The 144179-nt window shown below is 35.6% G+C and overlaps 4 protein-coding genes and 1 long non-coding RNA gene across 15 annotated transcripts; 3 read left to right on the top strand and 2 right to left on the bottom strand.

The window, feature by feature from the left end:
* Positions 1 to 15165: 15165 nt before the first annotated feature.
* On the bottom strand, positions 15166 to 24751 carry LOC128239132 (E3 ubiquitin-protein ligase arc-1-like). 2 transcript variants are annotated; one of them, XM_052955624.1, is made up of 9 exons: positions 24632 to 24751; positions 22481 to 23380; positions 20634 to 20693; positions 19789 to 19848; positions 18944 to 19003; positions 18098 to 18157; positions 17256 to 17315; positions 16418 to 16477; positions 15166 to 15727 (listed from the first exon to the last, which is right to left on the bottom strand). In XM_052955624.1, the coding sequence occupies exons 2-9, from the start codon at positions 23367 to 23369 to the stop codon at positions 15672 to 15674; spliced, it is 1305 nt and encodes a 434-aa protein (XP_052811584.1). In that variant the 5' UTR covers positions 23370 to 23380; positions 24632 to 24751; the 3' UTR covers positions 15166 to 15671. The 2 variants fall into 2 exon arrangements, with proteins under 2 accessions (XP_052811584.1, XP_052811585.1); XM_052955625.1 differs by lacking the exons at positions 18098 to 18157; positions 18944 to 19003; positions 19789 to 19848.
* A 3082-nt stretch (positions 24752 to 27833) lies between these two features.
* Positions 27834 to 46707, top strand: LOC128237907 (sushi, von Willebrand factor type A, EGF and pentraxin domain-containing protein 1-like). The gene is made up of 6 exons (XM_052953484.1): positions 27834 to 28026; positions 29182 to 29310; positions 30441 to 30596; positions 31193 to 31369; positions 45662 to 45829; positions 46508 to 46707. Exons 1-6 carry the CDS (start codon positions 27933 to 27935, stop codon positions 46705 to 46707), a joined length of 924 nt encoding a protein of 307 aa, XP_052809444.1. The 5' UTR covers positions 27834 to 27932.
* On the top strand, positions 36199 to 43433 carry LOC128239137 (uncharacterized). Of its 10 annotated transcripts, none has more exons than XR_008261830.1 (8): positions 36293 to 36307; positions 36564 to 36630; positions 37291 to 37329; positions 37693 to 37780; positions 39562 to 39644; positions 40035 to 40156; positions 40542 to 40654; positions 43266 to 43433. It is a non-coding gene; the product is annotated as an uncharacterized LOC128239137 (long non-coding RNA). The 10 variants fall into 10 exon arrangements; XR_008261828.1 differs by lacking the exon at positions 36293 to 36307 and adding an exon at positions 36458 to 36472; XR_008261827.1 differs by having other exon boundaries at positions 36202 to 36472; positions 36564 to 37329.
* An 11824-nt stretch (positions 46708 to 58531) lies between the features above and the next one.
* LOC128237908 (neurogenic locus notch homolog protein 1-like) lies at positions 58532 to 100190 on the top strand. Its single transcript, XM_052953485.1, has 33 exons — positions 58532 to 58712; positions 59074 to 59187; positions 59474 to 59587; positions 60905 to 61018; positions 61493 to 61606; positions 62335 to 62448; positions 63577 to 63690; positions 68811 to 68924; positions 69629 to 69742; positions 70556 to 70666; positions 72480 to 72593; positions 72816 to 72929; positions 74156 to 74269; positions 76283 to 76396; positions 77083 to 77214; positions 79974 to 80150; positions 80809 to 80985; positions 82352 to 82525; positions 82982 to 83158; positions 83948 to 84124; positions 84847 to 85023; positions 89164 to 89340; positions 89668 to 89850; positions 90793 to 90960; positions 91423 to 91593; positions 92684 to 92830; positions 93146 to 93325; positions 94272 to 94445; positions 95822 to 95995; positions 96727 to 96836; positions 98320 to 98436; positions 98736 to 98966; positions 99701 to 100190. The coding sequence occupies exons 1-33, from the start codon at positions 58532 to 58534 to the stop codon at positions 99779 to 99781; spliced, it is 4764 nt and encodes a 1587-aa protein (XP_052809445.1). The 3' UTR covers positions 99782 to 100190.
* A 40938-nt stretch (positions 100191 to 141128) lies between these two features.
* Positions 141129 to 142345, bottom strand: LOC128237909 (uncharacterized). The gene is made up of 2 exons (XM_052953487.1): positions 142261 to 142345; positions 141129 to 141949 (listed from the first exon to the last, which is right to left on the bottom strand). Exons 1-2 carry the CDS (start codon positions 142343 to 142345, stop codon positions 141129 to 141131), a joined length of 906 nt encoding a protein of 301 aa, XP_052809447.1.
* Between the last annotated feature and the right edge of the window lie 1834 nt (positions 142346 to 144179).

A 144179-nucleotide genomic window follows, 5' to 3' on the forward strand; every position in this document is an offset into this window, starting at 1 on the left:
TAAGGCTGTTATGTCGCTCTATTCCTCTGTCAGTTCCTGTGTACGTGTTAACTCTCTTTGCACAGACTGGTTTATTGTTTCTAGTGGCCTACGGCAAGGTTGCATCTTGTCGCCATTATTGTTTAATGTATTTTTAGATGACCTAGTTAAGAACTTAAAAAGTTTAGATGTTGGGATTTCTATTGAAGATGAGAATATGTGTGTTTTATTATATGCAGATGACATTGTTCTACTAGCGTCAAGCGAAGCTGATTTACAAGTACTTTTAAATGCTTTAGCTGACTGGTGTAATATTAATGACATGACTATTAATACAACAAAGAGTAATATAGTTCACTTTCGTCCTCAATCTGTACAACGCACAAATTTCAACTTTATGTGTGGCAATGACAGTTTATATGCAGCTGATTAGTATACTTACCTTGGCATTGTTATAAATGAATTTCTTGATTATAATGTGACTGCTAAAGCCGTTGCTCAGAGTGCTAGCCGTGCGCTCGGGCTTCTTATTGCTAAATGTAAAATCTATCTGGGGTGTAAAATCGTTTTCATGCATCAACGCCGTGCATAATAGAGCCATGCGTTTCTTTCTCGGCGTTGGGAAATATACACCTAATGATGCTGTTTCAGGCGAAATGGCCTCGGTACCACCGATAATCCGTCAGTGGAAATCTATAGTCGGACATTGGTCTAGGTTGTGTAATACACCTGTGTCTCGTATCAATAAACGAATAGCTCTTTGGGCAAACGGCAAGGCATGCAATGCATACAAATCTTGGTTTTATTATGTAAATGAGAAAATGGTAAGCCTTGACTTGGAAGTTGTATAATAATATACGAATGCCATTGTTAGAAAAGGCGAACACATTTAATCCATTATTTCAAACTATGTCCGATATAGATAATTTAAATAACATGTTGTCAAGACTTAGTGCCAAAACCTGCAACGATATTCTTAATTATAGGATGTTTTATTTGTGTAAGTAATGTTGTTGTTGTTTTTTAAACTTAAATTATTGTGTTTTCTTACGTTAAGCTAGAAATGAGTGCTAATCAGTTCATCTACGGTCTGACCGGGGTGATATTCGATTTTTTACAACCATTTCGTAAGTATGCAAGTTTTAAAACAAGATTAGCAATGGTTTCTAGTTTCTTACTTGTGTATATATCGATTTTAGATGTTAAATAAGTAATGTATAATCTTATGGTTTTTTTGTGTGCTATAGTCTCTTATAACTCATATACTGAGTGGCAATGCATATTTAATGTATATTTAATAGGTGATGTATATATGTTGTATTGATGAGACTTTAATAAACTATCAAATATAATATAAAAGAACGCAAAAAAATCAACAATCCAATAAGACGGTCAAGTTATAATTCATGTATACTTAATGATGACAGTTTATTTAAACATACATATATTTGTATATTTTGTATATACATATGTATATTTAAAACAGTTAAAGTTCCAGGATATATTTTCTTAATTCAATTGCAAAGTCGATAAAATTTACAGTGTTAAGTAATGTACTAGTTGATATGCTTTGTAATACAGATTTTAACATATCTATAGAAAGCCATGAGATGTTGCCTTAATATGATTGTATTAATCCATTGTATAATGTACAACATTACATAAAATGATACTCGTCTTCTACAATATTTGAAAAACAACATTTACTTTTCTTATCAGCTCTGGTAGTACCAGGATAACTACAAGTTTCAATTTCAAGGCTAAGAGCTGATAATCTAAAACAGGTTATATATTTTCTAACTCAATCATTTTTAGTTTGTACAAGAAAATGTTAAAAACGGAACTTTTCTTTATACTAAACCATACAATGGAAGTTTTAAATATCATTTACAGGTACATTCCAATGTTGAATAAACTGGTCACGAATTCTACATTTAAGTAACGGAAACAAATATGTTTACAAGTTTTATCTTGCATCCATAAAACCAATATGAGCAATATAGAATTTATTCTCTTTACCCAAGAATAATGATTTACATTAACATTCAAATCATTATATACCATATTAATTGGTGAATTAACACTTTCTATAATTCTTAACCAAAATTTCACTGAAACTTCCTTGCATCAAGTGGATAAAGGAAATCTACCCAGCTCATCATGTACAGCAGCGTAAGGGGGTGGCTGTTTAAAACCTAAAATATAGTTCAGAAATCTTATATGTAGCTTGTAAACTTCCTTAAGGCCACACCAAATTAATAACTTGTTCATCGGATTTCCCACACCTATTTCTTCAGAAAAGCAAAACAAATATTTTATTTTTTTATCACTTGCGCCCGCACCATCTTAAAAAAATGTTATATTTTTTTACGAGCGCTAATTTGTTTAGTAGAATGTAGCCTTTATCCCCGCGTTTTTCAATAATTACATTTATCAAAGCACCGGCTCAATCATGCAGCCGCTCTAATTAGACTCAATGAACGATATAGACCCGGATACAAGCGTCTTGATGATCGAGACTAAATTGGTAGTCATTCTAAAATGCCGTCCAGGCTTTTTTTTAATGATGGTTAGCCTGGACGTCATTCATAGCAAAATTCAAAAACATGTAAAAACTGTCTGTGAAATGAAATGTTCTTCATTTGTATTCTGTGGCTTAAGACTGCCAATAAATACCTTAATTCTTATCAATAACCATATCCATTTTGCAAATTCACAAGCTATTTCTTCAAAAAAGTAATTTAAATACCTGATTTCAGTTGACAGCTTTCTTACTGCCAAAAAGAAAAAAAAAAGTTACACACAACTATACTTTTTGGTTTAATCTGAAGTAGTATTTTTAGTCTGGATTATCTTCCCCTAACACTATCATTATCAGTTACCACACTTATGTATTTAATGAATTTGACAAACATTTATCGTCACATACAGGATTCAAGATTTGTTTACAAACTATTCCCGGATACATATCATATCATATCATTTATTATGATGAGATTATGACGTCACTTCCGTGTAAACAAGTTTTTCTCGACGTCTGAACAAATTTTATGAAATTAATTAATTATTAAGTCAAAGAAGTTCGATTTTATAGAAAAAGCATACCATTTTGAAGGAAATTTTATAACAATTGCATGCGTGTGCTTTTTATAAATCTACGATGGAAATTGCGGAAGTTACAGCGAAAAATAAACTTTCGCACAACGTAGACTCTAACCGTCATGTTTCAAAAACGGAAACAAGGAGTTATGATTTAAATAAGAAGAAGGCGATCAGGAAGAAAATGGAGGCGACCGAAGTGAATGATGTGGAAATAATAAATACGGGCGGTGGAATAAAGATCATGCTGAATACTGGTGCGTACGAACTTTTAAAAGTGTCGGCGGAACATTTTTACGCATCTGAAAACGACACGTTCCAGTTTCAAAAGATTCCAGTGACAGATAAAAAAGGAAACATTGTGGAAACGAAGTTTAAAGTTAGCAGTGGTAAGTCTCATATCTATACCTTAAATATGTACCACACGAAGTCAAGTTGCCTTGTGAACGGTAAGCAGGTGGCTCAGTTCATAGATGCCGACTTCCCAAACCTGATTCAAGGAATAGAAAGCTGCTTAGAAGTTAGCAACTCGTCTATAGAAGATGTTAACTCACAATTGAAATCCCTCCTTCATCAGTATAAAGCGATCAGTGTCCCCGAAACCCCTACAGAAGACCTGTCTATACAAGTGCGTGATTCACTCCCATCGGCAACTGCAGCCAGTAATGTTATATTACTGTCCGATCACTCCAGTTTAGATTCACAAAATGATGAAGGCAGCTCTAATGAAAATGGTCCCGATCACTGTGACGCCAATTATGACAAGTACATCGGCCTACTCCAATCAATTGCCGAGTCCGTCAAAAATCTGCACCATAGCCTTGAAAGCCATATACAAATGACGGATATAAATTTTGGCCAGATCCGGGATGAGATCCAAAGTGTGAAAAAGCAGATTATTTGTGAAAACAAGCACAACGTGTTACAAATTGATGATGTAAATACCACAGCAAATGACATTAGACAAAATGTAGTCAAAAACTTCGACAGCCTAACTAAAAGACTGCAACAAATAACAGACTTGATTAAAACTATGCCGGTCAAAAATCTCTCTACTGCCGGAAAACCAACTTCACCTAACACAGTTCCAACAGAGCGACCAGCTCAGAGTTCAATTACTAAAATACCGGAAAGGACAAAGACTCTATTAATAGGTAGCTCAATTGTGAAAGGGATACAGCCCCCTGGTTTATCTACAAACGTAGAACTCGTCAAGATCAGCGGCGCGAAAATTAGGGACGTGGCTCAGAGGCTGAATGAAATTGACACACGTCACTATAACGACGTCATCATACACGTTGGCGGAAATGACGTCAGTGACGGAAAACAGCCCGACGCGTCTTACCGCGAAATTTTGAACGTCACACAGAAACTACAGGAGCAGCGTTGTAAAGTCCACCTCTGTACCGTCTGTCCACGCAGAGACGCCGACGTTTCGGAGTTTAACAGCAGGGTGCGACAAGTAAGCCGGGAAACAGGAGCCGATCTCATCGACTGCTACCAGGCGTTCGTCTACGGAAACGGAGATACAGTGATACCATACTTTACCCGCGACGGAATTCATCTCACTGAGCAGGGATCGAGAACACTAGTTGCGACTGTAAACAGTCGAGTTCATATTATTCGTGATAGAGACGGTAACCAGAAGACACACAGAACACAGAGACACTTTAACACACCTCCAACGCAGACGTGGGGCACGTTTCCCAGACAATCTAGGAATAACTTTCATTTCAGAATGGTAAAAAATGGAAGATATTCCCAATAGGATAAGCATGACAGACACTCTATTGACTTAACTCGTTCTTGCAATAGATATCATCATTTAGCTAATATATGCCAGGAATGTAATGAGGTAATATGTTCATGCAGTTTTTTTAGGCAAGTTATGTGTGTTGACCAAATTGAAACGTGTAAAAACATCGAAAGTATACATTCTGAGTTAACATACGACGTCTGGCAAAATGAGAATAGATCTAGCACAAATTGTATCGAAAATAATGTTGCGTTATACGGTCACGTCAACTCGCTAGGAACCGATATTAAATCTGATAAAATTATTACCGATACCGATAACAACGTAAGCACCATAATAAGCCAAAAATGCTGTCAACTAAATTGCACGAGTGTGTTGGGCGGTAGTCATAATTCGCAGTGTATTAATACAAATATGGAAACAAATGGAAACACATATACTCCAGCAGCCTCTTCTCAAGGTGACACTGTGTTCATGTTTGATAAGAAGGGTGTTCGGTGTGCACACTTAAACGTATGTCATTTGCTTCCGAAACTTGAGGAAATTAAATACCACCTTTGTCAATCGTATTCGCCAAATATATTAGGTTTATGTGAAACTTTTTTACACGCAGATATCAATGACAATATGCTGCAAGTTAAGAATTACACGTTTGAAAGGAAAGACCGAGAACATAAAAAGGGAGGGGGTATTCTTGTTTACGTGAACAATAATATACAGTACCGTAGACGTCTAGATCTCGAGGTAAATGACATTGAATCGATTTGGCTTGAAATTAATGGTCTATATTGCAAATCGTTCTTAATCAATTTCATTTATCGACCTCCGAACTCCCAACAAAAATGGATTGACTTATATGATAAGCAGTTAGAAATAGCTGATAGTTCTAATATTGGGTTTCATTTAATTGGAGATTTTAATATCAATTATTCGCCGGAAAGTGGCAAATATAACAACACTAAATGGGCAGATCTTACCACGAAGTATGGCTTGGAACAATTAATCAAATCACCAACAAGAATTTCAAAAAATAACTCTACTATAATAGATCATTTATATACGAATATGAGTAATCATGTAACTGAATGGTGTGTGTCTCACTTATCACTAAGTGACCACTTTCCCGTTTGTTTCACACATTCTATTACAGACAAATTACCAAAATTGGCCCCTAATAGCCATACAGTTATACAATATAGATCTTTTAAGAAATTTGAAAAAGAAGCTTTTCAGGCAGAATTGATGTTTTCAGGACTGGATGAAATAGACTCATTGTCAAATTCCAATGATGCACTGAAAAGATTTTATGAAATTCTAAATGGCATTTTATCTAAACATGCCCCAGTCAAAGATAAACGTGTGAAACGCGAGAATCAGCCTGATTGGTTTACTGAGGAAATTATATCTATAATAAATCACAGGGATAAATGCCGAAAAACTGGCAACATAGACCAGTATAAAATACTTAGAAATAAAGTAACTTCTATGATAAAGAAAAGTAAAAAGAATTTTTTCAACAATGCAATAAAAGACAATAAAAATCCGACATATTTATGGAAAAATCTAAAAGATATTTCACATTTGAATCAATCAACTGTGACAGCATTACCTCATAAAATGACATTTAATGAATTTCCTGTTGAAGATTCGTCAAATATTGTAAACGAATTAAACAGTCATTTTGTAAGCATTTCAAACATTATAAATAAAACAAAGTTTTTGAATACAAATTTTAGAAACTTAAAACATATTCTAGATACAAAACTAGGTACAAATAGGTTTGAGATTAAACATATTACCCCTTATGAAGTCCATACTATTATTGATAAATTAAATGTTGGAAAGGCCACAGGCATAGATGGAGTAGGCCCCAAAATTTTGAAGCAATGTGGTGATACTATTACACCTTGTATAGCATCAATTATCAACAGTAGTATAGCGCATGGAGTTTTCCCTGATAAACTGAAAGAAGCACGAGTAATACCAATTTTCAAGTCGGGCAACAAAGAGGACCCCAATAATTACCGCCCCATTTCAATACTCCCAACTATATCAAAAATCTTTGAAAGGCATATAGCGACACAGGTACAGTTGTACTTTGAGAAAACCGATGTCATACACAAAACACAATCTGGATTTAGAAAACACCATTCATGTAACACTGCTCTAATAAGACTTATAGATACTTGGCTTAAAGATGTTGACAGTGGTAAACTAGTTGGTGCGATATTTTTGGATTTGAGAAAAGCTTTCGATTTAGTTGATCATGAAATTCTTCTTTATAAATTGAAACTGTATCATTTTTCTGAAATAGCATTGAATTTGTTTAAATCATATCTTGAAAATAGAAACCAAATTGTAAAGATTGGCAAAATTAAATCGCAAAAACTCACTGTTACATCTGGGGTACCCCAGGGTTCCATACTGGGACCCTTGCTTTTTATTTTATACATAAATGATATTGCAGTTATGCATCCAACATTAAATATAGATCTATATGCAGATGACTCAACACTTTATGAATCTGGATATCAGTTGACGGATATTCAAAATAAATTACAACATCATTTAAATTATGTTAATAAGTGGTGTCAACTAAATAATATGTCATTGCATCCTTCCAAGACTAAATGCATGTTAATAGGGTCTGCAAATAAATTAAAAAACACTGGGAATCTTGAACTTTGTATTAATGATGTTCAAATAGTTAATGTTGTTGTGCAAAAGTTATTAGGGTTGTATATAGATAATACACTAAACTGGCATGTGCAAATCGATTATGTTTGTAAAAATCTGAATAAGAAAATTGCACTTCTAAAAAATATAATATATTTCCTCACACCTGATACAAAACGAATGTTTTACAATGCATATATTCTGCCAAATTTTGATTACGGCTGCTTGGTCTGGGGCAAGGGAACCAATTCATATGTGAATAAAATAAATAACTTACAAAAACGAATTGCAAAAATCATACTTGGTAAATCTAAACGAGATTCATCAACAAATCTATTTAAAGAACTAAAATGGCTAAACTTCTCGGATAGATGTAAATACCACGCAGCAGTATTAGTTTACAAGACGTTGAATAGCATGGCTCCATCATATATGTCAGAATTAGTAACAGTTTCAGACAATAATGTATATATGCTAAGATCAATGGCACACAAAGATATTGTTTTACAAACTAGACCTCGTACTAATTATATGAAAGCATCGTTTACATATTACAGCAGAATTGTTTGGAATAATATACCTTTGGAAATACGAGAATCAAAAAACTTTAATTCGTATAAAATAAAGGTCAAACAGTACCTCATAGGAAACTTGTGATTATACAAATTGTGATGTTTTATTCATAATTATATTTAACTGAGAGTATCTGTCTAATATTGATTCAACATCATCATCATGTCATCATATGCATCATTATCGTCAGCATCAACAGCATACTTATAATCATCATCATCATCGTCATCGTTGTTAGCATCGTCTTCATGTTTGTCTTATGATTATTTGCCATATTTTCATTCTGTTTCAGAGGGCCATATCGAAAATAAGATTCTGTAGTTTTGTACATGATCTTAATATGTCACCTTCTTAAAATAAAGATATTATTATTATTATTATTATTATTATTCTAAGGGCAATGTGGACAATGCATACTATCTATATATATATAGTTTCGCTAAAACAGATGTTTCATGATGATATTTATATAAACAAATACCTTATTCCTCACATCAGAAAACCTATACAAAACTCAACTAAGGGGAATCTTCAGGAAATTACTATTTTTAAAGGAATTGTGTGTTTTTTAAAAGAACTATATTGGTAAAGTAACAGAAGTAACACTTATGTGTTTAAGGGGTTAAAACATGACAAAGCCGGGCCACTGCGTGAGAATTGGCCTTCATGCTCTTATAGAATATGCCTCGGGTTGTTATGAGACACTTGTGAAATCTTCGCCGACTTCTCATTTAAAATGTCATCTTATAGAAGGTCAGATGCCCAGTTTGTGACGTGAACGCGCCAGCGGTTCAGAGACGCTATAAAATTTAACAAAGCTTATAAAGGCAAACTGTTAATTTTCCCCATTATTCTCATTTCTGTCATACAAAGTACAAGCACACATATAGTATTTATAACGTATGGTCGTTTTTAGATGGGAGGCTAGGTGCGTGTGGGAAAGGAGAAAGAAATGTAGAAATGTTTTTATGTCAATAGATGGCAATTAAAAACCTCCAAATAATTGCAAAATTTCAAACCGTTATGGCAGATTTTTGTCAACATACATACAAATGGTTGTTCACTGGGGAACATCAGAAAACTAACTCGCCTACTGGTAGGAAGAAGGTAGGGAGGAGAGAGCTCGTAGAGTCACCAGTTGGTACCTGAGGTTGCCCTTACCACAAGTTTGTGAAAAAAATAATTGTTGTGTCAGAATCTGGATGCTTTAAAGACACCAAACAAATGATATGAAGCATACAAAAGTCCAAAGACATCCAAGTAAGCGCAAATGAGGGGTAAATTACAAGAATAGAAAATAATGAAAACGAATTGAAAAAAATGCCATGCATGCAAATGAAAATTCTTCCCATACTTTGCATGATAACATTCCACAAACTGAACGATATTGCTATTTGATTCATTTTGCAAAAACTAAATGTCTTTATTCCAATATACTAACAAAAGTAATTAATGTTTGGAAACACTTCATTCTTATTTTATTTTGAATAATTTACAGGTAAATACAGCATTTAAGCTGCCTTAACAAAACTACTGCCAATGACACTACAGCTCGTACTAAAGTAACTAATAGTCATGTGTAACCTTAAGCAGAGAAAAGAAAATGCATTTGGATATTCTCGGCTACATTCGTTAACAAAAACAATGGTGTTTGGTGAATTTTGATGGTGTTTGAAAACGAATGTTGTTTTAACAATTCAGAACATGATTATTTTATAATATAAAGTGCAATTGATGTAAAAAGGATTACTTTTAACAGGTACAGTTTTCTTTTTTTGTTTAATAGACTAAATTGGAAAATTCTTAATAAATGTGCGACCAAATTCTGATCGGCATTTTGAACATGTTTACGAATTTTGTTATGAATGACGTCCAGGCTAACCATCATTAAAAAAAGTCTGGACGGCATTTTAGAATGACTACTAAATTGGCAACAGTTCACTTCCTGATTCTTGAAAATTAATACGTCAACAAATGACAATTCAACCACCATTTAAAGTTTGATTAAATTTTGGACAAATGTGTTTGTTTGAATTTGGCTCCCGCTAAAAGTAAACGTATATATATTGGACAAGAAGTGCTGAATTTAATCGTGAATGACAGTGATTATCCAAAGTAAATTTGGTTCGGACATGTTTGACGGGAATTCGGATGAACCTTACAGTGAAAAGACAGTTTCCAATCTGTCATTTATATCTACTACATCTGTCCAGGTAAAAACTTCAGATGTGTATTTTAACTTCTTTGCTGTTAATATAGCAAATATGATGTAGTTTTTGCATTATTTGTTTCCTTCAAAAATACAATATACATTTTATGATTTATGCATGTTTGTTTTTATTTTGCTACAGATTTGTTTGAATATAGTGTTTATTTAATTCATATTCAATGCATGTAAAGTAATAGAAAAATAAAGTTTGGTAAAGAAACGAGCACCACCATTCTTGTGTTATCATCAAATTGTTTCAGTAATGCATACTACATTATACTACAATGAACATTTATGTATAATATTGCTAATTAAAGTTTCAGATTCCTCCGACGCATCGGATCATGAAATTCCTGTCCCCATGAGGCAACGACGGCATGCTTGGGTAGGAGGCCTTGGTCACCAATGAGTCAATGTTCGTGGACAGTAGGATGACCCTAAAAATTAATCTGACTGACATTCATATGTGCTTCATGCAATCCCATGAGTGTTACTATTCACACAAAAACATCAAACAAGCCAGATTGTGTATATTTTGTAATTATTAGTCAAAAAGAAAACAAAAATGGTGTCAGACTGTGTGATTGGAAAAAAGGTATTAATCACACTTTGTGTTGCGAATAAATGTTTGTATATTTTTTAGATGTTCATGTGTATATTTAAACTATATATGGAAATCATTCAAGTGTTAACTATTTATGCTGATTGTTTTTTTTTTCTATGAAAAAATATTGCATATTCTTGTATTTTCTTGAAATATTTTTTTGCTTTATATGAAAATTGACACAACCAGTATTTGCAGTACAACAGAAGTAAAAGTGTCTTTTAATTTTATTCATATGTTTATGTTTTCTTAATTACTTGTCTAAATTTGAACAAGATATCTAAAAAAATAAGGAAAATCCGCAAGTTTAAAAAAGATAGGCGTTAAATTCTGAACAAGCCTAATATCAATCTGGCGCTGGCTAGAATTTTCTGTGACATATTTTCAGTTGAAATAATTTACAATACAGTGTAGGTTTTTTTGTAAATTCTCTTCCAGGACTTAGATGGCTACCAAGGCCAATCATGTAGTCATTTAAGAATGATAGCTGTAGTTTATATTTGATTGCAAATGCCTATATTCATTTTGTGAGTTATTTTTCAAGTCACCTTGTCTTGTCATTTCCATGGCATGAGATATGACAATGTATTTTGATTGAGAATTATTTTTAACCAAGTTTTCCTAAGGAAAAGTGGAAAACCTAGTAAATAGATTTGGATATGCCATTGGGCAGGCAGGTGGATGTGACCATTGGTGTTTGTGTCCAGGCTTTAACTTAGCCATGCATAGAGTATTTTGAAGAAAAAAACTTTTAAAAAAGGTCTTAAAAAACTGGTTTTAAGTTCTCTCATTTATGAAATAGTTTAAAGAAATACATTTGCTTGATCTCAAACAGCATTTGTTTGATATCAAAACTAATATTTGTATAGAATTATCTTTTAGTGTTATCATTCTTTCACTGGATGTTATCCTTTTACTATTTACAATATCATTGTTTAGTTAATAAGTGAATAAAATGTGAGCAAAAGTGAGTTAAATAGCTATATATATTTGTTAGCTCTTCGCTCGCTCCTCTTTTTTGCAAAATGCAAAACAAATATTTTTATTATTATTTCGCTCGCTCGCCCCATTATTTTTTGGAAAAAAATCCGATGAACAAGTTATCAATTTGGTGTGGCCTAAATGTATATATCCCCCAACTTCTGAATGACCATAGCGTCAAACAAAGACACTTTAGTTTTAATTATACCACTATTGGTTTGTGAATATTAATTAAAGCATAATCGACAAACACACCCTAGAAAATAAAATGAATTAATAATATCTGACATCACGTTTTAGAAAGTTTAACTGCAAGATTTAGAATTCCTCTTCTCATGAAAAATATCTGAATGTGTGATGGATCTCAATGAGAATGCATCGTTGCTTAAAAGGGGCATACCATTTTGTCAGTAATAACTTCTCATACTTTTTGTGCGAACGGTAGCACAATCCTTCTTAGGCCACAACTTTTATATAAATTGGTTTACAAAACCGGCGGGTCTAATTTTACGAAAAGTACAAAAAAAATAAAAAATGAATTTTACTTTTTTGTTTAAAATTATTTTCCCGACCATATTGATTTTGGTGCGAAACGAACAGAAAAGAGTACGAATGCAGTAGATCTCGACTGGTTTGTTGTTCCGTAGCCGTAATCGCCAATTTATAGTGATAGCATGTGAGCCAGTCAAATGTTATGGAAGCGCCGTTGGCAATGGCGGAATTAACGATAGCAGTCGGTCTTTGTATGAAATAATTAATTAAAATATGCAGGAGTTGTTAAAATAACAATAGCAGTAAACATTGGCAAATTTAACAGCCGACACAAACAATAACTGTCACGTGATTGTTGTTTTTCCCCGGCCAATTTAGGTCATGAAAATATTGTTTATAGATAAAAAATAAAAGTGTCAGCGGCTGCCAACGAATTAGTAGACACACACATATCTGTAAATTATGTGTTAGAAAAACAGTTTATAACATTTTATGGTTAAATATCAAATAACAGTGCACTAAGTGTGAGTGGTGAAATCGAAAGTAAAATTACTAAGTTGACATCGGTGACCTACTTTCACAAGTTCGGTCGGTGGTGTTTATGGATTTTAAATCACAGAATGGTTTGGAAATACTTGTCATTGAGTCAATGTAAAGCTTGTGTTTATTCTAGATTACATGTTTATTCATGTTTGGGCTAATAGTAGAGTAAAGTCAATGAAAGAGTTGAACACATGTGTCAACGACATTTACTAATGCCAGGTGTTGTGTACAAAAGATTTAGATAAAACAACACGGGAAACTATTTTGAATAAGTCCATTTCAATTTGCAATGACCTTGATATTTTACTATAAAGGAGATTTGTTGTTGTAACCAAGGAATACTCTTTAAAATGAAAAATAAACAAGCATGAAGTATAGATGCCCTGTGAACGCATGTATACACAAAATGGCGGAGTTGGGAGAAGATGAAAATGACCTATACATAATTATGGATTTCTCTGTTACTATCATTGGTACATTAATTAAGTCACATGCAAGATTTATTATTTTGCTATGTGATTTTTATGTACTGATGTGGTAATTTGCTGCAAGATTTGAATTTGAAATGGATTTGGTGAACATCCCTTGGTAAATATCCCGGTCCGAAAATATCCGGACTTAGCATGGATCGGGTTACACACAACTAGGACCCCTCATGGTAAAGGTTATATATACTCAAATCTAGGTCTAGTTTGGTTTTTTAGTTTTTCAGGAATTGTTTTCGCAATATTATAGCTCAAATTCCTTTATAAAATGTTACCTCCTTATTTACAAAATTGGTAATTATTTCACTTAATTGACATTTTCCAATATTAAAATAACTTAAGCAATATTTAAAAATGTTATGTATTGTTCTAATACAGTGCGATTTTTGTGTATTTTAATGCGTAAAATTCGCCTCCTCTTTTTTCCAATTTAATATTGGTAAGTTTTTAAGTGTTCTGCATTCACTTTTGCTTTAGCATACCCTTAAAGCTAAACAAATGCCTTGCTGAGTGATATTCAATATATCTTTGATTAAAAGTGTAGTTTATACATGTAAACATGTTTTATAGTCAATATCATTGATGTTTTATATGCACAGTATGTAAGATTTAAACTGTGTGTTTAATAAGAACTTTGAAACTTTGAGTGTATTAAAACATGCATTAATAGCAGTTTAAGAATTTAAAATGACAAGTAAATGATATAAATTTTCACTGTTTTAATGTTGTTTTCTGATTTTCACCCTTTAGGAGTATGTTTTGTGACTTTTTTCCTTTTTTTTTTCTTTTTTTTTTCGACAACCCAATGGACATTATTTCCAAAAATTCTTGTAAACCAAAAAATAAAAAAGGAGTGGCCTTACTGGGAAGGAATGTGCTACTATTAGCACAAATATTATGATTCACATATTTACGTCTTTCATTAATAACATGCTTTCAAATATTAATAGCTATTCATTATAGTGAGTGTTCAATCGTCTGTAGTGATTATTTAAAAAATGTTGTCATCATATATCTCGAGGACACGTTCTTTCGTCCATTCCTTCTCCCAAGTAATAAAAGGAAATAAGATCACCTTGGTAGGATTTCCCAAGACCAGTTCTGCACGGTGGTTTTTAACAGGATTTTAATGCATTTGTTTAAGGCGGGTGTCGGATTAAAGCTGCTCACAATATAGCTTGTGAAATTTGGCTGAAAATGAACCTGTGGTTTGGGAGAATATGTTATTGTCTAGGGCTGTTGTAGGATAAAAGCCGGTCGCACTGTAGATTATCATGCGCGATTGTAAGCGCTTATTGGAGCTCATATAGCAATTTACAAGATTACGAAAGTGAGATATATGATATTTTAAATTAATAAAATGTCTAAAAAAACAAGAAATACATGAACTTTTTAAATGCTTAATAATATGAGAATATTTTTGAGAATAAAAACCACAAATAGAAACCACACCATATTTAAACCCAGTAGTTTTCCTAATTTTCCCAGCATCCTCTATCCGTTACGAGGTCTCTGAGAACAAAAATATCAATCACAGAATTACTTATGTCAAATGAAAACCAATGCACATTATGAAATAGCTGTAAACCATTACGTTAGCAGGCAGAGGAACTTCCAGTTAAATATTAAATGAATCAAATAAAGTATGCATATGTCTTACAACTTTAATGTAGAGGTAAACGTGTTACGGTCAATAGTTGTTTTAAGTCCAGTATCATAGTTGTTAAGTCCAAAACTGCCCCAATGGATAAAAAAAGAAAACTCGAAATAAAGATATTACTTTTATCATAAATACATGTAATCTTTTAGTGGTTTGAATACACTCAGAGGTCGGGTTGTGGTGGTTTTAGACAGGATGATTTTTCATACTTCATTCTACAAGACAACAAAAGCAAAACAAATAAAATTCTAAATTACGAGGCTTGCGTGTAACGTTCAATTGTTTAATAATAGGAAAATTGAAACCACTAAAGCTCAGCATATAATCTTAAATTGTTTAATTATAGGAAAATGGAAACCACTAAATCTCACCATATTTCAACACAGCAGGCTTATCAGACTTGTTTTGGATTTAAGAGTAAATAAGATTTCACTTCACTCAAAGTTTGTGTTCTTGTGGTTTTTGACAAGACGATTTGTTTTACTTCAATTTACAAGAAAACAAAAATAAAATATATAAATCTCCAAAATACAAGGTTTGCATGTATTTTTCTTGTATAATAAGAGAATATATTTCATAATAGAAAACACTATTTATCGACACAGAAGGCTCATTCATTTTTTCCAGAATCCTCCACCAATTGTAGGTCTACGAGAACGGGGCAGTTGACCTATAAGTATAAGATGAAAAGTATCGAATAAATTACAGTATATCTTCATATACGAGTTACAATGTTTATGAGAGTTTAAACGTCTTACGGTCAATTTATGTTTTAAGGCCATAATTGTAACGTTAAAAACTGCCGCAATGGATAAACAAAGAAATATACTAAATGAAGGTATTTTTATTAAATGCGGGTTTTGTTACTTCCCAATCATCGTTTTTGTAAGAAAATTACTAGCAAATTATTTTTCATTAAACTCAAAATTAAGGGCTTTGCAGTTTCGGACACGAAAATGGTTTTCTTCTGGCTAGCAGGGAAATCAATGTTTTTTTATGTCAAACTTTTATTTAAAATAAATCAAAGACGAGCAGTCAGAGTTTTGTGAAATTTGGCAATGTAGTTTTGGACAGGATATTAATGCATTTGTTTGAGGCGGGTAATGGATTAAAGTTGGTCACAGTAAAGCTTGTGGGCTGAAAATGAACCTGTGTTCTGGGAGAATATGTGATTGTCTATGGCTGATGACGGAAAAACGTCGGTCACTCTAAAGATTACATGCGCGATTGTAAGCGCTCATGGGAGCTCATATAGCAATTAACAAGATAACATGATTGTCTGAAATACAGGGCTTGCATGTAACCTTGAATTGTTTTAAAAAGAGGAACATATTTGAGAATAGAAACCATTAAAACTTACCATTTACAACTACACCAGGATCTTCTATTATTATTTCTTCCTCTCCCAGTACCAAGTTCTCTGAAAAAAACACACTATCAATTACGGTATTATTTATGTCAAATCAATACCAAAACACACGAAGAACTTCTTGTGTAACAACATTAATGAATGCAGAGTAACTGTATGTTTAAGAAAAAAATACCGAATAAGTAACAGGTGAGTATATCGTCATACGAGTTACAATTTTAATGTAGAGGCTTAATGTTTTACGGTCAATATTTGTTTTTTATGTCCAGTACCATAGTTGTAAAATTCAAAACGTCCACAATTAATAAACAAATAAATAAACTAAATGTGTTCTTTGGTACTTCCCATTCATCGTTTTAGAAGGCATTTTTGTGATAAAATTATCATCTCATTAATCTCAAAGTTAGGATTGAATGGTTTTGGACAAGAGGATGATTTTCTTCTGGCTAGCAAGTTTCATGTCAAAATTTTATTTATTAGAAACCAAAGACGATCCAACACTGTTTTGTGAAATTTGGCTGAAACATGAAAGGCAGTTTTGGACAGGATATTAATGCATTTGTTTGAGGCGGGTGATGGATTAAAGTTGGTCACAATATAGCTTGTGGGCTAAAACTGAACCTGTGGTTTGGGAGATGTTATTGTCTACGGCTGATGACGGATAATGGCCGGTCACTCTAAAGATTATAATACGCGATTGTAAGCGCTCATGGGAGCTCATATAGCAATTTACAAGATTACATGATTGTCTAAAATACAGGGCTTGCATATTACCTTATTTTTTTTTAATAGGAGAACATAATTGAGAATAGAAACCATTAACACTTACCATTTACAACTTCACAAAGATTTTCTATTAATATTTCTTCCTCTCCCAGTACCAAGTTCTCTGAATAAAAAAACACTATCAATCACGGTATTATTTATGTCAAATGAATACCAAAACACACTAAGAACTTCTTGTGTAACAACATTAATGAATGCAGAGTAGCTGTATGTTTAAGAAAAAAATACCGAATAAGTAACAGGTGAGTATATCGTCATACGAGTTACAATTTTAATGTAGAGGCTTAATGTTTTACGGTCAATATTTGTTTTTTATGTCCAGTACCATAGTTGTAAATTCAAAACGTCCACAATTAATAAACAAATAAATAAACTAAAGGTGTTCTTTGGTACTTCCCATTCATCGTTTTTGAAGGCATTTTTGTGATAAAATTATCATCTCATTAATCTCAAAGATAGGAGTTGAATGGTTTTGGACAAGAGGATGATTTTCTTCTGGCTAGCAAGTTTCATGGCAAAATTTTATTTATAAGAAACCAAAGACGATCCAACACTGTTTTGTGAAATTTGGCTGAAACATGAAAGGCAGTTTTGGACAGGATATTAATGCATTTGTTTGAGGCGGTTGATGGATTAAAGTTGGTCACAGTATAGCTTGTGGGCTAAAACTGAACCTGTGGTTTGGGAGATGTTATTGTCTACGGCTGATGACGGATAATGGCCGGTCACTCTAAAGATTATCATGCGCGATTGTAAGCGCTCATGGGAGCTCATATAGCAATTTACAAGATTACATGATTGTCTAAAATACAGGGCTTGCATATTACCTTAAATTGTTTTTTTAATAGGAGAACATATTTGAGAATAGAAACCATTAACACTTACCATTTACAACTACATCAAGATCTTCTATTATTATTTCTTCCTCTCCCAGTACCAAGTTCTCTGAATAAAAAACACACTATCAATTACGGTATTATTTATGTCAAATCAATACCAAAACACACGAAGAACTTCTTGTGTAACAACATTAATGAATGCAGAGTAGCTGTATGTTTAAGAAAAAAAATACCGAATAAGTAACAGGTGAGTATATCGTCATACGAGTTACAATTTTAATGTAGAGGCTTAATGTTTTACGGTCAATATTTGTTTTTTATGTCCAGTACCATAGTTGTAAAATTCAAAACGTCCACAATTAATAAACAAATAAATAAACTAAATGTGTTCTTTGGTACTTCCCATTCATCGTTTTTTTGAAGGCATTTTGTGATAAAATTATCATCTCATTAATCTCAAAGTTAGGAGTTGAATGGTTCTGGACAAGAGGATGATTTTCTTCTGGCTAGCAAGTTTCATGGCAAAATTTTATTTATAAGAAACCAAAGACGATCCAACACTGTTTTGTGAAATTTGGCTGAAACATGAAAGGCAGTTTTGGACAGGATATTAATGCATTTGTTTGAGGCGGGTGATGGATTAAAGTTGGTCACAATATACCTTGTGGGCTAAAACTGAACCTGTGGTTTGGGAGATGTTATTGTCTACGGCTGATGACGGATAAAGGCCGGTCACTCTAAAGATTATCATGCGCGATTGTAAGCACTTATGAGAGCTCATATAGCAATTTACAAGATTACATGATTGTCTAAAATACAGGGCTTGCATATTACCTTAAATTGTTTTTTTAATAGGAGAACATATTTGAGAATAGAAACCATTAACACTTACCATTTACAAATACATCAAGATTATCTATTATTATTTCTTCCTCTCCCAGTAGCAAGTTCTCTGAATAAAAAACACACTATCAATTACGGTATTATTTATGTCAAATCAATACCAAAACACACGAAGAACTTCTTGTGTAACAACATTAATGAATGCAGAGTAGCTGTATGTTTAAGAAAAAAATACCGAATAAGTAACAGGTGAGTATATCGTCATACGAGTTACAATTTTAATGTAGAGGCTTAATGTTTTACGGTCAATATTTGTTTTTTATGTCCAGTACCATAGTTGTAAAATTCAAAACGTCCACAATTAATAAACAAATAAATAAACTAAATGTGTTCTTTGGTACTTCCCATTCATCGTTTTTTTGAAGGCATTTTTGTGATAAAATTATCATCTCATTAATCTCAAAGTTAGGAGTTGAATGGTTTTGGACAAGAGGATGATTTTCTTCTGGCTAGCAAGTTTCATGGCAAAATTTTATTTATAAGAAACCAAAGACGATCCAACACTGTTTTGTGAAATTTGGCTGAAACATGAAAGGCAGTTTTGGACAGGATATTAATGCATTTGTTTGAGGCGGGTGATGGATTAAAGTTGGTCACAATATACCTTGTGGGCTAAAACTGAACCTGTGGTTTGGGAGATGTTATTGTCTACGGCTGATGACGGATAAAGGCCGGTCACTCTAAAGATTATCATGCGCGATTGTAAGCGCTCATGGGAACTCATATAGCACTTTACAAGATTACATGATTGTCTAAAATACAGGGCTTGCATATTACCTTAAATTGTTTTTTAATAGGAGAACATATTTGAGAATAGAAACCATTAACACTTACCATTTACAAATACATCAAGATTATCTATTATTATTTCTTCCTCTCCCAGTAGCAAGTTCTCTGAATAAAAAACACACTATCAATTACGGTATTATTTATGTCAAATCAATACCAAAACACACGAAGAACTTCTTGTGTAACAACATTAATGAATGCAGAGTAGCTGTATGTTTAAGAAAAAAATACCGAATAAGTAACAGGTGAGTATATCGTCATACGAGTTACAATTTTAATGTAGAGGCTTAATGTTTTACGGTCAATATTTGTTTTTTATGTCCAGTACCATAGTTGTAAAATTCAAAACGTCCACAATTAATAAACAAATAAATAAACTAAATGTGTTCTTTGGTACTTCCCATTCATCGTTTTTTTGAAGGCATTTTTGTGATAAAATTATCATCTCATTAATCTCAAAGTTAGGAGTTGAATGGTTTTGGACAAGAGGATGATTTTCTTCTGGCTAGCAAGTTTCATGGCAAAATTTTATTTATAAGAAACCAAAGACGATCCAACACTGTTTTGTGAAATTTGGCTGAAACATGAAAGGCAGTTTTGGACAGGATATTAATGCATTTGTTTGAGGCGGGTGATGGATTAAAGTTGGTCACAATATAGCTTGTGGGCTAAAACTGAACCTGTGGTTTGGGAGATGTTATTGTCTACGGCTGATGACGGATAAAGGCCGGTCACTCTAAAGATTATCATGCGCGATTGTAAGCGCTCATGGGAACTCATATAGCACTTTACAAGATTACATGATTGTCTAAAATACAGGGCTTGCATATTACCTTAAATTGTTTTTTAATAGGAGAACATATTTGAGAATAGAAACCATTAACACTTACCATTTACAACTACATCAAGATCTTCTATTATTATTTCTTCCTCTCCCAGTACCAAGTTCTCTGAATAAAAACACTATCAATCACGGTATTATTTATGTCAAATGAATACCAAAACACACTAAGAACTTCTTGTGTAACAATATTAATGAATGCAGAGTAGCTGTATGTTTAAGAAAAAAATACTGAATAAGTAACAGGTGAGTATATCGTCATACGAGTTACAATTTTAATGTAGTTGCTTAATGTTTTACGGTCAATATTTGTGTTTTATGTCCAGTACCATAGTTGTAAAATTCAAAACGTCCACAATTAATAAACGAATAAATAAACTAAATGTGTTCTTTGTAACTTCCCATTCATCGTTTTTGTACGCACTTTTGTGATAAAATTACTAGTAAACCCTATCTTAAAAACTCAAATTTAGGAGTTTTATGGTTTCGGACAAGAAGGTGATTTTCTTCTGGCTAACCAGTTTCATGGCAAAATTTTATTTATAAGAAACCAAAGACGATCCAACACTGTTTTGTGAAATTTGGCTGAAAAATGCAAGGTAGTTTTGGACAGGATATTAATGCATTTGTTTGAGGCGGGTGATGGATTAAAGTTGGTCACAATATACCTTGTGGGCTAAAACTGAACCTGTGGTTTGGGAGATGTTATTGTCTACGGCTGATGACGGATAAAGGCCGGTCACACTAAAGGTTATCATGCGCGATTGTAAGCACTTATGAGAGCTCATATAGCAATTTACAAGATTACAAAAGTGAGATATATGCCTGTCTGAAATACAAGGCTTGCATGTTACCTAATACAGGCAGATCAAAACAGCCTCAATGGATAGATATAGAAATATATTAAATTAGTATATCACCTTTAACATTAAATATGTTCTTTGTGACATCCCATAATCGTTTTTCGTACGCATTTTTGTAATAAAACTACTAGTTAATAATATTCCTTCAATATTGGGGGCCTTGTGGTTTCGATCAAGGTTTAGTTTATCTTCTGGTTGTCAGAGAAACCAGTTCTCTTCCTGGCAACACTTTATTAATAGAAAACTAAAGACGATCAGACAAAGTTTTGTGAAATTTGTTTGAAAAAGGCACGGTAGTTTTGGACAAGATATAAGTGCATTTGTTTAAGGCGGGTGACGGATTAAAGCTTGTTACACTAAAGCTTATCATGCCCACTTGTCAGTGCTCATTAAAGCTTGTATAGCAATCTATAAGACAACAGAGGCAAAATATCTTATTGTAAAATAGAATGCTACGGTTTATCTTTGTTATGATTTGAGTTCTAAGTTTATAGAGACATTTTATATAGAAAATAGCATCCTGTATTGTTTCTTCAGGTGATCAGTTTTTTCTATCCATAATATGTTATCTTGCATTTTTTCTACATTTATGAATAGAAATAGTTTTAAATTGAAATATAAATCTACTATGACAATTTACATGATCAATATGCGCATTTTGTTTGTACATGCAATAGTTAAGTTAGTACCTAAATGCATTTTTATAATAAAATGAGAGGTAAATCATATTTGATAAAACTAAAAAGTTTTGACCTTGCAGTTTTGCACACGGCAATCTTTTTCTTCTGCTTTCATAACACCCAGTATTTTCATGGAAAATCTTCATTCAAAGGACATCTAAGACGACCAAAAAGATCCCTGTGACTATAACAAGTGAGAACATCTTCAAATTGTGAACAATTATCCAAAGGAGGAAAACGTTTTACGGTCCATTTTTGTTTTAATTTCATAATTGTTATGGAAGAAACTGCCTCGAAGGACGTACACGAAATATGCCACCTTCTAGAGTAGGATCATAAAAATGAATGCGTACCTTTTTCACTACTCTGTATTTCGTCCACCGTTCCAAGGCCCGTGCTTGATGACAATAGTTTTTCAGTGGCCGTGTCCTTTCTAATCTGATAGCGGTGAAAAGTCGTGTCTTTCTTTATGTCAGTCAGGCCGCACTGCAGGCTTTGTATTTGTTTCTTGGCTCTCTTGACTTCAATAAACAATTGGGTAGTGTTTCTCTCATGTTTTGCAAGTTTGGTTTTGATTTCTTCCATCTTACCTTTTAGGATATCACATTTGGGTTTCATGGAGCGAAGACGTGTTTCATCGGTACTTTTCATTTCCTCTATTATCTTTAGAAGGGCATTTTCCCTCTCATCAAAGTATGTTTTTATCTTCTTCCGGTATTTATGTAACCTTGACATTTCATCTTCAGCCAGCTGTTTTATTAAATTCAATTTTGTTTGAATGTCCTCAGTACAGTACCCAAGGTCTTTAGACAATTGAGAAATTGCTTTCATTATGTCTCCATACTCCTGGCAATCTTGAAAGCATATTGATATTTCAGATATGATGTCAACATGACATGTTCTATGATCTTTAACTAGACAATGTCCGCAGTTGAGTGTCTGGTGGGCTGGACAGAAGTATTTAATAAACTCTTCAGGATGAACATCGCAAGGCTCAGTGCTGTGTGGCACATCTGACTGCCCCTTAATAGCTTTAGGCATACTACTCTTATCCAAGAGTGAATGAAACTTCGATATGTTTTGTTTCTTGTGGACATTTGTGCAGGTAGAGCACATGAACTCCTTGCAGATAGTACAATATGCCTCGGCTGGAACTGTTTCCCCATCATTGGAGCAGGGGTGGCAGAAGGTCGCGTCCACGGCAGAGGCATCTGCCAGGATTTTCTTACCGGACACCTCCATTGTACGTCAAACTATATAAGAATTGCTATTTTACATACTAATCTGAATACACCTTATCACGCCAACAACGATAGCAAATCGCTTGATATACCACATATATAATAAATCTTGAAAAAGGCTTAATTCATCAATCGAGTTATCAAAAAAAATAAGAAGAAATAAATATTATTCGAAATACACGTACATTTACCTATTCAGACTTTACACGCGGCGTGATTAGTGTTAAAATATTATTCTTACTAGTTAGATATCTTATCTTAGATATACTAGTAGTTTCTACTCTGGTTTATCAATAGACCAATGCATGTGGCTAAAATACGCAAACGTTTTCATTATATATTAACCGTGTCCATGTCCTCTTTTTGAACAATAGTTTACTCTTAAAGGTGTGTTTACGTTCTTAAAAGCATACTTAAACAAATACCTTTAAAGATCGGATAATGAATGTAAAGTTTATTAACAATGAGTGAGTGACTTAGTGATCAAACTTAATTTGTGTTTGCGATGCATTACATACTTGTACTATCCATACTTTCAAAAAACCATAGATTGATAAAATTATACAGACTGATAAAATTGAGGTTATTTTGGAATGTGCGTTTAACAATAACTTTTCTATTTTCAGAAATGAATAGTATATCATTAGTTACTTGTTGAAAGCAATTGTAATATGAGAATAGTTCCTACCTCTTCCTTATTAAATTAATAACTCCATTTCTGAAATGCAAGTATTGAAAGAGGAAGTTGTCTACCAGGCCTATTAAACTGATCCATGATCTTAAACTTAAACCTGCTCCATTCCGACACAACGTAGAATTATTGGTTTATAAAAATGATACGAAGCTAAAAGCCTATGATTCGTTTTACAATCGTTTTACATGTATTCAAGACGTATTCATGGTTTATGAATTAAATAAGTGTCACTCTTATGCTTTATATGATAAGATGTATACTTAGTCTACTGATTGAAACTAGGCGGAAATAGTAAATTAACATACACGCTTTTGATTCAGTCAGCACTGAGCACTGAGTTTTCTATTTACATACATGAATATGATATCATTAGTAAATGTTAAACTGGACTGTACTGCCGAATAGTTTCCAACTGTAATATGACAATTAAAAGAATTATATAAAACCTACCTTTTATTAATAAGGTATGTACCTTATTAGATCAAAAACTCTATTTCAGCTTTCCGACTTTTGAATGAGAAAGTAACCTACCTGGCTAATTTAATCGATACATGTACACTTTTACTCACACCGGCTCAACTCCGTCACAACGTAGAATGATTGGTAATAAAAGGCTTCACATTCGTATAACACTCACACCGGCTCAACTCCGTCACAACGTAGAATGATTGCTAATAAAAGGCTTCACATTCGTATAACACTCACACCGGCTCAACTCCGTCACAACGTAGAATAATTGGTAATAAAAGGCTTCACATTCGTATAACACTCACACCGGCTCAACTCCGTCACAACGTAGAATGAATGCTAATAAAAGGCTTCACATTCGTATAATACTCATACCGGCTCCACTCCGTCACAATGTAGAATGAATGGTAACAAAAGGCTTCACATTCGTATAATACTCACACCGGCTCAACTCCGTCACAACGTAGAATGAATGCTAATAAAAGGCTTCACATTCGTATAATACTCACACCGGCTCCACTCCGTCACAACGTAGAATGAATGGTAACAAAAGGCTTCACATTCGTATAATACTCACACCGGCTCAACTCCGTCACAACGTAGAATGAATGCTAATAAAAAGCTTCACATTCGTATAATACTCACACCGGCTCAACTCCGTCACAACGTAGAATGATTTGTAATAAAAAGCTTCACATTCGTATAATACTCACCCCGGCTTAACTCCATCACAACGTAGAATGATTTGTAATAAAAAGCTTCACATTCGTATAATACTCACACCGGCTCAACTCCGTCACAACGTAGAATGATTTGTAATAAAAAGCTTCACATTCGTATAATACTCACACCGGCTCAACTCCGTCACAACGTAGAATGATTTGTAATAAAAAGCTTCACATTCGTATAATACTCACACCGACTCAACTCCATCACAACGTAGAATGAATGCTAATAAAAGGCTTCACATTCGTACAATACTCACACCGGCTCAACTCCGTCACAACGTAGAATGAATGTTAATAAAAAGCTTCACATTCGTACAATACTCACACCGACTCAACTCCATCACAACGTAGAATGAATGGTAATAAAAAGCTTCACATTCGTACAATACTCACACCGGCTCAACTCCGTCACAACGTAGAATGAATGTTAATAAAAAGCTTCACATTCGTACAATACTCACACCGACTCAACTCCATCACAACGTAGAATGAATGGTAATAAAAAGCTTCACATTCGTACAATACTCACACCGGCTCAACTCCGTCACAACGTAAAATGAATGTTAATAAAAGGCATCACATTCCTATAATACTCAAACCGGCTCAACTCCGTCACAACGTAGAATGAATGGTAATAAAAGGCATCACATTCCTATAATACTCAAACCGGCTCAACTCCGTCACAACGTAGAATGAATGTTAATAAAAGGCATCACATTCCTATAATACTCAAACCGGCTAAACTCCGTCACAACGTAGAATGAATGGTAATAAAAGGCATCACATTCCTATAATACTCAAACCGGCTCAACTCCGTCACAACGTAGAATGAATGGTAATAAAAGGCATCACATTCCTATAATACTCAAACCGGCTCAACTCCGTCACAACGTAGAATGAATGGTAATAAAAGGCATCACATTCCTATAATACTCAAACCGGCTCAACTCCGTCACAACGTAGAATGAATGTTAATAAAAGGCATCACATTCCTATAATACTCAAACCGGCTCAACTCCGTCACAACGTAAAATGATTGCTAGTAGCGCAACTCCGTCACAACGTAGAATGATTGCTAGTAGCGCAACTCCGTCACAACGTAGAATGATTGCTAGTAGCGCAACTCCGTCACAACGTAGAATGATTGGTAATAAAAGGCTTCACATTCGTTTAACACTCACACCGAATGTGAAGCCTTCTATTACAAATCTTCTTAAAACGGCCTATGATTTGTTTAGATTTTTTTTTTTTTAAAAACATGGTGAATGAAATAAATAAGTGACACTGTTTCGCTCTTTATCATCCATTTATTCATTTAGTATGTGACAAGAATTTAGCCAAATTGATTACACTGGTATTAAATTTGCTATTTATAAAATACATTGTCATACAATTTTAATGTAAGAAATCAAATCTATATATGTATGCATTTCACTCGTTCGCCTTTGTGATATTTATCATATGATATTACCTCATTTATCCTTGTTGGTATTGGAATGAGTGAAATAAAGGAAAATTGACTCGAAACTTGACTTGAATAATTGAGACCCTCATGAAATGAGTTATTTAGATATGATTAGCTTCTGTTGTTATAGATGTTAGTGCTTGGTTTCGAACAGGTCAGTGATTAGTTCACAACCTGATGACGATGCATTCGCGGAAATCAATGATAACCCGTTTCATTTTATACAAATTCGTTCAATCCATTTTGATCTTTTATCTTAATGTTACCATACATGTTATAATTAATGGCATAACCATTATACACAAATACATGAATTTTATATTTCAGTGTAAGATCTTGTTTTATTTCACGAGTGTCAAATAGAAATACATATTGTCACAAAAAACGGGATAACCATTTTTTATAGACGGTAAGTTGTTTATTTCCAAACGTATCTTTATTTAAACTTATGTAACATTTCTTTAAATGTTAAATATTTCATTTGCCAACATTTTATGAATCAAAGTGAAGTGTTCTGTTTTGATCAAGAGGGAGTAACTACAAAGGATTTTAAAAGAAGTTCTGAAAGTTGATATTTTCACTCCTTATTTTGCAGTGAAAAATAGATATTTTCACTGCTGTTATTTCACTGATGAAACTCCATATTTGATCGAAAAGCATGAAAGAAAAGAACTTATTGGACAGTCCGAATTGTCATTGTAGTTCCGACACTACCTCACAGATACGTTTATTATTGTTTTGATCGCAATGGAATTTTGCATGAATTAAAGTACGTAATACACCTGGGTCCATTTTTACTGACATTTGTCTAAGTTTAAACACTCCTAACAATCCTTCACTGACTCCCATCGGCGAAAGACAAAAGCTTCAGCGGATATCTGATTTTGACTGTTCGTCAGCTATTTAAATCCGATAACGTGTTATTTGTTTCAATGACTTTAGAACCAATAACAATATAAAGGCATTCACATCTAGTTCATTATTCATTTTTCCCAAATCATCGCCTACTAGTTGTCATTAAATAAACTCATTCAACCTTATGTATAGAACAAGTATCTAAACAATTATTTAATAATCACATTTGGACTTTAAATTTTGAATGAAGAACATGCCAACCTCGTGAATATTCTGGACAAAAAACAATCTTAGGCCTATGACCCAAATTCCCTCAGTATTTTTTTTTGTGCACGGGTTAAGAGTCGGGTTGACATGTTTGCGCACGGGAAAAGTGTAGTTGTCACGTTGTGTGTATTGGTGATTCTTCTTGGGAAAGTTGGAGTTAATGCAGAAGTCGGAACTACAGGTAAGTGTTGTATCAAAGAAAAAAAGAGTCAAAACAATTATTAGAATTTATAAGTGTCTATATAAGTATATATTCAATGAACATTTTACCAGTGCGTTTGTTGATATATAATTGTTTTATGACGACAAACAGTTGACATCGAATAACGTGAATTTGATCGAAAGCTTGAAGCTTTAAAAGAGTTTCTTATAATCCTATATCTTAAAAAAATATCAATGTTTTGAAAAATAATCAAAATAATTTGGAAATCACGAAGTTAAAACTACCAGAAACAGTCCCTGACTTCTAAAGTCCTAATTACGAAAGTCTCAAGTCTGATTTTCGGACTCGAAGTGGGAAAACTGCAAATCTTCATTTCATTGTAACGTTCTTATTAGTTGAGTTTTGATGAAGAATTTTATTGCCTACAGATACATATTCTTCTCTTCTTAACAAAACTCATATTGAACATTGCACTACGTTTTATTAATTGAAATACCTAAATTCACAAATTCACAAATGAAAAACATATAATATACGTGTCTAAAGGCATAGACTCGTCATGGACCTATAAACCATGGATTGGCAACTCTCATCTGTGTTAATGCGATAACCTCAAACTCACGCGTGCAGCGGGATTTCATTCCGAGATCTTACCGTGTGGTCATTTTCGAGACGTCCGACATCGGCCGAATATATACCTAGGAAAACATTAATTAAAATTGACTCAAATGCATGGTACTTTAATTTGAGTTGATAATAGTCAAATTGAATCTGATTAAAATCACAGCTATTAATTATAATTAAATTTATAACGAACAAGGCATTATAAGCAGAGTTGGCGGAAATAACCGAAGATCGCCGTTAATCACCGATCGGAGATTCGGCGGAATTTTCCGATATTTGCGGAGCGCGCGCTAAGGATTGTGGGGAAATTATTATTTCTTATCGTTTCACCGATATGGGGCAGTTGCCAGTCCATGGTTTATAGGTCCGTGGACTCGTGTATCGCAGCTAATATAAATATATATGTTAAAATCAAGCCCTATAACTCAGTAGTCAAAAATAAGTGTGAACTAGGATAGGGTCTAAATACTTCTTATGTACATGGCGAACATATGTTCCTATTACAAAATGTTTTACTTTTATTCTGAAATTGCATGATAAACTTTTCAGTATGTACTGACGGTGGAACGGAATGTGACGCCCACACCAACACCGCCTGTGATGTAGCGGGAGGGAGTCTCGTCTGTATCTGTAACTTGGGATATGTTGCTGCTACTGACAACCTCGCATGCACATATGGTAATGATCTCCAGAAGGGTTTCACTTTCAAGTTTTTATACATCTGTTAGTGATTTATAGATAGATATATATATATCCTACCTATATGCTTGCAGCTCGAACTATAGCGTAAAGATATTTCCAGTACATAATTATATTATAAGGTTTCAGAGACATTCATAACGTATATATATATATATATTATATAAATCTCGTACAAATATATAATGTTTCAGATCAGCGTATATTTAATATAATTATGATAGAATTCATGCGATGAATTCGCTATACAGATATAAATACATTAATCTACCTCAGCTTATGAGAATACACATTTCTTCTAACCTTATTCACAGACTGCTGCACGGCTCCTACGCTGACGGAGGTTCTAAAGCCACCACATCCCTGATGTCCGTAAACCCTTTCAAATAAATACATTACAATGTACGAGGTTGTTGTTGCTGTTACCTTATTCACAGACTGCAGCACGGCTCCTACGCTGACGGAGGTTCTAAAGCCATCATGTCCCTGACGTCCGTAACCTCTTTCAAATAAATACATTACAATGTACGAGGTTGTTGTTGCTGTTACCTTATTCACAGACTGCAGCACGGCTCCTACGCTGACGGAGGTTCTAAAGCCACCATGTCCCTGACGACCGTAACCTCTTTCAAGTAATCACATTACTATGTCATTGCTGTCTTATGACCAAACTTTGGCAGGGCTCTTACGCTGACGGATGGTTCTGAAGTCACCATTTCTCTGACGTACACCGCATCTTTCAAGTAATTACATTAATATGTTGTTGTTACTTTATTCACAGAATGTGGTACGCTCCAACGCTGGTGAAAGGGTCTGCAGCCACGTCCCAGACGTCCGTAACACCTTTCAAGTAATCACATGACTATATCATTGCTGTCTTATGACCAAACTTCGGCAGGGCTCTTACGCTGACGGATGGTTCTGAAGTCACCACGTCTCAGACGTACACCGCATCTTTAAAGTAATTACACTACTATGGTGTTGTTGTTACCTTTTTCATAGACTGCGGTACGTTCCAGCGCTGGTGGAAGGGTCTGCAGCCACGTCCCTGACGTCCGAAGCTCCTTTCCAATAATTACATTACTGTCTTGCTCTCGTCTCATTGACAGATTGCGGCGCGGATCCTAATCTTGCGGATGGTTCTGCAGCCTCTACGTCTCTGACGGCCGTTACCTACATCTGTAACACCGGGTTTGAACTTGTCGGTACAGACACCATCAACTGTGTGGAGGGAACTGGTTGGGAAACTTTAACAGCAACGTGCCGTAAGCTTTTTCATCTTTTTTATTGATTTGAGTTTATGTTTATTCTCAATATATTGATTTATTGATTATTTAATGCACCAGTCAATTGAAACCACGCCCCCCCCCTTCCCCCAACAAAGTCTGGGGTGTTTCGGGGATAGCAGGGGAAATGGGTCATGTTTTTACCTTCCAGGTGGCCCCGCAGTGCCGAGTGAATGCGGTTGTTTTGTTTAGGCGTCGAAAATAGCGGGGAATGGACCTTACCTAGGATGTCCCCGGGGTATGGGGGCATTTTGCGGGGAATTTACCAGCAGTTTTTCTCCGCAGAGCGGGGATTTTAGCCGGGATAGGCTTGACCGGAGGTCAAACTCCCCGCTATTCCCCGGACCTAGGGGGTTTGGGGGCGTGGTGACAATTGACTGGTGCATACTACCATGAAGGGGTTTCCTGAATGAAAAAAATAAGTGATTTGCTGATCGATCGATGATTTTTTTATCTATAAAGTGATCAAATTCTTAAACTGTACCCGTTGATATGGCGGTACCGTCTTACCTTTTTTGTTTGTTTGTTTTTTTGTACAAGCGGCCAATTACACCAAAACTATTAATTTATCACAGAATGTCCAGTTTTGCTAGCACCAGAAGACGGAACTGTAAATGCGGACACCGGAACTACAGCGGTCGGTGGATCCGCCACCTACACGTGTAACATGGGCTTCAAGCTGGTTGGGGATAGCACGAGAAACTGTGTTTCCGGCACGGGCTGGGACGGCGCAGAACCCACCTGCGTTACAGGTATTTATTGTTCCACGTTAGATATTGTCAAAATGTTGGAACATCGTAAGTAGTATAATAATTGGTATTTCGCGGCCATTTTGTTTGGTGGTGCGGTGGTTCTGTCGGTGGTTCCATTGTTTACGCATGCGCAAGTTTGAAATTGACTTTCGCGGCCATTTTGTTTGGTGGTGCGGTGGTTCTGTCGGTGGTTCCATTGTTTACGCATGCGCAAGTTTGAAATTGACTTTCGCGGCCATATTTAGCGATTTCGCGCGTTAGCGGTCATATTTGGCGATTTCCCGCTTTTAGCGGTTATGTTTAACCATTGTTTAAAATCCAAGACAAAGGGTCATTGTTAACAGTGAAAGACATTCAAATTTAATGAACGGTGATATGAACTTTTCACCTTGCAAAACCATACTCATTTTTCCGTTAACATAACATTAGCCAAGATGAGTTCCGTTATCACCATCAATACAATATTTTTATATATCAATTCAACTCCCAAAAGGAGCGATAGGGAGAACAATCTTAACATGTTAACAATAACATTTATCATAGAAATGGTCACGATTGTTATAATGATTGTACTTGATACCTTTTAAAAGGGGCTCATGATCATTTTACATAAAATATTGATAAAGGTTATATTGAGCTGACCTAACAGTTGAGAGGTTATGATAATAACTATCATCACAATCACTATCATTCACAATCATCAAATTTTTCAAAAGTTTTTTTTTCAATCCCTTTTACAAGTAATAAACAAAATTTGATCTCACTAGTTAGGAAAATTACAACGTTTTTTTTTCCCTTTAATGATTTTATATGATTTCTTTGTTTCAAAGAATAACGATTCATACACGAATGTTTTGGAAGAAAGTTTAAGACAAAGGTTTCAAAATGTTCATTTTAAAACTTTGAAAAGACGTTTGTTGTCCTTGTTCATCAGCAGATACAGTTTTTTCATTACCACAAAGATTTATAATGTCTCTGTTCAAAAGAATAATAATGTTTTCCATTTTTACAAAGGAAAAAACCCATAGTTATCACTAGGTTATAGGGTAAAAGAAGGTAACTCGCGGTCATCTTTGACGAATCTGGCGGGTCCCATCACAGGCAGGTCCGCGGAATGTTGACGGGTGCATTGTTTGATTGAGAGTATTCATTTCAATGTAGTTTATGGTACGACACGAAGATAGCACTATCGTCTTTATCAGATCAGGGTTATGTATGCCAAAGGACAACGCTCCAAAGTTTCTAACAATGATTAACGCATCATTTGTTTAATAGTATTGCCTTTAATTGTTATCCCCTTATCACACGATGTACTAATTATAACCCTCTCTATCTTTTTAAGTGATCAAACTTCTGATTATTTAAGGTGAAAAAGCACATGTCATTGACGCATTGTAATACTATTAAAGTGAAAAGTCGGTTAAATGATGTGTTGAAAGTCCAAAAGACGGGACTGTCACTATTATCGTTATCATACATTTAGTTTATCATCCAGGCTAACTAAATCTAGTACAATGAGGTGATCTATCACAGTAGGTCACTAATTAAACCGTTGTCCAACGCTCGATTTATTACACACTCCTTTGTGTGAGAAGATAATGATAATTTTCCTCTTTAAAAATCTCTTTTTGAGATCAATATTAGTCATTACTGTGTTGTTTTAATCTTTGGTTAGAATCAGAAAGCCCCATGCGATATTTTGTTTTGTATGTTATTAAACTAGTTTGTAATTAATCATTGTTATTGTACATAGTTTAATTAACTGTCACCAAGCAATCCTGTACATATTGATATTAAACAGATTTATAACATCATCTTTTTCACAGGTTTGATTTCATGAAACTTTTGCAGTATTATATACTTTATATTAAATGTTTACTTGTAATCATGATTGGTTGATCCAATAATTTACAAAGAGGTACCTTAATAACCTTCGTATTACTAGTACTTGATTTTGTACCCTGGTTTTGACAGATTTATGACGAATGATATATTGGCTAAAGAGGAGAAAGGGGGAAATGACTTTCCTTCAGCAGGTGTTCAAATTGTTCCATGTAATATTTGCTTCTTGAGAAAAACATTTAACAACTATGTTATTGTAATGTGAGTACCTATAGTCTTGTGCATTCAACGAACATTGAAAATTGTACTTATGCCCGTTCTAGAAAAAAAAGCAATTATTCACTTGCAAATGATTTTATCCGCGATGGCATTGATGACAAATTCTAGTCCCTGAAATAGGTATAGCAAGACATACTCTAATTTAAAACATACAGCAGATATTTGATATGAAAGCTATACTTTCAGCAATTACAAGTCAAACTCATCTAATTTAACAACATTGTTATACATTTTAGCAAGTGTGGTGATAAAATTCAGTATTGCTACTGTACATTAGGTGGATAGGGCAATTGGAACCTGTCAGATGTACGCTCCAGACAGACAAGGAGGTGGAGGACGAACTGATCACACATTAATATACATCATTAAACTTATAAATTTAGCATGTGTCTTTTGATTGGATGTGCGTTTGAAATTGACTCTCGCGGCCATCTTTGGCGGTTTCCCGCGTTAGCGGCCATATTTAACCATTGTTTGAAATCCAAGACAAAGGGTCATTGTTTAACTGGGTCTCCATTGATTAACAGTATTCATTTCAATAGAAGGGATATAAACAATAGCATTGTCACACTAACCACATCAGTGTATTGTATGTCAAAGGACAACTCATCCAACGTTTCTAACATAGGGTCATCGACCTAGGATCTATTTAATGGTATTGTTTTCCCTCATCAGACGATGGACTTATCATAACCTCCACCATCTTTATATGTGATCAAACGGATTCTTTTATATGTAAGATCACAGGTCATTGACAAACAAAAGTTCATCAGAACCCAGCCATCGCGTGATCGAAAGTGATTTCAAGAAATTGAATGACTAAAACCTGACCGTTTAGTGTCAATTCGTACAACAACACCATATCTAATAGCCACTCAATTACTCTCCGACGTACCCATTGTAATAACTTAAAAGTGAAGACAGTTAAATGAGCTGCTGATGGCTCAAAAGACGAGATTGTCGTTATCATATATCTAGTTTATCATTCAGGGTGACTAAAGCTCTTCCACTGTGGTGAGCTATCACAATAAGTCACTTATTAAACCATTGTCAAATGCCAGCGCTCGATTCACTGGACTCTGTTTATCATTATGAACACCTCCGTTGAACCTTACAATGACATGAAAGTTTTTCAAACAACTTACTAAATAATCTTTTATTTTGACCACCAAAAGTAGGTTTTGAAGATATAACAGTTTTGTCCTCTCTTAGCTTCTTTTGAGTTTCACTATTTTTATTAAATCGGTAAAGGATTCACACAATTTCTTTATCAAATAACCTCATACCTTAAAGGTATGATGTATCGTTTACATTTCATTAAATCAACCCTACAGAAATGTTAAAATGTGTTCGATCTTATTGTAATGAAAACGTGAATGTTTTTTATTATTTATTTTTGTGTATAACTATTTCATTCCATTAATACAATATTTTAAAATTTAACAAGACCAAATTGAGATTTATAAGTTGAGGACATGTCTGACGAGCTATTTTATACCATTCCGGTATGTTGTATCAATAAATAAAATATCAGACAAGATTTTAATATTTATTTTCTTATAAATACAATACAATGCAAATACAAATAAAGTTGATTATAATTTAATTCAAACAATTTGTTTAACAAAGATCATACATTTTTATTTTATTTTTTTTTATTTATTTTAGGTTACATTTTAACAGTAGAGCAGTAGATAACATCACATGAAATTACATGAAATTAGATGTAATTTGGTATAAAACATAGAAATTATATCTCTTGTATCTTATAATGTCCATAAGCATATGATTTAATTCCATCTTCTAATAAAAATCTTTTGTCATCAAAACTAGATAATCCTACTTTGCTGATTGTTTCCAGATAAATTTTATGGTTATGACTTAATGAATGCATTGTTGAGTGCATTTGAGAATTATTAAATAATACATGTTTATAATCATTAAGAGTCAATGATTTTTTAACAACCGCTTTTGATATCCCTTTTGCTCTTTTCTCGTCTATATCATCACACTTAAATGCATACATTTTCGATCGCAAACCGCAATATTCACTAATACATTTCTCATTTGTTTCACTTTTCATTTTTCCCATTACTTTTTTGTTGAAGTCACTATATAAAAAATGATCTTTAGGGAAATCTGAAGTGTCAAACAAATGTGAATAGGCCAACATATCTTGGAAAATGTCCGGTGTTGTACATGATACTAAAAATGAATCTGTGTCCGTTAATTCTAGCTCAACGTTGCTACCATACACATTTTTCAAATGATTATAATAAAAATCGTACATGGTATATTTTGACAAATCAAGGATACTCATTCCAACAAAAATTGGTTTATTTAATTTAATTTTATTTAATTTTTGCGACTTAATTCAACACCAACAAGGTCTTCAGAAAAAATCCGGTGCATCTTATAAGTGGGTTTGGATGACACCTTCTGTAGTCGTTTTTCTGTATGAACAAGTTCTACGGACCGATGCTTCCGAAGATTTTCCATGGTTTTTCCTGAAAGTAAACAAAATTTTTGGTAAGTAACTTTTCATCATGTTAATCTTTACTCTGAACTGCTCAATATATGTTTTTATGATGGTATCCGTCGTTATCTTAGATACCTGTGTTTTGGATGAGGGATATGAAAATGGGACCGAAAAATACACTTTTTACTTGCCGGTAGTTAGTTTTGGTCAGTTTTACTTTAGGTTCCTAATTGTACATGAGCACTTGTAAGCGTTTGATTGAAGATGAATGAAATACCAAAAAGTGAAACTACGCCTGACAATTATTGAACAGTTGTTTTTGTAGATAAGTATTAGTGGTATGGAAGTGACAATAAATAAATTGTATAAATTACATACGGGCAGATCATACAAAAATGATAACAATGTTATAAATTAACACGAACCCCCCAAAAAAACAAAAAAAAAACAACAACAACCTTACCGAAGACCGAGTTGTTCATGAGTTTGAAGAAGTTCTTCTCGTAAGCAGTCTTGGCTTGTTGTCGCATTTTGGTGTTTCATGAAAGCCTCTTGTTGGAACTCTAATACTTTATGTATTTTTTTCAATTTTAGACCGAGTTGGAGATACAGTTGCAGGTTGCGATAGTGAAGTACATAATTCTGTTTGTTTTCTAAAGTGGTGAGTAATTTTTCCACCTTTGCTCTGGGTGGAAGTTCCTCACTGTTGTGTAAATGTTTCAACACATGTTGAGCATAAGGAGATAATTTTTCATTGGGTGTGAATTTACGTTCCGGAGCTAATGGGTAGTCGTTATGACTGTCATGTAAATGTTTTGGATATTCTAGATCTACTTCTAGAATATACCCCTTAGATCCATCCTCTGGTATTTTTTCAGGTTCAAAAGTATCAATTTTTTCCTTCTGTAAAAACTTAAAGAATGTTACTAACTCGGAAACTCAATAGTAAATGAACTAGTTTGTCAAATGTTTTGGTGGGAAAATATTCCACCAAAATGTGAATTTGGCGGGAAAAAAGTTCGCCAAACATTTGAATTTTAAACATTTGAATTTCAAATACTATAGGGAATCCATTTCAATTTGTTAATTATCTTTGTTTTTCCCCTTTTGTTTTGTTTTGACTTTATTTCTTTGAGATTCTCATTTTTTTTCTTATTTTTTTTAGGTTTTTCAAAAAACTTGTTTAAACGTTTCACGACTAGTCTTTTCTGTAAATTTCCGTCATTTTGAATTGATTTTTTCTGTAACTTCCCGCCATTTTGAGTCAACCTTTTCTGTGAATTCTTACCATTTTGTTGTAATACCATGTTATTGTTTTTAGAAGGTTGACTGTTTTGTAAACTTCCATCACATTTAGAGAGTAAGTATTCATACTTTGATTTAGGAATTAACACTAATTCTTGAGCCATGATTCACTGGGTTTAATTAACGCTAAAAACTGTTTGAAATATTTTAACAGAATGGCTTTCCTCGTTTTTTGAGAGAGTCTTTTGGATATTACTTTACGTATGACATGTCTATATCGTTTCAAGTTCTTTTTATCCTTTTCTGGAATGACAAGATTTCCCCTGATAGCATTGTAAATCACCTCTATAAGTGCAGCCAATTGAGATTTTGTTAAGTTTTTTATCAACATTTTTTGTTGTTTTTCATTGGTGTTGATCATAAATTTTAAAAAATGTCTCTCCTTCTGTAGTTTATCTTCCATTTTTCTCCTTTTCAGGTAGAAATACAATGGGGGTTTGATGTGGAAAGATGTCTGTACGAAGTTTATATAACGGGTTAGAATGTGGACTTACATCCACCAGAAGGTAACTATATTTCTTGTTTGTGGCTTTTCTATAGGCATCCATAAAATAATGCGTTTCACCGGGAAACATTTGTTTGGCTAATGCTTGAATTTGTAATTTATCTCTCTGATTGTTAAACAACACAAAATAATGACTGTTTAGACTAATAGTTCGAAAATATTTTCCTCCTGTAAATAAATTTTGCACTACGAAAAAGACTGAAAAATTATGGTGATGACTATAAATGGTGAATAAGTTGACAATATCTACACTTTGTGAAGCTTTTTGTGCTAAATCATCAATCACTAATATTTTGAAGTCAGTTTCCATAGTCCACATGTCCATATCGTCTTTAGTTGGTAAACCTTCAAAAAATTCAATATTTTCCACATGTTCTTTCATATCATCAAATAAGGATTGATAGGTAGAATAACAATATATAATCTTTTTCGGAATCATGGTAAACATAGAGTTTGCATTTTTAAACAACTCAAATAGAAAGGTTGACTTTCCACTTCCACTTGTTCCTGCCACAATACAAGTGGCAGGGCATTCAAATTTAATTAATGCATCCAACATGATCTACACTTGTTGATAACAGAGAACACAATAAATAGAATACAAACAAAAACCATTTAAATACACTACTTTATTAGTGATCTACATGTTTGGTTTTTGAAACAACCATTTTGCAAACAATATGGAAACATATTTCTAACGAAGTTATATACAAGTAAATCATTACAGTCATAATCATTGAAAAAACTATGTACAATGTCATAAAAAGATACACCATTTGTTCGTTGTAGTAAGAAAAACAAACAATACATCCCACAAACATCACTGTAATTACTTTGTAGCTGTCTCGAATTTGTGATAACAGTTGAAAAATAAGAAGCATATTTCAGAAAATAAGTGTTAAAATAGTCAATTGGTTTCCCATAACTGTCAAAATATTCGATAGTGGTTGAATTTGGGAAGTAAAATGTACACCAATGTCTTCCTTCCATGAAATGATTGTCTGTATTGGCAATAAAACCACATGGAAATACCAAGTCGTTTGGTAGTTGATCAGCCGCAAACACCCCCAAAATTGTTTTTTGCAACATTGGATCACAGTCTATACAACACTGAAGCTGTGATGTATTCATTCTGTTATTATGTCTCTCTGAGCGTTAATTTGAAAAAATCCAGGAGAACTATTATACACAATACAGCTTGTTGCGGTAGATAAAGCCGTTCCAAATTGAACCTCTAATCGCACATTTCCTGTTTTTATTAGAGATAGAAATGCTTCATCAGAAAACTTTGGCTCTAATTGAAATGTAAAAATACAGGATGTGCGTGCAAAGTCTTCTCTGTTTATATCAAGTCCAGCATCTTTATTCCACATTCCATTTGTTAGAAACATATTTGCGTATACTCTCATAAAACTTTCTCCATTTAAATTATTAAAATTTGTTTTTAGTGGATTACCCCACACTGGAACCCCATCAGCATAAAGGCAAATACTCCTAATGTCACAGTTTAGGAAATGAAATGGATTTGATTTATAATCTCCCGAAATTGCTGCTGATCTGACAAAGGCTACGACAATTGTATTTGGTTTTTGTCCTTGAAATAAGTTATCCCACGTAAACACCGTACTACCTGCAGCAATGGTTTGTAACCGACATTCAAGTCTATCAAATGGATACTTTGCTGTGTTGATCTTTAACATCTCAGAGTGAGCAACAATGAGAGCTGGATTGACTCTAACTTTTTTTACTAAAAGATAACTATCTGTAATGTTTACTTTATAGCTTGGGGATGTCTCGCCAGAACTTAGACAGAATGCTGGAGAACTACGATACAACTTCACATTAACATCCACTTGGTTTAACAGGTACCGTTTAATAGTAAATAAACTGTGATATATAGGCCCTTGCAACTCTAAAGTTTTTGATTTTGTTATATATTTTGCCCGTAAAAACAATCCATTGTTTGCTCCACTAGGATCACAGTCTTCTGGGTGATCATTGTCATCTTTTATGAATAGTTGAGAAGACAATTGAGAAAATGAAGCATCTTTTCCATTACATAGTAAAGTATTAAACATGGCTATATATGGATTGTAATTAGATGATATAACCGCCTTGTTTTGTAGAGTCACTTCTATAATTGAAAATAATGCCTGCAAGAACAAATTCACAGGTCCCACCTTCTCACCCGATTTTAAGTTAGATCCATCTGGATTAGTTACTTTTAGTTTCACACATAACTGTGTATCTTTCAGATCGAGATAGTCCATCGAATTCTGACCACTGATTTGAAACTCAATGGGAGTATCATCCGACACTTGGGATATTGGACGAATCTCTTGATAATGGACATCATTCACCGCAACTTGTGTAGGAGGTAAGTCAAATAGTAGTAATTCATTCGGAACACCTTCAGAAAATCCGTCTTTTGTGAAATAAGACATTTTATGAACCAAATATATCCACGTTGTTATAGATTTCTTCGAATTATTTCTCGCTTTCTTATCAATTTTCCATTTATTGTCCACTTTTTTGCTTGCTTTTACACCTTTTCTTGATTTTTGATTGTTTTTTACAGGTTTATTTTCAGTTTGTTTATTTTTTCTTGTAGACTTCTGTCCTTTTTTCGGTTTAGTTTGTTTACTCCTGTTTCTGAACTGTTTTTTTCTCGCGCTGTTTACACGATGTGTTACTTCTGAAGGTTTGGATAATTTATGAACAAGGGTTGACATTTCTGAAGTATTTAAACCATCTCGTTTCAGCTCACTTTTCGCCTGGTTTACTGTCTGTTCCGATGGGGAAACTGTGCTGATTGTCATACCATTACTTCCCATCTTCGACTTGTGTGGAATGGCAAATCCCCTCCCAACTTGAGGTTTGTTATTTTTGAAATAGTCTATCCACATTTGTGGGTTCGGTACATACAACTTAGATTGATTCATATTTGGGGTAAAATGGATATCGCTTAAAATGAAGTGTGAGATGCACTGGTGAACTTACGAATGAAGCATACTCGTTTTCCACAGTTTTTATACTGAAATCAATCTCTTGGAATTCTGATCGGTTTAAGGGTAAATAAAAAGGAGATTCTAACACATAATTCCAACCATTTTCTTCGTTTTTCTCTATTCTTCTCAATAAGGGACGTTCACCTCCGTCAACAACGCTTTCTTTGCAAACGTTTGAGTAAATAAATAAGGTATTATCTACAGTTTTTCTTCTTGCTTTAGGATCAGTTTTTATACTTATTTCACACAAAGCAACCTTCCAGTAACCATTAAAAGATAGAGGTAATTTTAACTGCACTTTGAAGTTATAGGGTTTGTTCTCGGTGAAGATGTGATTACTTTCACTGTCTCTCACAAACACATATCGTTCCATTATTATTGTTCTTGAACTTGATCTGCATCAATCCAGCTATCAAATGATTTTGGAAATCCTTCCCATCGAACAAAATACTCTAATTTCCCTTTGACTTTTCTCTTTTTTAAAACTTTATCAACATACCAAAGACTGTCTGCATCTTTATCAACAGGAATTATTTCATTTTGATTCACATAACCTGATATTGGTTCTTTATTCAAGTCTATGATCTTATACAATGGAAAACCTTGTTTGAAAATCTTGCTCTTTATTTTAAAAACTTCTGTAGTATATTGTTGTTGATAAGCTCTTCTAAAGGGATGTTTCGTGTAACTTAATCTAACCAAATCACCAATTTTATATTTAAAGCGAGGAGGCGTTTTGGGGAATTTTTTAGGTTTTAGATACATTTTACTCCAAAGTTGTGTCTCGTTTTTCTTTGTAACATCACTTGGTGCTAATCCATCCAAACTCCGATGAGGGGAATTATTGTAACTATTTACAATATCTTGAAGGTGATCTATATATCTATAATTTCGCTGATATCTTAACATTCTAAATATCATACCACGAAGGGTACGAATGACTCGCTCTGCATAGTTTGCTTTAGCGGTGCTTTGTGTATTAAACAAGTAAACTCTCTTCTTTTGCATAAACGCTTTTAATTCACGATTGATAAATTCAGAACCTCGGTCCGTTCTTAACTTTTTAAACTTATGAACACTAAGAATATCCTTGATTGCTAACAATACCGTGTTAGATTTTTTATTAACTAAGGGTCGAACGGATAGAAAACGTGAAAATATATCTATAACAATGAGTAGGTATTTAACTCCATCATTGTATTTAGCAATGTTATCAACTGCCATTAAATCCATATCACCCTGATCGTTCATACCCGCCACTTCAACACGTGGTCTTTTATATGTATGTCTCGCCTGACGTTGAATGGCATACGAATCTTGATTGTTGAGCCATTTCTGTATGAAATAAGTAGTAAATACTCTTGGATAGTTTTGGTTTAATATCCTGTGTAACTTTTTTGCACCCAAAAAGCTGCCTGCGTTTTTAGAATCGAAATAATATTGTGATAGGATATGTTCCTTCTGCGTTTTTTCCATGATTAAACATGATCATCGTAGTTTATATTATGGGACACATGGGTTGTTAATTAAACTAAAGCAAGGAAATGAAAACATGTATAGATATAAATACATTTATTTGAAACTAAACATGTATAAAATAAGTCAGCATATGATCATACAAGCATATACATACAATGACATACATGTACATAAAGTGAATTAAATATTTATTTGAAACATGCAAAAAGGAAATTCGTGAAGTAATAAATATAACAAATCATTTTACGCCACACAATGCCAGAGTTCTTAATTTCTCATGAATTCTTTTTTTGAAGAAAAATGCAGTAAAACACATACAACATTGCATAATATGTCCATTTTGTTGTGTTGTAAATATTCTTTTGCTCAACGTGATGGACGAAACAGTCGATCTTCAATGCGATTGATTGTCAACACCATTCTTTTCATTTTTTCACACCACCGCTCGGTTTTCATTATCTGCAGATAGTCATTGCTCTCTAGCAAATGTTTGTGTAAATCAATCATTTCAGAGGAAATGTTTGAAATGCGCACAATTTCTTCCCAACTTTGTAGTATATTTTTTTCATTAACTGCGTTTAGCATGTCACTAAAGTAACGTTCTATTTTATACTCATCATCATCAGGGTCTGTATCCATGATACAATCGTGATCTTTTTGAGATGGGAGATCCATCTGGCAACCATAGCAAAGTTGTCTAGTCACCATACCCATAACCTCACACAGTGCCTTCGCATATACAAAGTCAAAGTATGAATTCATTAGCGCGACACTTGTAGAAACTGGAGTATAAATGTCTGTAGTGTCCATAACATTCGTTTTGGAGTCACAATGTTCATTTTCATAAATATCTTGAGATAGTTCACTGCAATCCATGTTAAGTTTTTCTGCTGCGATATGATCACACCAAATGTCGATGAAACACTGAATGTTTGTGCTGTGTTGTATGTCTTTTATAGTTACATATGATAACGGAAAAATTCAAATTTGAATTTTCAGATCATCCGGGGATATCGCCATATTGAAAACCCGCCAGAGGTTCGGTCCACGTCCATGGTGCTCGGGATGAGTCATTGGAGGACGAAGATCGGGTGTCCTTATGCTGCCATGAAATGTCGTTTTTATGATGTCCAATTATGTTCAAAAATAAACAACTTGGAGAATGTGTTTTATGTTCTAACAACGACTCGTCTCCTTTCTGCCACTGATGTAATCGCAAACCGCAAGAAAAACACTCTACTGTGTCATTTCTGCCAGTATAATAAAATCCTGCTGAAGATAATTGGAACTTGTTTGGTTCTATTTGAGGTGGCCACATGTCGAACGTTTTAAGTCTGTCTTGAAAGAATAGCATGCTTGGAGAACTATATTCAAACTCTAATAGTTTTGAAGTTGTCATTTCGACTGTCCGTGTAAGAATGAAGCCAATAACTGAACACTTTCCTTCATATCGCAGAGAGTTTCAAAAATATCAAATGGTAATTGAAAACTTTGGTGACCCTTTTTAAATATTATTTTAATGCGTCGCTGTCTCTCTTTCACAACTATGACAAATTTGTCACCAAGTGTGCATGTAATTTCCCTTCTTATTGGTGACCAAGAGACATTTTCAAAACCAAAACCTCTCAAATATGTCTGCAACTCGTTAGAAAAACGTATCTGAGCTTGAGCCATTTTTTGTATTTTTTAAACACTTTAGACAACTGTTAAAGCACAGACTTACAATATCCAATTTGTTCGGTTTGTTATATACCACTATTGACAACCCAAAAAAAAAAAAAAAAAAAATGTCTTGGACGTTGATTATTCTCGTACTATGGGCTCGTCTTTAAGTCCTGTATATGCGGTTAAAAAGGGAATGAATTTACATCTATCCGGATATTCTTCAATCTCTTGATGGCTATTGTACTGATCAACTATGGTTTGAAAATTGTTAGTTTGTCTTAAAAGAGTTACCATTTTCTGATGACTCTCCTTAACCCACAAATATATACAACGAGCTTCACTATCGTTCCAGGGTAACATATTACCATTCTCATCCCAAAAGGAATCAAACATTCTCCTGTTTGAGTCATATGGTGTCAAATTATAACTCATATTAGCCGGTAAAACAATGGCTGCCAACTTCAATCGCAAAAAGATTAATACTGATAATCAATGGAGACCCAGTTAAACAATGACCCTTTGTCTTGGATTTTAAACAATGGTTAAACATAACCGCTAAAAGCGGGAAATCGCCAAATATGACCGCTAACGCGCGAAATCGATACCATTGTCTTCCCGCTCAATGTTGGTTGAGTTAAACTTTGAAAATTGTCCGCCAAAACATATACGTACGCATGCGTAGACAATGGAACCACCGACAGAACCACCGCACCACCAAACAAAATGGCCGCGAAAGTCAATTTCAAACTTGCGCATGCGTAAACAATGGAACCACCGACAGAACCACCGCACCACCAAACAAAATGGCCGCGAAATACCAATTATTATACTACTATCGTAGAATCCCTGTGGTATCCAACACAATTTTCTTTTTTAAGATATCTAATGATTAAAAACGAAATGGTGATAAAACCCAGACCGCTGTTAAACGTCCATCGCGGAAAGCGGTAATTTCTGTTAGTGATGAGGCGAGGGATCGAACCTGCTTCTAGTCGCACTTAGGAAAGATGTGGGCACAATCGCCCTAGTGACCCTATCGCTCCAATAAACCATATTCATTAACGTCTTTAGCATGACATCGACACCCAAGAATCAACACTTAGACTTCAAAGTGAATTTATATAAATCAAATTGTTTTATTGTTACAATTATGTTATAAACCCTTTAACTTTAAGTTAACTGATAAATGATATTGTAAAATAGCTTTTGAGTCTTAAAGCTGCACTCAAACAGATTGAACTTTTTGACATTTTTATTTTATTTTTTTGTCTTGGAACGAGCCATTTTTTTTGCAAAAATGCATGGAAACCAGTTATATAAGACTGCTGTCAAAAAATCAGATCGCAGATTTTTATATTTAAGGTCAAAAGTTGATGTTTTATGCACTTTTTTACCGTTAGTAACGGTTTGAGCCATAAAACATTAATTTTCTAACGGAAATATGAAAATCTGCAATTTGATCTTTTGTCACCAATCTTATTATTATTGGTTTGCAGATATTTACGCAAAAATTTGCTCTTTCCAAGAAAAAACACAAAAAAAGTTGTAAAAACGGTAAATCTGTGAGATTGCAGCTTTAAATTTCAAACTCATTCTTAATTCATTTTAATTGGACCTTGTCAATGTGGACGTCGAACGACATGGTATCTTGTCCTTTGATCCTCTGTATTCTTACTGTTTTACCTGACATTAAGGTGACGCAAACATATCTGAAAAGGTTTATTTATCAGATTGTGGAGCCCTTGTAAGCACGGGTAATCTCGGAGTGACCCACCCTGATACTGTTCTGAATTCTGTGGCCACTTACACGTGCAGTGGCGGTTTCATCCTTGTGGGTACCAACACTCGCACTTGCTTAGAAGCTGGTTGGGATGGGATGGAACCCACGTGCTTCATTGGTAATACGAATATCATATTTCAAGTTATATGAATATTTCTAGGATAAAATCATGCCTTTTTGTGTGGAGTCGCTTTATTTGGTCACCTAGTATCAAAATGAGCTCGGTCTACCGACTAAATTGTTGCGAAGACCAAAATTAAATGTTGACCTTCGTAGTGTTGAGCGCAAAATGCCTCTATACTGGCAAAAAACGCATGCGCTATCCTCTTCATATACCACTTAAAAATAAATTGATAATAAAAATGTGAATCTGTGCGGGGACCCCGTTTGCGGAGGCATGACCCTTAAAAATAAATCACTCCGCCAATTTATTTGTCAACCTTCCTTTGGTTTTAATGACGTCACATATTTAAATCCATGATTGGATTGGATGAAAAGAAAAACAACACTAACACGAAAATAAAATAGCACAAATTTGAAAATATTACAAAAATATACGGGCCATGTTCATTCAAACTTGATTTGCAGTTCCAAAAGTAAATAACTTATTGTTATATAAATAAGGTAACACATTTATGAGAAAATATCATGGTGGATGCTGCCCCGACATCTAGCGGACCCTGTTTATATGGAACGGCATGCACTTTTGTCCATGTTGGTAAGATCGGTCCCTGTTCTTTGGCTGGCCAGAGATCTACGTCTTACATATATATTTCACATGTATCTTTCTATACAGACTGCGGTGCTTTGACCGCTCCAACAAACGGAGCCGTGACCAACCCGTTAACGTACGAAGGCCAGACAGCCTCGTATTCGTGTGACCCTGATTACCAACTTGTCGGTAACGCCGCAAGAACGTGTCAAAACACCGGCGTATGGGATGGAACAGACCCTTTATGTGTTGAAGGTCAGAAAAAGCGGCACTGTGTATTGTAATACTTAGTTTAATTAACTTAAATCTCCTCTATGACATCTTAATACACTGATGGCTGTTCTTAATCAACCCTGATTTGTGTCTAACCACATCAGTAAGATACATTATAGGCACGGACTTACCTTGGAATCCCGTTTGTTGAAAATAATCAAATTATCAGGACTGACAGAATTTTTTGAATCAATGTGAAATGTTCGGTGTGTCAAGAAATTTGGTCCAAGGCAAAGAAACCAGTAAACAAGAATCGAACTCAGTTTAAGTAGCCGTTTCAAATGTCGAAATTTGAGACTGGTTTGAAATAGAAAAACTTGACGTTGATTTATTTTTCTGTTTCCAGAAACACTAAGCTGCAGCATTTGTTTTGGCTGTTTGAAGACTACCAGTCATATTTTATATTCTTTAAAACTGACAAATTCTTGTTTTTGTGGTTGTGAAATTGTAACACAACGACTTTGTTTGAGTGTTCAGAACCAACTTGCATTTTGATGAATGTAAGACAGCGACATAATAAAGTCATAACATGATATTATCGTATACTAAACGATTCTCACAAAAGTTTCTTTGAATAGTTCCTCATTTGTTTTACATCGAACGCCAGTTATGCACCAGTCAATTGTAACCATGCTTCCCCAGGTCCGGCGGTAAACCGGGGATAGCCGAGGAAAAGGGCCGTGTTTTTACCGTCCAGGAGGCCCCGCAGTGCTGGGTGAATGCAGTGGTTTTGTCTTCGTACCAAAAATAGCGGGGAATGGGCCTTACATATGGTCCCTGGGGTCGGGGGCATTAGGCGGGGGTAATACCAGCAGTTCGTCCCCGCAGGACGGGGATTTTACCCGGGCTTGGCTGGACCAAAAATCAAAATCCCCGCTATTTACCGGACCTGGGGGGCGTGGTTACAATTGACTGGTACATTACATGATGAAAACATCTGTATATCATTTTCGAATACCTGAATGCTTTGATTTTTGTGTGCAATTACGGTATATTTCGAACATGTAACATAATGTGTTTTGTCGCATTCCAAATGAACGAAAATCACATGGACGTAATCACACTAAAGCACACGTTAAACAGGGTTTTCAATGTGTACCTTGTATTTTGTTCCTTGAAAACAGATTGTGGAGCACTTACAGTCCCGACGAACGGTGACGTTACTTACGCGAATACAGTCCTCAATGAAGTTGCGACGTATACATGTTCAGCCACCTTTAAATTGGTCGGTAATGCCTTGCGCACGTGTGAAACGGGTCCAACTTGGTCCGGAACAGCGCCAACATGTGTTGAAGGTATTTTTAATGGTTATACATGTACATGTGTTTTATAGAATAATATTAAGGCTCGTGCTCATACACTATGCAGGTAGGCTTAAAGTGACACTCTTATTCAAAATCAATACACATGTATGACATTTAAATTTGAGTGATAAACCTTTATTACGTTGTTTATATGGTACTGTTTTGGACCAAAACAAAGCTTTGTAAGCTTATTATAGTCCATATTTCTCGTACGTTTCAAACAGTAAGAACATCTTAGAAAAGCCGTCGGTTCAAGAAACTCATTCGTAAATATGTGTTGGGTTGTCATACAGAAAATACTTGTATATAATAAACCCTTAAAAACACATCAATATCACTCACAGACTGTGGCGTCCTGGTCAGTCCTGTGGATGGAACAGTCGCATACCCAGACACGACAGTGACGAATATAGCTACATATAGCTGCAATCAGGACTTCCGGTTGGTCAACGGTGACGCCACCCGAACATGTCAGGCCGACGGTTCTTGGTCCGGAACAGCACCTATGTGTATATATGGTAAATTGGTATTTTAGACTGTGTTTTTACTGGTAAGGCCCCACGAAATGAACGGCGGACGGGATTTGTTGGGTATAAACGGTGTAAAGAAAACGATCATTTAACTATACATGAAACGTTTTGCCCGCCATGTTTATGCATTTCTTTAAAGAAAATGGTTGTTTAAAACAAATGGTTTTGAGGATATCATTAGACTAAATATCAAGGCAATTAAAAAAATGTACCTGCCAATGAGGACGTCTATGAACTGACAAGTGCCATTGCCTAGGTGTTCCGACTGTTGTAACCGAGTTATTCTTACTGTTGTAGCCGAAGTATTTCGACTTACGTAGCCGAGGTGTTCCGACTGTTGTAGGCAAAGTGTTCCGACTGTTGTATTATAGTTGTTCAGACTGCTGTAGCCGAGGTGTTCCGACTGTTGTAGCCGAGGTGTCTAGACTGGTACCCTTCGTTACTTTTTGATAAAAATCTAACGACAGGTATGCGCCAATCCGGATCAGCAGGTGCTCGTCAGTTATCAATGTCAACAAAATGGCGGCACTTGCACCAAAGTAATGAATGAGACGACAGGATTTTCTAGAAATATCTCTTGTTGACTGATTAATTTAACAAGATAATCGCCTTGATTCATTTATCTCAGTCAAGGTCCTTGATATGAATTCATTAGCCCAACTGAGTGGTCGTCGTGGCTCGCAACTGATATATCATAAAGATTTCTTTATTGAAGTCTAAAAACTCTCATTAAGTGATTAACGTAAACATGAAAACAAATTTTAATAAAACAAAAATAGTATAGCTTGATCCTGTTGTAAGAAACTCACACCTGAAGGACCGCATATCAAGTTTATGGAGATGCATTGGAATCATTTAAAAGTGTCACAATAATACATCTGTACAGATGTAGCTAGTCAATTCTATCGACCCATATCTATTAGCTGGATTATATTCCAACTATATTTATGGCGTTACACCTGCACTGATAATCAAACAAAATGAGTGGATTGATGTCTGTAAGGTAAGATTATAACCAATAAGCAATTATTTAATAAGTAAATTTATCTCATATACAGTACTGGTATTCATTAAGATAAAGCAAAATATTTTCATTCGTCTAGCGCCCAGAAGTCACATGGTCTCAGTTTCAGATTTTGGTTCAAGCATTAAGCTAAGGTAAAGAATATTTAAAACATGTATACAGGTATATAGGGTCACGGACATTACAGACCATAGGGACATTATGGAACATGATATATAATTTTTCTAACAGTTTGTTTTGACTTTATAACATACCATATTTGCAGACAATGATATATAATTTAACTCATAGTTTGTTTTTACTTTATAATGTACCATATTTCGGGACATTATGAACCATGAACTATACATCACCACGGACCTATAAACCATATACATGTATATGGTTTATAGGTCCATGACATCACTCACTGTTTTAGAACAAAATCTATCAAATGCCATATTTGAGGTCAATTATAGACAATGATTTATAATTTTACATACAACTTATGTATACTTGCGAATGTGAATATTTATATGTTCTTATAGGTGATAGATTGCTTTCTGAAATAAACTTTGGATTGTCATATTTGTTTGTTTTCCGTTTCATCTGTTTTAATTGAAAGGTTCAGTGACAGAACCCCATCACACTGGGTTTTCACACTTTCATGATTGCTAATTAAAGGCTGTCAGTATAATGTTTGTTTCTTTTATTATATACCAATTATAATTACGGGCCACAATTACAACTAATTAACACTGATTTATGCAACAGAAATTCCCAGTTTTAAACATCAGTTGGAGTTAATAAATTAAAAAAAAAATGTTAATAACATTATAAAGCATGATTTGTAAGTTTCCCAAGATGGTCAGTAATGTCCCTAAATATGGTCCGTTATGTCTGGTCAGTAATTTCCATAGTCTGTTATGTCCGTAATTTGGTATTTAAAGGGGCCTTAACTGTATCGTACACACAGTATGCCACAAAATAATATATACAATTTTATAAACAGGTTGAAATTCAAAAAATCTTCAAAAATCTTCATGTAAATTCACTTACAGCTGGCTTTATACTATTTCTAGGCATAATTGTAAATGTATCTTAATGTTAATTGCTTGGCATGAAATTTTCTAACAAGTCCTGCTATATAAATTACAGAATTTAAGCAAGCCTGGAAGACATCTTACCACTGCTGGGCTTACGGGCTTGTGTTAATTTCAACTGCTGGCACATTAGCCATTTTTAGCACTGATAAAATTTAAGACATTCTTAAATTGGAATGAAACTTTAAACAAACCTCAATGTTTGTAATATTCACTGATATATATATTAGTGTTGGGAATCGGTTCTAATTTTACTATCGATAATCGGTTCCACTCATGTAACCGATTATCGATAGTACAATCTTTTTTTTTTAAATACTAGATAGAACCTAAAGTGAAGTTTTATTCAGACACAGTATTAAACTCTTAATCATCATATGCATATACATTATCTCTATGATTGAAGTTATGAAGTTACTAAGTGTTGTTGTAAAAAAAATAGTTATTTTCTTGCTCATTGTGGCTTTCATCATTTTGTTAAAGATAACATCTGAACACTTATTAATATTTTTTTTCAATTTTTTTGTTCGATGATCGATTATAACCAAAAACAATCGGTTGTCGCCGATTTCAGGCCCAACCAATCGATTTTCGATTATAATCGATCATCGGAACATCACTAATATATATATATATATGATCAATATTATAATAGATAATGTGTTTATGAAATTTCATAAGATAAAATAAATTACCAGTATATCAATATAATATTGATTCGCATGTAATTCAAACTCAAGACCAGTCAGTCGAAACAATATATTTATTGTAAAAATAGAATTACAATGGACTATATAATATTGACAAGAATGTTCCAATTTTCGCAAAGAAAGGTTTGATACTTTTCTGGTTTGTAAAAAAATGACAAGAATTTAAAAGCCCCTGAATGCTTTTCTAGTTGGCCACCGCTGGGATTTGAACCCAGAACTCTTTCTACATGGTAAGAAGTGTTTTTCTTAAAACTACAGTGGCTGAGTAAAGAGCAGCATGGAGCATAATGTCGTAAATATATAATTTCTTACCAGAATAAGTACAAAAATCATTAATAATAGTACAGTAACGAGGGCATACAGTCATTTTATTAACCAACTTTGTAGGTAATTTCAATGTCAAGTTTATTTTGGCTAAAAAAAAGGATATATGGTAATCCATCAATGTATAAGTTATGGTGCAGACACGAGCATGTGAACTCTTGTGTGACCTTGACCTTTGAGGTATGGAACCGGGTCAAGGTCACTGCACATCGTCTCAATGAGGAAAACATTTGTACAAAGTTATATGGTAATCCATCAATGCATAAGTAAGTTATAGTGTGAACACAAAATGTTACAGACAGATGGACAGACGAACGAAGTGCATTCTTATAAACCCCTCCCCACTCTATGGCGGGGAATTAAAAATCCATCAATAAGAATAGGGTTCAATCCAAAAAAATCCCCTTATTGATAAAAAGAGCAAAATTAATTTAAGATTTAACAAATATCAATACTGAAATCTTTATTCATAAAATAATGGTGAATATTCAATGAAATAGGAGAATTTCAAGATACTTGTAAAAATGAGCATAGACTGCATAGTCCACACTGATACATTGTAAGTTGTTACTTTTCTTCAAACAAATTTTGTCCAACACACAGGGGGCAGAAACAAATTATTTTTATTCTGTTCTTTATGTATATATCTATATTCCTTTAGGCTAGAATATATACAAATAATTTGTTTCTGCTCCCTGTGGTCTAACATTAAAAAATCCACATTATTACCAATATCACCAGATATCACATGCTATGTACATGGAATTTGATTATAAGTTTACAATAATAACACAAATAACTACAGATAACATTAGAAAATCCATGAAAATGTGCAAAAACATTAAAAAAGTATCCATAACAATTTGCACATAATTTTTATGCAGTTATCATATTTTTGAAACCTCAAACTATTCGAAAAAAAACGAGGGCACATATGTCAAAAATATTAAAAATGTCAAGAATAGTCATATATAATCAAAGAAAAAAGTATAATTAATCTAAAAAATGCTATGTGCCATGCAATGAATAGTTAAAAATAACACATTTTATCTAAAAAACGTATCAAGGTGACATGCAAATTTTTTCCCCAAAAAGACGGTACCGACTTCTGAAGTATAATTATTCAACTAAGTTTGTCATTTTGGTAAATAAAGAAATAAGATTTCGATTATGTATATTCGTCGGAAATGGAGTGAATAACATCAATATAAAACATTTTATACAAAGGAAAACAAAAACGTTTTTTACATCGGCTCTCCTGATTGTTTACTCCTTACACCGCCATTTTGATTTGGTTCCCGTATTCCTAATACTTTTCGATTGTACGACGGGCACCTGGTTTAGCTGATACCGGTCTCTTTTTGTAGAAAAGAGAATAAGGGTACCAGTCTAAAGGTGTTCCGACTGTTGTAGCCTAGGTGTTCCGACTGTTGTAGCCGTGGTGTTCCGACTGTTGTAGCCGTGTTGTTCCGACTGTTGTAGCTAAAGTGTTCTGACTATTGTAGCCGAGGTGTTCCGACTGTTGTAGCCGTGGTGTTCCGACTGTTGTAGCCAAAGTGTTCCGACTGTTGTAGCCTAGGTGTTCCGACTGTTGTAGCCGAGGTGTTCCGACTGTTGTAACCGAGCTGTCCGACTGTTGTAGTCGAAGTGTTCCGACTGCTGTAGCCGAGTAGTTCTGACTGTCGTAGCCGATGTGTTCTGAATGTTGTTACCGAGCTGTCCCGACAATTGAAGCCAAGGTGTTCCGACTGTTGTAGCCGTGGTGTTCCGACTGTTGTAGCCGAGGTGTTCCGACTGTTGTAGCCGAGGTGTTCCGACTGTTGTAGCCGAGGTGTTCCGACTATTGTAGCCAAGGTGTTCCGACTGCTGTAGCCGTGGTGGAACGATTATTGTATCAACGTTATTCCGACTACTGTAGCCAAGGTGTTCCGACTGTGGAGGCGAATTGTCCGAGTGTTGTAGCAAAGTAGTTCCGACTGTTGTAGCCGAGGTGTTCCGATTGTTTTAGCCGAGGTGTTCTGAATGTTTCAATTGCTATGGTGACAACATACTCAGCTTTGTAGCCCCTTTTTAAGTACTGGTGTTAAATAATAAAATTTACTATAAACCTTCATATGGTTTGTTTTTCAGATTGTGGAGCCCTTGTAACCACGGGTAATCTCGGAGTGAACCACCCTGACACCATTCTCAACTCTATAGGCACTTACACGTGCAATGGTGGTTACGTGCTTGTGGGGACCAATACTCGCACGTGCGTAGAAGGTGGTTGGGATGGGGCGGAACCCACGTGCTTTATCGGTAATTGCATTTTAATATTATTGTTGATGTTATGGATATATGTAGAATTAATCCTATTACTTCACGTAATGACTTTGGATTGTCATTTAAAATTTAAAATGTTAATGTTTAAAAATACGCCATTACAAAAGTGCATAAACGAAAGCGTTGACACGACTTAGAATTCTTTTTTTCAATACAGACTGCGGTGCGTTAACCGCTCCACCAAACGGTGCAGTGTCCCATCCGTTAACGTACGACGGCCAGGTAGCCACGTATTCGTGTGACGCTGATTACCAACTTGCCGGTAACGCTGCAAGAACATGTGGAAACACCGGCTCATGGGATGGAACAGACCCTTCATGTGTTGAAGGTCAGTAAAAGTGGTACTGTGTGTTGAAAATTTTAATTCTATTAATATTGTGTTTTTATAAATTATATAAAATACTGAGGGCGGTCAGGTGTTGTTTCTCAAATACATAAGATGAATGTAAAGAACAGAACAGAACACGTAAACTACATAGTTTCTTGAGACATATAAATACATTTAAACAACAAATCAAACTATAAGACATAAGCCTAAGGTAATAGCGCATAGGATGGATCTTATAAGGAATATATGAGTTTCACAATGTAAAGGATATAAAGCATGTTCATTTTACAAATATAATTGGCAAATAGTAAATAGTAAGAGTAAAGTAGGAAGGTGTTTGTCTTATATTTATTTCATGAATATAATCAAATTCACAACAGCAATATAGTTTTCGGATAAGAATATGTTCTTTGACTTTAAAAAGTAACTAGACATTGGTTCCAGACCAAAAAATAACCGCAAAGAAAACGAATGGTCTTTTCGAATGTAAGAGCTGTCAAAATTTAAGGAATTTAAAAACCGCCCGAAGGGATGGCGGTAAACTATAATCTGAATATATTATTGAACAAAACATGTTATTTAACGAAACGTTATGATAAAAGTATTCTTGAAGATTTAGATGTTTCTAAAATCTAACGCCCGTTTCATTTTTGAAATGTCCTTATAGTCGAACCCCGTTCGCTCGAGGTCGCTTTGCTCGATTTCCTCGTTGGCTCGAACTAAATTTCAAGGACCGATATTTTTCTACTGCATATAAGAATCCCCGCTTGGCTCAAATTTTCCGAGCCGCGAGTTATTTTTGCCGGTCCCTGGGAGTTCGTGCAAACAAGGTTCGACTGTATATCATTTTCAAATATCATCTCATACATCTAATACTTCGAGATGGCGCGTGCATCAGTGTGTGCACTCACTACGATTTTCATTCGTGTCTTGTGGTGTTTGTTTTCTTTCATGAAATGAACGGAAAAAACGGACGTTCTTAAAGTGACTTGCTCATGTATTCGGATCAAAAATTAGTTTCCCCGGTAATGCTTCTGAAAACGCTAATGAAAATTGTGGTCTCCAAAGACGATATTTGAGCAAATATCAACATTTGCTGAAGGTTCCAGCCTTTGTTTTTTTTGTTTTTTTTTACACTCCATATGATTTGCCACATTTTTTTCGTAATTAAATAAGTGCATTTTACAAACCATAAGCGAGTCACTTTCAAATAAAATTGCACTCTTTCCTTTGATACATAGTATTCTATGGTCACTTGTATGTGTATATGTGTATGTTTTTTTCCCCAAAATAGATTGTGGAGCATTAACAGCCCCGTTGAACGGTGACGTAACTTACGCGAACACAATCCTAAACGAGGTTGCGACGTATACATGTTTAGCCACCTTTAAACGGGTCGGCAATGCCGTGCGTACGTGTGAAACGGGTCCAGCGTGGTCCGGAACAGCGCCAACATGTTTTGAAGGTACTTAAATTATTATGTAATCTTGATAATGATAATACGTATTAATGGCTAGAAAATAGGAACCTAAATTTCTTGACTCTTATTTTAAAACATACGGTCATCTCAATATTCTGGAACAATCAATGTTAGAATTTGGACGTTATCAATAACATTTAGGGAATATAATAGAGGAGCAAGAACGAATCAAATTGATAAATCAGGAACTGTTGTTTTCTCCCATTTTTGTATAATATTTTATTTAACATGACAAAAATTGTCGAATTGGATTTTCTTGATGCTTTCTTAACCATCCAATACGACAGCTTTGTTACGTGCATTTCCATTAGCGGATCCTGGGGGGATGGTGCACACCCGGCGTCGAAAATTACTTTTTATTTCACCATAGGAGAAAAAATAATAATAAAATCGCCCAAAATGCACAGTTTCGGACTAGAAGTTTTTAAAATGTTCATAGGGGAATACCCCCGGTCAACACTTTAAACCAAAATAATTTCAGGTTTTAGGGAGGGGCGCAAGACAAAAGTTCACCCCCCTATGTTACGACCCCTCTAACGTCAAATCCTGGATCCGCCCCTGATTTTGCACGACATTCAAAAATGAACTATTTTTTGGTTATCTTAAGACTGTGGCGACCTAACGGCCCCATTAAACGGCGGAGTTTCGTACGCAGACACGGTTCTTAATGAAGTAGCAACGTACTCCTGCTCAGCGGGTTTTCAGTTGAGTGATGACATCACGCGCACTTGCCAAACGGATCACAATTGGAGCGGAACCGCCCCGACATGTCTGTCAGGTAAATTCGTTATTTTTAGTTGTTCCAAGTTTAATCAATATGTGAAAAGTGGCAACAAGTGTTTTTTTTCTTGCCGCGAATTCCAGTTCATTTTTTTCAACCCCAGATTTTCAGGCTCCAAATTCTCGAAACTTCTTAAATCCCTTATATCAGGATCAAATTAAGCTCACTATTTTTGTTTTTCAATAAATTGCGTAATATCTTTTAGAGTTTATATACTTTAAATAGGAATTAACTTTATGATTATAACAATAAAGCAATTTGCATTTATCAAAATTCAATTAAATTATCTATTTTGGCTTATTAAAATAAGCTATTACATGTAATTCTGTAAGGCTTAAGAAGATTCGAGAAATTGGGGCCTTGAGTAAACATAGAATTTTTTTTTCTGTACATCAGTGAGTTAAATCGTGTCAGATTTGTCTTAATTTTTTCAGGGTATATCCCTGACTTCATTGTTCCAATCCATGTTCCCCTTTTAAGACGTTCTCGACATTTATTTTTTTCTCCCACTCCAGATAAGTACATCCAAATATTTGACCATGCCGGAAAACCTTATCTTGCCCACGGGCAAAGATAAAGATAGTACCCGTCAGGAACTACTTTTATATTGTCTTCGCGCAATTACCTCCCTTGTTGATGACCGTCGTCTGTACGCTGCATTCAAGAAATAATGCTATACTCTCCTCAGAACTACTTAAAGAACCATTTGACTATCTGGTCAAATTTACATTACATTCGAATCACTGCGCGCATATCTATATATGGAAAGAAACACATTATCACACACAAAATAGTTCCAGCGAAAAAAATACAATTAGACTTTATTTTGTTTCACTGGGGTGGGAGAAAACGCATCTACCATGGCCGTTCGTGTTCATCCCAACCCTCGAGCAGGGTTTTCTGTGGGCTCTCGGTATGACTCGTTTCCGCAAAACACCCTACGCTCGGGTCTGGATGAACCTATCTTACACTCTCGGCCATGGAAGATACTTATAATCTTCGTTATTGTTGCCATAATCCCTTATTTCAATATGTTTCAAGGACAATTGGGTGACGACTGCTCGGTTAACACGGCACTCTGTGACAACATTGCCTTCAGCGCATGCGTAACAGGCACCTGCACGTGTCTCGATGGTTACGAAAGCGATGCTACATCGTTAAGCTGCACAGGTTTATTTTAAAGAGCTGCATTAATACATAACCAAACAATTATCATTATGTGTCAAATGGCTGACATCATTGAATAATGTGATGCTCTAATTCAATGCTTAATTTGTGTCATTATTTTATTGCGTTAAAATACGTTGTATCCTGTAATGTATGAATTCATGGGTCGATGTTTTCTTAAAAGCTTTTGTCGAATCTGTTTAAGGCTTATACCTCGGCTTTCAATAAGGACATGAACAGCAGAGAAAATTAATGATATTGGTCTTAAATGGGCTACATACCAGATGATCCAAAAATCGACAAAAACATTATTTTAACAAAACAAGCCTAGAATTGTCAATGCGAGGCCGATAATACATGACTTTACATGATTAAAATGATAAACGCAAAAATCATGTTGCTGTCTCATCGGCGATTCCCCGTGAACAAATAGCGCATAATGGTTACACAGTTTAAATTATATCTGTTTATGAGTACAGATAAATATACCGACGGTTTTAATGGGACTGGAATTTACATGGTAGACAACCCTAGTAAATTTCGAATTGGCAAAAAATGTGCAAAAACTGTAAAATATGCGTGTGTAGTAAGCGATTTGATACATCAGTAAGTAAAATTCAATGCGTTATTCACAACGATGTCAATTTTATGTAAGCTTTTTACAATTTTCTTTTTTCTTGCAATTGTATCAACTGTGTCTAGCCCCTTTAATTGGATCTAAGAACGATGTAGCTAATCGGATTACTTGTTATTTATAACTGACCAATAGAGAGAATAAAGGCAATGTATGACCATACGATTGAATTAAGTCGCATATTGAATACCACCCCAGTACCGTTTCATTGCATAGAAATCGACGAGTGTTTGTTTTCACCGTGTGCCAATGGTGGCGTGTGTACAGATGAGATAGCAGATTATTCCTGCGCGTGTACCACTGGTTGGTCTGGTGGAAACTGTGACGTCAGTAAGTATATGCAAAACAATTAATGATGATGATGATGATGAGTATAAGTATGAGTATGCCGCTGCTGCTGCTGCTGCTGCTGCTGATGCTGCTGATGATGATAATGATAATGTTGTTGCTGATTATGCTGCTGCTGCTGCTGCTACTACTGCTGCTGATGATGTTGATGATGATGATGATGATGATGATGATGATGATGATGATGATGATGATGATGATGATGATGATGATGATGATGATGATGGTATGATGATGATGTCTTGATGATGTTAATAAGTTACTTTAGAATGTATCCTAAATGAACTGTTATTTTATATAAACGTGCTCTTTTTGTAAACCTGTATGCCATGTGTCACCTCAGATCCGGATGACTGCGCAGTTACTCCTTGCTTGAACGGTGGCACGTGTACAGACGGACTGGCAACATACACGTGCGCATGCGTGGCGGGATTCGCAGGCGGAGATTGTGAAACAAGTACTTATAATTTCAACAGTTTTGGTTGATGGAAATAAAAACTTAAATCATTATATTTTGTTTTCATATAAACATGTATTACTTAGTAGATCATTTTATGAACATAATTAATTCCAAAATACATTTAGACTTTTGCTCTTCAGGTGAGAGAGAAAAACGCTTAAAATGCTTAAACTATTGTTTAAACTGCCATTAGTTGTAGAATAAATAGTAAGTGATCTTTAAATGAATACTGTTATTAAAAATCTAAATTTAGGTTCTCTAAATAAGATGTGTCAAATTTCAGATATCAACGAATGTGTGAACCATGCGTGTGAAAATGGCGCCACGTGCGTTGATGGAATCAACGAGTACACGTGCACATGCGTGCCGGGGTATGAAGGGCCACTTTGTGGGATAGGTAGGTGCCATGGGATTGTGTATTAAAGATGCACTATTAATCCCAAAAACAATATTTTCCACAATTAATACAATGGTTAATACAAAAAAGGATGAATAAATATCGAAAACAATGGTTCTTTTGAAGAAACACGGTATTTCTACCATATGAGACGATAGTATATCACAGTAAATCTTTTAGCACTCACCAATCATTTAATATGTTTTCAGCTATTAAATACACGATTACAATCTTGTTATGAGTAATTAATATTTCCATAAATGCATTATTTAGTAAGTAGCAAAGGTTCATCACTTAAAATTTATGTTTGTTATACATGTGTATGTATTGATTTTGAGTAAGAGTGTCATTTTAAGAAATAATAAAAAAAAATCTAGCAATCTTTTATGTCATGCCGGTAAGAGGTCTGTGTTTTTGCGAATGGTAAAAAATAATTGGATGCGTGCGGTGTTATTTTTTGTGTTTGAACACAATGAAAGTATGCTATTTTTTGTTTTGGGGGAAGAAAACATATGATATAAAAAACGAACTGGTAATAATATGACACTGATATGTGAATTTTTCATTTTTAAAGGTTTTCCATAAAGAAAAGAAAGGCAAATTAAGTGCTACAGGAAAACTGTAGTTTCTGCGTACGTAATCTTTTAAAAACACACTGGACCAAAATGACATGATAAAATGTTTGAGATTATCAAAGTTTTAACACAATTTCAAGTGACATTTTTTCATATATTAATACAAATTATAACCTAACAAACAGTGCTCGTGCAACAAACCGTTACCTGGTCTTGTTCTGGAAACATTCGGAACATCTCGGCCATTTTGCATCGAAAAAACATTCTCGGATGTATATGTACGGTTAACATATCAGAAATCTTTACATTGAACTACTTTGCAAGTAGATCGTGTAGTAATTTCAATTTAGCAGTAAAACATTATGATTTTACTCTTGGGAATCTAAATTGTTTATGGAATAACATCACTTCACTGGCAGTCACTTTAAAAACTTAGATATACAAACTACACGTTATAACATTACAATTAACTAAAACTATTATTTAAAATTGTACGACCTATTTGTTCTGGTATACCGGCAATCATATGTGGTTGTTTTCGATGGAAAATAACCGAAGAGTTCCGAATGATTTTGGTAATAGTGAGACCTCTCTGAGCTCTAGGGACTGAACATCTTTTCGACCCCCCTGATCGCATGACCTGGAGTTTGATTCGTGTATTAATGAATTAAATGTTTCGATACTATATTTTAGGTATGTGCCGCGCTTAAAAAATACAGAATCTGCCATTTTTGTTTTAAAGACGTTAACGAGTGCGCGTCTAGTCCTTGTCAAAATGGCGCCACCTGTAACGATGGGGTTAATGGATACATCTGCGATTGCGCGCCCGGATATGAGGGGGACACGTGTGGGACAGGTGGGTTAGATTCTATTATATCTAAGCACATGTTGGTTAGATTCTATGAAACGTATGAAGAGAAGAGTTCTATAAAGCTTTTCGACAGTCTGACTGGTTGATAGTATGTTATAATATAATATGTTATAAACTTTTTACAGCAATATTAATTTATTTCATTAATAAGCGTTATCAGTAATCACTAATATATATATACATTGGATTTTGGAACAAATCTCATTTCAAGTATTTTCTTCAAATTAAGTAATTAATATCAATCAAGTATGACATTTTATAATTAAGATGTACACATTTTGCATTAATTGTGTGATACATTAATCATCCCATTATTTCATAATTAATACTCGGTCATTTACTAATATTATATTATTTCTATAGTTTTGGGGGTATCAAATGTATTAAATATGTTAACGTAATAATCAACATAAATTGTGGATAAACTATATGTTCTCATTTATTTTCTTGTATTTTCAGAAATCAACGAATGTCTAGCCGTCACGTGCAATAACGGTGGCACGTGTAATGATCTTTTCAATATGTTCTCATGCACGTGTGTGTTGGGTTATACTGGAAGTCTTTGTCAAACAAGTAAGACACACTTGGCAGTAGTAGTGGTTGTGTTTGTGTCACTGTAGTGATGGTTGTAGTTAAATCAGTACTGAGTTCTCTTAATGGTCTAGTTAAATGCCGTAAATGCCCCGCCCCCCCCCCCCCCGCCAATCCGTGTATAGTACACAACTTCTGGGTATTGTTCTTATTTTAATTGCTTTGTGCTCCCTATCAGATCTCTGATCTGAGTGTTCAACATTATCATGCCGAACGAGGCCTTTAAGTTACTTTCTGAAGTCGAGAGCTTCATGTACCATATCTATTACAGCCTTTAAGCTGCACTCTCACAGATTTACCGTTTTTGAAACTTTTTTATTGTTTGTCTTGGAATGAGCAATTTTTTGCGTAAATATCTGCAAACCAGTGATACAAGACTGCTGAAAAAAGATCAGATCGCAGATTTTCATATTTCCGTTCCAAAATTAATGTTTTACTATCGGTTTAAGAAACATCAATTTTTAAACTAATATAAATATCTGCAATCTATTTTTGTCAGCAGTCTTATATGACTGGTTTAAATGCATTTTCGCAAAAATTGGCTAGTTCCTAGACTAAAAGTAAAAAAAGTTGTCAAAACGTTCCATCAGTGAGAGTGCAGCTTTTAGTTGTTTAGATAGGATTTAATCTTTACTCTTCTGATTTAAAAAAACAACAACACTATTTAAGTGTGATCATTTGATTCTTACAGTAAATTGATAATTTTACAGATATAGACGACTGTCCGGCATCAGTGTGTCACAATGGCGCCACGTGTGTGGACCAAGTGAACGGGTACGCGTGTAACTGTGTCACCGGTTATACTGGAACTATGTGTGATACAGGTACTAATTATCAAAATCCTCTTTTACGAATGCTAATAACTTATTTCGATATATCAATCAAATACGACTTAAAAACTGCGATTTAAAGTTTGTAGTATCTTTCGAAGGCTTGTTTCTAAATAACACACAAATAAATAAAAATAAACTCAAAGGTCTGTTAAATATAAGGTATATCTAAATGTTTAAGGAATAAAGGTTTCGTGTGTTCGAATTTTCATTTCGTTATAAGTGTTTGCCTAATGTGTCACCGTCACTGTTCATATTTGATAATTTGTGCCCCGTGACATGGACCTATAAACCATGGATTGGCAACTCTCATCTGTGTTAATGCGATAACCTCAAACTCACGCGTGCAGCGGGATTTCATTCCGAGATCTTACCGTGTGGTCATTTTCGAGACGTCCGACATCGGCCGAATATATACCTAGGAAAACATTAATTAAAATTGACTCAAATGCATGGTACTTTAATTTGAGTTGATAATAGTCAAATTGAATCTGATTAAAATCACAGTTATTAATTATAATTAAATCTATAACGAACAAGGCATTATTAGCAGAGTTGGCGGAAATAACCGAAGATCGCCGTTAATCACCGATTGGAGATTCGGCGGAATTTTCCGATATTTGCGAAGCGCGCGCTAAGGATTGTGGGGAAATTATTATTTCTTATCGTTTCACCGATATGGGGCAGTTGCCAGTCCATGGTTTATAGGTCCATGACCGTGATAAGTAGGGCGTTTTTCAATACTTAGAATATTTAGGTCATGTTTTATCCTAATGTTGAGACATTTATACCTTTTTTCATGTTAGTAGGTCATATATTGCAAAAGACTGTTCCAACAGGTATATGAATACGAAATTAAAATCCTGTTGTACTAACTTCGATTAATTGCAATATAACTATTTTCAGTTCATCCTTGATATGTAAATACTATAAATTACTCACTACATAGTATAGTTGTCATGTCGATATTCTTATATGTACATATAACAAAAAAACTGTTATGTTTACGTGTAATAAAAATGTTCTGCTCTGTCCTGATATATTACTACAGCAGACTTGTAGGGACCCACAAAATGGTAATACAAACAGCAACATATAAAAGTCACATATGTTTTTTCTCAGATATTGACGACTGCGCCACTGTCACGTGTGAGAATAGCGGCACGTGTGTAGACGAAGTGAACAGTTTCACTTGCGAATGTGTGGATGGATGGGGCGGCAACTTATGTCAAAACAGTATGTCACCTTTTTGTAATCACCCGTACAATAAGTTAATCTTAACCATATTAACCTGCTTTCTCCACCCATTCTGTAGTTTCTTAAAGATGCACTCTTATTTTCAATTAAGATGTAACACTCTTAATACAGTTGTTTTAATTTACTAAAAAGGATAAATAGATATCGAAAACTACGTTCCTTGTAAATGATACTGTGTTTAATTTGAAATAAAGGTGCAGAAAGCACGCTATTTCTACCTTATGAGACAGGCTGATCACTGTAAATCGTTAGGACCCACTATCCATTTACTATTTGTGCGTTTTCAGCGGTCACAATCTTGTTGCCAGTAATGAATATTTTATCACCCAAAAGTTATGTTCGTTATATATGTGTATGTATTGGTTTTTAAATACGAGTATCACTTTTAATGAATGACAGTACTATACTTATACTTTATCTTACGGAAGTACGAATATCTTCATAGACGCAGCCAAATAACTAGAAACAGAAAGTCAAGCCAATTCCATATAATATTATATGTAATATACAGATTAAATACTCGGCTGGTCCATAAATATGTTGTACGTAAACCAGCTATATTAATGTCGTTTTATTTGTATAATAAGTCCACTCTAGGGTCAGGTTTTTTACGGTTTATTGTAGAGAGTTCAACTTGTAAAAATGATAATCATAATCGTGAGAATAACCACGATAATCAGCTGTGTGAAGTTAGCTAAACATAGGACATTGGACATTGGACATTCAAAATCGAATGTTGTGCTGGCACGACATTGGACATTGGACATTCAAAATCGAATGTTGTGCTGGCACGACATTGGACATTGGACATTCAAAAGTGAAAGTCGTGCTAGCACGATATTGGACATTGGACATTCAAAATCGAATGTTGTGCTGGCACGACATTGGACATTGGACATTCAAAATCGAATGTTGTGCTGGCACGACATTGGACATTGGACATTCAAAAGTTAAAGTCGTGCTAGCACGACATTGGACATTGGACATTCAAAATCGAATGTTGTGCTGGCACGACACTGGACATTGGACATTCAAAAGTGAAAGTCGTGCTAGCACGACATTGGACATTGGACATTCAAAATCGAATGTTGTGCTGGCACGACATTGGACATTGGACATTCAAAAACGATTGTCGTGCCCGCACGACATTGGACATTGGACATTCATAACCGAATGTTGTGCTGGCACGACATTGGACATTGGACATTCAAAAGTGAAAGTCGTGCTAGCACGACATTGGACATTCAAAATCGAATGTTGTGCTGGCACGACATTGGACATTGGACATTCAAAATCGAATGTCGTGCTAGCACGACATTGGACATTGGACATTCAAAATCGAATGTTGTGCTGGCACGACATTGGACATTGGACATTCAAAAGTGAAAGTCGTGCTAGCACGACATTGGACATTGGACATTCAAAATCGAATGTTGTGCTGGTACGACATTGGATATTGGACATTCAAAATCGAATGTTGTGCTGGCACGACATTGGACATTGGACATTCAAAAGTGAAAGTCGTGCTAGCACGACATTGGACATTGGACATTCAAAATCGAATGTTGTGCTGGCACAACATTGGGCATTGGACATTCAAAAGTGAAAGTCGTGCTAGCACGACATTGGACATTGGACATTCAAAATCGAATGTTGTGCTGGCACGACATTGGACATTGGACATTCAAAAGTGAAAGTCGTGCTAGCACGACATTGGACATTGGACATTCAAAATCGAATGTTGTGCTGGCACGACATTGGACATTGGACATTCAAAATCGAATGTTGTGCCGGCATGACATTGGACATTGGACATTCAAAAGTGAAAGTCGTGCTAGCACGACATTGGACATTGGACATTCAAAATCGAATGTTGTGCTGGCACGACATTGGGCATTGGACATTCAAAAGTGAAAGTCGTGCTAGCACGACATTGGACATTGGACATTCAAAATCGAATGTTGTGCTGGCACGACATTGGACATTGGACATTCAAAAACGATTGTCGTGCCGGCACGACATTGGACATTGGACATTCATAACCGAATGTTGTGCTGGCACGACATTGGACATTGGACATTCAAAAGTGAAAGTCGTGCTAGCACGACATTGGACATTGGACATTCAAAAACGAATGTTGTGCTGGCATGACATTGGACATTGGACATTCAAAATCAAATGTCGTGCTAGCACGACATTGGACATTGGACATTCAAAATCGAATGTTGTGCTGGCACGACATTGGACATTGGACATTCAAAAGTGAAAGTCGTGCTAGCACGACATTGGACATTCAAAATCGAATGTTGTGCTGGCACGACATTGGACATTCAAAAGTTCCTGGTTGTCATAGATATTCGCGCAGTGATTCAGATTATGTTAATAGTCAAATCGTTCTTTAAATAGTTCTGGATGCAGCAAAGTGAAGGCAATAAAAAAGAGTTCCATACGGGTACTTGTTTATCTTTGCCCGTTGGGAAGATAAGAATTTCACGCATGGACAAATGTTTGAATCTACTTTTCTGAGGTGGCAGAAATATATATATCCGAAATCTTGGACTGGTGATAAGGCTGCAATTCTAATTTGTCCATTCAAATTATTGTGTTAAATAATGACATTCAACTTGGCTTTTATTTTTTAAAATATGGTTTATAATAACGTATATCTGTCTATTCATAGTGACCAAATATTATTTAGGCATCCAATGGAAGTGGTAAATATTAAGAAATAAAATATAATGAAACGACAACCAGTATACAAATAATAATTGTTGGACAAAGGTCATTTTTACTCATTAATTATCTGTCAGGAGTACCCTTTAAAATAATACCAAAATTATATGGGATCCCCATGCATCAAAATGTAGCATTATCGCCAATGGTTTATGCATTGTCAAGTTTAGCTGTGTGTGTATGTTGCCTTAAGTCACACCCATGTCCGACAATATTATACATTTGAGGTACCTAACACATATTTAACAAAGAAACTTGTATTTGAAAGTCCGCAACATTGTTATTGAGAGTTGTATTAAAACAATCCTTTCGATTGATATACATACATATTTCCATGTAAATGCAGACACATTCATTAATGTAATATAATTATTCTAAAGCTCTGTAGATAAACACATACTGAAGTGCACATTTGTTGGGTTTATATAATTATTTGCGCTTTGTTTCCTATCAACCCTTTCAACCATTGTCAGTTCTGCCCAAGATGCCATTTCCAATGGCGCTGGTGTCACATTTTACATGTATAAATTGTATATTCTGTAAAACCTATAAGAACTTATGTCGTATGTGATGAAGACGTCATTTTGAATTCTTTAATGTCGATGGGATTGATTATAAAACGCTTTGTGTAATTCTGTCGACTTATCAAAAAGGTTTATCGAACACAATTATTTCATATAAACTTTACCAAATGAAGACGACGTAGCATGTTCGACTAACTGAGTCGATAAAAAAACAAGTCGACAGGCAGGAATAGGTTACTTTATCGACTCATTGACAATATTTTTTTGTGTTTACGTAAAACCAGATAAAAAAGATGTACGGACGATTACATTTATACTTGTAGGAATCATCAATGCATGTCTATATTTTCCATATGTCATTATATACTGTGGATATAATTATCTTCACTTCCTTTATAAATGGTACTAGATGTGTAGCAGTGATGTGTAAACAATTAAGCTTATTAAAAATATGCCATTTTGAAAGCATTATCACTGTTTGTCTACATATAATCGACGACCATTCATAAGTATATTCATTTGAATCTTTCTCTGCATATGTGGCATCATATATATCTGAATCATGCTTAAGTTTCAAATATTGCGATGGAATCGTCATGACAATGCTCTCTTGGTGTTAATAAATTTTATAATGGTTCATTGCTTTGTGATCTCTGACCCTTTTCAAATAATTTCAAGACAATATCTCAAATAAACAAAAAATCCGAATAATGCATGCAATCAAAATTAATTTAAAGTCGGTAAAAAAAAACATTCATTCATAAAACATGTCATACATTGATTTAAATGTGCTAACTGCTAGCACGACTTTCACTTTTGAATGTCCAATGTCCAATGTCGTGCTGGCACAACATTCGATTTTGAATGTCCAATGTCCAATGTCGTGCCAGCACAACATTCGATTTTGAATGTCCAATGTCCAATGTTGTGCTGGCACGACATTGGATTTTGAATGTCCAATGTCCAATGTCGTGCTAGCACGACTTTCACTTTTGAATGTCCAATGTCGTGCCAGCACGACTTTCACTTTTGAATGTCCAATGTCCAATGTCGTGCTGGCACAACATTCGATTTTGAATGTCCAATGTCGTGCCAGCACAACATTCGATTTTGAATGTCCAATGTCGTGCTAGCACGACTTTCACTTTTGAATGTCCAATGTCCAATGTCGTGCCAGCACAACATTCGATTTTGAATGTCCAATGTCCAATGTCGTGCTAGCACGACTTTCACTTTTGAATGTCCAATGTCCAATGTCGTGCCAGCACGACTTTCACTTTTGAATGTCCAATGTCCAATGTCGTGCTGGCACAACATTCGATTTTGAATGTCCAATGTCCAATGTCGTGCCAGCACAACATTCGATTTTGAATGTCCAATGTCCAATGTCGTGCTAGCACGACTTTCACTTTTGAATGTCCAATGGCCAATGTCGTATGTTTAGCTAACTTCACACAGCTACGATAATCATGAGAATCGAATTCTGAAAATAGACATATACAATCATTAGAATAAGATACTACTTAATCTTATATACATCATATTTTAAAGGTGTTAACGATGTAGAAAAGTGATTGTAAATGGATTAGTTAATTATCAGTTAGATTAGAATTTGCCGCCATCTTGAATTGATGACAGATCACATGATTGAAATGGCTGGAAAAACTATAATCCTATGCCAACATGGTCATGGTCAGAAGACAGGTAATTAAAACACAATGGTCACAGTGAATGAACTCAAAAGAACATGAAAAGGGTATACACAACCAATTCCTAATTCATACAAAGAATTGTACCCAATTACACATATTTGGCACACCATTCATTAATTCTCCTTTTTAGATTTGGACGACTGCTTAACGCATGCGTGTGTAAATGGCGCCACGTGCGTCGACGTTGTAGCTGGTTACACGTGCACGTGTGTGGACGGGTATGAGGGTCAGTTCTGCCAAACTGGTATGTTAATGTAGAATTAGTGTTTTAAACCAAGGGGCTGCACTGTAAATGCAATTAAAAACCACGCGCGGTAAAGTTAAACTCCAATGACGTCATAATGACCACGCGGCCGAATACACAATAATGGGCGTGGTCGTGTTTGAAAATTTGTTTTGCTCTTCCAGACCAATTGAATGGTAAAATACGAGTTTAAAATTAATAGTTGTGTCAAATCTGAATTTTAAATAAAAACATATTTCAAAGATGTTGAACGCTGTCACGTGAAATTACTGATATGTAAATGTTAAATTAGTGTTAATAGTGTAGAACACCAAAGCTTAGTTGGCTAGATCTACTGGATATCTAAAGCGCTATAAATAACAATTTTGTATTGATACTCGGTATGCATTGACATAATTAAAATAAATCAAAGCACTGCATGTGCTGCTGGCTGTGATAAATTGAACTAATGTTTCAAATACTCTTAAGTCAGTCAAGTAAAGTAATAATCGTAGTGTCAAGCAGGCTGTGCCCATGAACTTATGGAGCTTAAATATATGAGGTATGCCTACGAAATATAGACAAGCACTTAAATGGTGTGTTTTAAAAGAAGCAGTAGGTATGATTATATTTAAGTATTGAATATCTAAAATGTAACAAGATTTAAGCAAAACCTATTTTTATTAGTCTATGTGTGAAAAATATACATGATACCTGTATTTAAGATACGAACGAATGCAGCTCTAATCCCTGTCAGAAAGGGGGCAAATGTGTGGACGAGGTCAACCAGTACACGTGTACCTGTATCATGGGCTATACAGGAGCGAACTGTGAGACAAGTACGTATTGTCCTCTCATTCATCTGCCCCTGAAATACACCTAAACCGGGAAATTTAGTCCCCTGAAGCAAAAGTAATTAAATTCCCAATGTCATGCTTAAATATCGGCTTTTTGTATAAAAGCTTATGTTCCTTGCAGACTTCCTTGTTTAAAAACACATAATCATACAAGAAACATTGGCTTCACCCAAAAAAGCCTAAATTGAAGCATTGCATTGGAAATATACCTCTTCTGCTTCCGGCCCTAATTTTTTGAAACTTTTTAAGCCTAACAGGCTTTAAAAACTTATTTCAATAATACATACTTTGTTTGATTTTGATTAATGAAAAAAAATATTTTTGTAGTTATCATTAAGAGTTTTCCTATTAAAAGTCTAAAAAATCTTAAAGAAATAAATATAAAGAAAAACAAAAAAAAGTGATCTTACCTTGATCCTGTAATAAAAGACTTTGGGGCCAGGGATTAAATCTCCCGGTTGAAGTGTATTCAGGGAATGCGTAATTGGAAAGGAAAATAAGTGATATTTGTTGTAGACACGTACGATTAAAGCTCTAATACCTGTTAAAACCGGATACCGTGTACGGACAAGGTCATTTAGTTCACGTCAATCTGTATCAGGGGCTTTACCAGAGCAAACTGCCAAAAATAAATGGCGACCTATTGACGTTTTTGGCATGATACCGTGCACAACTAGTCTTTGTTTTCTTGTTGGAACCTCATTTAGATGATGCGTAACAGGCAGGATGTATATGGAGAAAAGGTTTATTGTATCACAGAATTCAGCTGTAGATATAAAGTAATTTATATTTCAGACATAGACAACTGCTCGCCGAACCCCTGTGATCATGGCACGTGTACAGACCTCGTCAATGATTACAAGTGCGATTGCGAAGCTGGGTACGATGGGAAAAAGTGTGACAATAGTAAGCTACGATAGATTAATTTTATAAACATGTGTGTATCTTAGACTGAATAAAAACAACAATGAAGACCAAAAACAAGAGGTTGTCTACAAAAATAGTTACGATGTTTACATTATTAGGTATTTTAAATCTCTCATTAGGTTTCCCTTAGACAAACTATGTAAGTAATACACTTAAACATATACTACTCAAAATTTGATAAGGATCACTTGATTAGTTATTTGTAAAAACTTAACCAAATAAGCATGCTTATTTAATTTCAAAGCATTAGTTTTATCCCTTCGTAGGCCTCTAGAATGTTCGATGGTTTTGATTGTATTGCTACCAGCGCGTGCACGGGCGGCACGGAAAACTGCATACCCACGAAATAAGGCTTTTTGGCATACATGTAACAACTTAAACATGTGGTCATTTCTTGTTTTTCGCTTCGTGTATTCGATTTTTGCTCGGATCATCTACCACATTGTGTTCAAAATGCCAAACAGAAGACGTTTAACTCCTGATGAAATGCATGTTGGCATTGGAATGCTGGAGGCAGGGTTGTCTCAGAGGACTGTGGCAGAACACCTGAATGTGTCACAAAGTGTAGTTTGCATGATGTGGAATCGTTATCAAACGAATGGAAATGCTCAACATCGACATGTTGGTGGTCGTGCAAAGGCTACATCTGACATTCAGGATCGTTACATTACAGTTTTAGCCAGACGTAACCGCTTTCGTAACGCCACTTCGTTACGTAATGACCTCCAGAACGCCACAAACGTAAGAGTTTCAACGCAAACCATCAGAAATCGTTTGCATAGTGCTGGCTTGATGGCACGACGACCGGCAATTCGCATCCCATTGACCCGATACCACATCCAGGAGCGTTTGGACTGGGCACGTCAACACGTTGGATGGACGTTAAACGAATAGACCACAGTGCTTTTTACAGACGAGTCAAAGTTTTGTATTGACTTTACAGATCGACGTTTCAGAGTGTGGAGGGGACGTAATGAACGTTTTGCTCTTGTTTGTGTCGCCGAACATGACCGTTATGGCAAGGGCTCAGTCATGGTATGGGCCGGAATCAGCATGCACGGGAAAACAGTCTTACACGTAATTAAAAACGGTACGTCGACGGCTGTTCGTTATAGTAACGAGATCCTGGACGTTTATGTTCGACCGTATGCAGGTGCAATCGGTCCTGATTTCATTCTCATGGATGATAATGCGCGCCCACACAGAGCAAACATCACAAACCAATTTCTGAAAAATGCTACCATCGAGAGAAAGGACTGGCCAGCTCGTTCCCCCGACATGAACCCGATCGAGCATGCCTGGAACATGCTTCAGAAAGCTGTTTCTGTTCGTCCGGTCCAGCCAACAACTGTTCATCAGCTCAAAACAGCGCTCCAGGAGGAATGGGCCAGACTCCCTCAGCAACAGCTCCGGAGGCTTATCAGCAACATGCGGAGGCGATGTCAAGCTGTTATTGACACTCGTAGACATCACACACGCTACTAACATTGGTTTAAGAAAAGTTCAAAGGTATTCTGTTGACTTTCCAAATTGGTTGACAACCTGATATACGCCTGCTTTTGACCCCTATCATGTTTAGGAGTCCGTTACGCTTGAACGGAATTGGTTTGGTACTGATATCTTATGACATTTGAAACCTGAAACAATACCATTTGATAACATTTAGTGTTGATATATCGTTTTCTTGAAATACGTATGTACTTTATATTAAAAAAAACATGATCCCTATCAAATTTTGAGTAGTATACTTGCAAATAGTCCTTCTTATTACATTTTATCGATCGTGTTTCAGATATTAATAACTGCTTACCCCCACCCTGCCAGAACGGTGGGACGTGTTCTGACCTCGTGGATGACTACTACTGCGCATGCGTCGCCGGATATGAAGACAAAGACTGTAGCACGGGTAAGTTAATTCACGTCAAAGCACTATGTTCAGCAAAACAAACACAAACTCTCACTTTAAATGCTAATGTTAATATCTTATTGGTCGAAATTTGTTAGATTTAAATTAAAAATTCAATGGTTCAATTTGTCAATAAGCGGTATCCTCTGAAATGGCATTTACTTAGGTTAGGTGATTTAACAAAACTATAATGATAATCATGTATACCTATTATCCCACTAGATATAGATGATTGTGCTACAAATCTGTGTGAGCACGGAGCCACGTGCGTCGATCAAGTGAACGGATATGCGTGTCAATGTGTGCCCGGGTATAACGGACCCAACTGCCAAACTGGTGAGTTTTAGTTTTAGCCTGTATATTACCACCTACAGCAATGAAACAGTTCGATTGGCAAAGAGATGTTCCGTTTTCAAGGTGTACATATATGCCATAAGTCTCGGTGACAAAATCAATACAGTTAATAGCGTGCCTTAAATGGCGGACGTTTCATATTTCGACCGAATTAAAAATGTCACTAATAGTCAAACAAGATAAGCTTGCATTGTACCTCAACATGGGAATATTGATAAACAAAGGGCATTTTTGCAAGCTCTTAATCCATATATTAATTATTATGATTAATGGTGAAAAGAGTGTGGTTGTCTTGAAAATGAGAACTCTTAATGGGTATACGGTAAAATATATACTCGTTACACGGTTAGTATTTGAAAGGGTCAATGTGACAGTTTTCAGAATCAAGTCATCTTCTGGTGTTTCCTTTGAGGTACACTCTCACAAATTCTTTATCATGTCTTGGAATTAGCCATATTTGGGGTATATGTGTGGAAACAAGTGATGTAAGATTGCTGACAAAAGATCAGATAGCAGTTTTTTTTTGGGCCTGACAGCCGATGTACAATAAAAAAGTGACGTTTATTTCTATATAATTTTTGACAAAAAAGATATCAACACAATAATTGGCCTATAAAGAAATCGTTCTACAAAACTCATGTTGAAATATTATTAAAGGATTGCATCGTTAAAATACAAGCAAATCTAAAATATTTCACACGTGTAGAAGCAGAAAAAGCATAGTCTTGTATAGGCTTAGAACTATTTTTATATATATTTTCTGTCAAAAAAAGTTATTTAGAAATTAACGTCACTAGCTGGATTGTTTACATCGGCTGTGACCCGTGGTGATACATGTGAGAAACACTTTAAGTCACGTGATTCCACACTCTGGAAATGATGCATTCGGAACTCCTCGGCCATTTTTATAGAAAACAACCTCGGCTGTATTTGGACAGTTTACATACTCAGAAATTGGTATGTTTTTAATTTAGCAGTTAAACTTAATGACTTAACTGTTTGGAGTCTTAATCATGTTTGCAATAATACACTTCACTGGCTATCAATTTAAACTTAGATCAATAAATACCAGCTAAAACACTAAATTTAATTAATGATATAATTAAAAAAATACAAACTTCTTCAACTGATGTACTGGCAAACATCCGCGGTTGTTTTCGATAAAAATGACCAAGGAGTTCCGAATGAAAATAACGTTTTCGTTTAAGATATCGACGAATGTGCCTCCAACCAGTGTTTGAATAGTGGCTTGTGTCAGGACCTCATCAACGGCTATGATTGTGTGTGTCAGACGGGATACACCGGGACATTCTGTGAAACAGGTACAATGCATAACATGTTTACCATGAACTACTGATTATAAGCACCCTACATATACATGGTGCACATACATGGATTAGGAAAAGCAATCGACGCCTTTCTATCATTATTTGAGTGTACCATAGATGTACCAGATTTAGGGTGAACCTGTGTTCAAAAAATGAACAAAATGAACCAGTAAGCATTTTCTTAAATGTGCCGATTTATTCCAATAAATGGCAATCTGCACTCGACAAACAATAACAATATATGTAATTGACCAACACAAAGTATCGGATGAGGTTTGCACGAAAGAGAACTGTATTAAATCGTAGTTTTAAAGAATAAGGTGCAATGAGTGAATCGGTAAGCCTAGTTAGAACGTGCACTGTTTTCACGAGATATTTTGATACAGACAAAATTTTCATCTAAAACAAGCGTCATCGTAAACAAGCAATTGCCTTTCATTGGTACACAATGTCGTTTCTAAAAGAAATATCGTTTAAACATATAGAAATCAGTGTTAATACTCGCCGAATCGAGGACGTTTTTCACCCTGCAAACAGTGAACCAGGAAACACGGGCGCACCTGACATTACTGCCCTTGCATATGTGAGAAAGGTGTTTAAGGTTCGACATTATGATATTACAGGCAATGACTTTCAATCTGATAAGAATACATGTTAAGCTGGCTTGAGATACCAACTGGCTTAAAGAGAAGTTTTTGGCTTGAGAGAACAATTGGCTTAAAGAGAGGTTTTTGGCTTGAGGGAACTATTGGCTTAAAGAGAAGTTTTTGGCTTGAGAGAACAACTGGCTTAAAGAGAAGTTCTTGGCTTGAGAGAACAACTGGCTTAAAGAAAAGTTTTTGGCTTGAGAGAAAAATTGGCTTAAAGAGTAGTTTTTGGCTTGAGAGAACAACTGGCTTAAAGAGAAGTTTTTGGCTTGAGAGAACACTTGGCTTAAAGAGAAGTTTTTTGGCTTGAGAGAACAACTGGCTTAAAGAGAAGTTTTTTTTACATTTGTTTAGTTCAAAAATCATTTGCATTCCAACGAAAATGTGCTGCAAAAATATGAATGGTTTCTGGTGACAACTTGTGTTTTATTTTATTCAATATTGATAATCTGGCTATGTTGTGGATTATTTGTATTATAAGAAATGTATTTGCATGTTTGTAACTAGAAAGAATCCTTAAGACTTAATATACATAATATTGCTATTTTGTGGATTATTTGTATTGTACGAAATGCATTCGTATGTTTGTAACTAGAAGGTAATAGGTTACTATTTTATTAATATTAAAGGTTTTTCAAGGATCCTTAAGATTTAATATACATAATATTGCTATTTTGTTGATTATTTGTATTATAAGAAATATATTCGCATGTTTGGTTACTATTTCATCAATATTAAAGACCTTTCAAGAGTCCAATACTTGATAGGTTTGAAGATTGTAACACTAAAGCATATTCTTATTGTCGAAGGACTTTCCGTATTAATGCAAACAAAATAACAATGGTCTGATAAAATATTCTTTGGTAAACTTCCAAACTCCCTATTGTCCTTGTAAAGGACTGTAACCAAAAACTAGATAAACAATGAAATTTTGAAACGTTTTTTTTGTCATACCACACCCAATTTGTAATGTGGACGGTCAAACGCGCAATGATCCACTTAGTACACATGTTTTACCTATCAGAAGCAGATCCAGGAATTAAGGTTAGAGAGGGCGTGACATGTGCACCTCTCGCAGACTGAAATTTAATTGGTTTAAAATGTTTGCAGGGGGGAGGGGTACCCCCTTTTTTAACATTGTATAGTCCGAAATGGGGGTGAATTTTGAGCGAATTTTATTCTTTTTCTCTCCAAAACTGACATAAAAGGATAACTTGGATGATTAAAGGGTGATTGAGGGAGCTCCAGTCGCGCCCCTCCACTGCATCTGCTAGTGCTGATTAATGTTTGAATCAAATTGAAAACCCAGGTAAGTTGCTTCTTTTAGAAAGAACAATCTAGTGTATATCTCGCCTTTTAGATATAGACGAGTGTGCCTCCAGCCCGTGTGATAATGGGGGCACGTGCACTGATCTCGTGAACGGCTTCTCGTGCTCGTGTACGGACGGACACACGGGTATCACGTGCAGAACAGGTACTTTGTATTTGTATCTTTGTTTACTGCCTATTTTTTATAAAATGTATATTTATGAGTACTCTCTTAAAAGTAAGAGTTGAGTTCATTTGTTTCGAGTAATTGACAGACAAGGGATGGAATTGAAAAATGTCATTTATTCACATTAAATGACGTATATCGTTAGAGAACGAACGATTTACATGTCCGAAACAAAGTTGGAGGTAAATTAAACGCCATAAGAAACCCAAACCTCAATGTATATTTACCAGGGGTCTTTTAAACGAAATAACGCCATAAGAGGGAGACATTATGTGCTACCCGCTTTACGACTCAGGCCCCAATTTCTCGAAACTTCGTAAGCTTAAAAAGCTTAAGTAGCTTATTTCAATTAGCCAAAATACAAACTTAAATTGAGTTCTGAGAAAAACAAAATGGTTTATCGTGATTATCATAAAGATAATTCCTTTTTAAAACTCTATAAGAGATATAGAAAAGACAAAATGATTAGCTTAGCTTAATCCTGTTATAAGATATTTAAGAAGTTTCGAGAAATTTGGGCCTGTCTTTCATTTATATATGTATATATAAAGCGAATATGCTGCGTTACAAAGTCGCTTAAACTCCAAGCCACCATTTTTTTTTTAAATAACTCTCATATTGATATCATTTGAAAATTTAAACAGAATAAATTTGTTTTCCTTAAGGTCTACTCGGGGACGACTGTATTACAAGACCGGAAGTATGCGCAAACATTCCGAATTCCGAATGTGCATCTGGAGGTTGCGCATGTGTGCCCGGATATATGAAAACTGATACTACTGTCTGTTCGAAAAAAGGTAAACAGCTTGATTTGTTCTAAATAACTAAGCGTACTACCATCGCGAAAAGGAGGTTATACGAACCTTAACTAGTTAACCAGTTAGTAAGTAACTAAGTGGAAATCGCAAATAATACTAGATAACCAGTTACTGCTAAAAGCCAAAAATGCATAAATAGGTAACTTGTAACACGAATCTTAACTAGTTAACTAGTTAATATGTTCCTTATTGAGTGGAATTCGCAAACCATAACTAGTTAACCTGTTTTTGTTGTACAGCTAGAAACGGGTAACAGGTGGCAGTTCTAGGCACTTTCAAGCCAGTTTTCAGTCTGATATTTATCTTACCGAAAACAATTAGCGAAAATTAACTAGGCAGCTAGATAAATATCGCGAAATTTAAGTGGTTAACACAATACACTTTACGATCGTTAACATGTTATCTTACGGCAGTAATATGCCACCAAAGGAGGTGGGAAGGAAGATTGTAAGATATTATTAACACTGCATGCGCTCATTCTACATTTCAAGAAATAAACATGCGAATTCGAAATTTTTGGTTACAAATCCATCATTGACAATGAATTCTGTTTCGTTTTACGTGTGTTCAATGTTCACTAAAGAGATCTAATATATAAGAAACACAAATTTGCTCCAACTATTTATTATGTACTACGCTAAGCAATATAAACCAACAGACTAAACAAGAATACTCAGTGTGCATGAAGATACGGATATAAAGTATAGTCTGTTTCTAGAATCTGTAATAGATTCACAACAGTTTTAGATATTTAGGTCGTAGTCAAGGTACATCAACGTACGTTTTTTCACGATAACATTTTTATTATGTAACGGAGTAGTCAACAAGAGGCAGCCAACAGTATCATGGTTTACTTTACGGTAATAACGTCTGCATGTGTCAAGGCTGATAAATGTATAGCAATTAACTTCGAAGTTATACTGCGCTTGCGTCTTACAGCACAGGATATGGACCTCACGAAAATACATTTTTTTTAGCTTAGAAAATAAATACTAATTTAACTTTATTTAATTTTACAACGATTGTGAGACAAGCTATTGCAACTTATATTAATCGCTCTCGTTGGTACGATGTTGCGCGAGAGTGTGGTCTTGTGTTGACGGAAAATCTGAGTACCTGGAGGAAACCTACTCTTCCAACTTGGTGACCACAAACCAAACTCACATGCCCCCAGGCAGGGAATCGAACCCGGGTCGCCTAGGTGAGAAGCGAGTCCACTAACCACTGCGGTAACCGGACGACCCCGGACAAAAAATAAATATTGCATTGATAGTTCATAACTTAATTACGTTTAACCTTAATGTAAAACATACCATATACATGTACCTATTGACATCTGTTGTTGACAATTTAACTGTAGCTCAAAGAAATAAACTTTTGATATATAAATAGCCGTAAGTTCCTATTGACCTTCAGAAGCGTCCAATACTTCAGTGGTACCGCTCGTTTCGGGCACGGATGGTCGAGGGTTTAAACCCGGCCGCGTCAAACTGAAAGACGTTAAAATATGATACCAGTACCTCCGTTGCCTAGCAATCGGCATTAAAAGGGTTGTACTGGGGCTCGAGAAAATGGTGTTCTCAGTACTGGTTAAACCCATAAAAGTATATCGGTGCTTTACACTGTTAAAGAACTAAGACGTCTTTCGTAATGAGCTATGATAGCGTTCACAGATCTCTTGTATCTCGTGCACCAGTCAAATGTAACCACGCCCGGGGAATAGCGAGGACTTTGCTTTTCGGTCCAGCAAATTCCAGGTAAAATCCCCGCCCTGCTAGAACACACTGCTGGTAAAATCCCCGCCAAATGCACCGCACCCCAGGGACATCCTAGGCCTATCATAATGTCAAATGGGAGAGAATCGTGATTAGGCGTGATTAGGCGCCATCATTTTTAAATATCTGGCAATATCTCGTTAAACTCCGGGAAAAGCTTGGCTAAAAAGCGGAAAAATCCAGTTTAAAGAACGGATATTTCCCGGCACAAAGCCACGGCCCTTTCCCTGCAATTTTCGGCGAGAAAAGAAAACCACCGCATTCAATCGGGGCCACCTGAAAGTAAAAAGCACGGCCCATTTCCCCCGCTTTCCCCGGAACACCCACATACGTTGGGGACGTGGTTACAATTGACTGGTACATCGCTCTGTTTCGTCAAGTGTTCTACCATCTGGATTTGACTGGGAATCACAGTCACTTCTATCTCATGTCATTTAAATGCAATTTAATTCGTGACTGGAGCTAATTGGCACGGACCGTCCTTGATAAACTCAAGTAAACAAACACCTTTGTCCTAAATTTTCAGAAATAACACCGCGTAAACACTGGTCTCCAGTAGGGGTAGAGCACTTGTTTCTGAAATACCCCCCCCCCCCACACACACACACACACACTATTGTTATACATTACGCAGCGCCGTGATAGCGAAACGAGAGCGCAGACAATCGTCAACTAGAACTCCGTATGAACGATTTAGAACGCCATGGAGCTCCTCGGAAACGCCAAGGGCGCCAATAAAACAACGTAACATAGCCATCTTCATGAAAAATATATTTTTTCCTACGATCTCACGGCGCTTTGAGAAATTTAACAACGCCGTACAATTGCATTGGCAACGCGGCTAGGTGTGACAGGGGTCTAAGTGCGATACATGTTTAACAAATGATGCTTGAAGATAAATGACATTGTCTGTGATATGGTATTCGAGCCTACAAACACTGCCTTCTTGGCTTTTCCTTACAGATTGTGGGACACTCACTCCTATAGAAAACGGAGCCGTAAATTATGATGAAGGGACGTTTTACCAAGCGAGTGTTTATTTCTCTTGCGACACTGGATACGCCAGGTCAGGCGTTTTTTCTATGGAGTGTCTTGCGGACGGAAACTGGGGCGGAGTCCCACCAACATGCAACATTGTTTGTAAGATTGTGGATATAATAATGTGATCATATTATAAGTTACGGGGTTAGTAGGTGAGCCGATATGGCATATACGGGGCAAGAAAGCCATATCGGGTGCGCCGCGTCTATTCCATATCGGATCACCTACTAACCGCGTAACGTTATATTTCATGTCGACAACCTGTTAACATGTTTAAATGATTCATTTATTCATCGGAACATTCATCGGAATCGGACAATTAACGCCATTTTGGTACGATATCATTCTGGTGACCAAAAAAAATAAAATAATTAAAATTAAAAGCTTAATCATAAGATTTTAATTTATGTCATCAAACTGATTTCGAATACAACCTCTTTGGCTAACACATTGTCAACGCAAACTCTGGCGAAGGGAGTATTTATCCAACGTGTGGCAGTATGTGGACCGTTAGGCAACCGTGAAAGTTGAACCTCATAAGCCTACTACTAATGCTTGCCTATCATTGATTGATTTCATTGACTGAATTTATAGGTCGTATTCTAATTATATATTTTTTAAGTAAACGTTGTTGAAAATCAGTGATATGTTGGTGATTTATTTAGCATCATTTTTGTATTGAAATATACCTAAGGTGTGAAAAGCACTAAATTGCACTGTGTAAAATAATTTGCTTGAAATATTCACTCTATTTCAGCCTGTCCTACGATCGATGCACCTTTGAACGGTACGGTAGTGTTTTTACCGAATTTTGAGTACCAGGGCAGTGCCGAGTTCGCGTGCGATGTGGGGTTCTCCATAAATGGCGCCACCGCTCGCACGTGCATGTCTACCGGCACGTGGAGTTCATCTAGTCCCATCTGCGTCATCAATGGTAAACGTCATAACAGTCATGCCATTTGTGATGACCGCATACAGTGATACCGTATGAACTTAAAGTACACGGTTAAAACTAGGGATGCAAACGAATGGCAAAAGTGATATTCGAATATTCGGTAATTCTTTCGATCGAATATTCGAATACCAAAATGATCCTTTAAGAATTGTAGTAAACAATATTCACTAACGTAATAGCCAGGGCCCTGTTACCCTTCTTTGTCGTATTCGGTACACGCGACGGACACTTATTGTTCCACAAATTAGCCTCTGAATTTCCCCATTTTCAGAATATATCCCAAGAAAATCGATATATTTTAAACAAAAAAGCGAACTATATCAGTTCCTCTGCGTTCACTTTTGTAAACAATGCAAAATAAGATCGGGGAAATTCGTTTTTTCCCGGTAAAATGACGATATGCGCCAACGTGGTACTTGCAGCCTCGTTCTGGGATTGATGTTTACGAAATGTATTTATAGAAAACGACACTAACCATGACCAAACGTCGATTTTGACTGATGTATTGTACAACAATACAGGACTTGTATCCTTAAACGTTAAACCATACAATTACTTTTCAATGCAAGAGCGTTGTATGGAAACATGGAAAACAGTTTAAAACTTAAAACACATACGACTACTTCTTATTAGCCGATTGTTCATAGATGTGTTAAAGTTAACGACGTTGTTTATGTCATCCTTGATAAATGTGCATTCTTAAAGCTGCACTCTCACAGATTGAGCGTTTTGACAGCTTTCTTATTTTTTGGCTTGGAGCAAGCAAATTTTTGCGAAAATCCATGGAAACCAGTTATTTAAGACTGCTGACAAAAATTAGAACACAGATTTTTATATTTAAGTTCAACAGTTGATGTTTTATCCATTTTTCTTAAACCGTTTGAAACGGGTTAAGCCGTGAAACATTAATTTTCGACCGGAAATGTGAAAATCTGCGTTCTGATCTTTTGTCAGCAATCTTATATCATTGGTTGCAGATATTTACGCAAAAATTTGCTCTTTCCAAGACAAAAAATAAAAAGTGGTAAAAATGGTATATCTGTGAGAGTGCAGCTTTAACTGCTCTGATGGTTTTATGTATACCTTTGTGATCTGCAGTTTTCCTAAAATGATGTAAGTTTACTGTTTCAACTATACATGTTTCAATTAAATTTATCAGCACATCATCACGTATTTCACGTGTGAATGTTCACAACGATGACGTTATAACGTTGTTAACTTTAACAAAGTTCTGAACAACCCGTCCATTGTCTCATTCATTCTATTAAGTACAATGTAATGTGAAAAAAGAAAGACATATCAGACAAAAGCTCGGATACCATTATGTGTAAAGTCATGTTTTCAGACTGTGGTCCTTTGACGGCCCCTGCGAACGGTGCTGTTACACAGAGCGGCACAGTTTACACGAGTATCGGCCAGTACGAGTGCGACAGCGGATACGAACTGCAGGGTGCCACATCTGTCACTTGTACAGCGGCCGCCACCTGGAGCGCTTCACGGCCTACATGTGCTATTAAGGGTAAGTTGTTCAGAGAGTTCACACTTAGGCAAGAAATAATATAGTCCAATGAGAATGAAGTGTAATTTGACATCCGCTTAAAACCCATCAATCCATTTTTTGGAAAAAAAGTGTTTAAAATTATGAAAAGAGAAAAAAACACTTAAAGTGGTCACGATAAAAATACAATCATCTGTGGTTGTACGATTAATGTACCTTAAGTGCAACTCTTCTGTACTAGCTTCACACTAGTGTGATAAGTGATAAATTGCGTCATAAATGCTACGTCGGAAGTATTTTTCTTCGAATGAAGACTTTAAACAAAGATAACTTTCCTATTTCTTCATCATTTAAAATGAAAAATAGCGCAGTCTATGCCGCTTACGGAGCCCCGCCGTCGTTTTATTACCGAAGTTTGATAAGGTGATTAGTTTCATCAAACATCTCATTATGTAATATTAACTAATCGTACTGCAGACTGTGGAGCTTTGATGGCACCAGAACACGGTATGATGGACGCCCCATCGGGAACCAACTACGGTGCGAGAACCCTCTTCTCGTGCAACACGGGCTACCAGGCGGTAAGGGCCACAACTCTGGATTGCCTCGATACCGGGGTTTGGAGTGACGTGGAACCTACCTGCGAAATTAAAGGTTCCTTTGATTGTTAGCATATCTAGACATATGACTGGTTAGCACAATATTAAGTTAAACCAGACGTCAATTATGCACCAGTCAATTGTAACCACTGCCCCCCAGGTCCGGGGGTATACCGGGGATAGCCGGGGAAATGGGCCGTGTTTTTACTCGCAGTGCCGGGTTATTGCGGTGGTTTTGTCTTCCTAACGTACCTAACGTCCCTTGGGTGCGGGGGATTTGGCGGGGATTTTACCATCAGTTCATCCCCGCAGGTAAGGGATTTTAGCCAGGGTTGGCTGGACCCGCTATTCCTCGGACCTGGGGGGCCTTGGTTACAATTGACTGGTACATTATGTCGTATGGAAGACAAATACCTTGCTTTTGTCCGGCACAATTGTACCACAATTATTAATATAATCCGAAACGGATGTATAAATATCGCAACCATTGGTTTTCATGAAAATACCGTATTTACACGGTATTTCTACCTAATGAAACGATAGTTGGTCACTGTAAATATTTTAAAACCAACCAGTCATTTAAAATTTGTGCATTTTAAACTTTTAAATACAAGGTTACAATCGTGATATCAGTAATTAATATATTTCTTAAAAGCCATATTTAGTAAGGAGTTGATTTTTATTACAGAAAACGTATGTTTGTTATACATTTTTATGTTTTGATTTTGAATACGAGTGTTACTTTTGTTTTCGTCAGCCTCATTTTTTCGTGTTTGAATTGTTACCGTTTTCAGGTATTGCGTAACACAAATGACATATATTATTCACCAAACTTTAATTTAAGATTGCGGTGACCCTGGCGTACCAGACAACGGTTCAATTGGCATCAGCGGCGGAACAACGTATGATTCGGTGGCCATCTACACGTGCAACGCTGGTTTCGACATAAATGGCGTCAACCAACGCACGTGCAGAGCAGATCAGACATGGTCGAACCTGGAGCCGACATGTGATAGAATCAGTAAGTTTCTTATTTTCGATTTAATCTTAAAATATGCACTCTTACTCTCAAACAAGATGGACCTCAATAAAGAATGTTTTAATTTACCGAAAAGGATGACTTAATATCAAACACAAAGGTTCTTATTTACCGTATTTAATTTGAAGTAAAGGTGCAGAAAATTCGGTATTTCCACCTTTTGTGACAATAGTTGATCTAAGGTTGATGTAAATATTTTAGGACCCACCAGTCATTTTAGTTACAATCTTGAAATCAAGAATTAATATTTTCATAATTAATATATTTAGTTAGAAGTTAAGGGTTTCTCACTCAAAATTATGTGCGTTAAACATATGCATGTTTTGATTTTAAATAAGAGTGTCACTTGAAATTCATTAAAACAATGAATGCAAACTGCTCATCGCATTTGTACTCGAATTAATCTTTTTATATAAAGGTTAATGTTACGGCTTTAAGTTTACTAAAAATGATATTCACGCTCCCGGAATGGATTTTTTTACACATGAGTGTGTTTACTAAGCGAATACCATATAATTGTTAAGACACTACAAGATGAAATAGTTCCAGATAAGTTAAGCTATTATGCGAATAGGACCGCAAAACTTTGTGCGCCGACTATAAATAATTATATGCATTTCAGACGACATTCTAATGTGTACGATTCATATGCTACCCCTGCAAATATCAGTTGTTTGGGCTCTAAATTTGTTCTTTACGACCAGGCTGCGGTACTCTCATTTCCCCAACATTCGGCACAGTAGATCTCACAGCAGGCATACTATTCGAGGCGGTGGCACAGTTCTCGTGCAACGAAGGGTACACGTTGAATGGCGTTACATCACGCACGTGCCAAGCGGACACGTCATGGAGTGGAGCCTCTCCGACCTGCACGATAAAAGGTTTGTATATACGACATTTTTAAGCCAAAATATACTTTAATATTAGGTCGATTGATTTTACCGTATCATAGCGAAATTGGTTTTGAATGTTAGAAGTGTAGATGCTAGGAAGCAGGTCAAGTATGAGGTTATGTATTATATGTGGATTATATATTTTTTTTACAATGACACAGGTCGAAAGTGTTGTTAAGTTTGATTTATATACAACTTATATACAGTAAAGTTGAATTGTGATTATTTTCCTTAAGATTGATAAAGTCATAATCAACGGTTATATAAAGAAAAGTATTATACTAGAACAAATTTTCCCAAAGATCGGACTCGAGCCACCGGTGTCCAGGTCATCCTGTCAGTGTTGTCTTTAACCGCTACCCAACAGTGACTGATGTATATTCGTTTGATTTTATTAATCTGTATACAACTTTGTTTCTATTATATAAAGAATATTAACTTAATTCATATACGTTAAAACTAACGGAAGAGCCTGTCGACAGCGGTCAAGATAACGCCATTGGACAGTATAAGCAATACTGAATTCTTCTTAAAAACAAGACGAATTTTGATGCAAGACATCAAATGCTGCTGAATAGGTTTAGGTGTAAATATATTTTGATCATAATTTGAATGAGAGTAAACATACGTTTAAACATTATAATAAGTGAAATGGAAATAAGCAGGGGAGACATGAATTGACAGTACAGCACTTAAAACTAAGAAGGCGCCATGTCCTGCTAAAAACCACTAGAAAGTACAATGATATACTTAGAGCTACTTAGAACCTTTAAAAACTAACAAGAGGTACTAAAACACTATGAAATGTAATTCGGAACTGAGGTTAATTCTAACATTGTTCAGTTCCATGTATTCGCATTATTTTAAAAATTGGCAGGTGGGGTAAATGGTGACAGCAGACTGCAAATCAGTGTTCCGTGTTAGTGATGTGCGTAAACTGTTCAGGGGACATACAGTCCGCATTCCTTTAGAATGCAACTGTTGGTATACCCCCGGACCTGGGGACCGTGGTTACAATTGACTGGTGCATTATATAACCGATGTGCAACATTAAGTTTTACATTTGCTTTCATCCATGGCCATATTTTCGCACCTTGAATTGTAATGGGCATACAGGCTACAGGAAGGCATTGTTATTATGATAATACATTTATTTATAGAACTTTTATTTAGTTTATTATGATATAAATAGTCCAAAGAATACAAAACCGGAAGGCATACAAATATTACTTGATCGCGAAAATAGAACAAAAGCCTCAAATCTGTACATTTAATGCTCCAGAAAAAAGCTCCCAAAATATGATTTTATAACATGAAGGTTTTCTATGCACCACTGAAAACATTTATACAAGTAATATTTCCACGGAAAGGGATGTAAAAATCTGCCATTTAAACCCCGAAATTATGTGTTATGGCATAATCATCCAAGCTTACAAATCTTGGACGAGTTTCAACGGGAACTAGCGGTGCTGGTTTTCGAGCCTGGCCCTCAGACTGAGAGCCACCACTCGTACATGTGGTCGTGCTTGGTACGAGATCTGTATTCTCTTCTGTCGTTCTATTGACTCCCTGAGTCACCATCGTACATGCGCAAGTGGTCGTGCATGTTACGGGAACTATCCATCTACTATCCTTAATGATCTCTACTTCTCTTCTACGCACATTATCTTCCATAATTCTCCTTTATCTCTCCTTTTTCTATCTTTCTTCTCCCCTCTCATCTGTCACCCTTTTACCCTTGCCTCTCAGTTCCTCCGTTATTCTCTTCTACCATCCCCTCTTCTTTCCTGTTATTCTTTCTTCGCCCCTATTCTCCCTTTCTCTTCCACCCTCCCTTCTTCTATCCTGTCCATTCTCTTTTTCTTATATCCTTTCTTCTATCCTCCCCTCTTACCTCCTATGTCCTTTATTATTTTATCATCCTTTCTTCTCATAGCCTATCCTCCCTTCTTATTATCTTCTTTAACCCCCTCTTCCTTTCATTCTTCTCTGTTCCTCTTCTCCTCTACCATGCATTCGTCTCCTTTCATATCCTCTATTATTTTCCTACCTCTATCTTCTTTCATTTTTCATCCTTCCTATATCCTTCTTTCCTCGCCCAATCAATTGTTCGATCTTCCCTTCTCTTCTTCTATCATTCATCTTCCCTCCTTTATCTTTCAATATTCTCTTTTATTCCTTCTCATCATTTTCTATCATCCCTATTCCTTCATATATCATTCCGTCTCCTTTTTCCTACACTCTTCCCCTCATCCGACCATCCAGTCATCTCCTCTTCTATCCTCCCTTTATATCTTCATCTTTTACGTCCTTTGTCCTCTTTTCTCCTATATCCCACCTCTCCTCTTTCATTATCCATTCTTCCCTCCTATATCCTTCCTTCGATCATCCTTCTTCTCTTCTTCTATTCGCCTCTTCTTCCCTTTCCCTCTTTTATCATCGCTCCCCCTTCTCCCCCGCTGCTATCATCGAACTTACCCCCAATACCTCGCCCTGTTCAACACCCACTGTTTCCAATCTTCTTCAACCCCCGTTATAGACTGATTGCACGATGAAACTTAAAAAAAAACATAATACAAAATTTGTCGGATTTAGTCGGCTTACAATTATAAACGTTTTCCACAGACCCTCGTCCATCAGAATTGTACATGTGTATCCTTATAGCCTTCAGGTGGCGTCTAGTAAGTGTTTGCAAACTGTATTGTATGAAAAACGAGAAACAAGCAGTGATAGGGTGAAAGAATACACTGAACAAATATGTGTACTGATATGGATGCTACCAAGCGTTATGCGATATGCGTCTCTTTAAATTCTGAAACTGGAAGTGAACAGAAGTCAGTCTTGCGTGATATGCAGTTAATTAAATGGTTTTATTGGACGTATACATGCAAATCTGAGAAATATAATTTGGAATGAGATATAAGATGGTATCGCTTATAATGCATGTGGGTACTTTGTTAATAAATACATTTTGCAACTTTTCTTTGACTAAACTGTAGAAGTAGGAATAGGATTAATTATTTTTTGGCTTTAATTTGTCAAATTGTTCTAAATTAATTACAAGCTTTATGGTGGCATGTGAATAGGAAAAAATGTTGGATTCCATTTTCTTCTTCTTTGCAGTTGTTACTTTTAGTCTACTGCTGACAAGACACCCAAGCCATTAAGCGAGGTTTAGGTTATGAAGTTTGAAGTATTACTTACGTTGCTTGTTGGTCAAGTCATGGAGGTTTGACAGATTGAAAAGCTTCAATAACACTTATTTAAATAGTTAAATGCTGGGGTATTAGCTTTCCAGTGACACCATTAGATCGGCACCAGAGTAAAAGTGTTGCTGTTGGCTGTTGTTTTTGCGTATCACAGAAAGGCGTTGCTTGATACTTTTTTTGTTGCGGCAAAATAAAACTGTAAACATCATCTAAACCTGCAATCTTGTGTGGCAAGTGAATTATGCAATTGAAACAGGATTTTTTGCGTGATATGTTACTTTGAGCGAATGCCTTAATAACTATGTGATCTAAGCGTTTGGCTTGGTAGTTGCTGTGTGTTAAGTGGTAGCTAGATAAATAATAATCGGTTTTACAACTTTTAGCTTCATCAGCTTTTGGATTGCATTCGAAGCTTTTATTTGAGGTTACGATTTGATGAAATGTCTCAAAAAATGTATAAGCTGCAAATGGGTGTACCAAGTATGCTGAACAGTTCAAGTTGAAGCTAGCTTCCATGGCAAAGCTTGTGTAAACAGGTGCAAGTGTAATCAGCTAAAAGGTATCCACATTTTATGAAGATCGCTGTTCGGAAAGAATTGCGCTTTTGTCTCAATATGTTGCAGAGTGGAAGTTTCATTTTATGTACAAAGGGTTGTATTATTAAAGCCAATTAATATCATGAACACATTTGACAGGGTCAACTAACAACCCACATAGAAAACTGCATTTTCAGATTCAAAATGAATCAAACGCACATTGTCCTATCCTGACAGCTGTTCAATGATTATAGAATCGTCAATATCAAGCAGTAAAGCAAATATAAATTTGAGCAAATACATTTTTTTCGAATATAAATCCGTAATCGGCGTCGAAATGAATGTAATTATTGAAACATAAAGTCAAAATATTTTGTTTAAAGATTGCGGCGCATTGACGGGACCAGATAATGGACAAGTTCTCACCGTGGATGGAACCACGGCCGGCACAACCGCGCAGCACTCGTGCGATATCGGGTACACACTTGTCGGTCTCGCCAATCGCAAGTGCAGTATTGACGGTGCGTGGACGGGATCACCACCGACATGTACAATCCTGGGTAAAGTTGATAGTTTGCCTAGATTTGTATGTTAATCTATGGTTACTCTCCTCGTAGGAATATTTGTGAACCTGTATTGTGCTTGTATGGTTAGAGTATTTAAGGGGTTCCTGAGTGAATTAAGATTATTCTGAATTACAAAGAAAATCAAGAGAAGGCAATGACGTCCTTCTTTATGTAATCGAAATGACAAAAAATGCTGAAAACTATCGTCTTAAAAAACTTTTGAAATAACAATACTGTTTGCTATTTCGTAAACAGCAACAGAATGAATGTGGATTAAAGTATTAAAAATAATACAAGATAGTGTGTTTTAACCCCCTACAGACTGTGGTCCCGTAGCTAGCATAAAAAACGGCGCTGCGACTTACAACCCGGGGTCCCTGTATGGATCAACTGTATTTTACACGTGTGACACTACTTCCGGATACAGTATTGATGGCGTCTCCAGCCGCGTGTGTCTCGCTTCCGGTTTCTGGAGCGGCTCGCAGCCAACATGCAAACTGCTAGGTAATAATGTGATGGATGATTTTTGTAATTGTTGCAGATGTAATTGATTGGTGGTGTCCTTCTAAGGTTATTTTCTAGTCGGAAATTAAACGATTTGTTGACAGAGTTTGAAAATTTGCAAATTGTGCATTGTTTTATGTTACAATTATTGTGTTATTTATTTGTCCCAATGGAATGAGAAACTAATAAAACAATTATTAGCCATTCAGTTTATAGTCTTTTAAAACATATTTCATCTTGGGTAGTATGAGACGGTTTGCGTCTATAAACAAATGTATGTGAATACGACCCAAGGGGTAGTAAAGCATAAACATCGTATAACTGAAGTTAATCTTATCGTCATATATCATTGTCATAATTTACGCTATTGGTCAGTTATTAATAGCAAGTAATCCGATTAGCTACATCGTTCTTAGATCCAATTAAGACCAACATTGAATACCAATCCAGGACACTAAAATGGATATAAACCAACTTAAGTGAGAAGTGATTGCTTTTTTGACATACTGTGGCCACGGGGGATTGACAAGACACGTGACCACAAAATTAATGCAAACGCCAGTAGTATTTTTGCCCGATTGATTGTCAATCCTGATAAGCCTCCTTTCGATATTTTTGTTTTACGCGAAAGTTCGTTAAAGAGAGAATCCATTGTTTACTCTTTCGATCGGTGAATCGGTAAGCATTCAAGTTTGCAGAATTTCCGAGAACTATTCGAAAGAAATATTGTCCAGGGATGCAAATGCATCTAGCTAGTATTAAAAAGGCAAAGCTTTAGATAAAAGGCAACCATTTTCATAATGGCTATCCTAAGGTCATTTTAAATCAATACACACCGTTACCCAGTTGGGTCCTTTGACTCGTCTGCGCTGATTTGGACATTTTTTTTAAGTATGTCAATTATTTTAGGCACATACGTTATATATTTACTTTCCCAAACAGACTGTGGCACTCCCAAAAACCTAACAAACGGGTTCTCGGTGTACAGCGGGACCAAGGTGGGAGCTACGGCCACATACGCCTGCAGTACCGGATATGGCCTTGTCGGAACCGCCTCCGTCTCCTGTCTCACATCCGGTTACTGGGACACGCTTCCGCTTTGCAGCCTAGGTAATAAACTAATACTGACAAGATACACGTCCGTTTTGTAAAGCATGTTACGGGACTGATTCTATAATCCAACATTTCGAAAAAAAAGATTAACAAGATTTTATTATCGTTGAAGGAAGTTCTAACCCTAAATAATTATACTGCAATCGACGTTTATACATTCAAATCGCGTAAAAATAAATGGGTAACTGTTTGTTACGGTGTAAGATGGTTATATATTCCAACGAGTGAACACCAACAGTTTTTTTTTTTCACGAATGTCGCAGCAACGAGGTATATTTTCATGGTGTTTTCAAGATGAAATATATTGCGATATTACAATGTACCAGACCCCTTTATTATCATATGCCTTAAAGTGGTATTAAAAGACATTTAATTTCTTTTCGTTTAGAACAACATTTTCTGTTTTGAAATATTAGCCCGTTCAATAACTGTATTAGTGTAAACAACCTTCTATATAAGACTGCGGTAGTCCTCCGTCTGTCTCCAACAGCGCGGTGACCATAGGGTCGGGAATGCTTGTGGGCGGTCAGGCCACCTACACGTGTGATGACGGATTCAGTATGTCCGGTGCTGCAACTGTCACGTGTCAAGCAGCAGGGACATGGTCTAAGGCGCCACTTTGTTATAAAGGTGAGCTGATAGCGTTATGCACCAGTCATTTGTAACCACGCCCCCACAGGCCCGGGGAATAGCCGGGACTTTGACTTTCTGTCCAGCCAACCCCGGGTAAAATTCCCGTCCTGCAGGGACGAACTGATGGTTAAATCCCGACCAAATGCCCCCGCACCCAAGATACTCTATATAAGGCCTAATCTCGGCTTAATTTGGCGCTATGACAAAACCACCGCGGTCTCCCGGCCCTGCGGGGCCACCTAAAAAGTAAAAACACGGCCCTTTTCCACGGCTATCCGCGGTATACCCCCGGACCTGGTGTGGCCGTGGTTACAATTGACTGGTGCATTAATAAAGCGAGTGTAGAACCAGGGACGCTGGTCAATGGCCTGGTGACCTACACTTATAAAGGTGGATTAAGTATGTCCGGTTCAGCCACAGACAGCCGACAAGTTGAGTGATAAGTAGTGATTCCGAAATGGTGTAATTTGCTCCATGACCTTGGTACTAATACGGGGCGTTTAAAATATGTCATCATGGCGGCACATATAATAATTAAAACGTGTTGGTTATGTTTTCAGTCATTAATGGACAAATGTGATGTTTAAGGTGGGAAAAGTACTGACATTATATCTGCCATCAAAGTTCATTTTCAAGTTTTTCCAAATCGTAATGAAAACACGAATTAAATAATTCATTACATTTCATTGCTTGCTTTATATTATGGGTCTATTTAGCGAAATTATTAATCAGAAAACAGACGGTGGCCTCATCAAACGTCTCCTTATCTTAAAGCTCTTTTTACGAGGTATATCCCGAAGCTTGCCGGCTATGGCGGAGGTTTTACGATTGCCTCAGTGTGACAAGTTCGGGCAGATGAGACACTGGTGTCCCCACGTGTCTGTGCGCTGGTGTTCAAGTTTATTTTATACACAATTACCATCTTTTGTATAATTAGTGGTTATAGCTTCCGGCGAGGGGTACACATACACGTCACAGTGCGTTTCCAACGAGGCCACGTGTATAACTAACGCTGACGTATCCAAATAGCCGTGCGTCTGTTTTTTGTAACTTATCAAACATTGTATTTTCTTTTTACGACCTCCAGTGACTATAGCGTTTGGCGATGCATGTACATCGACGCCTCAATGCGTGACCAGCGGGGCAACGTGCAGGACGGACGCTGGAATATCAAAGTGTCTGTGTGCACTTGCCGGGGAAACGTATGCCGCCCAGATGGACGCCTGCCTTAAAAGTAAACACTGTCATATTTTTTATGCATTTCTAGTTTAAACATGCCGATCACAGTTTCATTGTTTTTAGACACACATATATATATATATATATTTCTTTGGGCATTTATTCATCAACTCGTATCTTCCCGAGCTGTACTGTTACAACTCGATCTTATATATACGTATTCAGTCTTCATGTAATAGGAAAAAATAATACATTAAACATTTCCTATGATAATTCGTGCCGAAGTAGCACTTGCATGCATGACTTTTTATCGAAACATTCGAGTGAAAAAAGAAGTTTAATATATAACCATTTTTATATTTGTTCGAAGTTTGCCCGACCCTACCGGAAGGGAACCTGCTTTACGGTTCAGTGGTTTCCCCTGACACACTGTCTGCCGGTCAGATCGCCGTGTACTCGTGCGATGCCGGGTATGCGCTATCCAGGCCCGCCATACGCACGTGCCTTACTTCCGGTATATGGAGTGGAGCTGAACCGGAATGCACGTTTGGTGAGTATTGATGACGTCGTAAGTAAATTTAATTATTTATTCATACTTTTGAAACTCCTGATTAAAAAAATATCTAGTATCCTGACATGGACGAAATTCCTTGGTTATTAATTGTTATTTTGTTATACAATCTCTTCCAGCGTCACAATTTCAATGAAGAAATCTATTGTAACGTTTAAAAATGATTTTAAAATAGTTTGAAACCATCGACTGTAACGTTTTTACTACCCGAAATTTTCTGAGTGAAAGGTCGAGGTTTTGTGAAACAACTGTTTGCAAATAAACTGAAAATGGAATCTTTGGAGTCGTGGTTGAAGTTACCACGCCGTGTTGAGGTCTGAGATGTGAATGTTGAGGACTTTTACTTATTGAAATAGTACACCAAAATATTTCAGATTGTATATTAAGCGCATCCTGAAAGTTCAAATATAGCGGCTTGACACGGATATTTAAACACCCATTACTTCACATTGAAATAATGGATTGGGGTGTGGTTACGGTGCCGTTGTTCAATGATGAATTACCTCAAACAGTCATGTTTTTTTTTTGGTAAAACAATTAATCTGGGTAATCTGTCAGCGTCGTTGGCCTGCGAAACACTTTTAACATTCGCCTTTACTCCTATTTTTCCATAATATACAAATTTGACTTTGCAAATCTGTTGCCACTGACTGAAATGTTGAGTTATTCTCCTACAGTCGAACCCCGTTGGCTCGAACTTTCAGGGACCGACGAAAATACCTCGAGCCTCGAAAATATCGACCCCAGCGTGTGTTTTTTACCTTCAGAAAATAAAATTGGAAATTTACATCTAGTTCGAGCCAACGAGGAAATCGAACAAAGCGAGTTGGGGCCAACATCGATCGACCGTATGTGACTTAGAAACAAAATAACTCTTGTTTGGGCCAAATAACATTCAGGACAAACTATTTTCTTCTTCTTTCAGGATGTCCAATGCCAGATAGCCCGGAAAACGGCTATGCCAACGTGTCAGATGGCATGGTGGCGGGAAACAAAGTTATTTACTCGTGCAAAGCGGGGTATAAACTCGTTGGCGCCCGTGAGCGTATATGTCAGGACGACTCTACTTGGACCGGCCTCACGCCTTCCTGTGCTAGGGGTAGGTTTTAAATAGTTCTGCTACGCGGCATTTTTGGTATTTTTAAAGGCGCAGAATATAGGTTTATGTAACAAAAAAACATTAATTAATAATTTTAATGCATGTTCATATGTAACGCATTTGAATATAATGACAAACACCACACATGCATAAAATTAAGGTACTGATAAAAAATGTACTAACCTTAAATGATGTTTTTTGTTTATTAATAGCTACGTGGCCACAAATATCCCAGTTATATCGCCAAAAATATCGCTAGTAATTTTTATCTTTACCGAAACCATATGCTTTTTTGTTTTGTTCATAAAAGTCATAAGTTAAAACATGAAAATGCATTATCATAAAACAAAAACATGTTAATGCGTCAACCTATATTGTGTGCTTTTATAGCTGCACTCTCACAGATTTATCTTTTGACATTTTTTTTAGTTTTGTCTTGGAATGAGCCATTTTTTTGCTTTTTTGCTGTGTGGAGGCCAGTGATATAAGACTGCTTTTACGTTCCAAAATTGATGTTTTATGGTTAAAATGGTTACTAACTCTTTAAGAAAAATGAAATTTTCGGCACTTAACCAAACAATTAAGATCTTTTAAATTGCGGATTATTTATCATGACTGAATTTAAGGCATCGATGCCATAATCAGCTGATTCTGCGACAAATCATTTAAAAAGTGTCAAAACTGACAATCTGTGAGAGTGCAGCTTTACGGAGTACCCAGAACTTAATAGAGTGATGGTACGTGGCACGCATAAACTCACAATTTGGAATAAAACGGTACGCAGGCAATTGGAATACGTAGTTAAGTATTATTTGTAGCGCATCGTTCAGCTCGAAAAGGACGAGGTATCAGACATGCTATTGAGAGAAGATCACACCCTCAAAAAGTACCCGCACGACAATCTTTTGTTTTATGTTGCCTTAACGTCATTGTCTCCAATGTGTCCAAATTATAAAAACGAATTATGCAACTGCATTTTGATGCACTGGACAGACCAATCCAAGATGCATTCATTACGTGTCCGGTTTGATGCCGAGCCTTGGCACAAGAGACTTTGGTTTTTGTTCACCAAGCCAAACAAATGTATTCCGGGTTCTCCTGTTTTCTTTACAACACAAGACCACACTCTCGCGTAGAATCGTGCTAATTTCCCGAAAAATCTTAAGCGTGACACGTTTTTCAAGTAACCCAATTTACAAAAACGAATACAGTCCAAACTCTCTATGTCGTCCTCTAATGTCTGAATTTTCCGGATGTGCCCCCCCCCCCCCCGGTTTTATTCCTTCTTCTTTTAGACATGCGTGATGGTTTTTGTGTATTTAAAAACAAGCTCGAGTTCCAGGACTGAATTTAAAAATTCGTAATTTATTCTTCAGAATGCCAGGAACTTCCGGCGCTCGAGCACGGGTTCATCGACATGTCGGCCGGCATGTGGGAAGGTGCACAGGCCGTGTATGTTTGTGAAGAAGAATACGGACTGGTTGGGAAGTCAACTCGCACTTGCGAGTTTACGGGGCAGTGGGGAGGCAGGGAGCCGCGCTGCATGTTTGGTATACATTCCATCTTCGTAAAAACATTTATAACTTTGATAATTCGTCGATTGTGTAGAACTTTGTTAAAGTTAACAACGTGATTGACGAAACCGTTGTTAACTTTTAAACATGAACTATTTAATGATTGATTTTGCTAATATATTTAGATTAAACAAGTACAGCTGAATCGGTTGTTTCAAATTCAAATTCAGAACACTGCATAGTTATATCGACTACACTTCCAGAGCAGTAAATGTTTGAAAGTTAACAACCATGAGATTTCATGTCATTCTTGTTATAAGACCATACCAAATCGTTTCTATGTTTAGCTTCCGCGGATGGAAAGGTTTTTGGCTTCTCGATCGAAAAAAACACAACACGTTTTATATGATCATCGATCTTGCCGAAATTTCCTATTCTATGATTCAGACTAAAGAACACAAGTGCAAACAACATGTTTCATACTTTGTACTAATATTATGGCATTTGGTATCAGAAAATGTTCGTTCTGTGTGATATCAATGATCAACATACCTAAATCAAGTTTTATTTGAGCTCAATTTGTAGTGGACATCTTTAAACAATTGAAAATGGTCTAAAATGGACTAAGGATGCTATGTTTTCAATTTTCTACGTTAGGATCGTTTGTTTTTTCATAATAAAACAAATATGGTATTGCTTAATGCCTAGTCGCGGTAACCAATTGTCAAACGAGCTACTATATCTTATTGGCTTTTTTTCTCTTCCAGCGATTTACCCGAAAGTAATCCTGGCGCTAGGCAGTCTATTCATCTTCCTCGTCCTCGTGGACGTCTTCATCGTTATCTTCTACTTCTTCAACAAACACAGACAGGCACAGGTAGGGTTTACAAAAGTATAGGTTCCACAGTTCATCTGGTATTCTGCCTCGTCCTCGCTGACGTCTATATCGTTATATTCTTCTTCTTTGACAAGCACAGACACGCGTGCATAATGGTTACATTAGTAGCGGTTCCGGTTTCGTAATACTTACCTTCTTCGTCCTCCTGGACGTCTACATCTTTATATTATGCATCTTTAAATTACACTCTCACTGATTGACAGTGTTTGAGAACTTTTCTATTCGTCGCTGGGAATGAGCCAACTTTTAAGCCAATGTCTGGACGCATTGATATAAGACTGCTCACAGAAGATCAGATTGCAGTTGTTCATATTTCTGTGCGAAAATTTATGTTTTTTGCTAAAAACGTTACTGGCAGTTTTCCAGACAATTTAGATCTGTTCTATTGCGAGTAATCTTGTATGACTTGATTCAAGGCATTTAATATGCAAAACCAGCTATTTATTAGACAAACATTAAAAGAAATGACAACATTGTCAATTTGTGAGCGTGCAGCATTAACAAACATACAGGCTTAAGTAAGAGTTTGAATAGTTACAATAGCAGAGAGTCCAGTTAAAGTCTGTTACCTCGTCATCCTGGACGTCTGCATCGTTGCCTTCTAATTCTTTAAAAACCACAGACATGTTAATGTAGGTGTTCCAATAGTAGATGTTCCAGTTAAAGTCTGTTTATCTTCCTTGCCTTCGTGGACGACTACATCAATACCTTTTACTTCTTCACAAAGTACAGCCAGGCTAAGGTAGGGCTTACAGTAAATAATACAGGGACATAAGTGTTGCGCAGATTGTTCATCGTTGCATCGTCGTTAAGTATGTCTTCATGTACACCTTCTTCCTTTACATCTATCGTAGGCATTCTAAGGTACGGCTTGAAAGTCATTTCATCCAAGGCATTTTATTTTAGTACAGCACCAATGTTAAAATAACCTGTAATAGTCCAAGAATCAAAAACTTCGAATTTTAATGTTTCAAGTAATCAGGGAAGCTCTTGGCCATGATATTCAATAATAATATCGGGCAGAGCCTGGATATATTACTGTATAAGGATAAAGACTGTGTTAATTACTTAGCTTATAATTAGCAAAATTTATTTTTCAGTCAAAACTGTCTACGTCGAAGTCGTCGGGACTTCGGGAAATATTTCGAGCTGACGAAAATTCGATATAACCGACATATAAAACATGTCTAACTCAACCCAACATATTCGAAAAAAGTTCGACATAACCAGAACATCGAGATATCAGAGTTCGACATAGCGAGTTTCGACTGAAATCGGTTTATAATATAAACTTAATATTCTTATTTGCATATTTGATTGACAATACAGGCGGTGGACTTTGATGAGACTTGAGAAGCAGTAGAAGTAGAGACAGGAGCCGTAGCCCTACAACTATGACTCATTTTCAAACATCTCCCCCTTGACATATTTAATCCCCCATCTTCGCTTGTTTCCTTGTCAGGAAGCCGAGTTTGACCGAATTGAGAAGCACAAGGAGGATACAGAAGTAGAGGACGATTCTGATGATGACACCTTCAATATGCCTGCGCCTGGCCGCCATGTCGGCCCTTATAATGCGGTATGTGGGATATATCACAAGCAGAGTTAATGCGCATGTTCCCATTTTGAGGGTCTTGCTAAACATGTTGTATCTAGCACAACCTCGATGAAAATAGTGCAAAGAAATAAGGTGTTATGTCATTTATTGCTAAGACATATTTAATGTCAGTAAACGCATTTATATGAAGTGAAATTAATTTTTTAATTATTTTGTAATTTATTCATAAACCATGCGCCTTGTTTTGGTGCCCATTTTTTGTGCTCTGGTGCCGGCGATGTAACATAGTACACATCCTATAACCTACAAACTCGTTTCAGGGATTCGACAACCGGCCCCGCATGTACTCCCCCTCACCGTCCGAGGCTTCCTCCACCCATCCGCCACCTAAGAAGAGCGTCCGCTCCAAGGTGATCCGTGGCCGCGCTGGATCCGCCATTAAAAGCATTTTCTCAAAGGGCCGGACGAATGAACAGGATATGGACGATGATGAAAAAGCGCCGTATGGCGCTACGGTGTTTCCTAGGGCACCTGACGCCACCTTTTCAAACGTACGTCAAAAGTGTTAAATATTTGCGAACTAATCGACCTACGATAAAGTGCTGTTTAAAAGCTGTACTGATAAAGATTGCCCGTTTTAACAACTTAATTATTTTTTTCTTGGAATGAGCCATTTTTTTTGCAAATTTCTGAAACAAGTGACAAATATCAGATCGCAGATTTTCATATACGTTCAAAATTTGATGTTTTATGGCTAAAATCGTTACTACCGCTTTAAGAAAAACGTGTTTTGGCAATTTTAAGAACAATTGAGATCCGTTCTATTGTGAGTTTTCTTTTTTCACATGAATAGAAGACACTGATGACAAAATCAGCCGATTATCGGACAAAAAAATAAAAGTCAAAGCTGTCAATCTCTGAGAGTGCAGTTTTAAGTTTTTATGTTAATTTCTCTGTTTTTCATTAACAACTGTGCTGTCTGTTTCATTATGTTAATAACCGTTAATTTGCATGGTTTTTCTTGCAGGATACCTTATGTAAAAAGGTATGTTTTAATTATCAGAAATGTCATACAGTCGAACCCCGTTAGCTTGAAATCCCACGGACCTTTGAAAATACCTCGAGCCTCGAGGAAATGTGGAAATCTGACTTTCAGTATGAAGAAATCGGTCCTTCACATCCAGTTTGGGCCATTTAGGAAATCGAGCCAAGCGAGTTGGGGCCAACGGTGTTTGACTGTATAACATAAAACAGTGTTGTTCAATATATGAATTTTACTTTCCAGGGGAATCGCAGCAACCTCGAAGCCAATAGCGAGGTACATAACGAATTCTTGGACTCGTCATTTGAGGAGAATAGCAACTGACACACTCATTTCAATCTTTGACTAAACAAGTTTCGTTCATACTCTTGCATGAGGCCCTGAAGTACAGGTTACGAATCACAGATGAACTCCCCGAAAGCTCTTTTTTCATCCTGATGGTTGATTGAATTTACATATTTAAAAAGCTTTTGATTCATTGTACTATGTATATAGTGATACGTCTTTTTAGATATAAAAGGAATTTCGAAAATACCAAGTAAAAGCTTTTTAGATTTTTTCTTCGCTTAAAGACATCCCAATGAATCTAAGACAAATCCGTAGTTAAATGTCTTGTATTGTTTTGAAAATATTGCAAATGGTCACTAATTCAAATATATTTAGTTTTAGACGTATACATTGACGTTTGCACTAATAAGTTCTACTATTGTTTTGGAATAAACTTAGCAAAATATGCTTGTCAATCGATTAAAGAAAGTACGTTCATATTAAAATTTAGCATTGATGACGGTGTCATGATATACCGCCAAATCTAAAACAGGCACACCCACCATTTTAAATTGGTATTAAGTTGCGTTTTAAGACACCGCGATGCGTTGTTTCCATCGAAAACCACCTCGGATGCCTGCTCATCAGAAGTTTGTAAAATTGATAATTATAATATTATTTAAATGGTGAATTTTACATGAACTTTGTATTACTAAGTTCAATTTTATTTCCAGTAAAGTTTATTATTGCATGAATAATAAACATTCCTAAGAGTTAAGGCCTAAAGTTTAACTGCTAAATTGAAGCGTATATCAATGTCAAGAATTCTGACATTGTATTAAAAGTGTCAATATACATTCGATGTAAATTGAATTTAGATGCGTAAAAACAACTCTAAACAAAGGCCGAAGCTGTAATGAAACCATCAACCGAACCTATTCGAGCAATGACTCTGGCCTATTTAACACTACGAAATCACACACTCCAAAGTGAGTGTACGGTGTCGAGTTCCAAAACCGGTGGTTTTGTACTTATTAATTGTTAGCTGGTATTTTCAGGAAATGTTCAAATAATGATCATATGGTATCCATAATAAATCATTTGATGTGGTTAACAGTAACTGTTGTGAAAACTCCGTCATATTTTGAAAGTGAAAAGCTACAAATGTGCAAGAGTCAATGCTTTTACGGAAAAGCGCACGAAATGAAATGGAGACAGCTATTTCACTTCCGGTGTCGAAGCATAATGATATTCTTCGTGTAAACGGATGTTTTGTGCTACTATTACTGATATCTTGTATTATTGAAACCCCGCGGGATCTCCCCCAGCTTTTCCTAAAACAGAACCCGCTGGAGTCCGGAATAAGCGGGTCAATATGACTAACTTCCAAAACCATTTCGAAAACACAATACACCAAAATCATATGTTAATGAAGCCTTCTAAATGAAATACACGTCAATATTCGATTTAATCGTAATTAAAGTGTTCTTAAGATTGCGAAATCCAAGATTTGCAAACACAAAGGGCAGATCGCGAGACCATTCTCAGTATATATTATGGGTGTAACTCAGTATTCGGGGTCATTGCTGTGCGTAAACTGTTCAGGGAACTGTCCGCGTTGCTTTAAAACTCAACCCTGGCTGCACGAGCAATGTGATCCGGAATAAAGAAATGGGGTCGGATGACCATCCACAGCGTATGAGGGATATTATTCAGGATGCTGGGTCATTGATGTGCGTAAACTGTTCAGAATTCGGAATAAAAAAATGGGGTTGGGCGACCGTCCTCAGCGAATTAGGGGTGTAATTCAGTATTCATTACTGTGCGTAAACTATTCAGGGAACTGTCTGCGCTGCTTTAGAATGCAACTCTAGCTGCATAAGCAATATCATTCGGAATAAAAAAAATAAAGATCGGGTGACCATCCTTAGCGTATCAGGGGTGTAATTCAGAATTCGGGGTCATTGCTGTGCGTGAACTGTTCAGGGAACTGTCCGCTTTGCTTTAGAATGCAACTCTGGCTGCATGAGCAATGTAATCCGGAATAATGAAATGGGGGTCGGCAGACAATCCTAAGCATTTTTGGGGTGTAATTCAGTATTAGGTGTCTTGCTGTGCGTAAAACATTTTTGAACACATAAACAACGCGGACAGTCCCCTGAACAGTTAACGCACAGCAATGACCCCGAATACTGAATTACACGCATAATACGCTTAGGATGTTCAAACGACCCCTTTTTAGAATTCCGGCTTGTATTGCTCATGCATTCTGAAGCAACGCGGACAGTCCCCTGAACAGTACACGCACAGCAATGACCAGGAATACTGAAATACACCCCTAATACGCCGAGGATGGTCAACCGACCCCAGTATTCAGTATTCAATTGTACTTGCCGCAAGTGTTGCATTCTCAAGCAACGCGGACAGTCCCCTGAATAGTTTACGCACAGCATTGACCCCGAATACTAAATTACACCCCTAATACGCTGAGGATTTTCAACCGACCATCATTTTTTTATTCACTTTTACATTGATCATACAGCCAGAGTTGCATTATGAAGCAACGTGAACAGTCCCTTGAACATTTGACGCACAGCAATGTCCGCGAATACTGAATTACACCCCTTATACGCTTAGGATGGTCATCCGAGCCCGAATGTTTTTATTCCGGATAAAATGGCTCATGCAGCTAGAGTTGCATTCTAAAACAACACGGACAGTCCCCAGAACAGTTTACGCACAGCAATGACCCAGAATACTGAATTACACCCCTAATGCGCTGATGATGGTCAAGCGACCCCCATTTTTCATTCCGGATAACATAGCTCATGCAGCCGAAGCAGCATACTAAAGCAACCCGGACAGTCCCTTTAACAGTTTAAACACATCAATGACCCCGAATACTGAATAACACTCCTAATACGCTGAGGATGGTTACACGAGCTCCTTTTGTTATTCATTATTACATTGCTCATGCCGCCAGAGTTTCATTCTAAAGAAACGCGGACAGTCCCCTTAACAGGTTACGCACAGCAATGACCCCGAGCCCCATGGTCAAACGAGCCTCATTTTTTTTTATTCCGGTTTACATTGCTCATGCAGCCAGAGTTGCATTCTTACGCAACGCGGACAGTCCCCTGAACAGTTTACGCAAAAAAATACCCAAATATTGATTACATCCCTAATACACCGAGGCTGGTCAACCTACCCCAATTGCTTCATTTCGGATTACATTGCTCATGCAGCATGAGTTTCATTTTACGGTTTAATTTGTTAAGGTTTTGCATATAAGCACACATAGGTTAATATCTCAGCAACTACTTGATGTATTGCATTGAGACTTTACACATTGGTACTCAACCATCCATCTTATTTAATTAACCAAGTTAGACAACTCTACTTTGCATTTAATGCAAAATAATTTTCCTTTATTAATGGACTTCAAAATTCTAGTTAAGGTTTTGCATGTAACCTCATTTAAGTCAATATCTCAGCAAATACATTATGTATTGCATTAAAACTTTAGATATGTATTCCCAACTACCTAACCTACTAAATTAATGAAGTGGGAAAACAATTTTTCGAAAATTAGGCAAATTATTTGCCTTTATTATTTGACTTAGAAATTCTTGTTAATGTTTTGCATGTAAGCACACATAGGTTAATATCTCAGCTACTTGATGTATTGCATTGAGACTTTATACAATGGTACTCAACAATCCAATCTACTTAACTTCCCAAGTAAGATAACTCTAGTTTGCATACAATTCAAATTATGGCCCTTTTTTATTCGACATGGAAATTCGAATACATCATGTATTGCATTGAAACTTTATACACAGGCTCCCAACCATTCAACCTTCTTAATTAAGCAGGAAAGATAACTCTACCTTTAATATTATATCATTTTTGCCACTTTATATTGCGACTTAGAAATTCTGGTTAAGAGTTTGCATGTTAGCACACATAGGTCAATATATCAGCAACAACTTCATGTATTGCATTGAGACTTTACTTTTACGCTGAGGATGGTCAACCGACCTCATTTTTTATTCCTGATTACATTGCACATGCAGCCAGAGTTGCATTCTTAAGCAACGCGGACAGTTCCCTGAACTGTTTACGCACATCAATGACCCCGAATACTGAATAACACCCCTAATACGCTGTGGATAGTCATCCGAGCCCCAATTTGTTTTTATTCTTGATTAAAATCCTTATGAGGCCGGAGTTGCATTTTAAAGCAACGCGGACAGTCCCTTGAACAATTTACGCGTAACAATGACCCCGGTTACTTAATTACATCCCAAATACGCTGAGGATGGTCAACCGACCCCATTTTGTTTATTCCGGAATACATTGCTCATGCATCCTGAGTACATTGCACATGCAGCCAGAGTTTCATTCATAAGCAACGCAGACAGTCCCCTGAACAGTTTACGCAAAGTAATGACCCCGAATACTGAATAACACCCCTAATAATTATGCTGTGAAGAGTCACCCGAGCCCCAATTTTTTTTTCCGGATTAAATTCCTCATGAGGCCGGAGATGCATTTTAAAGCAACGCGGACAGTCTCTAGAACAATTTACGCATAACAATTATCCCGGATACTTAAGTTCACCCCTAATACGCTGGGGATGGTCAACCGACCCAATTTTGTTTATTCCGGATTGAATTGCTCATGAAGCCTGAGTTGCATTAAAAAGCAATGCGGTTAGGCCCCTGAACAGTTTCCGCACAAAAATGTCCCGAATACTGCATTACACCCCAAATAAGCTAAGAATGGTCAACCTACCTCATTTTTTTTTATTCCGGATTACTTTGCTCATGCAGGCAGAGTTGCATTCTTAAGCAACGCGGACGGGCCCCTGAACAGTTTCATCACAGCAATGACCCCAAATACTGAATAATACCCCTAATAAGCTAAAGATACTCATCCGAGCCACAATTTATTTTTATTCCGGATTGAATTCCTCATGAGGCCAGAGTTGCAATTTAAATCAACGCGGACAGTCCCCTAAACAGTTTACGCACAACAGTGATCCGGATACTAAATTACACCCCAAATACGCTGAGGATGGACAATCGATTATAAGCCGCGATAGAAAAGTTAGTAAGTATGACTATGTTTAACTTGGTTTACAATAATGAGAGATAATAAAAAGCTATGTACATGTACACAACATTGGCGGCGAAGGACAAATATACACAAAATGAAAAGTGGTATTAGGTGAGGATATGCACTGCCACCATTGTTCGGCTTCAAAAGTGATTCTCGTCGTCACACTCATTACCGGACACCCTAAGAAAGAATATATACACAAAATGAATAATAGACATATTTGAACTTTAATAATAGCCTCATGAACACTAACAAATGTTATTTCATGAGGATTTGCACTGCCAATCGTGCTTGGTTTTTTATATCAATGCTCGGCGTAACTCATCACCGGACAAAATCAGACAAAACATATCACTGTTAGTGTTTTTGGCCGTTTTATTTTAGACATTGTTGTCGTCTTAATATTTACTTTGCGCTTCCTTGAAGCGTTTTTTTTTTACCATTTGCTCGTGGTTCAACCACGATTGATTGTCCGTCGCTGGAAGTAACGAAATTGTGGTTTCGAATCCGCTTATAGTGGTTAGACCGCTGGACCAATGTCATACTGAGCCATTCTTGTCTTGAGACCAAAAATTGAGAGTGGCTGTCAGACCATCGGAACTCACCAGACCCAATGCGTGACGCTCTGGGGTCAAACGACAGTCCATTGACTAGATCTTCGGCTAATTTAGTTTTGTTTTCCATTCATTGACAACCGATTAATTAAGAATATGTTCATGGATTCACAGTTGTTGTTCATCCAATTGGTACTAATGAGACCTTGCTTGAATCGGACATTAACCTTGTCTTACATAAGGAGCTTTTATCTAATCTGGAAATATCTGATTTTTTTTAGAAATATCACAATGCTTGTTCTCAAGGTCTGTATAAATATTTTGCCTCCAATGCAATGGTTTCATTAGCTGATTTGCTAAAGATCTGTTCCATTAGTAACTTCATAAAAATTGAACTGAATAGTTTTGACCATGGCTTTCTCATCGTCGGTGCCTATCACAAGTTGTGACACCTTGACATCAGACACGTCCAGTTTCAAATGGTGAAGGAAGTAACTGTATTTTTCGTAATTACTATTATCATGTATAAACATAAGACCGACAAAAATAGGAGGTGTCTGAGTTCTATGGCGAACAACATTCTGTTCTTATAACAGATGACTGTGACATGCATTGTACACAGCATGAATGTTTTGTCGATCCCCAAGACATTTTAACCAGTTCAGCACATCACTTTGATGTCCGATATTTGTTCATCAGTATACATGATGATACAAGGGAGTTTGCCACTATTCCTTATTAATGAACGGACAAATGGGTGACCTTCAGCAACCATTTTGTCAAGCTGCACAATTTGATCTGCTATGTTGGAAGACGGACCTTGACATTCATTTACTTTTTGACCTTTTTTCTTCGGGCTATTTTATGCACCGCTTCAATAGTCAAACTTCGATTTTAAGACATTCATGATCGCCATGGGTTTGACCTTAGGAAACAAATCTTTAATCTAATCTAGGTAATAGCCAGGAACTTGAACATATTCTTTTATATGTAATCTATCTTTGTATGGACCAATACCAGGAATATTTCCTACATATTCTACAAGGGCATTAGAACCGGACGCATAATTTAACCGTGGGATACGCTTGTTGTAATCGTTTAATGGTTTTATAGTATCGTTAAACCTCTGCTATCTGATCAGACTCAGGCTGAGTGTCCAAAATTACAAACACTCTTGCCTTTGACTGTTTTCCTTTTCCCATACTCACCATCTTTGTAAAATAAAATGGTCATTGTTCCCCCTTTTTGCTTTTGGTGTATCCCCCGAAGTTGTATTCCACAAACCACAGTCATCAGAAATAATCGTTGCATATGTTTTCCCTTGTTTCTTGTGTTGTCCACAATGGTACAAACATTCCACCCCCGGGAACGTTTTTCAACCCCGTTTCGTTGTCTTTTATTAGAGACAGTTGTTTTAATATCAAGAAACCCATCTGGTTACGATCCACACAAATCACTATCAATTCCAAATTGTTCAGCCAGCGAAAGACTAGCAGTACCGGAAACATCATCACACGACGTGCTTTGATGTTGTGGTGGTTCTGTTGGCTTATCGTCGACGTTTGTCATGCTACTTACATCAAAAATATGTCTGTCATGTGATTCTGTTTATACTGTTGAGCTCAATGGGGAATCATCCTGCTCTGATGTATCCGCAACGTCACATACACTTAAGTCCACAGTTTGTGTACAATCACCACCGTTCTCACCACATAACTCACCATTCATTTTTCATAAGAACATCATCATCATCATCATCATCATCATCATCATCATTATCATCATCATGATCCTTCATCAACAACAGCTTCATCAATTTCATTATCATCATCACCACCAACACCACCAGGATCTCGAACACCACTATCACCAATACCATCATCATTAACTACAGCTACATCAACATTATCATTCTTCAAATCACTTTTATCAACACTATCATCGTGTAACCTGACACTTACTTTTTTGTTAGGGAAATTGGTACAAGATGATTGAACACTGGTATTCTAGATACATTTGTTTTCATTCATTCGACGACCACATCAGCTCATTTACCGCTTTTTCCTTTGCCGATACAGACCTACCTACCACATTTCCAGTCGATGCCTTTGACATTTGCATATCTAGCAAAGGTGGGACGGGAGACCTGATCGGCGATTTATAGACAATACTTAGTGCCTGAATCTCTGACAACTCACCAATTTTTACAGCATCTCTAACGCCACTTGTCATAACATGAGGATTTGTCTATTGACTATTTATGCCAGAGTTCTTATCGTAGAATTTCTGGTTTGGTATTAGTTCTATTGATGTTAATAAGCACAAAATGAGATGATGCTCGTGTGTTGAGAATACTGACAGCGAAACAGTTGCCGTCGCCAATTGTTTTCAAAGGCATCACGGTCTGTTTTACTAATGGACTGTACATGTCTATTTTTAAATGCCACTTCGTCAACGTGCGAGGGACCAAGATCTATTTCACTGTTATTTGGCATTGGTCTACTTTTAGGTAGACCTGCAACATATGTATGAAGAAGTTTAATTTCTGTCTTAGCTTGGTATGCTTATATCACACTTCTTTTTTATTCTTTGGCCTCTTTTAGTATGTAAATATAATTTCAACAAAGTATAAACTAAAACATGTATAACCTTATTTCTTAGTATATATATGTCTAGAATGTTCTGACTAATAATAAACCGCGATAGAAATAGCTAATTACGTTCGCGGCTTTCTATTATTCACAGGGTCTCAAAACCTGCTTAACACAGTTTTTGCCAATTCAAGGGTTATAACTATGAAGTGACCCTAGTGACATGGCTTGTTATCAAACCCGACCAAGATATTCTGCCTATTCTAAACATTCTGACCAAATTACGATGATGATTGTGAAAGCCTTCCAAAGTAATTATTTTGACAAAACATATTTGTGTCATTTATACAATTAAAGAGCAATGACTCTAGAGTGACTCAAAATATATGACTGGTTCTCAAACTTATGCGAGATAATGTCAAGCGGCCAACATACCAGACGCCGTCCCCAGTACGCTATTAAACTATAATACATCATGTTGATGTTTTAAAGAAAAAACAATAAGGTTTGACATTTGTTTTTCATGATGATCAAGTTTTATTTTGCGGAAATGTGTTTTTTGTATCGGTTTCAAGGGTTTTTGTCATTTGTCTTCCCAATGATATGCATAGTGTACATTTTAATAAGCATACATAGTGTACATTTGAATAAGCGTACATAGTGTACATTTGCAGGAGATGAGACTCTTAACAATATCTTTTTGGTATTTGTTATTTTTTAACAGTACTTAATTATACGTAAATAATAATTAGTAATACATAAAGATTAGTTCTCCATATACACTAGCAGTACAAGTGTTGGCTTTATCATGTAATAATATTTCACAGAACTTTAAATAAATTCATTTTATTTTTTTCGATTTCCTATAGCCCCATACTTCACATGAATAATTTAATATAGATTCCACAAATGCATCAAACAACTTGAACAATATATCAGACTATAAATCGTACTATTTACAGTAAAACAATAACTCATTTAATGCCTTAAAGGCTTTACCCGCTAAATATTATTGGTTTCATTCACAATTACCAGTAAAGTTCAAGACAGTTCCTAAGTAGTTAAAATCACTAACCACTTTTATGTTTTGGCAAGCATAGGCCTAGCTTTCATGCGACAACAAACGCTCGCGCTTACGGAATACTGTTTTTTTATCATTGTTTACTTTAAAACTCCATGTATAACAATACATATGAAGTAAATCCAAATGGTATTGAACTCCTGTGTCTTTTCAAAAATGGCCATATCATCGGCAAAGAACATAATTAATACAGCATCATTTATGTTAAGACCAGAATTAACGTTTTCTTGTACAAACAATTATAGGTCTACAACAAATAGAGAAAACAATATTTGGGACGTTACCTCCCCTTGGTGTTAGCCAAATGCAGAACCAAAATATTCTGAGTATGATGAACATGATTTTACACATGATTTTAAGAATCTGATACATATCTTTGATAATATTAAATACTTTTGATTGGAAACCACATTGATATGATTTTAACCACAGTGCCTTTCTATGAAAAGTATCAAAACACTTCATTTTATCGACAAAAATAAGTATAACCTTTTATATTCATTGACATACTTTGTTTACTAAAGAGGTAAGTAGAAAATACAACATCAACACAGTAGATCGACCCTTCCGAAACCCGAATTGGGCCTCCGAAAAAGTAGTATTGGTATCGCATAGATTCAATGCGTTTTTTCAATACAGTGGTAAACAGTTTTAAAAGCAACAAAATAGAGTAGTACACGTATAAATGTTAACATAATTTACAAAGCCTTTTTTCAATGGTGCAATAATCGCGTCATAAGAAACATTGTTTTCGATATGAACTCATCCTTTTCGGTAAATTAAAGAAGTGTATTAATTGTGGTACATCTTATTCGGGAGTAAGAGTGCTTCTTTAAAGTACCTACCATGAGGCTACGCTACAAGAAGTTAATAGCTAAACGACACACGCGGTAGACGATCAACGATTTTAATTTTCAATATTTCCTTCAACATATATAACATGATGTAGTGAAAGAAAAAGTTTATACAGAATTGTGTTTATTATGTTCATGGCATAGATGCTAAGTATCGTAAAAACGCGTGGTCTTTTATTATCTCAGTAAATATTATTGTTACTATGGAAACATTTCAATGTGCATTTCCTGACAACATACCAGAGTACATCATCCTCTTGCCAATCTTCCCCTGCCGTATTCTCTCTATTTTGATTTTAGTTAGATGTTGACTATTAAATAACACAATTCTACATGAACCAAAATAAGATCTAGATTTCTGCGAATATGAAACAATATCCTTTGATGGAACTTTTTCCTGTACTGGAGATACTTTTGTATGTTATTAGGAAAAGCCAAATACTTATAATTTCCAGTTTTCCTACAAGTAATTTTGTCGCACTTGGAATGTACTCCCGACAAATCATGTGTGAGACTTATTTCAAAACATTCCAACCAGGCATGCAAATCAAACAAAGTTTTAATTTTAAAGTTTAAAATTATATTTCTCTCGAACCAGGCATGCAAATCAAACACAGTTTAAAATTATACATATATCCGTTCATTAATTGAAAACAAATGTATCAATAACATGACTTATAAATTTTGAAAACAAAAACAGCGGTATTTTTTAAACTTGGTTTTGGTTCATTATAATACTGGTTTGTACAAATACGTATTAAAATAAAGACAATGGTATGTTCATCAATACATGGAATCACGAACATGTGAAAATTTCCAAAATATTCAACAACACATATCACTAATATATTTGAAATTATTTCTACACTAAATATATGTAATCTAAACAGCATGCTAGTCTGTGACGTTTTGTATGGGTAATACATGTAAGGTACAGACACATATATGCAATATATAGTATACATATTAAACATTCACTGATATACATGTTTGTCTTCATTCGTTGTTAAAACACTAACTTTTACAAACGTTTGTGATCACACGAATGCCCATATAAAGAACTGCAATCTTTAAAGCAGCATAACAACGAAATGAATAATTAAAAGGTTTTTCTTTGCTAAATTATTCAGGTTGAATTTCCCCTCGTTGTACCATATCTAGACGAAATGATCGTCAACATGTCAGTTGACAAGTGGTTCCGCAACGGTGTTGCTCGACCGGAATGTTTCATTTGCATATAACATCTTCGGTTGTCCTTAATTTTTAACCATTTCTGACTTACTTATTGTTAATCGATGTACTTTAATTTCAATGGTCACCGATTAAACGTCCATTTGTAAGCCATTTTCGTATTGGCTTTTCTTCAAAGAACCTTCAGAAAACGGAAACAGACATGTACGCATGTTTTCGAGGTCGCATGTATAATCACATAACAATGGACTGTAGATATTAATTAAAATATAACGCGTTTGGCACGATATAAATTTGAACGTTTTGATGGTCAAAATAACTTAAACTTGGCATGATATTGAACACTTGTGTTTAGTTATATGTCTAAGTCCAATAGTCGAAAGTTCAAACATAAACCCCGTTTAATGGCACAGGGTCAACGCCAATGACAAAGAGCAAAAATTAAACAATCACACACCAGAAACCTGGAACAACAACAAATAACTATGTTTAATATAAGGTCATGATAATACATAAGGTAGAACAATTATCCTTTGGTTTTGATTGTCATTTTCTCATTAATTTATCTGAAGAAGGGCAAGGTAAAGCAGCTTTGTACACTTTTATTGAATTGTCCAAGTACGTATTCCCGGAAAGGTATCTTATCACAAAAAGCTTGCTCTGTTGTAAACAGTAGCTGACACGCCATGGCCCCTTTATGTCCCCCTCCTGACCAAGCAGCTGCGTCATCTGGCCACTGGACAGATCAAGGCACATAATATTGTTTCTTCCATAGCCACATATCAGTAGCTGGCCCCCCACTGCCGAGAGGCCTGCAGGCCCTGCTAGTGCTGAGTCCTTGAAATTTGGAGAATATTAAGGTCCATGTCCAGCTTGGTGATGGTGTGTTTAACACTGTCTGACACAAATATTATTGCTGACTGTCCTTCATTGACCACAGTCAGGTAATCAGGACGATGAAACACAGATTGTCCACTGCTATCCATGTGTATCTCTTTAATCACGACTCCTCTCATGTCCATCTTCGCCACCTTTCCACCGATGTAAGACCCTATTAGAATGTCACTGTGATAGCCACTGTCTGCCTTAATACTATAATTAAGGGAGAGTTGTTCTCCTTTATCGAGAAACTGAATACTTCTACAGTATGTCATAGCTACAACCACCCTTTCCTCGGGGAGGAGACACATGTCCGATGGCATACCTGGCATACTGACCTGGGACACCAATCTGTTGGTATTCATGTCCATCAGCTTCACTGTGTAGTTGTTACAGTCTGCCAGCAACATTCTTTCATTAGGTAGGAGAAGCATGCTGGTCAAGCAGCAGTCCTTGGTGTCAGATGGAGCATTGACTGACAAGTTATCGCTGGCGTCAGTTAGAACACCTGATAATGTTATATCAAATTTGAAAATGAAAAACAAATTCAAGTTTATAAACAAATACCTCAGATTTACTTTTAAAAAAGTCACAAACACGTGTTAAGGCATGGAAAACAAATGGCTCCGCCGACATCGGGTCTATGACTTGAAAGTCTTGTTTTTGATTTGATCAATCCGTTTAGATGATTTATGTGCATTACCTCGCAAATTGTAGCTCAACAGTTTAATTATTATTCGGGCTTCTACATTTCATGTCAAAAGGATTCATAACACATCCTATACCTATTGGTGCAAACAACACTTGAAGAATACATATAAAGCATTTCATGCAATAAAACATGTATTTCACGGACAATGACCTTGTTCTTTCACTTCCGGCGACTGGCTTTGATATTTTTGAATATGCTTTCTGTATGGCTTGTGCTTGAGAAATACATTTTACATTAACATATACAATAGACGAAGAAAGAAGCAAAACAAGATTAAAAGGATGTTTTACATACTTGGGTATTATAATTGTTTGCAAACATCTGATCAAGTATTAGTGTTCGTTAAACAAAGAATGCGTTTATGGCCATTTTGCACTGACAAAATAGGTTATTTGTAACGGTTGCTTTAAACAGTCAGTGTAAACTCTTTAAAGGTTTTCGTTTGTTTTCGGGCCGTTCTTGTTAGCATCATTTAAAGATATGAGGATATTGGTCGGCTTTAGTGAAACCAATGCAAACTGTGTATGATCCCGCTTCTTTAATTGTTAACCTTGCGTGATAAGTAAAATACCGCTCCATTGACTTCCGGTGGCAGTCGGTTCATTTGATGTGTGAATTTGATTGACAGGATCTAGGAAGATAAGCATTATTAAATATAGTTGTTATGTCATTGTTAGTTATTTAGCTTGAAACTGCGGTTTATTAAATGGTATTGTTCTCTTGTTAACAATAGAAATAAAAAGGATATTGATAATAACCAACAATAGTTTACCTTCGACCATCACATTAGGCCTCTGGTATATTAGTCTTTCTGGAACCGGTTCTGCACTCTGATTAGTATCTGAAATAAGCATTATCGATAACTTTAAAACATAAAATAAAGGCAAACCAAAAAAAACCACTAAGAACTATGTGTTTCGCGCCGATGATAGGTGTTAGTGGTAGTAATAGTAGCAGTAGCAGTAGCAGCAATGGTAGTAGTAGTAGCAGCAATGGTAGTAGTAGTAGTAGTAGTAGTAGTAGTAGTAGTAGTAGTAGTAGTAGTAGTAGTAGTAGTAGTAGTGGTGGTGGTGGTGGTGGTGGTGGTGGTGGTGGTGGTAGTGGTAGTGGTAGTGGTAGTAGTAGTAGTAGTAGTAGTAGTAGTAGTAGTAGTAGTAGTAGTAGTAGTAGTAGTAGTAGAAATGGTGGTAGATGCAAAACATATGTTATTCCTAGACGTTAGAACGATAATCATAAAACAACTTACCCGAAGAGCTATCTTCACTATATATTTTATCGCCGACCGTACCAAGCCCAGTGCTTGATAAGAGTAGGCTTTCAGTGAGAGGGTCTTTTCTAAACTGGTACTGGTGGATGGTGATATCCTCGTTGATTTCGTCTAGGGCCGACTGCAAACACTTGATCTGTTGCTGTGCGTTCTTGACTCTTATAAACAACTCAACGGTGTTTCCCTCGTGTTGTTCAAGTTTTGATTTGATCTCTTCTGCCTTGTCTCTAATAGCATTCAATTTGGGTCTCATGGAGTTGAAAAGAGTTTCATCAACATTTTTCATATGATTTATAATTGCCAGAAGGGACTGTTCCCTCTGATCAAAGTATTTGTTAATTTCATCTCGGAATTCCCGTAAATTCCAAACTTCTTCCGCAGCACGTTCTTGTATATATTCTGTTTTGTTTTCAACGTCAAAAGCACAGTCTTCAATGTCCTTGCAAACCTGAACAATATCCTTTTTGACGTCTCCAAACTCTGTACCATTGATAGACTCGCAAATGCGAGTTATTATTTGAATCTCACAGAACCTATGCTCTAGAATATTACAGTGTCCACATGTCAGAGCATTGTGGCTAGAACAAAAGTATTTGATTAACTCTTCAGGGTGGATGTCGCAATGATGTTTTATATATTCTCTTGTACACCCGACGGACCTTGCATTGATGTCTGGCGTTTCCTACCGGATACCTCCATTGGTTCTAAAACTGTTAGAGTTAAATTGAAAAATAAAATAACCGGATACAGTAGGACCGTACCAAATGGAAACAAACACGGAAACGCTTGATAGTGATGAAACCATTTAAAAACTTCATGTTTGGCTCATAAAACCCCTTATTATAACGTTTTACACACTTGTTTACTCAATATCATGCACAACATGAAAAAATCAGGTTTTTGATAAAGACAATTCAGAGGCTCAAGTTGGGTATTTAAATACATAACATACATTTAAGTTTATCAAAATATTTAAAGACCAGATAGTCCCTTTTAACAAAAGAACAAAATTGCACATGGGTCATTTGATTCAAACAGTCTTATGGTTTACGAATTATAAATGGTTTAAGTACAATGGGAGAGTCACAAATTTTAAGAAATATATGCAGAATGTGTTCAATAAATAAGAATAATCGTTTTAAACGGTTTTTAAGAATAGCAGATACCATTTTACACATATTTAATATATATTTATGAAGAAGAATGTTTGCTCATAAAAAATCTTATTACAACGTTTTAGGGTTTAATAGATAATTATAAATATGATATATAATTATCTAATGTTCACAATTGAAGTTATATGTGCTTTAACCATTTGTTTTGTGTAAATTTGAATAAATAAATCTGCATCTAATCAGAAAAGATACCGTTTGACATAATAACCTGTTTATATTTGATATCAGGGTTATAAACAGTTTGTGAACGATCAAACAAGTTAACACGATGCATATAATCATGCTTCAAATAAATGTAATCTTATACGCACGTACATAAGTACAGAGTACTTGGTGTGGGCTGTTTGAATCAACGGCAACTACATGCATAATACATATGTCATGTGACAAAAAAGTACCTTTGTTTCATGATGACCTTCTCTTAAAAATTATATTAAAGGCCAAACTGGTATTGGTTTTACGAATGCCAAAAATGTCCTTACTTTAAATTTGTTGCTTAAATACAATAAAACCTGTTTACCGCCCCCACCACCTTCCTTATGCCAGGAATCATGAATTTCAGTAGGTATGGCGTTTAACACACGCGTAGCGATTCATTTATAATATATATAAATGTGTATGTGTGTACGACGGTTATGGTAGGTGTCGTAAAATATATAACGGTTCATTTGAAGCGTTTTCTAGTACAATAAAGACAATAGTAGCAGGCGTTTGTCGTAAACTTTAAGCGAATTAAAAGGTTCATCATTTTTAATACTCATTACGCGTTGTGCAGTCAGAAGATACAGGACTTATCCACAACAACAAATACAAATAAATGACAGGCAGGTTTTATAATGCATAATATAAATGTATATATATACATATACTTTCAATACATTAGTTTTTTATAGAGATCCTCGACCTTATATGAATATATTCAATTATTAAACAAACACCATGAAAAAGAAATAATCTAAACTGATTTATACATTATATAAGTAACAAGCAGACATTCTTGATTTTTTTTGCTCTTAAGGTGCATCCAAGTCGTCTTTCAGAACTGCGAAGAGCCTACATAAATAAAAAGCCTAAAAAATCGCATTGCTATACCAAGCACACTCATTTACTGTTGAAGTCTTACGTATTTTTTTAAATTACTAGATGTAGAACGGTACAATTACACATTGTTAAAAATTAATTATTGATTTCAGTTACATTCGCTTTTCCAAAATTATCCAAATTGGCAATAGTGTAGTATGTATATACGGTGACTAGATTTGTCGATGAACTTCGTTGGGTCATAGAGAATATGAATAAGCCAAGTCCATACGTCAAACAATATATGTTTGAATGTTGTACCAGGGCATCGGGCTTCCTTCCAAAAAATGTTTGCATTTTTAATATTTACAATAAACTTGTAATTGAAAGTCATGTTAGTACTGTAATTTATGTTCGCTAGTTTTCTTACGGATTTCAAATCCTGTTCGAATTCTAAGTGAACTCTGGCGTACCTAACCTCGGCATCCGGAACACAGCCAAAAATAAATAATAGGGATCCGGCGTATCAAAGGGGAGAGGGTGTCATCCGTGTTGTTGAGTTAGGAATTTTCTTAAGCTGTGTTTATACTTGCGTATCCAAATATAGTACAATTTAAGAAGCGTTAAGGATGCTTCACTTTAAAAAGATGTACTTAAACTTTAAAACTGGAAAACTTGAAACATCATAGACAGTACTTTGATATTGACATCAGAAGTGAATTTGTTCCACATACATATCGTAAAGTGATATTACCTTTAGTTTTGTATTTTCTTTGTACATTAAACATCCTTTATTACAATGCCACTGTTGAATAAAGACATAGCCAACAAAACAGTCCAAATATTTTGTTAAACGATGACCCAAAACCGAGGCAATCACATAATCAATAGTGTTTACTGATATAGGTCATGACAATCATTTTGACATGATGAATGACGTAAGAAATGCTTCCTATCATAATAATACAATGAAAACGTACATAGACAAGTCTAGCTACGTGCCGGTACATTTCGAATACAAGGGGTAAGTACGCCTGATTTCACTAATAGTAAAAACATAAGTGACAGGAAATGCTCTATGAGTGGAATAGGGTGTACCTTATCCAAAATGGATCGAAATCCGCCGAATCAAAAGACTTAAAGGGGGTTAACGCCCTCGTTGATAAAAAACATTTCCGGGACTTTTTGAGCATCAAAGACAGTGTGCAAACATGAACATGCACATGAACTTTTGAACATCCTTTTTAGGGCTACGTCATACAGGAATGTGTACAAGTTTAAATCGTGTGTTCGGTATCCACGACATATGTTAACATTTGTGTTTTTCGCCCTACAGCTACGGGTTAGCCTTACCATTAAGACATTTCCATACACATTTCGCAAATTACTTTTAAGACCAAATGAAATATTTACTTATACGAGTAGCTACATGGGTAGTGTTTCACAATATATCTTAAGGCCATCTGATTTCGTCCTTAAACAATACCAATTAAGTGTAAACTAAATGTCCTGCTATCTAACTTTGATAATCATGGATAGTAATACTGTTTGCATAAATATTACAATTATGTTTAGTTCTTGATAACATTTACGTCTGTTTTGTTCTGATATCATATGCTCATCAGTTGACCTAGTGAACATAAAAGCACATGTGTTACAATGTCAGTAGTTGGATAAAACTACTATATTTGACAACGATTATGAGGAAATTTATGATAACTTCAACTAAGTCATTCTCGTTAGCACGATGTATGGCGAAAGTGTGGTTTTGTGTTGTGGGGAAAACTGGAGTGCCCGGAAGAAAGCCCACTTGTCGGGCTTGGTGACTACTAACCAAACCCACATGCGCCCAGACCGGGAATCGAGCCTTACTGAGAAGCGAGTGACAAAGCAGATCACTTGTCTAGATGTAAGATACTCGACTGCGAACACGTGTTTAATCCAGTAATAGATCATGAATACGCAATTGGGATTTATAACACGTACGTGTGAGACTCGATCAACTGACCGTCGGTTTACAACTCACTTGCTTTACCAGCAATTAAATCTACTTGATACTTACCGTATTTATCTAAACCTTTACTTTGACATTCAAATCATCGGAATTAAAAAACACATTTTGTACTTAACCCACCTTTTAACGAATTATACAGCGAAAAAAACCTACATCTAAAAAACACCAAATAAGGTTTTTCGCTGTATTTTTTGCAAATGATTATTTCAAGTATTTGATGCACGGAATGGTCGTTGGTTTAGGCCATCAAAAATCCGACAAGGGAATTTCAAATGAAGTGCAACACTTATATCCTGTTTGACGCACATCAAAGGAAACCGAGTGTAGTCATGAACGAGTTGGCATATACTTTGACGTATTACCATGAACTTTATAATTAAGAGGCTAGCACATACCGCGAAAAGCACCCATACATGTATAGTCTGCATTGGTTTAAAATCAACCTACCAATTCAATGGTATTTAACATTCAATATTTAACATTTACAAGAACTGCACGGATACATACCCTTACTTAAATCCGAATTTTAAAAAGTATAAGAAAACAATCAAGAGAAAAACAAAAGGGGAACTAAATGAGAAATTATTTGCCGAGCAAAATTTTAACCTTAATTCCTCAGACATCTCGATTGATGACATGTTCGACATTATGCGCTTAATTGCATACAATAATAAATATATGGTTTTGTAAAATATGAGTTCGTTCATTGTATAAGCAACTTTTGAGCTGTAGCCAAGTAAGCCCGTTTGTGCTTTGTGATAATATTCCGTCTACATTACAGCTATATCGGACAGCTTTAGTATTATGAATAACTACACATTAATCACATAAATCATTGCCTTTATCGACATAGAAATGGACCCGGGCGGAAAACGATTCATCTTGTGTTAAAAGGTTTCCATTATATTCAATCAAAAAAGTATTTTAAAATTTTGCATAAAAATGCTTATATTAATTTAGGTTTTCAAACGTATTGAATTATTATTTTGATAAAAGGTTTCATAACAAAGTCGTCAAACTTTGGCAAAACACATCGTCAAAGAATTAATCAGCTCTGCAAGTAGTTGTTTAAATAAAAGGGAAATGTTTGCAGGAAATATTACCCTGTGCCATCACTTCCGGCGACAGATTAAGCTTTTTCTGAAACAGCTCTGCGCGTGGCTACCTACCTAGGAACATGGATAACATCATAACAGACACCAAGGATAAGATTTGAGGTGAGAGTGGCCTAGTGGTATAGGTGTCCTCCTCTCACCCAAGAGGTTGTGGGTTCGATCCCTATCAGGGGTACTTTCTCATGGCCTCTCAAATAAGGACACAGTACTGGTTTCTGCCCAGGAAACGGACTCGAGAGTGATTCTAGAAGCTTAGCTTTCAACACAATCGAGCTAAAATAAATTTGTATATACTAAGGATAAGATTTAAAATTAGCATCTATACTACAATCAGTTTTGAGCAGTCCATGTTACCCATGTTACATAACAATTAATGGTTATTGAGTTTAAATCCGAATAAATGCAAGAGGCAAGAAGCGGATAAGTACAGCGCGGCTTCTTGAACGCATGATTTATCCCCGCCAGAACGAGTCCAGATATATACATTGATAAACTTATATAGATGCTTCTGCTTTAAACAGTACGATGTCGTTTTTTATCTATTTATTGCTTATTTAAAATGATGCAGCAATAAGATTAGCAAAATTAGTGGTTATGGCATTGTTGGATAAGTTGTTTGAACCGAAGTCGTACAGAATATAAATTGACATGACGTCATTTCTTATCCATCACATAATTTGTAGGTCATTGCTATTGTAAGGCAATAGGGGAAGGTGTCTCTTAGAATAGTAGCTTTAAACTTCACCTTTGACCTCCAATTAGCCCTCTGAGTAAGCTCTTCTTGAACTGGCTCTGTACTTGATTTGCCCATTGGACGAAAACAAAAGACATTACAAGCAAAACTTATGAACAAATGTATAAGATGCACAATATATCCATAACATTTATTCAATTGATCCAAACGTTTATCTTATATTTCTTTTATTAAGTCTTTATGGTCATACTCATTAATGGTAAAATATCTTTTCGGACAATGGCAAATCAATATGTTACTTAAACCGTAATGCCACTGACTTAAAGAGAACCACTCACCACTCATAATTTCGTCGACTGTGCAAAGTCCGCGGTGCTTAATGCAAGTAGATTTGTCACTGGCTGAGTCAGTTCTAATCTGGTAATGGTGGATAATCATCTCCTTGTTGAGGCGCACTGCATACACTCTACTTGTTTTGTGGCTCTCTTGGCTTCAATTTACAGCTGCGCAGTGTCATTATCTAGCAATTTTAGTTTTGACCTGATATATTCATATTGCATTTAATGTTGTCGCATTTTGCTTTCAGAGAGTTAAGAAGTGTTTCATTCTATTTCTCTTATTTGCTCTATGATCTTAATATTTTTCTCTTACATCAAATTAATTGTTAACTGTCTGTCGAGGTTTTCTTAATTTTACAACCTCATCTTCAAATTGATTGGTAATGATTTGTATACTGGAGATAAGATTAGGGTCACATGTTTTAAATTCTTTAAATAATTGTCCAATGGCTTTATTAAAGTCTTCATACTCCTGTCCTTCTTTAAAGGCTTTCGAAATATATGAGATGCTGTCAACTTGACATGCTCTTACTTTGTCGCTTGACAGAGTCTTCAGTTGAATTTCTGATGGCTGGGGCAAACAGAACCTAATAATATCTTCAGGATGGATATCGCAGTGCTCTGTGCTCTGTTGTTTATCTGATTGTCCCGTCATTGTTTTCGGCATGATTCTCTTACACAATAGGACATGAAACGTTGTCTGTTTTTGTTTCCAAAAAGGCTTTTTGCTGGCGTTTCATGCCGGATAACTCCATGATTTTCAGTCAAACTGTTTGTGACATATTTTATAATACAAAACAACACGCACTTACACTGCGCGAAAGCGCAATTACACCACAACGGATCATAACTAAGTTTTATAAAACATGTATGGGCCTTGTATTTTTGAACTTCTACTGTATATGCCTTTATTTTTATTTGGCTTTGCGAAAATGCGCCAAGTGGCAGTTAAATAAGAACAAACTTGAGGAGCATTTTGTCTCGCCGCTTGGTGCATATATATCCATTCCGACTCTTTCTCATAATGACAGCTGTACGTTAAAATTTCATTGCCATTGGAAGGGTTTTATGTTTAAACTTTCGACTACTGGAATTGTTCCCGAGGGTTTTCATACAAATTTTAATTATTCATTTCAAAACGAATTAGCATAAAGTGTGACATATAACGGTCAAATAAAATGCATAATATAAGTATGATTACATTATTTATGCAATCTTATGAAAACTAACGGTTATTTCTATCGCATGTTGCGGAAGGATATCATATACCAAACAAGCCAAGTTAAACCGGAATACCATGCTCAACTTCAAGTGCTTCACTGACCAATTCAAGTTAGCCAGAGAGAAGCGGATATGGTAGAAGATCCGCGCCTAGAACCAGTTTTATGAAAAAGGAAATCTGCGACGAACGCAACGGATCTCAAATGCTGGCATATATGTTGTAACTCAATTATCTCCAGGTGTAATACCTCCGGGTAACAGTTACAATACATTGTTATGATTATATTGAAACAGCTTTCAATCTACCTCAATTTCCTCAAAACATCTGAAGTCCCTTATAACAGGATCAAGTTCAGCACACCAGTTTTATTTGGTATAAATTGTGTAATATTTTCTTTTATATAATTTTGAGGCTTGAAACGCCTAGAAAATTAAGTTCAACCATTTTCTTTATTACTTTATTTTAGATTGTTGAGATAAGAGTAAGGTTGTGCACACAAACTAATCCTTCAGTAAATTTACATTTAACTGACAGTTCCAAGGCGGTACCTTACAATCCTTGATAAACACACCTAGTTTTTATATAGAATATATGCACTCTGTTGTTTGTGCTGTTGTAACATATTTGTGAAGTTTTGTTTTTGTGTTCTATGTCTTTTGGCGTTCACCCTGTGCCATTAAACGGGGTTTCTGTTTAAACCTTTGACGACCAAGCTTGTTTTCTGTAGTATTTCATATAAATATCAGGGAAATAATACATTTTTTGTAATTAAAATCAATAGGATTAACTTCTTGTTTTATTAAATCATATTAAAGTAAGTAATTTTGCTAAATGAAATAAGAAAAGAGAGTTACGCTTATTTTTTTATTTATTGGGGCCTAATCATTTGATATAGTCCGGCAGCGGAAGTCGAGTACCTTGCATCGGAGTGTATAGAAAATGTTTTGGGGTTTTTAAGTAGCTTTGACCCTCCAGTTAAGGAATCCGTTTGATGGCCTCGCGCCACCCTTGGGGAAATCGAGATATTCAAGATGGCGTCCAAGATGGCCGCCAAATTTAACCCAAATCACCAATTAACTCGTAATTTTGTTTTAATGATTCAATTCCTGTGCAAAGCTATACCATAAAGCATTTATATTGCAAACCGATCAATTCTAAAATATTTCATACCATGTTTAGGCCATCATGGCGTCTAAAATGGCCGCCAAACTAAAATAATTGACAAATGAGAGAGGTTTTGTTGCAAATACCATCATTTTTATGCACATGCATCTCGTTTTAACATAACAATGTATTTATGCAATATAGGTATCACAAATAACATTATAAAGACACATATCAACCAAGATGACGTCCAATATGGCCGCCAAAAAAGCATAAATTAACACAGACTAAATAAAACGGGCACTATCATTTACAAATGTATAAAAACAATAGCATTTTTCTTTATCTAAAATTACACTGTAGTTTATGGTATGTATTAATAGCTTTAGAACAATTACTACATCAGTTTTAACTTAAATAGAGAAGTAAGTTTGTTAATTCAAAGATTTATATATTCGTCTTGTTTGCTTATTGTAGTAATTTTCTTATGCTTGTCATTAACTTAATATTGAACATGACATATGCCCATTGTTGCAATGACAGCAAGAGTGTTGCATTGAGTATTTGACTGACATAAACATTTTTTATCATTTTAAGCACATCATATGAGGCCACTGAAATTTGTTTTGGTAATATTATTGGGACCAAAGATCGCGTGTCCTTTTTTTCCAACCAGTTTCAAATGGGTCCAGGTTTGGTTGGTCTGATTTAACTGCACAATTCCAAAGACACGTTTGAAAATGTGCTCGCTTGATATTGTCATTAAATGCCTCTGTTGTTGGGGGTAGAGAAGCAAGCTTTGGTGCACACGATGTCGCTTTCCTAACCTTAGAACTTAATACCTTCTGCAGAACCTCTGACATGTCGTCGTCAACAACTTCCATGTTGTAACATTGTGAAATGAAACGAGTTGATCTTCGGTTGACTGTCGAGTAGTTAGATGTTTCATCTCAAACACACGAGTGATACTCGCTTTCAGTTCCTTCAATACTATGCCCTTACCTATGCTGTAGCAGGGAGTAGTAGTATCCGATCCTGATAGTGCGTGTGCTGCAAGTTAATCAGAAACTATTCGTTTGTATTTGTTGACTGTGGCTGTTATATCTGTCAATAAATAATCAATAGTCTTTCACAGGTCATTCCGTAATTGTTCCAGGTGATGGTGAAGAAGAAGTACAAAGCATCGATGTCGTCTGAAAGTACTCAAATGCCTCCATCATTTTCCTTTACTATACTAACAATTTGATGGGCAACAATGTTGTCAGCTTCTTTATGTGTGTTGCGCATGCCATGACGCGTAATTATTACAGTTGCTGTAACTTCAATTGGTGAATCTTCATCTCCAATAACAATAAGCACTCACATGTCTAGGGAATGAAATGTTCAAACTCAGACTCAAGACGTTAGTGAATACGGCACCTAATCTTGCGACTTATCATGACATTGAAACTCCCTGACCAACCATTTTCAAATTCCTATAATCGTTGCCTTCATTTCCTCTTTGGGTTTATCATTAGATGGCTTAACTTGTTCACTATTTACAAGGCTTGAGATATCTGCCTCCAATCTGCTACAAATGTGTAGACCAGGCGACCATATCTTGGGTGTGTCTGATTTTAATGTAATACCAACAATGCCTTGTTTTCCATACCAGTATCTCATAACTGTTGTCTCAATGAACATATCACTCGAAATGCTGTTCCAAACGTCAAGAATGTGACGCATCACATGCTCACCTTTCCGAAATATTTCCCTACATGAACTGGGCATTGACTCCATAGATCATAAAAAGTGTGGCAATACCAAACGTAATGCACGTGTCTTGCTGCAAAGAAGTAGGGGATCGTAGATTTAATAGCTACCAAATGAAAACCCTAATCAGTTTCTTTTTCAGCTATGATGTGAAGCATCATGATCAGCAATGACTTTATAATGCACCAGTCAATTGTAACCACGCCCCCCCAGGTCCGGGGAATAGCCGGGACTTTAACTTTCGGTCCAGCCAACCCCGGGTAAAATCCCCGCCCTGCGGGACGACCTGATGGTTAGACCCCGGGCATTTCCGCACCCCAGAGAAGGCCCAATCTCCGCTAAATTTGGCGCTATGACAAACACCACTGTAGTCATCCGGCCCTGCGGGGCCACCTGGAAAGTAAAAACACGGCCCTTTTCCTCGGCTGTCCCCGGTATACCCCCGAACCTGGGGGGGGGGGGCCTGGTTACAATTGACTGGTGCATAACACTGTTATCCATAGCTTTCATGTTCTGCTTCTAGATTACAGCTCTGAAAGAATTTCATTGAGGTCACCCATGCTGTCTAAAATACCAATTCCATGTAGCAATTCAGAAGTAAATTGGAATAAAAAAATGCCATTGTTTTTTTATACATATATGTCAACGGTTGTGCTCGTTTCATTCAGTCTGTGTTAATTAATGTTTATTTTGGCGGCCATATTGGACGCCATCTTGGTTAATATGTAATAATATAATGTCATTTGTGATACATTGCATAAATACATTGTAATGTAAAAACGAGATACATGTGTATAACAATTGATGGTATTTGAAACAAAACCTGACTCAATTGTCAATTTTCTTTGTTTTGGCGGCCATTTTGGATGCCATGATGGCTTAATTATGATATGAAATATTTTAGAATGGATCGTTTTGCATTAAAAATACATAATGGTTTAATTTTGAACAGGAATTAATGCATTTATACACAATTACTAGTCAATTGTTGATTTTGGTAAAAAATATGCTGCCATCTTGGACGCCATCTTGAATATCTCGATTTCCCCAAGGGTGGTGTGAGGCCATCAAACGGATTCCTTAACTAGGGGGTCTAATCTACTTAAAAAGCTAAAAAACATTTTCTATACACTCCGATGCAGGGTTCAGCCAAAATATCCCATTTGGCTGCCGGACTAATAAGAAAATACAAATTATAACTTAAGATATGCTTGGTTTGGTATTGCTAATTAAAGTCCTAACAATCAGTTGCGCATTTACTTCCCCGACATGTTTCTGATTATTCTTGATTGTCTTCAAGTACTTGTTCTATTGTTTGAAATTCAATTACTGATTTCATAGTTTATTTTTTTTGATGAAACCGGCAGTTTTTATTTCCAGTAGACTTTCGGTCTCAGAAATATTTCCTTATAATATTCAAGTTCATATTCAAAGTTTAAATTAATGTTCATATACTTTTTTTATACCAGAATATTATTGTGGCAATATCTTTCACCTGAAAACTTTAAACATAACATTTGTTTATTTTTTTAAACAAATATAACATTTTTATTTTATTTTTTATTTTTCGGTTTAATGGTCCAAAACAAACATGACCACTTACATGTATTTTGATAAATGGCGCACACAACCAATGCTTGATATTGTGTATTAAATGCTTTGCGTTTAATTGTATCGGGCATTTCCAACCATGATATTCAACATTTTGCTTTAAACATAAAGGCAAGCATGGTTTAAGTTAATTGGAACTACACTGGCAAACCTATTGGCCCAAAACCTGCAACTATCTTGTATTAAGGTGAACATAAACAATTCCCCCTAACCTACTACAATATTGTATAAAGGTGCACATAAAACGTCATTTAACTTACTATGATATTATATAAAAGCGCACATTTTCACTTCCGCATAATCTATATTTGTTTAAAAATAAAGGCACACATACGTAAAAGCCTAGACAAACTTTAATCTTGTAAAAAGGCACACATAAACATTACCCTAACCCACTTTGATCTTGTATAAAAGCAAATATACACAATATCGATTTATCTACACTGAGCTTGTATAAAGACACACATATATACAGCCCGTAACCTGCAATAAGCCTGTATAAAGGCACACACGTATACAGCCCGTAACCTGCAATTAGCTTGTATAAAGACACACATATATACAGCCCGTAACCTGCAATTAGCTTGTATAAAGGCACACATATATACAGCCCGTAACCTGCAATTAGCTTGTATAAAGGCACACATATATACAGCCCGTAACCTGCAATTAGCTTGTATAAAGGCACACATATATACAGCCCGTAACCTGCAATTAGCTTGTATAAAGACACACATATATACAGCCCGTAACATGCAATTAGCTTGTATAAAGGCACACATATATACAGCCCGTAACCTGCAATTAGCTTGTATAAAGGCACACGTATACAGCCCGTAACCTGCAATTAGCTTGTATAAAGGCACACATATATACAGCCCGTAACATGCAATTAGCTTGTATAAAGGCACAAATAAACAATACATGTAGCCTTTAACCCCTACTCTGATCTAGTGTAAAGGCACACATACAGAATATCTCTTTGCTTACTATGATCGTGAATAAAGGCACACGCAAGCACTAGTCTAGATCTTCACTTATCCTCTATAAAGGCACAGATATACAACAGCCCTTAACCTAATACGACTTTGTGTAAAGACGCACATAACAAATCAGACTATTCAGACTATTGTACAGTTGTAAAGATTTTTTGCTGGGTCTTTGTATTTGTTGCTCAGATATTTGCATCACAAGTAGATGTAGGTACATAGAAATGAGTTTAAACGGTTTTTGGAATATTTTAAAATTTATCTAAATCTTATTTATTGATCCAACTTTTGGCATTTATCCATTACACTCAAACTGACCCGAGGTTATTTAAAGGATGGACAATTACCAGCTGATATAGCCATTAATAAACAACAACGAACTACAAATACTTCAATAACAACCAATTAATTATACACATATACATAAAACATAAAATACATTTACAAGTTCTTACAAAACAATGCGGTATTCGCTCCTATTAATGATAGAGTTTCAATCATAAAGTCACTGATATATTCTAAAAGTCATTACACACACTTGTTTGTTGATTTTTTTTCTGTTTTTTCTTTCATAATGTGCATACACTATAAGCACATAAACAAGTAAGTACAAACTCAACGAACCTGGATAAAAAGGAAAGACACAGAATTATTCCGAGTAACTGAGGGTCCGGCATATGGCCTTATATGGTCATGCTCTCCATCATTTTGTCCAAGTTGTATGTGATAAAATGTTTACATTTTTTTCTTTTTTGGTTTCAGTTTTTTTCTCCCGCTGTTGGTGATTACATTAATTTTTTCATAAGGAGGATCTGTATGGTTTGGCTCGCTCAATATCATATATTGCCCTACGTAGTTACCAATATAGGCCAATCGGCAACATTTAAAGTAGTACAATAGTCATAAGTGTTATTACCAACATGCTCTAGCTCGAGATTCTCATACGTGCGATTCCCGACATACTCTTGCTCACGATTCTCATTCGTGCAATAACCGACATGTTATAACTCACGATTCTCATACGTGCAATTAACGACATGCTCCAGCTAGCGATTCTCATACGTGCAGTTACCGACATGCTCTCCCTCGAGATTCACATACGTGCAACGACCGACATGCTCTCCCTCGAGATTCTTATACGTGCAATTACCGACATGCTCTCCTTCGAGATTCTTATACGTGCAATTACCGACATGCTCTTGCTGGAGATTCTTATACGTGCAATTACCGACATGCTCTAGCTGGAGATTATTATACGTGCAATTACCGACATGCTCTAGCTGGAGATTATTATACGTGCAATTACCGACCTTGTCAAGCTCGAGATTCGCATACGTGCAAGTACCGACATGCTCTTGCCCGGGTGTCACAGGGTTTACATTTTGTAAACATGTTTCTGCTGATATGCGGGTGCGTTGCAAATAGTTGTATCGAATAACAAAACATATCGCCAGTATAAGCAGCGAAGCCGATGGAATAAGTATTGCGATTAGCAAGACAGTATTGTTCTCTGTACTCGGTTCAGGTTGTTCTTTTGAAATATTCGTATACTGACATTGGAATCTGTTAATATTTTGGCATCGGTCAGGTTCAATCATAATTGTACATCCATGTTTGTAAAGTGAAGCGCAAGTCATTGTTGAATCCTCAGATGCAAACGGGACATTGTCAACAATTCTGAATGTTCTCATGCTGCTCAAAAAGAACCTTTTAGAGTTATTTGTTAAATACCTATCCATGATGTGGTAAATTAAATGTGGCATTTTCGCATTATATGCTGAGCATGTTTGGGCAATATCGTCTTTGAACATTTTTTTGTTAAGAATGCAAAGATGAAATCCAAAGGAATCGAACTTGTCTTTATACTTCAAACAATTTTGTTGTACTGCTTCAAAACCATGCCTTTTATAACTTATACACACCCCGTTGTGTTTTCCTGAACATTTTGCGGCCTCATAAATTCTGTAGTTATTTCGCAGAACTAATGTTATACATGCATATGTTTCACCCTCAACAGTCATATCAATTAGTTCGTAGACGTGTGCAACCGAAGCACTCTTCATGTTTGGTTCTTTCTGGCAGCTTGTTATTGAAAACCAGCCCCGATCATCCAGACAAAAGCACTCCTCATTCTGTATTCCTATATAAGATATCCAACGTTGTTTTCTTCGACACACATTGGTGCATTCAAAAAGAATGTTAGTACTGTTCACGCTTTCTTTAAATGGTGCAGGTAGTCTCTTAGCACAGCCAACCGGGGTAATATAAGCCCCGAGTTCCGTTCTGTAGTGTGTCCATAGTGATTCACCATCATCAAGCTCCAAGCGGTTAGCAACGGAACAGTTTTCTACCTGGTTTTGTCCAAACGGCAATAAATTGAGAATGTCCCGAGGAGCAAATCCACCAAAGATTCTACACTTATTAAAGGCATAGGAAAAGTTTCCATGGGTTGCATTCTGTGCTCTTGCAGTATAAATGCAATAAATCAGTAGTTTAACTATTACTAAATTACTAAGATTCATGACTTCGAATTTAAAATGTGACCTTTAAGCATGTGCTCCAGTGTTGCCATTGCTTGTCAATAATCCTAGTTTTCCATTATTTGAATATGTGTCACATTCCTTCCTTGTTACGATATGTGTTCCATGTCTCTCTAGTGTTCTTAAGTCTGCTTACATTGTTTCTAGGTTCTGTTTATCTTCAATTGAGCAACACATAATTGTTTAACATTACAACTGACTGTAAATTTCAAATATATCTACGAACACCACAATGCGACGAATGAAGGATTTAAATTCCTCGTTCCAATATCACGAACATTAATAGTTATGTCCAAACAATATCTGAGGACATTATTTAATTATTGTATATTATGAAACAAGACGGGAAATAAATACATGTGCGTGAGGTTAGCAGCACAGCTGCATAACCGCAAGCTGCAAGCAGCAAAGAGCAGTTAGTATATATATCTACTATGTCTTATAATAAAACCTCACTATATAGGCCATCTAGTGAATAAGGATGTGGCAAACTAGGCATTAAATTGAACTTTGCTTCTTTAAAGACCACTTCTGATCCTAGCTGGTCTAGAAATTAAAAAAAGAGACCAAACAGAAAAGTATAGGATTTAGCTATGCCACAAACATAGAGCATTCAACTAGTAATTTCCTGCTTTTAGATTTCTTTGATCCAAGCTGGTCCGGAAATTACAAGAAGAGGACAATAATGAAAAGTGTTGAGTTGAAGTATTCAACAAGCCTTGCAATAATGTATATTTTGATTATCGGAGCTTTTGAGCCAAAACAATACTTTTCCAACTGTTAGACATCTTTTTAATTCAGTTAAAACCACCACCCCTTCAATATGACAGAACTTTTGGTTCATGTTTAATCAACGGCATCCAGGCCGCACAACGTGGGGGCGCTCTTGCCATGGCCCGTTTTTTAAAGTTTTAACATGTAGTTATGCGATGTTTTGTGGTTGTTATTTACTGCAAGGAAGCAGTTTTTTAAAGTTATAGCATGTTATTACGCGATGTTTTGTTGTTGTTATTTACTTTAAGGAAGCAGGGTTTTTTTTAAGTCATAGCATGTTATTACGTGATGTTTTGTTGTTGTTATTTACCGTTAGGAAGCAGTTTTTATTTAAATATTTAACATGGTAGTTACGCAATGTTTTTTTGTTTGTTATTAACGTTTAGAAAACAGGATTGCGACCCAGGAATGCGTACCCTCTCCTAGTTGCCCGACATCTTATTCCTTGGCCAATGAAAATATTCCGTCCCGTCCCGCTCACTCCGCTTCTTTATTGGTTAAGCCAATCAAAATAATTCATACCTCTAATTTCATTGACTTTGCTAGTATCAGATAGTGTATCATGCAAATATACCTTATTCTCGTTATCATTAAGTCAATTAATCTACAAAGACATCTTTTTGTATTTGAATATAACTTCTGCGTGTTAATTCATTGACTTTGTTCAAAATAAAACTGACTCTGCTTCAATTTACTTGACTTTGGTTGACTCAGATAGTGTACCATGCAAATATGCCTTATTCTCGTTCACAATAAGTCATTCATACGACAAAGTCATCTTTTCGGGATTAAATATCAATTATTATTGCTACTAAACTGACTTAATTCAAAATAAAACTGACTTTGATTGACTTTGCTTGACTTTGCTAGACATTGCTAGACATTGCTTGACCTTGCTCGACCTTGCTCGACGTAGCTTGAATAAGATATTGTATCGTGCAAGTATTTTCGTTCTTATAAAGTCATTTATTCAACAAAGACATCCTTTTGTATTTAAATATTGCTTATTAATGTTAATATATTGACTTTGTTCAGAATAAATCTGACTTTGCTAGGCTTTGCTAGACTTTGCTTGACCTTGCTCGACGTAGCTTGAATTTGATATTGTAGCATGCGAGAATGCCTAATTTTCGTTCCCATTGCGTCAATTATTCAACAAAGACATCATTTTTTAAATATAAATCTTACTTACGAGTGTTAATTCATTGACTTTGTTCAAAATATCTCTGACTTTGCTAGAATTTGCTTGACTTTGCTAGATGTAGCTTGAATAAGAAATTGTATCGTGCAAGTATGCCTAATTTTCATTCTCATAAAGTCATTTATTCAACAAAGACATCCTTTTGTATTTAAATATCAGTGTTAATATATTGACTTTGTTCGGAATAACTCTGACTTTGCTAGGCTTTGTTAGGCTTTGCTAGACTTTGCTTGACCTTGCTTGACGTAGCTTGAATTTGATATTGTAGCATGCAAGTATGCCTAATTTTCGTTCCCATAACGTCAATTATTCAACAAAGACATCTTTTTGTATTTGACTATTACTTATGCGTGTTAATTCATTGACTTTGTTCAAAATAAAACTGACTTTGTTTCAATTTCCTTGACTTTGCTTGACTCAGATATTGTATCATGCAGATATCATGCAAATATGCCTTATTCTCGTCCCCAGTAAGTCGTTTAGTCATCTTTTCGGGATTAAATATCGATTATTATTGCTACTAAACTGACTTTATTCAAAATAAAACTGAATTTGCTTGACCTTGCTTGACTTTGCTAGGCCTTGCTTGGCTTTGCAGTGTATAGTAGGACCGTTAACCAAGTACACCCGGAAGTATGGATGAAATTAAGCAAACAGTTTGATTATTTAGATTTATAACTGAAATATGCATTTTGTTAAAACAGTTTTCTGACTCAGTTGTTTATAATAAAACTGATTACACACAAGTTGAAAATGCCGATGGTATATGCGAAATCAGGTAACATCATGCATTGTTTTTTTCTTGAATATTCTATCAATATGTAATTAATTAGCAATAATATAATGGCATGTATATATCCCAACTTTATTTTTCCCCAGCAGCCGTTATATACTGTGGAAATAATCAACTGGTGATTCCTCCAATTTCTGTGTTCCCCAACTTCTGTAATCTCCAATTGGTGGATTTTATCAATACAAATTGACTGTGGAATTCTCCAATTGGAATTTTCCCCAATTGGAGAGCCGTTTTTACAAAATAAAATTGTTTGATTTGTTTTTAGATTTTAATAATGTTTATCAATCAAGTACTCAAAACATAAATAGAAATGAAATTTTCTGTTCCAAATTTGAATATTTGATTTTTTCCAATTGCTGATTTTTCCCAGTTTCGGCTCGTATGGAAAATTCTCCAATTGGAATTTGCCAAAAACTCGCGGTGGACCTAAAATCCAATTAGTGGCTAACGGAAGAAATCAATTTTGGATTTAAAATGTTCTTTTTTTTATTTTACTTAAAATATTACTTATATAATGCGCAAACTTTCTATGTGCCGCTTTTGAAGTTGATATCTAAGATAATAAACAACTGAGTTTGCAAGTAAACCGGATTTGCAAACTTATACTGGATGCTGTTATATATTTTAGACATAGAAGGAAGTTTCCATCCATGGTTTATATCTAAACATAGAAGGAAGTTTCCAATCCATGATCATATATATTTTAGATATAGAAGGAAGTATCAAAACCATGGTTCATATATATTTTAGACAAAAAATGAAGTTTCCACTCCATGGTTTACATAAAGACATAGTAGCAAGTTTCCTACCATGGTTAATATATATCTAAAACATAGAAGGAAGTTTTTACTCCATGGTTTATATAGATATTGACGGAATTGTCCAAACCATGGTTTATATAGATATTGACGGAAGTTTCCAATCCATGGTTTGTAATACAATTTTGTTGATAAACTAGCATTTTTACATTAGATCTGCTATGACACCGAAAACCGCTTTATGGTACTTTCAAATAATAGGACTTGAATTAAAAGTTTCGCGCCAAAAACATGTATATGCAGATACATATACATTTACATAAATAAAAGTCCCTTTCAAAATGCGGTCCCCCTAAAATTCTTTACCACGTTGGAAGCTTCATTTATGCAATTCATGGAGATGTGACGCAGGCCTTAAATAACGCCCACCTTTAGCCCGAATGCGCTATCTCTGACGCCTGGACCCGGTCCGCCCCTCATCGGATGTCATTACCTTTCCTGTTTCAGACTACAAGCAAACGAAAGAGCCTGTCATGGAAAAGCTAAACCAAAGATGGGATTCGATAAATCAAGGTTGCTCAGCATACCTACATTCTTCAATATACTTATAAAAACTATGCGACATTCTTTATCACTCTGATAAAAACGTTTAATTTGCTAACGATAATCCACACTGTTAAAGTGCGTATTGTTAATACCTTAAAATGGTTGCTTAAACTTTCGACCTCAAAATTGTCTTAACAAAAGAATGTATTCATTTCTTAAATTTCGGCATAATTAATTAATAAATATAGATTGAGATAACAAAAATCTTGCTGAGTGGGGTGGGGGGTGGGGGTGGGGGTTCGTGTAAACAAATTATTGTCGAAGGCAAATGATTGTACATAAAAAAAAATCAAAAAAAAATCATGGTGATCATATACACTTCTATCACTTTATAAAACTGAATATATTAACTGGTATTGTGTTTTCCCTGAGGTTATTAAATAGGCTTCAATATGGGGAGTTTTAATATTTAATTTAAGTTTACAGGCGTTTAGACTGTAGCAAGTGTTGATTTAACAAGCCTGATGTTCACCGCAAATTCAACAATCCCAGCCATGTTAAAATCTGACATCAGTTACTGCTGGTTGACTAGCATGTTACATCTTCCTGGGTACATATTACTAGTTTCTGGCCGTAGTAACTACAAGGTGCAGTTGATTGACTTGCAGACCAGCAGCTTGGTGAGCCATGTCGGAGTGCCAGATGTCGCGTAATGCCAACACTCACTTAACTTTCGTGATAGTTCGTTCAGTAAACAACCAACAACTGTTCAAGTTTTCTAAGTCTTTATTTTGTTATGTACCTTCTTAAGTATCATACGGGCTATATGTCTAGTTCATGCCCAAAACCTAACCCTAAACCAACTGTGTAACATGCTTTCATATATACTGCTGATTTCGTCTAGTTTGTGACAGGTGTGCATATTTAATTTCTTGTTATATACAAAAAGATGTATTCTACAGTCCTGAACTGTCAAGCTAATTGGTCTAATAGCCAGCGGCTATCACGAACTGTCAGCATCTAAGTAAATCTACATTTGATCACCATGATGAAGTATTTGCTTTTTGTTACAAATAAACTTTGAATTCTACTATTGATTTTTGTTATTACTTTAAAGTGTTTTATACGTAACTTTTATGTTACGTGACACTTTAAAGTGTTTATACGTAACTACGTTACGTGACACAGATTATCCATGGGACATGTGTCTCCTTCCTTGTGACATAGTCCAGTGACCCTGTGGCTGAAAATGCAAATAAAGAGGAAAAATGCACAGAAACGATTTTTGCATATTTGTGTTGTTTGATATCTGCTGTGTGTGGAAAAAAAAGTATAGAAAAATCTAACGGTGCAAAATGTGATTTTTTGGGTAAAATGTTAAAAATTGTAAACAAAAGTATGAATTTCTGGAATTTGTCTGTATCAAATTTGGATTTAGATTAAAATCCCCCAAATAACTCTATTTTGTAGATACTATATAGCCTCATAGCATACCTAATATCAAGGCACATCAAATATTGTTAAATGTGATTGTTGGGGTAAAAAGTTAAAGAATGTTAACAAAAGTATGAATTTTTGGGATTTGTCTATATCAAAATAACATCTAGCAATAGAAATATCAGAATTACTATATGTATAAGATAGTGAACAGCACTATAACACATCTAATGTGTAGACTCATCATATATTGTTAATTGTGATTTTTGGGGTAAAATGTTAAAAAAAGTAAACAAAAGTATTTCTGGGATTTGTCTCTATCAAAATTAGATCTAACAAAAAAAATCATAAAAACTATATTTATTAGATAGTATACAGCACCATAACATATCTTATGTATAGACACATCATCTTATGTGAAATAGGAATAAGGCTTGTATTCATTGTTTGTGGTCAAATTCCAGAAATCCAACATTTTCGTTTATGCTTTCAGAACTTTTTATCTCAGTATCACATGTCTTGTTTGATCTGATAGCATAAAGTTTTCCAATGTTATTTTCCATGAAATGTAGCTCATGTCAGTTCTGCTAAATAGTCAGTTTTGTGAAATAATTGTTCACCAGAAATATATTTCAGAATCTTCTTTCTTTCATTTATTTTTTGGTTAATATTTTACATAATATTCTGCCCTATAAGGTGTTTCTATACACTAAAGTAAATTATTTTTCAATATATGGCAATTGAACATGTAAGTGATTGATTCCAAATATTCCATGTTTTGTAATTCTTTACCCTAAAAATCGCACTGTTTAAATCACGATGTTTCCATACTTCAGGTATGTTATACTAAAATATAATAAGTATTAAATACAGTAATTATGCTAATTTTGTTGCAAATTTGACCATGTTATTGACAAAATCCAGAAATTCTCATTTTTATCTAATGTCTCAAACCTTTTACTGCAAAATTAACCTTTCACACAATACGATGTTTCTATACTTAAAAATTTGCTTTACTATAATATAATACCTATTAAATAAGTAATTCTGGCAGTATTCGTGCAAAATTTTGCTAAATCATTGGCAAATTCCAGAAATTCTCACTTTTATTTAATTTTTCAAACATTTTACCCCGTAAATCTCATTTCTCACTCTAAAATGTTTCTAAACTTAAGGTTTGTTGTACTGTTCTATAATATCTATAGTTACAGAAATTATGGAAAATTGTATTGCAACAATTGACACAATTCTTGGCAACTCGGAAACTCTCATTTTTATTTAATTTTTCAAACATTTTACACAAAAACTCCCATTTCACACAATACGTAGTTTCTAAGCATATGGTATGTAATACTGTAATATAATTTCTATTAATTACTATAAGTCTGGTAATTTAATTGCAAAATTTGACAAAATAATCGGCAAATTCCAGAAATTTTCATTTTCATTTAATTTTTCAAACATTTTAACCCAAAAATCTTAGTTCAAAAATTTAAGTAGTTTCTATACTTCAGGTATATTATAATATAATATGCTATCTATTATATACAATAATTCTGGTGATTTTATTGCCAAATTTGACAAAGTTATTAGCAAATTCCAGAAATTCTCAGTTTTATTAAATTTTTCAAACAATTTACCCAAAAAACATATTTCACAAAGAAGGTTTATTTTTTGGCTATTTCAGTGCAAAATTGGATACAGTTATTTGCAAATTCCAGAAATTCCCATTTTCATTTAATTTTCCAAACGTTTCACCCCAAAAATAACTTTTCACAAAATAACGTAGTTTCTATACTTTAAGTATGTTTTACAGTAGTATAATATCTATTCAATACAGCAATTCTGGTAATTTTGTTGCAAAAATTGACAATATAATTGGCAAATTTCAGAAATCCTTATTTTCGTTTATTTTTTCAAACATTTTACCCCAAAAATCATCTTTCTCAAAATAAGATATTCCTTAACTTTCGGTATATTAAACTGTTTTATAATATCTATTACATACAGTAATTTTGGTTATTTTATTGCAAAATTGGACACAGTTATTGGCAGATTCCGAAAATTCACACTTTTATTTCATTTTTCCAACATTTTACCCAAAAAATCACATTTTGCACCATGTGATTGTTCTATACTTTTAGTATGTTAAATGTGATGCCGGATATTACACAAATCCACCAAAAGAAATTCTGTGCATTTTTCCCCATTTTATTTATTTTCCCTGGACTAACAGGATAGCTGCAGGTTTGGATGGTAGAATACAGTCCCTGAAGACACAATAACAACTATTCCTGGTGGACAGCATCAAGGTTGGTGGTATATAGATAACGAGTTGTTTGTTTCCATAATGACAGCTTAATAGTGTCTTACTTATGTGGAAAGTTGGAGATTATGGATATGGGTGGAAACGTGTTCAAGAAGATAGACAAACCTTGTCACGGGCAGTCAATGTGTGGTCAAACAATGGATCTGACTGTGGTCAGTGAAGGCAAATCAGCAGTCATTTATGTATTAGACAATAATTCCACCATCACAAAGGTGGACATGGACCTGAACATTCTCAAGACGTTTAAAAACCCTGCTCTGTATAAAGCTAAAATTCATCACTGCAGTCGGAAACCAGCTGATCATCTGTTGTAAAGATGGTAACCACATAATGCGCATGAACCTTCATTCTGATCAGATAACCAAACTGTTGGGAAGGGTGGTATACAGAAGCCAATAAGCATTTGCTACAACCAACAACTAAACATGCTCTATGTAACCAGCAGAATATAGTTTACAGGGCCTGTTTTGAAAGAATTAGTGAAAGAATACGAAACCGCTTTTGACTGAACTTCTATTGATTCCATATTTTGTATTAAAATTATATCCACTGATTCATCTGTAACACTGTATTGTATAGTTAAGTGTCCTTAAGGGCAATGGTCTTCTGGATATTCTCTTATTAAATATTGAATATTGATACTTATACGACTGATATTTGTTGTTGTATTTTTTTTCGACAAATTAAGTTAACAATGTCAAATTCACCAAAAATCGGCCAAACAAGTTCAATGTACAAAAACGATTTCGATAAATCCCTTGATTAAGTGAACAAGGCGACATAGTTTTTATAACATGTCGTGTTTTAATTCATATATTTGTCGACAATGCTACCTGATCACATCAATAATACGCTTCCATAATGAGGACATAATTATTGTTGACAAAAAATGTTGCGTTGTACCTCGTGGAAGTCGTCTTTGAACATGTTGCCTTGTCAACCTTATCACTTATCACTCAATAGTTACGATAATCGCATCCTGCAGGTCAAAGTACATGTTCTTTTGCTACATAAACGTCCTATAAAAAGGCATCTATGCACGCTAAGCATTTTTAAGAATGTTTGGATTTATGTGTTAAAACAAAATACCTGGTACAATGTTGAGGCAGTTTGACAAAAGGATATGTACATGTTTACTTATCCTATTTACTGTTGCTCTGCAATTTTACACTGGAATCAACATTGTTTTTGTTTCTTTTTAGCTTATTTTATTGGTATTTTTAAACCACCTTGTGCACCATGGCTATCCATTGGACAACGATCATTCTAAGTTTTGACCGCCGATGACGGAAACTGTTGTTCATACGCCAGCTGAGAAATAGGTCTCACATAATTTGTTTTTATTTGTAGTATTGATCCGTTCTTCAATGCAGTCATTCCATAAACTTTAAACGATAAATTGTTAATGCATTAATGTTAAAAAAGTAACCGTTTATGCACAATTATTGTTGTTCAAGAACAGGGCATGAATACGTTTGAAAAATTTAACTGGTCGCTATTTACTGATTTAATATTTGAAAGTTCGAATGTGTAAGAAACACAATTGTGGAATAACATTGGTTTAAATAAAGTTAAGAATTTCATGATATATGGCTACATGATACAAGGGTATTCAATCTCCCTCACTGTCAGAGAACAGTCTTATTCGCTTGTAGATGGCTTGATTTCCCGATGAACAGTGAAGACCACCCTTCGTTGTTCACATTTGCCGTTTGGCGGAGTATTTCAGTTTATTTATCAGACAATTGTTATGTGGATTTTCAGGGAAGTTCGTATTACAAAGTCAAGACTTTTTAAAAAATAAATCAAATGTATTGAATAACATCAAATTGCTGTGCGAGCATTGGTTTTCTTTTGTAATGTTTTGTATGAAAGTAAATGTCCGATCATTAAGCTTCAGCAATAATGATTACAATTTCCCTAATAAACAAAAACATTATTTGAAAATATGCCGAGATACACAGACTGCCAAGCGTCCTAATTGTGTACGGGAAGATCGCTAGAAAGGAAATAGTCGTTCAATTATATTTTCAATTTATGTGAGAAACTATTGCCAAAATGTATAGAATTATACTCTTTTTTAAATAATAATTGTAATCCCTCTTAAATGTTTTCAAAATACTAGATGTATACTCCTCATATCGATAACATGCAAATGGAAATAGTTATGTCTGCTTGAAAGTTATAAGTAATATTTTTAAATCAATGCAATTCCGGTTAATGATTATATATAATCAGACATGATTACGTTTTCTTTTTTCTTTTTTAACTTGTAGCGAATTAATCCGTTATTCGTATAAACGATTTACTCTCGTCATCCTGAAAGTCACAAATTTATAATACCACGATCACATTCAGTACGTTATATTATATTTATGCTTACATATTTTTGTTATAAGATTCATGACTTTAATCATTTATTATTACCACACGAAAGGCCAAATATGATGTCATTGTAGCTTTAAAGCTGCACTCTCACAGATTAATCATTTCGACAACTTTTTTATTTTTTGTCTTAGAACGAGCCATTTTTTTGCGAAAATCCATGGAAACCATTTATATAAGACTGCTGACAAAAAATAGATCGCAGATCTTTATATTCTAGTTCATAAATTGATGTTTATTGCATTTTTCTTAAACCGTTAGTAAATCTTTTGTCAACAGCCTTATCATTGGTTTGCAGATATTTACGCAAAAAAGACAAAAAATAAAAAAGTTGTAAAAATGGTAAATCTGTGAGAGTGCAGCTTTAATGGGCCGTTCACGACGCACATCACTTTTTGCGACTTTTTGTTCCAATTTATTGTAAAGCTCTCCATGCATGACCCAAGGTTGAAGGTCCTTCACGTCACAAATATCTTTTATGTACCAAAACATATGTGCCAATGTATTAGAATCTCTCCGTGCATGACAATGTTAAAACCAGAACACGGCTTACTTTACTGCAAATGCATATATGCAGCACTCCATAATGATATACTTATTAGTTTAACCGTGCCATTTGAGATGAGGACAGGATTTTATACGGGACACGTCGTCCTTTTGTATCGAACACCACTTTTTAATATTTTTCCTTGCATGACAAAAGTTTAGGCCGGACACGGAAAATCGAACGTACGGACGAATTAAAAATCTACCTTCAGAAGCATAAAACAATGGCGTTACGTCCATATTTCCAAACTGACCTATCATGCAGGAAATACAAATAAATACCGTGTATAAATTCAAATAATTTTCTTCTCATACAAATATTCAGACAACAGCAACTATAATTCTGAAACAGTTAACAACAGCATTTTCAAAATTGGTTTCGCTTCGGCAGTGACAAAACCGTGTACCGGTGTCCAATCCAAACTCAAATCAAGTTTGTAAATTCTCCCCCCAAAAAAGAAGATAGACGGTGTTCAATCTGGTTAAAACTGTAATATAAGGGTAAATCATGCCTTGTACATTCAGAATTTTCCTATACATCATATTGAACTACATCTCTTATACATTGGTATTAATATATCCACTGGAAGAACACGACGGTCAACGTACATTCTGAAAGATCTCCAACAGCATGTTAACTTTAAAACTATGAACTGTCTCGCACACTGTCTATGTGTTTAACGCTATACCTAGAAGTCCATTTCTTTGCAATATATCGTGCCACTGAATGTCTAAAACTCCTTTATACGCATATTTTCATGAAAAGTTCAGTCATTTTTTTGAAATGTCAGGCAGCCTCCTTGTACTATTTCACATAGGCTCCATTGTCGTCATATCTGGTACAAGTGACGTATAACTTGTTATATTGTTGACTGTAGCAGACACTGCGTGGCCAGTTTATACCCTCATTTTTCCCTAGAACTTGCGTCAACTGGCCACTGGGCAGGTCCAGGCGCATTATATTGTCACTCCCAAAACCACAGATGATGAGATGGTTATCCAACAAAAGGATGCTTGTTGGTGCTCTTAGTGCAGGATTCTGGAAAGTCTGGATGAGGTTCAGGTCCATGTCCAGCTTGCTGATGGTATTCTTTTTGAAGTCTGATACATAGATGACTGCTGTCTGATCTTCCATGATAACTGCCAGGTACTCGGGATCACAAAACATTGACTCCTCTATGACTGTATCTATCTTCTTGGTCGTTTTCATGTCCATCATCTCCACTTTTCCACTATAATATGATAGTATCAGTCTGTCATTATGGTAGCCAATACCTTGACAGTCGCTGTCCACCCTGATGTTGGCTCCAAGAGCGATTTCTCCCCGAGTCTCCAGGAACTGAATTTTACCGGAAGTTAACGTAACTGCCACCCTGTCACCGGGGAGGAGACACATGTCACATGGTCCACCTGGCACTCTGACCTGGGACACCAGTCTACTTGTCTCCAGATCCACAAGCTTCACTGTTTCGTTGTGATAATCAGTAAGAAGTAGTCGGTTCATTGGCAGAAGGAGCATGCTCGTCAGCCAGCAGTCAATAGCGTCAGATGGATCCTTGACTGGTATGGACGAGGATGGTGTGAACTTGAAGTTCGTCACGTCAACATAACCTTCAGTCTGAACGCCTGTAACAGTTAGATTAAATCTTTGAGCTGTGCAAAGTTAAGTAAAAGGGTTTTGTCAACAGGAAATAATTTATTCTAAAACAGGAATAACATTACTTTGTATGTTCCTTCCTCTTTGGAATACAGTGAGTTCATATATGTCCATAAACAATAAAGCAAATACATTTGATATATAAATATATATATATAAGCAATTCAAGAATTTTCCTGCATATTGTGTATAAATTCTGATTTTTCCTCATAATTTTCGTTCTTTCGTTTTTCAGATGATTTTAATATAGATTTTAAAAAAAATGGATACATTGCGTCACCTAGTCTTTTGTTCGTTAATTCATGGGAGCCGACTGCGTCAAAGGAAGATGCTTCTTCTGTGAGTTTCTTGCCGGATACCTCCATTCTACGTCAAACTGCAACGACAGTTTCAACAATAAAGAAAGCACATCGTTCTTTTGTCGTGCATGACAATTTGCGCAGGATACGAAAGCATATATATCGATCATATTAGACAACATGAAACAATCAGATAATAGGGTTAAATCTTATATCAGACTACTTCCACAAAACAGAATGATTAAGATAGATATACATGCTAGATATTGTATTATTATTATCATATATACACATGTACGAAAATGCACAAGATAAGTACCTTTAACTATTTTCTGCATAGCACCTTAACAGATTTGGTGACTTGCGAGTCATTTATTTCAATATGAATTATGAAATTTACTGCCATTTACAGACTGCTTTTTTCCAATTGTCCTTGCTGGATCATGACATGTTTAACAAAGTTGATAAAAGTTTTTTTGTAAAGTGAAAAAAGGATATCAACAAAAAAATATGTCAAAATGCTCAATTTATTAATTATCAATAGCGGCAAAAAAATGGTAAGTTATAAATATCATTGTGTGTGAATGACGTATTTTTGTTATCTAGTTCCATTCTCCTCAAACTGCTAGTATACAATAATGTATCCTGTAATATTTCTGGTTGATATAGAAATATCGTTAAAACGCTTTAGTCCATGCTTGTTCTGCTTAGCCATTGATCATTTTATGTACAAAAAAGCGACCTCGAGTATAAAAAGTAACACTGTATTTCTTGATATTTCATATAATTTTGGATGTATACATTTTTGATAATATGATTATTTTTTTCAGCGTATCTTTATAACCAGACACCATCGAAGTTCCAGCTCGACGATATTGGCGTCCTAACAACGTTGGAACATTTCTACGGAGTTATTGACTAAACCAGCTCATGTACCACAGCCGACAACTGGATGTTTCACGAGGCTTTAATGTGTTATGTGTGATATTGTTTTTGGTCATGGGACTTATTGGTAAGATGTTGCACTGCTTAACAAACATCGTAATAAGCTATTAATCTTGCTCAATAAAGAAATAACCATATGCTATATTCTGATAGAGTGTATGAGTTAGATATGTCTGTTTTTTCGAATGAGTACGATAGTTAATAGCGGGGGCTCGAACTTTTTCTCTTTGTTTCGATCTAGGTTCGTATTTTATAACGAATTAAAAAAGATGATGCAATGCTTTGGAAATAATCGTTTGCAGTGTGAATTTTTTAGAATACAGTTGCAGAAAAAAAACGTGTTACTTAACAAACGCCTTTCGAGTTTTACACGTAACATAAAATGCGTGGGAAAATTGTTGTATCTGTAAAGTTTACAAAATTACTCGAAGAATTAGCCTCGCAATGTTTCGATTTTTTCATGCGGTAGATATCGTTTGGTGCGCTTAGGTTTCGATACTGACAGTTTTAAGCATTGCCACAGTCAATTTGTGGTGGTAAATGTGAAGTTGTAGTAGATGCACTTGGTTCAAACATCAATATTTGATTTGCCCATTTTAGAATGTTCAAAATGTTTTGTTAGTTCTATACTTCCTGGTCCTCAGTTTAAAAATTAATAAAAATATATTAGTTTAAAAACAAAGAATGATAAATGGCAAAAAGAATAATAACAAAACGATTTGAATATCATACCTTTAAAAATCACGATAGAATAACAAAAACAAATCTCCTGTTTAAACTTCCTGTAATCTGTCCGTTACCACTAAGTAATATCATGATAAAAAGAGACGAATCATATTTTATATACATTTGCTAGTCAAGAGTGTCTTATCATACAAACAATGTTTAAATAAGGATTACATCCATTTAAAATGGATATCATATCGATAAATATTTACAAAATTACGTTTAAAGC

Source organism: Mya arenaria, chromosome 6 (assembly GCF_026914265.1).
Source record: "Mya arenaria isolate MELC-2E11 chromosome 6, ASM2691426v1".
In the NCBI taxonomy this organism is placed as follows: Eukaryota; Metazoa; Mollusca; class Bivalvia; order Myida; family Myidae; genus Mya; species Mya arenaria.

Excerpts from the sequence above, each read along its gene's own strand:
- LOC128237907 (XM_052953484.1), top strand. The coding sequence starts at position 27,933 with ATGTTTGCGCACGGGAAAAGTGTAGTTGTCACGTTGTGTGTATTGGTG. Across the intron at positions 30,597-31,192 it reads AACTTTAACAGCAACGTGCC|AATGTCCAGTTTTGCTAGCA; the intron begins GTAAGCTTTTTC and ends AATTTATCACAG. Across the intron at positions 45,830-46,507 it reads GGAACCCACGTGCTTCATTG|ACTGCGGTGCTTTGACCGCT; the intron begins GTAATACGAATA and ends CTTTCTATACAG.
- LOC128237908 (XM_052953485.1), top strand. The coding sequence starts at position 58,532 with ATGTATGACCATACGATTGAATTAAGTCGCATATTGAATACCACCCCA. Across the intron at positions 84,125-84,846 it reads GCCGACATGTGATAGAATCA|GCTGCGGTACTCTCATTTCC; the intron begins GTAAGTTTCTTA and ends CTTTACGACCAG. Across the intron at positions 98,967-99,700 it reads CTGACGCCACCTTTTCAAAC|GGGAATCGCAGCAACCTCGA; the intron begins GTACGTCAAAAG and ends TTTACTTTCCAG.
- LOC128237909 (XM_052953487.1), bottom strand. The coding sequence starts at position 142,345 with ATGGAGGTATCCGGCAAGAAACTCACAGAAGAAGCATCTTCCTTTGAC. Across the intron at positions 141,950-142,260 it reads ATTAACGAACAAAAGACTAG|GCGTTCAGACTGAAGGTTAT; the intron begins GTGACGCAATGT and ends TAACTGTTACAG.
- LOC128239132 (XM_052955624.1), bottom strand. The coding sequence starts at position 23,369 with ATGGAGGTGTCCGGTAAGAAAATCCTGGCAGATGCCTCTGCCGTGGAC. Across the intron at positions 19,849-20,633 it reads TCTTGATGTAGTTGTAAATG|AGAACTTGCTACTGGGAGAG; the intron begins GTAAGTGTTAAT and ends TTTTTTATTCAG. Across the intron at positions 18,158-18,943 it reads TCTTGATGTATTTGTAAATG|AGAACTTGGTACTGGGAGAG; the intron begins GTAAGTGTTAAT and ends TTTTTTATTCAG.